The sequence below is a fragment of the Ammodytes marinus genome (assembly GCF_949987685.1).
Source record: "Ammodytes marinus genome assembly, chromosome: 24".
Taxonomy (NCBI): domain Eukaryota; kingdom Metazoa; phylum Chordata; class Actinopteri; order Uranoscopiformes; family Ammodytidae; genus Ammodytes; species Ammodytes marinus.
The window spans coordinates 6,965,516-7,109,694 of record NC_137228.1 but is presented as its reverse complement, the minus strand read 5'-3'; the positions used below and the strand labels follow the sequence as shown (position 1 = coordinate 7,109,694).

At 42.3% G+C, this 144,179-nt stretch overlaps 6 protein-coding genes across 7 annotated transcripts in view; 4 read left to right on the top strand and 2 right to left on the bottom strand.

Annotated features, from left to right (window-relative positions):
* The window catches only part of LOC307269859 (lysosomal acid phosphatase-like), a gene marked incomplete at its 3' end in the record, with an annotated part of 4,617 nt that extends 473 nt beyond the window's left edge, over window positions 1-4,144 (bottom strand). The window contains exons 1-4 of the mRNA XM_080052941.1: window positions 4,005-4,144; window positions 1,035-1,130; window positions 480-566; window positions 67-127 (exon numbers count right to left, since the gene is read on the bottom strand). Of these exons, the coding sequence (XP_079909067.1) occupies window positions 67-127; window positions 480-566; window positions 1,035-1,130; window positions 4,005-4,094 (334 nt within the window). The 5' untranslated portion in view covers window positions 4,095-4,144. The remainder of the gene's footprint in view (window positions 1-66; window positions 128-479; window positions 567-1,034; window positions 1,131-4,004) is intronic.
* LOC307270031 (protein jagunal homolog 1-B) overlaps window positions 1-23,330 on the top strand; it is a 339,870-nt gene extending 316,540 nt beyond the window's left edge. The window contains exon 5 of the transcript XR_013845525.1: window positions 22,561-23,330. The gene's annotated coding sequence lies outside the window, so the exon portion shown is untranslated. The remainder of the gene's footprint in view (window positions 1-22,560) is intronic.
* On the top strand, window positions 8,451-19,824 carry LOC307269834 (insulin receptor substrate 2-like). 2 transcript variants are annotated; one of them, XM_080052914.1, is made up of 3 exons: window positions 8,451-11,322; window positions 11,550-12,052; window positions 18,685-19,824. In XM_080052914.1, exons 1-3 carry the CDS (start codon window positions 8,663-8,665, stop codon window positions 18,687-18,689), a joined length of 3,168 nt encoding a protein of 1,055 aa, XP_079909040.1. In that variant the 5' UTR covers window positions 8,451-8,662; the 3' UTR covers window positions 18,690-19,824. The 2 variants fall into 2 exon arrangements, with proteins under 2 accessions (XP_079909040.1, XP_079909039.1); XM_080052913.1 differs by having other exon boundaries at window positions 11,547-12,052.
* Window positions 23,331-43,909: 20,579 nt separating the features above from the next.
* lig4 (ligase IV, DNA, ATP-dependent) lies at window positions 43,910-49,316 on the top strand. The gene is made up of 3 exons (XM_080053155.1): window positions 43,910-43,979; window positions 44,991-47,061; window positions 47,562-49,316. The coding sequence occupies exons 2-3, from the start codon at window positions 44,999-45,001 to the stop codon at window positions 48,229-48,231; spliced, it is 2,733 nt and encodes a 910-aa protein (XP_079909281.1). The 5' UTR covers window positions 43,910-43,979; window positions 44,991-44,998; the 3' UTR covers window positions 48,232-49,316.
* Window positions 49,317-59,206: 9,890 nt separating this feature from the next.
* On the top strand, window positions 59,207-88,951 carry LOC307269766 (NALCN channel auxiliary factor 1-like; the record flags this gene model as incomplete). The annotated part of the gene is made up of 3 exons (XM_080052797.1): window positions 59,207-59,896; window positions 86,205-86,376; window positions 88,638-88,951. 3 exons carry the CDS (start codon window positions 59,207-59,209, stop codon window positions 88,949-88,951), a joined length of 1,176 nt encoding a protein of 391 aa, XP_079908923.1.
* Window positions 88,952-122,253: 33,302 nt separating this feature from the next.
* LOC307269858 (cholecystokinin receptor-like) overlaps window positions 122,254-144,179 on the bottom strand; it is a gene marked incomplete at both ends in the record, with an annotated part of 44,452 nt that continues 22,526 nt past the window's right edge. Inside the window, 3 exons of the mRNA XM_080052940.1 lie at window positions 122,254-122,834; window positions 123,762-123,889; window positions 128,502-128,763. Coding sequence (XP_079909066.1) covers window positions 122,254-122,834; window positions 123,762-123,889; window positions 128,502-128,763 — 971 coding nt within the window. The remainder of the gene's footprint in view (window positions 122,835-123,761; window positions 123,890-128,501; window positions 128,764-144,179) is intronic.

Sequence of the window (144,179 nt, the reverse complement as noted above, 5' to 3'; positions counted from 1 at the left end):
TTTTTCGAAAACCAGGAAGAAAAACAATGTTCTAGAACTAGTGGGAGGAGGAAGAGAAGTTCAGACCTGCCAGGTTGGCCTCTGCGCTCATCAGAGTGCGATCGTAGTCCGTGCTTCGAACCGAGATCTGTGGGGCAAAGGAGTTACTGGTCATGAAGGCCTTGAAACAGACAGCTTTACATATAAATCCAAATATACTGCAGCAGGTAAGACCAAGTGTTGCTTCATACAACAGTGAAATACACAGGCCCTCTTTCCCAGAAGACACCTCTCAAAACATCAAGTTGCAAGGAATTTGCAGCACCCGCGTGAACCCTGTATAACACAGACATGGCGAGGGGGGGGGGGCCTTCCATCTGCACAATAATACAATTTATTGCCTGTCTGCCACGGTGCCAGTGAGGGCATCGAGGTTACCTGAGTTTACCTGAAAGCAGAGAGAGAGAGAGAGAGAGAGAGAGAGCGAGCACCTAGCCTACCTCGTGTCTGTTATAGGATTCGTTGAGGAATCCTTTGTAGCGCTCCTTCAAGAACTGGCCCAGGTTCAAGTGCTGCCGCATCCCCTCCTGAAACACACACACACACACACACACACACACACACACACACACACACACACACACACACACACACACACACACACACACACACACACACACACACACACACACACACACACACACACACACACACACACACACACACACACACACACACACACACACACACACACACACACACACACACACACACACACACACACACTAAATGGTCAAGAAAAGGCAAAGCAAAGTCATATGTATATATATATATATATATATATGTCATATGTATATATATATATACATAGATATATATATATATACATATATGTATATATATATATACATATATATATATATATATATATATATATATATATACATATATGTATATATATATATACATATATATATATATATATATATATATATATATATATATATATATATATATATAAATATATATATATATATAAATATATATGGCCGTACCTGTGACAGCTGGCCAAAGCCTTGTGGCCAGGCGCTCTCCTGGTAAGGGTCAGTCGGGTAGGCATGGACCGGTGACCTGTCGCCATGACGGAATAACTGCAGGGCAAGAGATGTGTGAGAGAGAGAGAGAGAGAGAGAGAGAGAGAGAGAGAGAGAGAGAGAGAGAGGTAGAGAGAGAGAGAGAGAGAGAGAGACGTCAGCTCTTCCACTATTGCATGAGACGATGTGACAGTATCTTTCAGGGTTTTCTAAAACGGAGATTTAAAAAGGAACATTTTCGAACGGGTAAAGCAAGTGTTAGACAGTTTTATTTTCATGTTTTGGTTTTCATTGTGTGTAAATATTACTTCATTGTAAACTGTCCACTTGTTTCATCATTCTATTTTATTGTTTATTATTGCTCGTTTTCTTGACTTGTTTGAAATAAAACAATTTTCAATTAAAAAACATACTTTAATTTGGTGATGACACGTATATGGTTGGAGCCACTCGTCAAGTGACATGTGAGATAAATTGATAGTTGTGGTACACAACTGTGCTAGTGACAGTAGAAGTGACCTGCTGAGTGTGTTCATCAACCCCCCCCCCCTCCCCCATGTATTGACTGTGAGTAAACTGTCACATTGTAATCACGTGATTTGTGTTTGATTTCACAAGCCCAACTGTAGAGACGCCTGTCTGTTGGTATCACTTCTAAAAGTGACCGTCAATAGGCATTTGAATACACAAGTAAACCAACAGGCACTTTTGTCTCAAGCAGGAGCAGGCACAAACCTTTGTCCTAGAATCAACTGTGTGGCGGGCTGTTGTTACATCCAGTCAGCTGACTGTAATGGATGGATGCTGTCAAGTATTTATAGGAGATGCTCTGATGTCATTGCCCGTCCAAGAAAAGGCATTTAGTGAGAGGACTTGATTTAAAACCACACTATACTAAACAAGCATAAAGCACATCACTACAGTTGTAAAAGAAAATAATAAAAAAAATGTGCAGGGCCTAAACCGAGCCCTTTATTTCAATCTGCTCCAATGACAATAAAAAGAGAAGTAACACCTGGGAACCTTGACAGTAATGAGCTATTGATACCAGAAAGCCACATCAGCCTGTTCCTGTTTTCAAGTTTCACTCTGCCGGCTGCTTGATAAAAGTGTTGGCTTTCTTTTTCTGGCGTGAAGTGCTTGACTGATTCCATCCAAAATAGCAGAAAAAACTGTGTGTAAACTCTATTTGAAAGGGTGGATTATCCCCTTTAAGAGCGCCTAATCTCAACTCCACCACGCTCCATTCAGCATCTATCTTTTTCCTACTGTCAGTGTCAACGTAACCGATTCTGAGAAAATCTGTTGACCCTCTGCCCTGAAACACATCTCGGCGACACATTTCACCACCGTGTGACATGTAAGATTTTCATACCTCCATACACTCCTCAGGCCAGTGCACATTTAAAAGGTGCTACCTGGACATTTTAAAATATTTCTGAAATAGTCTAATTTTTCCTCTGGTGATCATAAATGACATGTAACAGCAAACATGACCATCAGTGCAAATAATTATATTTTATATGTTTTTTTCTCAATGCCTTTGTCATGAACTCTGAGATCCTATGTAGTATAAACGCGCAAACATTTTTGAAATCGGTTCATCCTAGCCTGAGAAAAGGCAGAAAGAGTGTTTTATGGTCTCACTGTCTAACCCACAATGTTACTAGTGTGACATCACACTAGTTAAAATGTAGGGATAGGATTAACAGGACAGCTGGGCCAAGGAAAGACTGAGTGAAGAAAAACCTAATTCATTATATTATAATAGCGATTTTATAATGATTGAACGCTGGTTCCGTATGGGTGAAGTACTCCTTTAAGTGAAGCATACATGCAATGTTGCCGTTTTCTTTACTAACAATGAGGGCTTTGCTGCTTTACAAGCATCCAGCGCGTGTCTCTTTACTTTGCATAAGGTATTTTTGCAGCCTCAGGAAAAGGCACAAGACAAGTCACGGTGCTGTGACTTGAATGTACATAGCTTAGAGTTTATCTGTTTGAGACAATAACTGCTCAGTGCTTGAACTCCTGTCTTGTTCCCTTGGGGCAAGCTGGCATCCTTGAGTGAAATGTCTAAACGGGTTCTGGCCTGGGGCCTGGGCAGGTGATCTGAAAATACTTGAGGAAGTGCTAACGTGAATAGTGTCACTATGCTGGGAATCAGGTTGAACAATAACAACACAGACAGAGGCAATGTTTTCCAATGATCTCAAATCATTATTAATCTGACTCTGAAAGAGCCCAGAAATTAGATATGTTTTTGTTTTGCTCTGTAATGGCTGTGTATTTTTTGTTCGGTTTAACCGTATAGGAGTGTTTCTCAAATTTCCCCTGGAGTTGGCACTTTCATGCACGTTTTCGATCTCTCCACAGCTCCAACACAGCCTGGAGTTGGCACTTTCATGCACGTTTTCGATCTCTCCACAGCTCCAACACAGCTGATTGAAAAGAGCAGCTTGTTATCGTGCAGGAGTTCATGACGAGTTACATTTGAATGAGTGTTGGACCAGGGAGATAAGAAAACATGCAGGACAAGCTTGAGAATCATGTTTAGCTGTCTCCAAATTGAAAAATAATAAATTTTTCTAAATAAAATATAATTACTTCTTAATAAAAGTGTACACTTTCGCAATTCCAGTTATTTTCTGACAATACATTACTATCAAGCGGTATTGCAAAAAAAAAACTAATAATAATATAATATAACATTTGCTAGGTTGATTTTTTAAATGCCGAATTCACAAATGGACCCACATTGATTGTTTACTACTCATTTCGTGGTTAGACAAATTATCATGTAAACAGCTGAGCAAAGAAAAAAATAAATCTACCAAATTTCGAATAGGGTTACGTGCGCGCGCGTCCAGACGAGGCGAATCGCAAACACAGCTTCCGTAACGTTATATGCCATACATTAATGTTACTCACCACAGTCGCATATATTAGTTTTCTTTCTGCTGCAGCTTGTTCACACACAGAGCCCAGCGTTAAAAGAAAGAGCACAGCGGCGGACGACATGTTTCCCGTATTAGAGCGGAGAGCTGACCTGTGTTTGCTAACCACAGAGAGCTGGTGGTTTTGGACTTTAGAGCTACGTCAAGTCAGAACTAGTTAAACCGGAACCGCAGCTAAGCCGGAAGTTAATAATAATTGGCCTATATTGTTTTTACAAAACAAAACAAAAACATACAAGACTGTGCAAAACCTGCTAAAATTGAGAGATTAACCTAGATATATTATAATATTAGACCTTTTCAAAAACAAACACATGCCTATTTTTATTAACATAAATTTGAATTCTTTAGTCGCGAAAAATACCACGATGCGGTTTAGCCATGGGTTTAGCCATACTATCTATGGGTTTAGCATGCATTTTATTTTGAAATACACAGCCTGCGTAGTGCTAGTTGACTTGATACATAAAATAAGCGGAAGTGAAATCTATGGTGGTGCGTGCCTGTCAACAGTCCTTTCTTTAAAGGTGCATGGTCCTGACGATGTGTTTGTTCTCCAGATGGATATATTTTAATTGTATTTAATGTTATTTTATTTAACTTCACAAGGGCATTTTATTTCGGTAATTCTATTCTCAAAAATCAGGGTCCGATTTAAAAAAAACCTAGGCCTATATATTTGTTTACCCACTAAACAATTCTGAGAGGGTATTATATATCGATTTTCTTTTTTAAATAAGACACTTGTATCGATTCATTTTGACTTGGCAAATTCCGTATTTTGTTTGCCAAAACTCTTTTGTTATTCCCTTGCAGTTTTTCTCCTCGTCCACTAGATGTCAATGTTGTGTTTGGCTGTAGCCTACATACAGTAGTTTCACTCAGATTGTTGTTCAGCTTTCAGTATTTGTCCCTGACAACAACTGTTAGCTCATGTACTCAGGGGAATATGTTGCTGGAAAATTTAGCCTTTACAGGTCCAAATAACTTGTCCATGGAAGTTCCTGAACTCTGCGAGTGAGACATAAACAAATACAATTCTCAGAAATGTACTCAGGAGCCATGCCTGAAAATTAAATAAAAAACCTGCACTGGGTTATAAACATCTCTGGAAATGTAAAATACTTTTTTTCTTCATTGTTAACATTGAGTGGACCAAACTATTTAAAAAAAACATAGCCTACAGCTCTAATGTTAATAAAAATAATATGTTAAATATTTTTCTCGAACTGCAATCCCCTAAGTGATTGAAGCAGTATCTGACTCACTGATACCCACAAGGCATTGGGATCTTAACAGCACTTTTAAGCAACAATCATGGCGGTGCGAGAAGTTAAAGCGGCATGTGTATGTAAGGTTTTGAGGTTTAAAAAAAAGAGGCTTTCTTTATGCTTGACGGCAGTTAGCAATATGAAAAGACCTTTGGTTCTGAGCTGACCCTTCTCACATTACCCTCTGCCACGCTGAGCTGTGTGTGTGTTGGGTGTGTGTTTACATGGTGAAAAGCAGCTTTGTTGCATGACGATCTGAAATCAAGTAGCAACTGAGCCAGTACCCTGGCCAGAATCTGACCTACACCTGACTTTTTTTCCTTTTCTTTTCTTTTTTAGTCAGCACTTTCGTAGCGGGTTCCTCGAAAAAATTAATTGAATAAACCCCTTTGGGAATATCACTACCTCTTGAAGTTTTGACATAGCAATTATTAAAGGACATATGATATCTACATAGAGTGCTACAACTTTTCCATTAGCATAACCACAATTTGTACTACTACCGACAATTCTGTTATAACTTTTCATAATAGGCCCATTATGACCATTTCAACTAGCTTTCACTGGTTTTGAGTCCTAAGAAAAATGATTGTTTGACAAAAATCATCTGAGGAAGAGAGAGGGATGCAGTTGAAATTTTGAGGAAAAGCTCTGTAAGCAAAGCCTTAGGTTGTTAAACGGTTAGGTTGTCAGAAGTATTTCCTTCACTCGCAGACTGGATGGGCTCCAGAGTATCATCTGGAAAGATGTTTTCTAGGAAATAAGAGCATCTGTCCTCTGGGTCTATTCACGCTGGGATAGTTAAACGTGGCGTTGTAATTGAAACCGGCGGTGGGAAAAGAATCCAAGAATATCCCGCCGAAGTATAGACAAGCTTCTAATTTGCCGATATCATGCTTTGCTGGTGTCAAAATATGCTTACACCAAAGGAACATATGAAAGTAAGTCACTGTAATTTGAATCAGATTTGCCAAAAGAAGTAGAATGATAGCATGCAAGAAAAGGGAGATACGGAAAGGAATACGTGTAGAGCCAAAAATAAAGAATTCAACCCACCTGGAATTGACCACAAATTGGAAACTGGAATAAATTCCTAAAATTAAGACGCAAAACACCCATTGAAACCAATCCTGTGGGAACATATCTGTGCAACACCTCCCATGAACCTGCGGCCTGCAAAACACAGTGCAGCGAAAACAACAACGTTTCGGCATTCAGAAAATATTCCCTCAGTGTTGTTGCCAAGGTATTGTAAATCCTTGCCAGCTATGTGTCAACAATAATCTCTCGGTGCCTTTGTTTTTCTTCGCCCCGGGCTGTTTATAACTGCGATCAAACGCTTAACCGTATGTTACTCAATCAATGCTGGCTGGAGAGGGTGTTCATGTTTTTTTTGCTCATAACTCAGATTATAGGTGGCAGCCCTAATGCTGGAAACACATGCTTCGGTTGAGCTCCCGACAAATCAACACTTTGTGTGCAAAAACAGAAAAATAGACAGCGACCAAATGTCACCGGGATCTCACACGCACACACACACACACACACACACACCATCAACAATAACAATAAAGGGAACAATAGTGATTAGGGGATCCTGGGATTAGCCTTAATCCAGCAGTATCTGGGGTGTGTTTGGTTAATGGTGTAGATATGCTCATTAGAGGAGCAGGATACCCTCCCTTCATCTACACCATCTAATCCACACTGACACCTTATTGACAGAGGTGTAATCTGATTGTTGAGGGATTACAAAAAGCAATCCAGGCGTATGTTTGGGTTGGTTGGTAGGGGGTCCCATGGCCGGCTATAGGCCTGTCCAACACCGACACAACTACTGATCATGAAGATCACACGGAGATGTATTAAACTTAATTGCCGAGATGATCTGATGAACAGATGTCTGCAAGATGTCTCTCCCCTCCCCCACCCACTATGAAATCACACAGGCCCTTCACAGCCTGATGTTATCCACCCAGCACTACCTCTGGCTTGCCTCCTCTAAAATTGGGATCCACGCCAAGGGGAATGCAAAAAAACAACAACTTTATTTAGTTGCTAAAATCATACGTGTGAAAAAAGTTGTGGAGGCTGCAGGGGATGTAGAGTTAACCGGAGTAGCCAGGTGATGGCAGCATTTATACAGCTTTAACATCACTGCGCCTCCAAGCCTCTGACGCATTCACTTGAGTCAATCCTCCCCCCAATTCCTTCTCTCTCTCTCTCTCTCTCTCTCTCTCTCTCTCTCTCTCTCTCTCTCTCTCTCTCCGTCTCTCTCTATGAGATGGCTGTTTTTCATTCACTGGGAAACATTTTGTAAATATGCAGCAAAGTGCAGCATAAGCATGAAGGAATATCAAATCACAAGCAAACCAGGGTTACCCTCCATCAACTGCTATTTTCTTTTCCTATCAATCTCTTTCTTCTATTTTTTTATACACACACACAAGCAAAGGCTACATGTTCCAGAGATGAGGAGCATAATCATTAACAAATGCACACATAAACTGCTGGGAGTGAGAGAATAAACAGAGGCGCTGAAATAGGAAATGCTATAGTTCAAGATAGGGATACCCACAGGTTTAAAAATAGGCCACAACACTGCTTAGATAATGAGTGGGACATGGGGGTTGTTTACAGTGTTGCTGCCTGAGAGATGGATGGCTACAATGAAGCATTATGTTGCACATTTAAAAATCCCCATTAAACCAAATTGGCTCAGTTTGCCTGTCAATCACAATTTAAAAAAAATCGATATAGAATCTGGTGTGACAGAGATGCAGGCATAATTTTTGCTTTATACAAATATGTGAAAAAGAGGCTTGTCTGGCTGTGTTTTTTGGAACGTGACTTTCATTATTACAGTAGCCTACATTGAACAGGTTCTCGTGTTTTTCAATGGGCTACTAATCGTTTCTGTTTTCTACACGGGAGCTGTTTGGGAAAGCGATGGGGGGCGGAGAGGGGTGGGGGTGGGGGGGCGTTGAGTGCCTGGCTTTGAATTGTTTAAGCAGCCAATCGGCAGCGTCGTAGATGCGTAATGGACAGGCACGGCCCCCACCAGGACGCGCCGCCCCCCTATGACTCCGTGTTTTATTCTGTTTTTAGAGCAGCGGCGTCACATGTTGTTTTTCTCCGGGAACGGATCAGTCAGTCCATGCACTGGTCCGACGCACTGCACTCACTGTCGCTTCTACAGGGAACACAGCTAGATGTGTCTGCTATGGACTAGATTGAAAAGACTAAACGGGATAGCTCAAGTTGTAGTTTTATTGCTGTGAGTTTCCTTCTTCTTTTATTATTGTTTTTTCAAAGGGACTTTTCGTATCTGGAACTTTGGGAAAAAGAGCAGTGGAGAGAAATGGCAAGTCCTCCGGCTACAGGAGGACACCTGTTATCTAATGGGACGAGCGGTGTGAAGAAGTGCGGCTATCTGAGGAAGCAGAAGCACGGACACAGACGCTTCTTCGTGCTGCGGGAGCTGACAGAGCGATGCCCTGCCCGGCTCGAGTATTACGAGAGCGAGAAGAAATGGAGGAACAAGTCCGCTGCGAAACGGGTCATAACTTTGGACACCTGTCTGTGCGTAAACAAGCGGGCCGACGCCAAACACAAGCACCTGATCGCCCTCTACACCAAGGACGAGTACTTCGCCGTGGCCGCGGACAACGAGCAGGAGCAGGAGAGCTGGTACGAGGTTTTGACTGATCTAATAGCCGAGGGGAAAGTGTACGACAGCCCCGCTTCCACCTCTTCTTTAGTGGGCTTTGAGGAGGCGAGCTACGGACTTATTACTCCCGCAACCGCTGCCTACAAGGAGGTTTGGCAGGTCAACTTGAAATCCAAAGGCTTGGGTCAGATCAAGAACCTCACTGGAGTGTACAGGCTGTGTTTGTCCAGCCGGACCATCAGCTTTGTCAAACTGAACTCAGAGACGGCCGCGGTTAGTCTGCAGCTCATGAACATTCGTCGATGCGGCCACTCGGACAGCTTCTTCTTCATAGAGGTGGGCCGGTCGGCGGTCACCGGGCCCGGGGAGTTCTGGATGCAGGCGGAGGACTCTGTGGTGGCTCAGAACATCCACGAGACCATCCTCGAGGGCATGAAGGCGATGAAGGAGCTGTCCGAGTTCAGGCCGCGCAGCAAGAGCCAGTCCGCCAGCACCAACCCCATCTCTGTGCCCACGCGACGCAACCTCAACAACCTCCCCCCTAGTCAGACGGGCCTAGTGAGGAGATCTAGAACGGACAGCATGGCGGCCACATCTTCAGGGAGAAAGTTCACCTCCTCCCGCATGCGAACGGCCAGTGAGGGGGACGGATGCGTGACCCGGCCTGTGTCCATGTCCATCTCAATGAACGGGAGCCCCACCACCAGTCCACACTCTGGACATCACCTCATCAGGTCCCTCACCCTCAGCAGCAGCGGACGCACCTGCAGAATGCTGGAGTCCTCCTCCAACCTGCATCACAGCCGCTCCATGCCGGTCTCCAACTCCCCTCCGTCTGCCTCCAGCCCCATCAGCATGTCTCCCAGAGGGGGGGCTAGTCACTACACTCCTGACAAGGCTAGGAGGCCTTTCAGCTGCAGCGCCTCCATCTCCGGCTCCCTCAGTGACACTGGCTTCTTGCTGTGTGATGACTACAGCTCCAGCCCAGGCGACCCCAAGTTCCTCCCCCTGACCCGCAGCGACACCCCGGACTCTCTGTCCAGCACGCCCCCATCCCGGGACATCAGCGACCCTTGTGGCTACATGATGATGGAGAACGGTGGCAGGAGTGTGGCTGGTGGCGAGGGTCTGGCGTATGACAAGGCTTACAGGAAGCGTACGCACTCCCTCACCACGCCGCGTCAGCAGAGGGTGGTGACGCCACTGGCCTCGGCCTCCCTGGATGAGTACACCCTCATGAGGATGGCCCACGGACACAACTCTCACTCCGCCTCCCCTAAACTGTCCTACCCAGAGGATTACGGAGACATCGAAATCGGTTCAACCAGGAGCTCCTGTAGTAACCTGGGAGACGAGGGCTACATGCCAATGACGCCGGGTGCAGCCTTACAACCTGGAAACGCAGACAACTATATGCCAATGAGCCCCATGTGTGTCTCAGCACCCAAGCAGATTGTAAACCCTAGGGTGCACCCTGAGACAGCTGCCGGCGGTGGCTTCAAGGCCAACTCGCCCTGCAGCAGCTCTCTGGAGGACACCGGCTACATGAGAATGAGGTGTGGCTCCAAATCTTCCATGGAAAGCCCAGACAGACAAGGGGGTGAATACATGAACATGTCCCCTGGAAACCCACCCCCCCTCCAGACTCCCCCTGACTACTACATGGGCCTGCTGACTGGCGAGTCTGCATCGGCGAGGCCGTCTTACCAGGCTGGCTCCCTCACGCTGCCTGCCAAACTTCAGGCTTCCAAAAACGAGGAGAGCAGCCAGTATGTGTTGATGAGCCCTCAGAGTCTGAGGCAGAGGGCGAGTGAGTCGGACTATTATTCGGTGATGCAGCCCAGTGCAGCAGCTCAGACATCACCACTGAGCCCCTCGGTACCCTCCCCATCAAGACACGGCCGATCAGAGAGCCTGCCCTACAGAGGGAGACTGGGCAGGCCTAACAGGCTTTCCCTGGACACCCTGAGGACCCTGCCTAGCATGAACGAGCACCCCACATCCGGGGAACCCCGCAGCCCTGGCGAGTACATTAACATTGACTTCAGTGGCACCAGATACTCTCCAACCTCTGTTACAGAGAGCCAGCAGGGTTCCAGCAGCGGGGGCCCGGGCAGGTCCTCTCTGACTGACTACATCAACATGGAGTTCAGATCAAACTCACCCAAGGAGGCCCAACCCCCCGCCCGGCGCCTGGTCACACTGCCAGAGTTATCCATGTGCCCGTGCTCAGAGGAGGACATAGTGTACCATCTGGAGGGTGAGAAAGGGTGTCAGAGTGATGACTACACAGAGATGACATTTGGGATGACCAGCTCGCCTCCACAGCTCGTTCCTCAGAACACAGCAAGGTACGTGTATATGTGTTAGGAGGGAGGGAGGGAGGGCGGGATAAATAATTTTTTCATTTATTTAAAAAGCTTGTCTGTATGATTGATCTGAAAAAAAGGGATTCAGCTGTGAATTTTGCAGAAGTAGCTGTCACTCAAAATCAAGTAGATATTTTAAGTATGAAAATTAAATTCTACTTATCTCTGAGGAATAAACATGTCATATTTTGAACATTGTTCTCCAGCAGCAGCCAGACCAGCAGGGAGAGGAGGCTCTCTCTAGAGGACCAGGGTGTCCCACAGAGCATTGGGGTGTTCCTGCTCGGGGCCGCCTCTGCCTCCACCATGGACCCCGACTGCTCCGCCAAGGTGATCCGGGCCAATCCGCAGGGCCGCCGGCGCCACAGCTCGGAGACCTTCGCCTCCACCGCCACCGTGACGCCGGTGTTCCCCTCGTTCGCCCACGGAGAGGTGGTGAAGAGGCACAGCTCGGTGGAGAACCTCTCGTCCCGGAGCAGCGAGGGCTCCGACGAGGAGTGCGGCAGCCCCGTCAACCGGCAGAGCTCGGCCGGCTACCAGAGCGGACTCAACTACATTGCCTTGAACCTGCTGGACAACCGGGGGAAAGTGGAGAAGTGCGAGGACCGGGCCAGCTTCAAACCAGCCAGCAGCTGCAAAGGGGGTCTCAATGGATTACACAGCACGCCATATGTCTGCCTGGGATTCAAGGAGGCCGCAACTACTGCCAAAGGTGAGTGGAGCGGATGTCTGGTCTGTGTTGCTGCTAAATAAAGGATGGAAACTCTCAGCTCATAGTGCTGCAGGTGTTTTTTGTTTTTAAGTGGGGGGACATAATGTGTATTCTGTATGAAAAGGGAGCTGCACTGTACAGGTGGCACTCAACTGGGAGAGAGAGAAAAAAAAGGATAAAGGCAAACCTGCATTTCCTCTAGATTCACATTGGCTACTGGCTTTGTGGATAAGTATGTGGTGCTGAAGTGGCCTTCAGGCGCTCCTACTTTGAGTATATCCAGACCCCTGTAACATCCAGTATCGATGTTTTTGTGTCAAGTTCTGGAAATAAACAGCAAGAGTGGTGGTGGGAGCGTTGAAACGGAAGAAGGAAGCGGGGTGGCGTTCGATTTTTTTCAGCTGCAGTTTTTTTTAATCACTCAGGCTTTGGTGATTACAACCTTTTCCCACTGCATGTGACGCAGCACGAGGCTGCTATGAAACGTGACCAGGCGGAGGGCTGTGAAGTAAACAAGCATTGTGACAGAGCTCTACACTGCCTAGCTGCTGCTATTGGAGGGTGGGGGGCTGCAGATGTAATATATTATTAATACCCTTATTATGAATAAAGGTTATATGAACAAAGAAGATAAGTATGCAGAAAATATGAATTGATAGGTATTCAATAGGTCTATCACGTATATAAAATGAGTTTACTATGGCTTGTTATTAGCAGGCATGCTGTTGGTAATCAAAGGAATGCCTCAAAGCTAACATTTAAGGCTTCCTGTCCGTTGTACTGTCACACTGAGCCGCGGGCATTTCCGGCTGTTGTTTTTCAGTTGGGTAGGCTTTAGGATGTGTTGCACATCGATATGACCTCTATATTGACCCCCTTTATTCCTACCACGCCAAGATCAATAATACCATGTCCCAGAATATATCCCCTGTGGACGAAATAAAGCTGTGGCATGGGGCGGCAGAAAGTGTAAACAAATAGGAACTCGGGGGACAGAAGAATGTGAGGACATGTGAGGCCCAGTACAAAGTGGATATGTGTTTGTGTCCTTGTAGGCAGCAAAGGGGATGGGGACACACACACACACACACACACACACACACAACAAAGTGAGTTGTGAGTTGCTTTGCGGTCATCAGGTAACTGGATGTCACGGTCTGCATTCCTGGCAGAGAGGGCTTTGAAAAGTTGCTGTGTGTGAGAGAGAGAGAGACAGACAGAGGGAGAGAGAAAGAGAAAGAGGGAGGGAGGGGGCGGGTTGTTTTTGTCCTGTGTCCAGGGCCATCTGAATGGAAAGTGGCTTTTATTTCAACCACAAGGTCCCAGTGTACGCAGAGAGGAGCTATACGTATGTTGATGTTTCATTTTTTAACACGTGGAACCGAAAAATGCCATAGAAGTTCTGATGATTCTCACGTGTGTCTGTGATGTACCAGCAGCACCTTTTTGCCAGTGAAAATGTGCATAGCTGAGGCACAAACAAGACAAGTCAGCTGAGCTAATGCTGTTTTCTGCATCCTCTCAGAAATTGAATTTACCATCAAAATGACTTAACGACGTCTTCTTGCTTGTTTGTGTTCCTTGTTCACGTGGTCCTTGCTCACATTTTGATCTAAAAGGTGTTTTATGCCGCTACTGAAGGCTGCTTGAAAGTAATGTACTGTGGAGAGAGAGAGAGGGAGGGAAGAAGAGACAAACACATACGTACATGTGGACTCTAGCACGTACGCATGCAGGGCTTGCGTGTTTTTTTTTCTCCCAGGGATCTTTTTTCTTTTTCCAGTGGCATCCCTGAAAACTTGGCCAAGATACGCACAGAGAGGGAGAGAGGGAGAGAGAGAGAGAGAGATGTTTTGTTTTCCAGTGCTGACTGTTTGCGGGAGAGCAAATGAATGCGTGCATAATGGGGCAGCATGGCACGTGCATGCCGCTGCCCTTCTGCCTCATTAGGTTGTTCACTCGCACAGAAGTAAGACAAGCAGAGAGATGGGGGGGAGATGGAGCGCGCAGGACGGCCGACGCGATGGCTTGTTTACTGAACACTGTCCATCTGCTGTGTGTGGCGAGGTGAAGAAGGGTCAAAGTGCGCAGCGAGGGGGGCAGGTTTTGGCGCCGGGCCCCACTGTTGGAGGGGGCTGTGATTTGTTGTTTATCAGGACCGAGCCCCAGGGCTGCCTTTACCTGCCACTAGGCCCTGGGGCTGAGAGGTTTCGTAGGCCCCCCCCCGGGCGGCGGTCTTACAATACAGATGCATTAAAGCCATGTTTGTCTACACCACAATATCTCTATTGATGAAATACAAAATCACTTAAGGTAACATGTACTTAAACCCCTTCCTGGTCTAATGACTTTTAATAACCAAACACACATGGTTGGTTACAATGTTTTTCGAAGTTATTGAGGAGACAGCGGTGGGGTCCCAGGACCTTTTAGGGGGGTCCGGGGGCAAATTTTAACCTTTTAAAGTAAAATGCATCAATCTGGTGCACTTTGAGAAGAAAACGAAGGCTAAATCAACTGTGTCCTATGTGAGCTATTTTCTGGAATAATTTGGAGACACAGAAATACCAAAAAGCAGAAACAAAAATATACAGGTTTAAAAAATCCAGTCAGTTAGCATTCCAATTTTTTTTTAAATAATACCTTATCCCAAAACTACTTCTCTCTTTGAACTCTTCGTTTGGTTTTTAATGGCTCAACTCAATATAGGCCCTTGATCTGCGTTGCCCCGAACAATGTTATTTTTTTTGAGAGGCCCCTGATCTTCGTAGGCCCTGGGGCTTCAGCCCAGGTAAGCCCGTGCATGAAGGCGGCGCTGCCGAGCCCCCCTGCTGTACCATGTGCCATCCTCACCTAGAGGTCTGGAAGGTTCTCTCTCCACCTCTGCTGATTATTTCCCTCTCGCTGAAATAAAGTTTGGCAAGACATTCTTCAGCAGGTTGGGTTCAACGACTGTGGGAGAGCATGTGGCCGTTTGTCATGATCAGGGTACTTAAGCACCTTTGGAATGTAGCGTTCCCCCCTCCCCCACTCACACGTGAGAAACATGACCGCACTGCTTCTAGTCAACAACAGCCCTGAAGTCAAGCTGGATCCGTTAAGTGTTTGGTCAGCTCGGGTGTCCTAGCTAGCGAATGGCATCAGGTGTTGGTTTATATCTTGTTTGGTCAGCAGCGCGGGCCCATGTGACTCTTAGGTGGTGTTTGTCCCCCCCACCACTCCCCACCCCGCGGGCTCTGCTTAGCCAGGTGGGATGTTCTGTACCGGGGGACAGATTAGCAAAGTCAGCCGTCTCTGTTTTCCAACCCCCGTTCAGATTAATACCTTTTACCTGACGGGGACACACAGCTCCCGCTCTGTGGCAGTTCATGGAGCTCAGGAGCTGGATTAGCACAGCGAGATGTTAGGCTTGTATAGGCTTCGATGATGTGTTGATTTGATTGCTTTTTTACTAGGAGTGTTCCTAATCAATTCATCACCAGGAATCATAGAAGGTGAAAAATTAGGAAAAGATGGAGGGGGGGGGGGGGGGGGGGGAATTATAGGAGGGGGGGTTCCAAGAAACCTGCCGGGACCCTCCTTGCACCTCCTGACTGCTAGTGGCAGATGGCCACTCTGGAGGGCACGTGAGTGTGTGTGTGTGTGTGTGTGTTTGTGGTGGTGGTGGTGTGTGTGTGTGTGTGTGTGGGGGGGGGGGGGGGGTGATGGGGTTGGAAGGGTGCTGGCGGTTAACACCTGCCACTCTGCACTATATTCACACAAATGCAAACACTCTCAATAACCAGTGCCCAATGCCCATATAGAAAACACTATATTTCTCTCTTAAGCACTCAAAGCACATCACTGGCTGCTGAGTATCACTTTGCTAATGACAGCACACCATCTGCCGCACCCACAGGCTGCGCAGGGCATGACCATCACCATGATAGAGTGTGTGTGTGTGTGTGTCTGTGTTTGTGTGTGTGTGTATGCGTGCGTGCGTGTAATTCATCGGCCAGATTAGAGGCATTTCATGTCCATCTCCTAAAATCCCGTTTCCGCTTGACGTCATTCAGTGAGTAGTATTGTAGTGGGTGATGTCACCGCAGAGATGGCAGTGCAGAGCGTGTTAAGTGTGCATTTCCTGCGCTGTGTGTGTGTGTGTTTGTTTGTTTCCGATGTAAGAAGGGGCAGTGAGCGAAAGAGGTCTAGTTGCACAGCCATGCATCCCTAACTTGCTCTGAGCATGCTCAGTCGACGCGGCTGTCACAACTATGTGTGTATTGATGACACAGGGGAAAGGGGGAACTGGAGAGGAAATTGTTTGAGACTATACACTTTTCGTCACTTATTAAAATACAAGCTGTAACCATAAATTGATTACAGAATGAAATAATCTGTCAATGAACTTGATATGTCGATTAATCAATAACATAGGCCTAATATAATCATGGGAGTAACTGTTAAGGCAGCGTTGACAACCCTTTCTCCACTGCTGACAGCTCACATCATTACTTTGTGAAGGCCACGTGCATGGCTTTATTTAGCTTGTCTCCGTGGCACATTTTGTTCTGGCATTTGTGGAATTACGCTTAGAAAGTGACACCTGATTGCCCCCCCCCCCCATCAGCCTGATTGTCCAATCCATTGTGCTGCTCGCTTCATCCCTTCACACCAGCCCAGACACACATGTCACACAAACACACATACGCACAACCCATTGAATGGTTTATTTACATCCGCATATGACCTGCACCGATGCGGAGCTCTTGCAAACCTAACAAAGCAGTGCAAATAGCTGGAATCCAGAAATGCTGTTACTTGATAATGTGGAAAACAAACGTGCACACATAACACCGCGGGCTCTAGTGTCAGAGTTTCCAGGCACCATGTGTGTGTGTGTGTCATTGGTAGAAGGGGGGCTAAAGTAGGCCGGGATGTTCCAGACAGAAGCGCTAGTTGCTAGATAACTGCGTGGCCAGCGTTCCCCACGTTTAGATTGCAGGCCAGATTACACGGCTGTGGGGGGGTGAGGGGTAATACAGCTGGGTAATACAAAATGCAAGGTGTGGGCATTTGTTCGTCTGAGCCTGTCCAAATTGCTCAGTTCTTATCATTATTGGTTTAAAATCAACAGTTTGCTCCAGTATGATGATCCATTTTGTCTTAAGAGTTGTATGTGGATTCTGGATGTTTTGATAGTAAATAATGTAAAGATACAGGGACTTATCCATTGATTTACTGGCTTAAAATCCTTAAGTGTCCTCAGCTGCCCTACATATCCTTCTCTTTCATCATGTTTATATAGAATTAAAGTCTTTTCACGGCTGCTTCTTTATACAGTAGGTGCATCGGGTTGACAGCTCTATGGCATCTTCTCTGTAAAAGGCACTGAGGACAAGCGTGTAATTATGGAAGGCCACTAGCATCTCGTCTCCTTCGTCCCCTCCTTTACACAATCACATTCAATTGTGCGGCCCTCTGTTTCGCAGCTGGACTCCAGCTTTTCCTGGAAGCTTCCAGTTTAATGTCCCCTCCTCCCCCCCTCTCTCTCCCACTGACCACCACTCTGAATTAAAGTAAATCCTTCCGCCTTTCGCCTCGCAAAAGGCCCCCGACCCCCTCCTCCACACATGTCATCAACATTTTTTTTCAATGCAACAAAAACCCTGAGCGATTATCAATATATTGCGATGTGAATGCATCTAGCTCCTCTGTCTGTATGTATGTATATGAGAGATGCGGCAGCCACTGGGCTGCAAGAGGGGTTGTCTTCCTCTGCTCGGCGTGTGTCCATAGCAACGCGGCAGCGCGACAGTAGACCCTTCGACCCCCCCCCATCCATGCTCGTCCTAGATTATGTAATTACGAGCGTTGAGCCAGTGAGCCCCCCCCTCCCCACCGTCCTTCCCGAGCACTTCAAGGCTAAACAGCTGCTGTGTTAAGAAATTGCACACACACACACACACACACACACACACACACACACAATCTATCTAACCCAGACTGAACGGAATCGGTGGTGGGGTTGGTGGAAGTAGCACAGTGAGTGGCATGCTTGTACACAGTCACACACAAACCCTCTCCGCGCACACCTAAACACTATATGTCTACAATGAACTAGAATGATTTTTTTTTTTAAATTGTCATCAAACCCCTAATGATAGACGTTCCAAATCCCTCCAAATGTTAAGCTTGTGTTCAGCACTCACTGTTCTGCTTATTTGAGCTGTCCTCTTTTGCCTCCGGTGTCTCCTTGTGGCACACAAACACAGACTAATCTGAGTCTGTAAATGGGTTCACGCTGTACCGTACAATGTAAAACTGTTCCACTCCGACAAAGCTCACGTCTGCCGTCTGAAAGGACTGAATGGTTGGCACCGGCGTTGTTAGTGGGGGAATAGTCAAATAATTGGATTTGGGTTAGGTGTTTATTGATGCAGGTTGCAGGCATTGGATGTACTGCGATATTAAAGGCACCCTGGGAGGTTTTGACCACTAGAAGTGCTATGGAGCAATGTTTTTGATTTCTCACTACAGTATTTGATTTTGTACCTATTTTTTACATTATCTGTTTTCATAAAGTAAAATCACTTTAATGATGGGATAGTGCCATTAACTCCCTCTTTTTCTCTCTTGTCATCTCTTTCCAGATTAAAGGACTCGTTTATTCCCAGACCTGGGGTCTACACCAACTTGCTGCTCTCAAGGAAAAAGAAAAGAAAAAACAACTCACACCCGTCTACCGGGCTCCATGTTCCTAAAAGACTTGTCTGGACCTTCAGTGGCACTCACACACACACACGGGCATACACACACACACACAGGAGAAAAACAAGCAGGTCACCTTCTAAGCATGTCATGAATTTTTCGCTGAAGGCAGGACAGGTGTGTCCATGCAAGTGGGCCGATTTGTGTGTGTTGTGTTCTGGAGTGTCTCATGTTCCCTGCGCATACAAAGAGGACCATTTCTCCTCTGACCCACATTTTTTGGCGCAAGCACAGAAGCAAAGATAGTCAGACAATAACAAAGCTCTAATGGTACCCAGATACTATTTATTTACTTGAGGGTAGTTTTATGAATGCCTGTATGCACGCAAGTGTGTGTTTCTCAACACAAAGTACGACCAACCGGTATGTCAGTGAACACTGAAACCTACTACAGAAACAGCCCAGGGAGTGACGATACCAAGGCACACTGAGAATATAACTATATATAGAGTAGATATTTTATTTATTTTTGGATGATGAATGTCTGATAAGACCTGCCCGATGCCTTAATGTCTATACAGTCCTTATGTTTTCTATGAAATGAGAGATACATATTCTATTTCAGTATGTCTGTTTGGACCTACAGTACATCTCTATATTGTTATTCTGTTGTGGATAGTAAAAAAGCCTAACTCACCATTGAAAAAAATATATAATTTCAGAAATGTATAGTAAAGTGGGGCTTCATGAGATAGGATTTATCCCATAAAGTATTTTCTTAATGACTAATTTCTTATTTATTCTAACCTAGTCTATTTTTCGTCCAATCAAAGCTTATTATATATTTCTAACCGTCTTTAAGAGTCATGCATGTCTCTATAACTCAACTCAGACCCCGCAACACCAGGCATCTGAATGCACTGTCCCTCCCACAAGTTCCTCAGTCACTCGAGCCTGAAAACCTCACACACTCCTACCTTCAAACCTACGGCCGGCTGCTATTGGCTCGAGGCAGGCCGCCCTGCTGAGATATCCTTTGAAACGGTACAACTGTCCGCCTGAGGTAACTGCAGAGAGGTGGAGCCATGCAATGGTAAAATGTAAACGTGGGGGGGTGGGGCACAGTGGAAAGAGTGTGGGCTGAAGTTAGAGGGTTTTTTAGGGGGGGGAGAGAGGGGCCCGCCACAAGGGCTCTGCAACATGTATAAAGTAGAAATTGAGAAGCCAACAGCCACATCTGGCGCCATCATGGAGGTTCACATGGAGAACAAGCTGTCTGGAAAATATAACTTTATGGCAAACAGCATAACATTTTGTTATGTCTCAAGGGAATTATGTAATGTAACAAGTTAAAGCTGGACCATGAAACCATGTGACAGCGATGCTACATGCATGCGATAGAAATAAATGCTAACGTGTAGTTTATCACAAGCATTAACAGATTTTTTTTTAAGTAAGCAAACTGATTCCATATTGTCGGTCGCACAGCAATATGTTAAGGGTTTCTAATGTCTGCTAACATTCCGTTAGCCGCTGCTCATACCAAAGCTTTTCATGTGTTGGAAGAAGAATGCGTTATTTATTTCGAATGTTACAACATGTTGTCTCGTTTTAATCAGAAATTATCATCTCCAGTCATAAGTTATAAAACAAATACAAATGTTGCCAAGAGCTTTGAACCTCTAAAATGGCGGCCAGATGGTTTTGTTAGCATTGTCTTAACAGCCCTCTCTGTACTTCCTGACATGTGTGGTCTTTGCGTAGTCCAATGTGCCGAACCCCAACTGGCTCACAACCCCTTTAGTGTAAAGTAGATTGTAAAACTTTTTAACCACCATGTCTGAATGTATCGAATGTGCACCACAGAAATGGTTTTGACAGAGTTATATTGGAGCAGTACCAGGCTAAGTCGTGGTATTTATTTATCCTTTGGGTCTTGAATGTGTATATTTTGTACATAGAGAGTTTAACTAAAAATAATAATACATTGGAAATGCATAGAGCACTTAGATTTGACATATGTTGCAATGATATCCCTGTGTAATACTTTGACTACCGATTTTTTCAAAAGGGGGACGGGTTTTTTTTTGTTGCTTTGGGGCTGTACAGTGAATTGTATGCTTTTCCCCCCATTTACAGTCTCTGAATTTAATTATATGAAAAAAAAATACTTGTGTCTATTTTATTATAGAGAACTCTTTGCCTTGTCGACACACTTTACCTAATGGCATATGCAATAGTGACATGAATATCCTACAATCTAGTTTACAACCGTGGAACCAAACGTAACATTGCATTGATTTACTTTTTCTTTTTGTGACTTGTACATTTTCTCTTTCTGCCAAGTGTTTTGTTTTCAACGTCACTGGGAAGTCTGTTCTCGACATCAAAACGCTTTTACCTTTTTTCTGTGTCCATGGTGAGACTTCTCTTTAACAGATTGATTTTTTTTGTTGTTGGATTGACTCAGTCCGAATGTTCTCGTTGTCTTCCATTGTACATACTTCAATATACTGTTTATTGTGATGCTCACACAAGGAGATGATTATAATGATTTATAAAATTCTGGTAGTCGATTTATTGCTTTTTTGTCTGTATTGATTATGGATAGCAACCTACAGAAATAAATGAATTTATTTAAAGAGGTACAACTTTGTCTCCATAATTTATTTCCGTATGAAGCTTGAATAACATGTGTGTATATTGTGACATAAAGACCTTCCCAACATAAATATATTCTTAAGTTATTTTGATAGTACATTTATAAAATATATCTTCCACCTGGAAATTACTTTTCCAGTAGTGTTGAAAAAAATATATATTAAAATGTATATTAAAAATGTACAGTATACATTAGTAATGCTTTATACTAAGACTATTGTACTTATAACAATACAAATAATCTAAAATGTGGAGTAAAATTACAAGTATGGAGTGATAAAGTCAGATAACTGAATCGAGACTCTCAGTTATACATCAACTTTCATGTCAAAGTGGTTAACGTATGCTAACACTAGCCACCATTGCCGGCTGGTCATACCAGACCAATTAAAGATGTGGCAGCAGAACCCTGAAGTTTGTTTCATTTAGCCAGGCTTTATTTTATTGCTTATGAATTTTAGTTTTCATTTGTAAGAAAAAGGTGTAATTTTGCCTTTAGAATGTTACAGTGTCACTTTAAGTCATTTTCCTCTTGAAAACTGATTTAAATATAGTCAGTTTGATATGAACTAACCATGATGCTAAACAATGTATTCAGCCTAAAGTGTAGGCAAACTGGTTTTAAATGATTGTTAATCCTCCTCTTAACCAATAGCCTACTTACACACCTCACAAGACTATAAACCTTATCTTTTTCTTCCTCACACATCATGCACTTGGCACACAGTTTAATAACTTCCTGACTGTGTGTGTGTGTGTGTGTGTGTGTGTGTGTGTGTGTGTGTGTGTGTGTGTGTGTGTGTGTGTGTGTGTCAAAATAGGAGGATATCCTATTACCACTGTCCCCATTGAGAGTGCGGAGCTGAACACACATACTCTCTCTCTTTAAGTGTTTTTATTGCCGAGAGAGGCCGAGGGAGGAAGCTCATACTGATCCAATGACTTCCTAACCAAGCCACGTGTCTCTAGAAAAAAGACTGTGTAGTCACAGCCTGGGGGTCAGCGGGTTCCAAACCAGGGGGAAAAAAACAACTCAGTTGCCCTCTATCTCCCACACACTGATAATAAAACACATAGGAACACTGTGTCTCTTTACCATGCAGTGAACCTTACCTTACCTTACCTTACAGTGGACATGTAAGGTAAGGGACATACAGTCAAGTGCGAAAGTTTGTGAACCCCTTGAACATTTTGGAATTTTATTTATTGTAACCATCATTAATTCATTTTTATCAATACCAGTATTTTTTATATGAAATAACAGATGTTTGTTTATCAATTCAACATTTTTCTTTTCCAGAAATCAATTGTTAAAACAGATAAAACAAATTATTTGACGAATGTTGTATGTGCAAAAGTTTGTGAACCCTGAGCTGCATTGCTTAAATGGAGCAGGTAAACACAATCAGATGGGCCAAATTGAGTCATGAAATGGACCAATGTAGTGAGAGATCTTTAGGGAAGAAATTGGGCGGCACTAGATACAACAGAGATAAAACCAGGTCAGTTTAGGCTCACCAAAGTGAACCCATACAGGTCAGACATGCTAAAAGGGGAAACAATCTCAGAGGATCTCAGGAATAGAGTTGTGATGCTGCACATTTGTCTGGGGACAGCTATAAATTATTTTAAAAAAAGTTTGAGCTCCATCGGTCCACCGTGAGGCAAATCATCTACAAATGAAGAGCTTTAAGAGTGACTGAACATCTGCCTAGAAGTGGACTTCCTTCAAAAATATCCACAAGCGCCACAAGATAAGTGATTTTTCAGTTAAAAGCCAACCCAAACATTACATCTGGTGATTTGCAGACCTCTCTTGCAGCATCTGGGACAGATGTGCATGGTTCCACAATAAGAAGAAAACTCAGTCAACATGGCTTTCATGGGATGGTTGCTGAAGAAGCCTCTGCTCTCAAAAAAGAACAAAACTGCTTGTCACAACTTTGCCAGAGAGCACCTGGAGATACCTGAAGTCTTATTCTGTGGACAGATTAGTCAAAAATTTAACTGTTTGGTCATAACCAAAACCGCCATGTTTGGGCAAAAACGCAATTCTGCCTACCACCTAGAGAACCTTCTCCCAAGTGAATAATGGTGGTTTCAAATTGTCTGCAAATCTCCAGGTGTAATGTTTGGGTTGGCTTTTACCTGAAAAATCACTTTTCTTGTGGCGCTTGAGGATATTTTTGAAGGAAGTCCACTTCTAGGCAGATGTTAAGTCACTCTTAAAGCTCTCCATTTGTAGATGATTTGCCTCACGGTGGACCGATTGAGCTCAAATTTTTTTTTATGAATTTATAACTGTCCCCAGACAAATGTGTAACATCAAAACTCTATTCCTGAGATCCTCTGAGATTTGTTTCCCTTTTAGCATGTCTGACCTGTATGGGTTCACTTTGGTGAGCCTAAACTGACCTGGTTTTATCTCTGTTTTATCTAGTGCCGCCCAATTTCTTTCCTAAAGATCTCTCATTACATTGGTCTATTTCATCAACCAATTTGGCCAACCTGATTGTGTTTACCTTGCTCGATTTAAGCAATGCAGCTCAGGGTTCACAAACTTTTGCACATACAACATTCGTCAAATAATTTGTTTTATCTGTTTTAACAATTGATTTCTGGAAAATAAAAATGTTGAATTGATAAACAAACATCTGTTATTTCATATAAAAAATACTGGTATTGATAAAAATGAATTAATAATGGTTAAAATAAATAAAATTCCAAAAGGCTCAAGGGGTTCACAAACTTTCGCACTTGACTGTATACATTTATCACAATTGTTTACTTATTGATGGTTTAAACAAGGCACAGAGGCTTTAAGGGTATGAGTCATACACAATATTGTTTCACTTTGCCACTGCTAATTTGCGTTGGAACAACTTTTCAGTGGGCAAACCATCGAAGGTTTTGTTAGTATAATAAACAAAACACTTTAATTTTTTTAAATTTCACTTTATAAAGGGTTCCATTTAGTTCTTATTTGCAATGTTCACCTCAGACTGGTTTTGCAGGCTCTTTGGTGATCCTCTAGCATCATAATCAGGTCTAAAGTTTGGTTAATGACCAAATACTCTTATAAACTCCAGTGTTATAAAGTGCAGCCTCACAAAGTCACTACAATGGCTGCAGTATCCTACTTTTGTGAAGAAGAAAAAACTCAGTCGAAAAACAAAACAGAACCAGACCCAAAAGCATTCCTCTGAAAACTATCGATAGGCCATCGAGATACAGAAGCTGTAGTCCAAAATGCAGAAAGAAGAACAGGTAAAACTAAGGCAGGCAGAGAAACCTCCTAAAGAGAAACACAATAGACGGACCTGGCAGTGACTACGTATAGGCTACTGGTCTGATGTGGAATGGCAGCAGGAACACAGAGGTTACTGCAGGGCGAGTGGGGGATGGGGGGGGGGGGGGGGGGGGGTTTGCTGGATCCGAAATGACAAGAGTTAGTGCGGGGAAAAATATGACGGGGGGAAAATGTGAGAGTGGGGAATTGTCTGACGTTGTGCAGATGAAGCAGAAAGAAAGTGAGCAGCATCGTTGCTACTACTACTACTCTCATTCTACATATACTATCAGTTTAATTTATCGCCCCTTGGTCTCCCCCAGTGTTCCCCCCCCTTGGAACACAGAATGAAAAAAACACTCCCACACTCACAATGGGATCACAATGCAGCATCGACTTAAATATTCTTCACAGGCATCCCTTCTGAGACAAGACGAATGCACATACACAAGCACCCACCGAGGGCACACCTCTGGCTGCTGTGTATTAATTACCAGTGTGCCACTGTCAGTGGGTCTCTGCTCTGCTACCAGGCAGAAAGCAGCCTTACATAAGAACCCACCATCCAAGCCACCAGGAGGGACACAATGTTCCATAGCCAATCTCTGCACTGACTGTCACATTGAAATAAAAAAATCACTTTAACAAAAATCAGTTTCGGCACATTTCTGCTCAGAAGGCAAAGGCACTAAGGAGAAAGGACACGAAAAACAGACGTCTTGGTTGCGTGGAGCCTTTGTTTTTGCTGGTTGTCTTTCTTGACACAAAAGGGTACAGCCTTCTAAATAAAGTGTGTCAGGGATGCGGATTTCTCAAGCCTGCATGTGCAGCAGCCAGTTAAAAGGTTTCCGAAATACAGTTTACAGGATGCGCCTTTGAAGTTATTGTGTGTGTGCAGTGTGCGTGTGTGTGTGTGTGTGTGTGTGTGTGTGTGTGTGTGTGCAGTGTGTGTGTGTGTGTGTGTGTGTGTATCTGTGGTTGTGTGTCTTTCTGGTCTATTCATGGATGCCCTCAATTATTCCCAAATTTAGAATCACATTGACAATCACATGCTCGTACACACACACACATGTCGGCAGACAAGCGGGGGAAGAATTCATCATGTCTGAGAAGGCTGGAGCCGAGAACTAGGCGACACTTTCCTTGAGCTTGTGACATTTCTGGTCCCACGAGGTCTTTGGAAAATCGGCTAATATCCCATTTCCGAGTGACACCAAGCTGCATGCATTACATTCTAAAGGGGATTATGTAACTAGACTGTCAGAAGCACGTTAACTGAATAAGTGGATTTGTTAATGTGATTACGTACAGGCACGGGGAAATATACTGCCGGCAAACATTTAAACATGACGGTCATACTTTTTTCACAAACAGTGGCAACTTCAAAAAGTATTCAAACTGGAATGAATGACCATCAATCTACACTAAATAACCTGTAATGACAAAGTGAAGATACGTTTTGTTTTTAAAATCAAAAACTCAAATTACACAAGTATCCACATGCTTTGATAAGGCCCAGGTTGCATTGGGTTTTCTTTAATTATCCTGAATCCACCTATGGCAAATTGAATCCCCACAATTGACGGTGCCAGTCAGGACAAAAACCAAGGCATGGGGTCCAAGGAACTGTCTGTTGAACTCAGTGATAATACTGTGGTGACATAGATCAGGGCAAGGGTATTACAACGTTTTTTTTTCTTCAGCTTTGAGGGTTCCCAGGTGCACAGTGGCCTCAATTATTGGGAAATGGAAGAAGTTTGGAACTACCAGGAACTATTCTTCCAAGAGTCCAAACTGAGGGAGCAAGAGGGGCTTAGTGAGGTGACTGAAAGGCCACTCTTAAGAGCTATGGAAGGATGACCATAGGCATGTGGAAAATGTGACAGCTCGCCTGGAGTTCTACAAAAGGCATTTTAAAGAACTGTGAGAGAGTATGGAGGAAAAAATACTTTCTGAGGTCTGAGGAGACAAAAATGTCATTCTTTGGCTCCATGTCTGGCACACACCAAGCCCTGTGTCACCTGGCTGATAATATCATCTGTGGTGAAGCACGGTGGAGGAGGCAACATCATGTTTTCAAAACAGAAAGGACAAGGAGACTGGCCAGAATTGAGGGAAGGATGAATGCAAACAAACACACAACAAGTCCTGGGAAGAATACCGTCTCAAGAGCGCACACAACCTTAGACTGGGTTCACCTTTCAGCACAACAATGACCAAAAGCAGGCAACTACAGCTAAGGGCAGTGCTGAAATGACTTGGGTGTTAAACTGTATGTATAATATTGCGTTGTGTTTTACATTTAAAATTCAACACTATAGTATTCAAAGTGTACAAACAACTGAAGGGGTCTGAATACTTCATGAAACCACTGTATCTGATATGATGTGACATCTTAATTGTTTCCAGTACAAAGCCAATACTTTTTCTCAGTGGGGATTTTATTTTGTGAATTTCTGAGCAACAATCAAATGAATATTTATAAAGATGACTACTAGGTACTACATCAACTCTGAAATCATTCACGGTGAATTGAGTACACAAGCAGGTCATCTGTATACGCATGAAACTGGAGTAGGAGTAGCTCCACTGGAAAAAATGAAACCGCGTGACCACCCAGCGCCCTGATTTGTTAGTGACTTGATCTGTTGAGAGCTGAGGGGGGGGGGGACAAAACTGGAAATAATCAGGTGAAATTGCCCTTTGAACGGCAATGCCACTTCTGTAGAAAAATAATTGACTCGATGCACCCGCACTGTACTGTTATGTACACTGTGGAACATGCATGTGTGGTATGCGTTGTAGATTAGGGTCTTATAAGAGCTGCTCCTTTGGCAAACCTGGTCCAACCCCGCAGATCCACTGGGGCCTTCTTGCCAGCTTGCTGCCGTGCTGTGTGCTGCAGCTCTTGAGGGGATTGAGAGTTCGCTGGCCCCATTATTTCTCCCTGAATCAGCCTAAGGAGGGTTTCAGCCCAGGCTCATTCATCCAGCAGCAGCAGCATGGGCGGAACTGTGACCCACTTTACAGTAGCCAGGCTCTCTCACTGAAGAGGCACACAGCACTGAACACACAACATACTGACATATATATTTTAGAAATACGGCAAAAACAATTGAGAATATTGCGCGGTTATTATAGCTACTGTACCGTGCTTTATGTTACTGTGTGTTTGCTAATGTGATTTAATTTGGCCTTCAGGAGATTAAGACAGCTCATCACCTGGGGAGCTGAGTCTATACACCGTGTTCCAAATTATTATGCAAATTGGATTGACGTGTCATAAACATTTTTTTTTTTTTAAAAGAAAATCTACTTAAGAAGGACGTTCCACACTATTAAGAATGCCACATGTTTCAAGCACTATGGGAAAGAAAAAGGATCTCTCTGCTGCCGAAAAGCGTCAAATAGTGCAAAACCTTGGACAAAGTATGAAAACAATAGATATTTCAAAGAAACTGAAGCGTGATCATCATACTGTGAAGAGATTTGTGGCTGATGCAGAGCACAGACAGGTTCGTGCAGATAAAGGCACAGTGAGGAAGATTTCTGCCAGACAAATTCATCAGATAAAGAGAGCAGCTGCTAAAATGCAGACAGGTAGACCAGCAGACAGGTATTTGAAGCCGCTGGTGCCTCTGGAGTCCCGCAAACCTCAAGGTGTAGGATCCTCCAGAGGTTTGCAGCTGTGCATAAACCCATTATTTGGCCACCCCTAGACAATGCTCACAAGCAGAAACGGTTGCAGTGGGCTCAGAAATACATGACGACTAATTTTCAAGTCAGCAAGGAGGTGGCGGAGTCATGTTTTGGGCCGGAATCATGGGGAGAGAGCTGGTAGGCCCCTTCAGGGTCCCTGACGGTGTTAAAATGACCTCTGCAAAGTATGTTGACTTTCTGACTGTCCACTTTCTTCCGTGGTACAAAAAGAAGAACCGTGCCTTCCGTAGTAAAATCATCTTCATGCATGACAATGCACCATCTCATGCTGCAAAGAATACCTCTATGTCATTGGCTGCTATGGGCATAAAAGGAGAGAACCTCATGGTGTGGCCCCCATCTTCCCCTGACCTTAACCCTATTGAGAACCTTTGGAGCATCCTCAAGCAAAAGATCTATGAGGTTGGGAGGCAGTTTGCATCAAAAGAGCAGCTATGGGAGGCTATTCTGGCATCCTGCAAAGATATTCAAGCAGAAACTCTCCAAAAACTCACAAGTTCAATGGATGGAAGAATTGTGAAGGTGATATCAAAGAAGGGGTCCTATGTTAACATGTAACTTGGCCTGTTAAGATGTTTTTGATTGAAATAGCTTTTGATTTCAATAAATATGACCTCCACATTCTGCAAATTCAACAAATGGCCATTTTTAGTTCTTCACAACCTATACAATGTTTTGAAACTCTGTTGTGCATAATAATTTGGAACAGTGCATTTTGAGTTTTTTATTTTTGAAAAAAAATACTGTTATCATTGGGAGGTTTGTTCAACAAAATGTGAATCATACATTAACGGTTGATGATTTAAATTATACTGACTGTCATTTGCATCGACTATTTAGGAACATCTGAGAAAATATAATTTGCATAATAATTTGGAACACACTGTAGTATGTGTCATTGCTGCTAACTGCACAGGGTAAATACACCCAATATAAACAGTGGATTGCTTGCTCATTTGCTGAGAAGCACTCAACACAATGTATAGCTGCCTGGCTCAAAATGGAATGTTTAAGGGTTCCAATGTTATTATAATTCATTCTAAGGGGATCATGAATGCATGAATCGTGTGGCAATCTATCAAATCATTTCTAAAGCTATTTCACTGAAAACCTAAACTTCATGGTGGCAGAGGAGAAAAAACGTCACGGGATTGCCTAAGTCAGTAGGATTCCTCCTCTGGTTTTATGAGCTGTTGAAATACTTCAGTCTTGATCAAAGCAATGGAACAACCGACCGACATAGTAATTCCTGTGGTTAGCACACAGCTAAAAATGACAAAGTCGGCACCCGCAGTAGCCTTTTTTACTCAATGAAGCACATCAGAACTAGCCTGGTTCTACCAGACCATCGTACTTCATTTCATTTGTACAGAAGGTCTGGAAACGCTCAATTGACAAACGTTAACTCACTTGAAGGCGGGTGTCTGTTGAAGTTTAAAACTATTGGATCTGCCCAGTGCCACTCTGGATCTGCAAACCAACCATGTCATGCGCCGGCTTCTGAGCCACTCCTTCTGTTCGCTGATTTGACCGGCAGAAATCTTTCCGGAGAAAACCTAAGAATATACCGCACACCCAGACTGACTACTGAAGGGAAATTGAGCGGAAGTAGTAGGCAGGCGGAGCCAGGCTACATCAGAACCGTCCCAGGTTCAAAAATACTGTGGAAATATAAAGAGACTTTTAGTCACCCTTACCAGGCTTTTTAAAAGTGAATATAATGTAAAACAACATGTCGGGAAGGGGATTTTTGTGAGGCTGAATTTTTCTAATTTCTGCTCCTCTAGTTTGTTTGTAACTTGTCAAAAAGAAGAAGTGAGAGAGAGGTCTTGAGGTACACTGATCAATGAGGTCTGGCTGCATTCACTCCTTTTTTTTCTTTTTGGCTTTTTTCAGCCATCACTTCCACATGTTTGCCCAGACAGAAAGCGGCCTCCACGCACAAATCTGGATTGTTGGCTCCAGATCTGAAGGACGGGGTTTTTTTTTCATTATGATCTGTCATTTTTTATTTTATTTATTTTTTCAGTGGGGAATTCTTTGTCACAATGCCAGTAAGATTCTTGTGCTACAATGACTGAAGAGCCTTGCGGACCATGTGAGGTAACATTAGTACTGTTCTTCTGCCTGCTCTCTTGGACTCGAGCCAATGTGGTTTAGGATGCCACAGAGTGCATTTAAGGATCACGGATGCTCTTAAAAAGCAGTATCCTTTGATTTGATTTGTTTTCAGCTGAAAAGGTTGTCTGTATAAATCAAAAAGAGAGGTAAATCCCCTAATCACATGTCAAATTACATTCAATTCTATTCACCCCTTTGCGTGAGATCTCAGGGAAAGCAGGAAAATTGGCACAGATATGGCAGCCTTTCCTGGACTATATAAAAGTGACCTCCATGACACCTTTTAGAATTTGAAATTTTTTGCTTAATATTTACCTTTTAGTTTAAGCAATGTCATAGAAACCTGTTGAGTGTAGTAGAGTACGCCATGTAAGTTTGTTTTATTTTGTCTTTTGTTTTTGTGTTGTGACAGTGTTCCTAAAAGTCAGTGAGGGAGGGGAGCCTGCAAGTGCATGTGTGAGTTTTGAGTGTGTGTCAATGGGGGAAAAAAAGTTCTCTATTTGCGTGCACCGCATTTCAGACTCCACGTGTTTGAACAGCATGTGGGGAGCTCCGGGTCACGCCCACAAACCCGCTTGCAAAACACTCCACTAGCCGGCTTGTTTACCACGTCGGCACTGGAGTGGAAGAGTCCAGCCTAAAGGATCCACATGCTGTCCTCTTATCAGCCGCCGACACAGCTCACAGCTCGTAAACATGTTTTTAAAGAGAGAAAACTCTCAGTGAAAAACACTGTTGTAAAAAAGGAGCCAAACATTTTAAGTGGGGTTCATATTTCTGTCTCTCAGATGAGCCGGGTGTGAAAGCTTGTGTATGGGCTTTAGGCAGATATTATAACCCGTTTACTATTTTGGGGGTCATCATAACAGATCACTTTCCCCCTGTGACCTGACTGGCCCTTGGATGGCTTTCTCCCATGCTCTCCCATTGCTTCTGTTCATAGAAAAACAGGACCTGTACCCATTTACATAATAAGCTAACAGCTTTTCATTTGCTACACAATTTATTGATTCAGAATTTAATCAAATGATTATTATGCCGGTAACACTTTACAATAAGGGTACATTAATTCACTGTTAGTTAATGCTAAGTTAATGCTATTTACGGTTAGTTAATGCATAGTTAATGCCTATTAAGCATTAAGTGTTAATGTAAGTGTAGTAAGAATACACTAAGCATAACAGTAAGTTAATGCTTAGTTTAGGTTTATTAAGCATTTACTAAGAGTTCATTAACATTGAGGTAATGCTTAGTAAATGCTTATTAAGTCTCAAATAAGCATTATCTAATAGTTAATTAATGCACCCTTATGGTAAAGTGTTAACATGTTGCCTTTATCATAAATCTGTATTTTGTTTAAGACAAATAGAATCCAAGTTCCTCTAAAAGTTTGTCAAACCAGAGGTATTGCCTCATTTGAAATGTGATCCTAGGACTATTTTATGTTTTTTGGAAGTGTGCAAATTCTTCAGATGAGAATAACAGGCCAGGAGAATGCTATGGGAACCTCTGGTGGAAGGCTTCCAGCACACATGAGTCACTGTAGGCGCCTCTGAGCGAACGTGTACAGACGTTTGAAATATTTGCCAATAGCTTATACTGTATGCAAATATGAGCGTTTGACAGGGGGTTGTGGCTCGTCAAAACCAGATGAATTCCTGTACAAAATGTCACGTCAATCCATCAAAAAGCGTTCTTGAGGCATTCTGTTTCATGCCATTTAATCCATTGTTTATCATGAAAAGAGGACCGCTTACCTCCTTTCCTGCAATGACCGAACAACTCACTACATTCATGCAGAGGCAGCATAAAAAAGCCCCTCGGACGTTTAATCCAAGCGTGTCAGGATACACATCCACTGCATGACATTGGAGATTTAAGCACGGCATTCTCCGTTACAATCAAAAAAACATAAACACGCAAGGGCCAGATTAGGAGTTATGGGGACCTTGATGGACAGCCACACACACACACGCATGCACACACACACATGCACACACACACACACACACAGTCATGCACATAAACCTTGTCAGCTTATCCATCTTTCCATCTGTGTGACTCTGACCTTTTCACAGCGGTGGAATGTAACCTGACATTTACTCAAGTACTGTAATTAAGAATTACTTTGAGGTGCTTGTATTTGCATAGCATGCCACTTTACACTTCAACTCTAACATAGTACACAGTGGCAGATATTGAACTCTTTACTGGACTGCATTTGTCTGGCTGCTTCAGTTAATAGTTACTTCCTTTTAGATCATTTTCATAATTTTCCCTTATGAGTTGAGAAAATTCTCATCCTTCTTAAGCTAAATAAACTGCTTAAACTCCCCTCCTTGGATTAGCTGGAAAATGCAACGTCACATAGCTAAAAAGTACATGAAAGTAGAACTTTCATCCCATAACACCACAAACATATGATGACCTTATACAATATAATCGATTGTTGATTAAACTACCCAACAGTATATAATTGGAAGAGAAAAAAATATCAACCTTAAACGTCTACAACAGTAAAATGCTAAATACACATTAAAGACAGCAGGAATATTAATCAGAGAAATGTAGTGAAAAACTGACAAGGGGCCGGGGGACCATTTTACTGCCCTATGAATACGCTTGTCAAACTTCCAAGTATATGCTGGTGATAATGCATACATGCTTTAACCTGAGTACATTTCTGAATGCGAGACTTTTACTTGTAGAATAGTATTCTCACAGTGTGGTATGTGAATAGAAGCTGAATACTTTTGAACCGACCACACCTAACATGCCTGATGTGAACACACCCTCCAGATGCACATGCAATGTCAAAAAAAAATTCTGTCACAAAACTTGACTAGTTAAGATTGCTATTGTGAAGGAGTTCGACACTACACGTTTGGTGCTTCAATACTATACTATTGATATAAAAGCTGGGTAAACATTATCTCAGGTGTTAAACATACATTTGAAACCAAAACCTTTAATTGCACTTTTTGGGGTCACTGACGAGGTGGTTGGATTAACTGCAGTTAAGCGACGTACTATAGCTTTTGCCTCTCTTCTGGCCCGGCGAGCCATTCTGCTGAGGTGGAGGGAACCTGTCCACTCATACACAATGGCTGAGAGATGTTATGTCTTGTCTTAAGCTGGAGAAAATTAGATACTCGCTTTGTCAGTCCAGTGTAGGGTTTCAGAAAGCATGGGGACCTTTTTTGGGCTCATTTAAAACTTTGTGAACTATTGAACTATGAATTTTTTTTATGTCTCTTTTGAAGTGCCATAAGTTGTTTTTTATCTGTTCTTTTCATTTCAACCTGTGTATAAAAATGAACATCTTGGCACCAGTCATAAAATAAAAATAAATAAAGAGATTTTGATTTAAAAAAAATAAAAAGCTGGGTGACTTCTTGTGCGTCTAGTCCTATGATTGGGCAGTGATGCAACAGGTCCCTCTGTAGTGGAATAGGATGCTGTTTCAGAGCGGCAGAGTCACAGAGACACTGATGCTAATGAGGCATTAGCTTAAGCCTATAATGCGGAGCATGGCAAGTTAAACATTGAGGGCGGGCCCCTCAGAACACAACCAATCTGGCTCAGTGGATTTGGGATGATACGGCTGCTGACCTAAAAGCTGCACATTCAAAAACACAGCTGCAGATTCAAAGCCACGGAACTTTATGCATCATTTTGATTACAGAATCAAGCATGAATCCCATTCCATTTGTATTATTAGTATTTATTTATTCGCTGTATAGCGTCACAAATACTAATTTACCAATGGAAAGGCCTAAATACAGTTTTAATAAATACAAGCACCAATCGATCAACAATCTATCAAAGTGATTAATGTTAACAGAAAGGAACAGATTAGGGGATGGTATGATTATTAGGGGATGGTATGATTGGGCATGCAGTGACACCTCAGTGCTGAGTTATGACTGAGAGACTCAGAGCATGCAAACGGTCCACCCCTTCATAGTTAAAGTCACTCCTATACATTCCTCTAATCTCATCTCTCTAAATCTATTGGAGAGGCGCCTGCATCATATAGGATAGCAGTCAAACCGGCCTCTGAGCCTGTTCTCCAGCCATTACTGTAGGTCAAACGATTAGAAAAAGTGATTTGTGTCAGTATGCATTAAAGCCTTAACGCGGTGGTCCCATTAGGGCCGTCCCTGTATTTAACATTATCCTAATCAGATTGCTGTCTTGTAATGTTACCTGTCTGTCTTAACCTGTTCTGGTGTTTTGTTTGGACAGCAGCAGCTCTGTGCCTGAGCTAACTTATACTCCCTCCTAAGTTGATCTTATCTTATCTTTCCATTAGGGTGAGTGAGTGAGTCGCCTATGAATGAATGAAGAGAGGAATGACGTCACGCCGACTGCTCTTAAACTGCAGCCCATCGGGTCAAAATTCCCTTTCAAACCCAGACTTTCATGAATTTTGCTCCAAACGTGCAGTGCTCACTTGCATTTGCCAAATGAGGAAAAGCTATTTTAATCCATCTCCTGAAAACTAACATCAAAAAAGTGTATAAAGACTACATTCTCTCAATCAGACAGCACAGGTATGACCATAAACAACACTGTTGTACCCCATGCTCATAACTGTCATACGTATTAAATCACCTTCACTACTGTATATCTCCATCTAGTTTGACCATAAAAAGATGCTCACGCCAGGATTTGCTGACTTTGAATATAAAGGGAAAGGGCAAAAATTCTACCGGCATTCCTCAACCTCAAATTGACACTGCCACTACTACACACTGGCAATGAACTAACTAAGAGACATGGATGCTTTTCAGTTCTTGTTGAGTTTTCTAAGCCGTGCAGATTTGAATGACAGCTTAAGTTTATGCATGCAGCGGGTCACTGAACTACAGTACGCGTAGTATTTTGACCTTAGTCCCCGGTGGCTTGTTTACCTGCTGAGTGCAATGTGGCGTTATGCAACGTTTAAACTATCTGAAAGTACATGTCCCTTCTCTTACCTGGACCGCAGGACAACACACACACGCACACACACACACACCCACCCACACTGACTCACACAGACAAACAACTTATTGATATGGCCTTTCTGGTGTCGCACATGGGTTTATCTAAAACTGTGCTTAAATAAAGAAACATAGCCCTGTGTACACACCGCAGAACTTTATGACACACGCACATACAAACACTCTGTACACACAAGTGCTAAGGTCTTACATCCCTTCTGAGTTTTCTGTGTCCTGACGCGTGCACTTTTACGACCAATAACTGGGCTTTTACGGTCGCACAACAAAGATAAAAGGCCCACTCAGCTGTCTCATACTGAACACTCTCACACACACACACACACGCACACGCACAACAGACACACAGTGGAAACACACACCTCAGGCATGGTCACCAAGTCTGGGTGTGTTGCAATTGTAGAACCAGCTCCAACTATGGAAAATGTCCCCTCATGTTTGCTGAAATAACACCGCTGACGCGTGTTTCCGTCATATGTGTGTGTGTGTGTGTTTTATTGACGTCAAGGCGGCACAATATTTATTTCCAATTGTTGTTTTATTCATGGAGCAAGCAGCCCAATGGTCTCCTGCTTACTGTTAAATGGTATGAGAAGGATGGATAGATTTGCAGGATTTAAGCACAGGAGCTTGAAAGCGACACCAATCCTATTCTTGGGACCAGGTTAGTGGTCAGAGGCCCAGCAACACCCACCCCACCAACGAGGTCACCCGGGGGCCAACCTCGCGTGCACAGAAGCCCACTAAATCATCCGTCAAACATGCCAGCCACAAGGCTAAAGCTTACAGAACAGGACAGGGTCAGGAGACACACATTCAGAGGGGGGCTTATTGCAGAGCAGTGGCACGCAAAGATGACAACCAATCCACACCAACACATCCTCTGTGCTGTCTACAAACACGCAACGTCAAAACATGATTCAAAACACCACTGGACACACAGCAGGTGCAATATACTCTATTCTTCGGTGGACGTTATTGGCTGAACCAAGGTATCCATCAATCAAAAAACAGGGGGATATCTTAGTATTATTGACAAGTGTGCAGTAAACACAGCCTAACCTTTCATTTCGTGCCTTATTCTTACACAATAAAAGACACCCCTTGCATGTGTTATGAGTGGATCGTCTCAATGGCTGTTTTGCAGTCAACGTCCAAAGTTCACTTATTTTTCCAATGAAACATGGACTCAATGCTTGTTTTTTTGTCGTAATGGAAGAAAGAGCCAAGGGCTGGGAGGTGAGCTGAGGGTTTCAGACAGCTTCTTGTTGAAATTGCAATATCAGGGCAACAGTAAAGGTAGGTACTGGTAGCCTACTTTAGTGGGTCCTTTGTAAGAAGAACCTGAAGGAATCACTCACAGAAAGCACTTCTATTTTTTAGTTTTATGCATTTTTTAGTTTTATATGTTTTTACCAATTTGCTTTTTGGAAAAGTGCTGCAGAGCCTCTGAACCAAAAGGAATTTATTAAGAAACTCAATGATCACATTTTGCACAATCTGGCAACCCTTTCTGCCTCAAATGTTGGTGAAGGCTGTAATCAGATGCTTACATACTAATCATTTGTGCTGTTTTAGACATTATATACTGTATACAGAGCTGGTTGTGCACATACTCGCAATTCCAAAACAGTGGATGAGTGCTCACATTTATACATTGTTGCTCCGGGCCACAGAGAGCTTGTGAGTAAACGTTTATTTATAATTGAGCAGATTGTAGTAGCTCCGGTTGCTCATCGGCTTGGGCAAGTGTCTCTGATTGACATCGCACATTGAGGGTCCAAAGTCCTGAGGGCCCCGAGAGCAACATAAACATGCCAATAACACTGCCGAATAAACAACATCAATGGGAGCTTGCAGGACTGTGTTGAAGAAATAAATCCTGCCGTTAGAATCCTAAAGGGGCCTAAATGACCTGAATTGATGCTTTTGTGGGGAAATAGTAGCAGGGTATGAGTGTTTGACATGAGATTACAGTGTGAAAGAATGAAGACAATTCATTAAAGTATCAAGGTTTTAAAAGAACCTGACGGGACTGTAACCGTATCGGGCACGGAGGGTCCAAAGCTTGTGCCTCATTTTAAAGTAAAGATCAAATTCCACAGCTTACTGTCTTGGCACCATTCCACAACCCGACATGCCAAACTCCCCCCTGGAACCTTGCCCTGGTCATACATTTCAAACTCTATGTGATTAGTTGTTTTTGAGCAGAGGCCACCACATAGGGGCTGGTGATAGCAGACGGTTGTATACGACGCCTCAGAGGGTGCTGTTTTGCGTTGCGTTGCGTTTCAGGGCCATGGATCAGAATGGGCGCGGTCATCGCTCTATCAGTCACTGAGTTCATACAAAGCACTTGGGATAATGAGACCGCAACAAATAACGATTACAGCGATCACAATGTTCAGAAGCCAGGGCAATAAAAAATGCCAACACCGCAAGTGCATGTTTCAGGTTCAGAGTCTTCATATGAGCACACTGAGGACACTTTCACTCAACTGCAAGGCGTTGTAATTGCATTATAAATGCACTCAAAATCTTGGTGACTTATTTTAAATATGAAATATCATAGACACTAGATCTATAAGGGTCAATCTGACACCACAAAACAGAATGAGGTGTATGTCACAGGATCATCCATATCATCCCTCCTCTTTGAGCCAGTTGCACAAATATTTAAGATGTTGAAAAAAAGCCCATGTGGATAGCAACATATACAGCACTCGCATGTTTATTTAGAAAACTTGTAAGTCTGGTTTGTACTAGGGATGCACCGATCCACTATTTTTAGTCCCGATCCGATTCCGATATCTGGGTTTTGGATATCGGCCGATACCGATACTGTCCGATACGATATCATAATTGTTAAAAAAAAAATTGATGGTGGTGATGTTATGTGTAAAGCTAGGAAGGCTTAAGCAATTCTAATTTAAAAGAGCAATAAATATACACAAATGCATATAGGCAGAATTATAGTCATACAAAAAAAATCCTTCTCAATGATCACTTCTGCCCCACTAGAATATGTGGTGGTGTGTTTGTCTAAACAGTCTTCCTCTCTCTGGCTGTATTTTACATAGTAGAATTTGTCACAGTGCAGAAGCCTCTCCACTTCCTTGACTTGGGTTAGCTTTGGTTAGCTCACTGGGTAACAAACTGATATGTACTGTATGTCAAATTAGAAAGTGGTGTCCTCTCTCCCTCCACCGAACGTCGGCGCATGCTCGCACGGCTCGTTCGCTCTTTCATAGTAAAAAAAAAAAAAAAAAAAAAATTAAATAATTTTTATTTTTATTTATTTATTTTTTTATCGGAGCTGTCAGTCCGATATCCGATACGCAGATTTCGGCCATATCGGACCCGATACCGATACTGGATCGGATCGGCCCCATCCCTAGTTTGTACATGACAATAAGCTGACGGATTTAACAATGACTCATTCAGGTTTAAGCTGTCAAATATACAGTAGTTAACTGTGTATTCTAAAACCCTATTTTAGCAGCATAAATTATCATAAATACTCTCATTAAAGAAGCTGGAACCACTCATTTGTCATTTTTTTTCCAAAGAGAAATACTCAAATGTTAATTTATTCTGAAAATGGTTGACTATTCATTTTCTGTTAATGAACCTATCCGTTAATTGACAGATTTTTCTGAGCTTCACTTGGCTTACGCAATGTTTACCAATGTTCCACAATCAGAAGTGACAGTTATTACCCCATTTAAGGGACACATTTCAAAATAATAACAATATGAGTGAACTATAAAGTTGTGTATCATCCACATAAAAATAATAATAAATGATACAAACAATGATAAATAAAGCTAAAGCTGTGAATAATTAGGCCCAAGAGAGGCAGATAGAATGGGCCGAGAACAGAGCCCTGAGGCACACCATAGAAAAGAAATATCGTTCCCAGTGGAGACTACAAACCCTTCAAAGAGGCAAATGCAGATCCTGCTATGTCCGTAAAGCGCGTCATAAGGAATAACTTATGTTTGCGTGCATGATTGGCAGCACGAAGGGCTAAGGTGTCAGTGGAAAGAAGTGTGGGCGATAGTGTGTGGGTTTAAACCGACACCTCCCTTCGCACACAAATCCATCATGCTGATGATGGACCCAACAGTGTTTTCCATGCCTTAATTAGCTCCAGTGACACCTGAGCCTCTCTAAATGGGCTAATTCGACTTGGCATGGTGATATCTGGACACGTGTTCAGTATTTCCCTTTTAAACCCAACAGAATTATCTTCATGCTGATTTCTGGTTTAGGATGAACTTTAATTAGGGATTAACGTTAGGGATTTCATTGGAAATTCGGTAACACTTTACAATAAGGTACACAAAATTGTAGTAGCTACTACATACCTACTACATAGATATGTGTTACCTACTACATAGTTTTTTTTTGTGTTACCTACTACATAGGTTTTTTTTGTGCTACCTAACACATAGGTATTTTTTGTTGTGCTACCTAACACATAGGGTTTTTTTTTGTGTTAGGCTACCTACTACATAGGGTTTTTTTGTGTGTTAGGCTACCTACTACATAGGTTTTTTTTGTGTGTTACCTACTACATAGGGTTTATTTTTTTTGTGCTACCTAACATAGGTTTTTTTTTTGTACCTATGTAGTAGGTAACACAAAAAAAACCTATGTGTTAGGTAGCACAAAAAAAAACCTATGTAGTAGGTAACACATATCTATGTAGTAGGTATGTAGTAGCTACTACAATTTGTGTACCTTATTGTAAAGTGTTACCGGAAATTCTGTGTCATAACAACGGAGCAGGAGCTGTTATTACACAGCGTGTTATGGCACAGGAGGAAAAAGGGGGGCGACAGACAGACAGCTATTAAACAGGTAGAGAGAAAATAAGGCCGATCCTGCAGTGTTGAGTGGCAGTGATGTGTGAAGCTGATCTAATTTTAGTCGAAGGTCACTGGGTACTGTCTGGCTCACCGTGCTGGTTGAAAAAAAAAAAAAAGCCCAGCACAATATTCTGCGCTCTGCAATTTAGGTGAATAGGATCTCCCTGTCCTCTCCGACATTTGTGTAAGATTATGCGGTAAGGAGTTCAATCATGCCTCGAGGCGGCACTGCATCAAAAGTGGCTTTGGCAAGTGCAATGAATTCTTTCTTTTTTTCTTCTCAGCTCTGTTTATAAAACAACTGCTGGGAAAACAAATTAGCGTATACGTGCGGGAACATACTGTACTGAAAACACTCCCTTACGCACACTGTATCCGTGTTATTTTGGTAATTTATGTCAACCTTAGCCTTCTGGACACAGTCGGCAGCTGGTGCACTATATTTCCTGATAATGGGTCGACATGCCGTACTTCATTTTACAAGGGTGTGGATGTGCATTGAACAAAAAAGAAGAATATAAATGAAAATGACAGACAATAATAGACAATCAAAATGTCAAAAAGTAAAAAATTAGTAGGCAAGCATTACTGGACATAAAGTTACCTTGACCAAAGTTACCTTTCATCATATTTCACCCATTATATCGTATCTGGCTTGTATTTAAATTAAAGATTGTATTTAAGTGCAACAATTATATGATAGAAACAACAAGAACAGTGTTTATTTGCTAAACCCTGCGTTCAGTATCTTTTAAACTTCCAATACCAAGTTTGTGACTCGCTTTCTGTTAAAAATGTGAAATCTCATACCCATTACCCTGATGACATCACTAAGAGTTATTTTCTCAGACTTAGAAAAGCTTCTTCCAGAACCACAAAATACATTACACATCTGTTTCGACAGTCTGGGGAAGTACAGGACTAGTAAACTGATCCTCATAGGTAAAAAGAAAAGTCCCTCATCTTCATCTATTTATCTTCTTCTGTCTATATTGGCTTTGACGTGTATTCGCCACATCAGTCTCCTTTATGCAAAGTTGTTACAAGCAGCCCTGTGAAGTATCAATGGGAAGCCTTTTTGGCAAACCCATTTCTCAATGTGTCAGCAGCCATCAGGGGGGACAGGAGGTGTTCACGGGCTGTCTGTGCAACCACACATCCCCGACAGCTCACTGTGACGCACGCACCGCATGTCAGGGGGGATTTTAGCTGCTTTACTCTGCCCAATTCCCTCTCCTCCGTTCTGTGCCTCCATGTCAAAATCTCCTTCAGTCCTACTACACCCAAACACTACAGACACCGCCTCCTCTCCTTCCTCCTCGGTCCCACAGCGAGCTGATGCATGCCACGGAAGCAGTGACGTCAGTTGTTTACTGGTTTGTAGGTCGCCGCTCGTTGTAGTGCAGCAGCACATCCAGCAGGGCTTATGTAACTGTACACTGCCTGCTGCATGACAGCATGACAGGCCCCTTTACTGCAGTGTGTGTAGCCTATGTGGTGGCGAGGGGGGTCTTAAGCTGCACCATGCACGACATCACACACACATAAGCACAGGTGCATGCACACACTGTACAGCAAACATGCTGTGTGAAAAAGCCATTCAAGTCAGCTCTCCTCTCCACTGCGCTGTATTATATGTGTAAAGTGAAAACACAGCGGAGTTCACTGCTGGAGCACATAGTAGCTCCGGATAAACCTCCTCCCTTCACGCATGTATCACAGGATCCTCCTCTGCAGCAGCAACAGCAGCAGACAGGTAAACAACTCTGGATGGCGTGTGACTCAAGGCTCTGTGCCTCTCCTCAACCTGCACAGGCAGAGGCCGCCCCCTGTTGGTGACAGGGAGCAGCAAAACAATACAGGATCCAGAGTTTACTGTATGTTATTGTTCAGATCAGAAGGAAGTCCTTCCCTAGACTTCAGCTTTTCTATTTGTATGAAGGCTAAGGGACTTCTATGTATTTGTTTTAGAAGAAATCCCTAAGGAAAACACCTAACAAATTACAGGTCTTATAGGGCCCTGTCATTTTCACTTTTGTTACTGCTGCATTAAGTTTAGTTTCTATTTTTGAATAAGAGATGTTATATAACAGAAAGGAAACTCTTGCTGCACAAAGGTTTTAAAAGATTTTTTGTTTTTAAAAACATCCTACTTTCAAGCTTAATTAAACAACCATGGGATGCATGCATGATTGATCCATGTAGTGAAACCCTCCCTCCCTCCCTCCCTCCCTCCCTCCCACACACACACACACACACACACTGTGGAAAAACAAGCATCATTCTTTATGGGATCTACGTCAGATCCTTTTGATCAGGATCAAGATGTCCCTGGAATGATTTGCGTGTTGCTCTACAAGTGACAGCGTGTACTTGGAAAGACACCCGCAACAAACTAATGGCCGAAGTGTCAAAACAAGTTTGGAATGGAAACAAAGCGCAGGGTAAAGAAGTTGTGACGCTGCACAAACATGATCGCCCTTAGATGACTAATACTGGCACAGCATAACAGCTATTGTGCTCAGGTCTGTATTAGCCCATTTATAAATCATACTAATTCATGACATGTGCATGTAATTTAGATTTTTCTCATTATAATGTTTTTTTGTTAATGCCTGAAACCAATTTGCAAGTGTCATTAGGAGCATGAAGATGTCCCCTGCAGCTCTTATCATTTGATGTCATTACCAGAGTCATTAGTTTGGAGTTTGTCCTCCATATTCTCTTCCATCTTCTAACACAGCTTTTTCTTTTTTTCTCCATTTCTGCTGAGTTCTTGGCTGATTTTAATGTGGCATTGCAGGGCAAGAGTAAAAGCATGTCATGTCAAAACTTGTGTTAGCCACAAAATCATTATCACACACTCATCGTTATTATCGATGCAATTAACTACTGCATTAATGGTGGTTGAGCTTATGTCATCATTGTGGAGAGACACCTTTTTGATGTAAACAATTATGCATTCCTATATTTTACTACCGGCTTACTTACTACTGACTCACACTAGCTCCAGGCCCATGATGGTAAACAACTTCACTGGCTGCACCTCCTCCGCACTGAAGTGCCCCACAGTCGCCCCCTGCTGGTGCATATAGTAGCAACAATATTATGTCCACAGGGAATTTACACGTTTTTTAACATTATGTTTTTTTATATATATATATTATGTTCAATGTAGAAAAATTTAACTTTTATGCTACACTACATTGCACATCACAACCCAAAAACGTTTAAAATGAAGCAAATACATGTTTGGATATGAAACAATATTTACAACATAAAAAGTTCTAAAAACAATATTAATATTTTACACCAAATAAACAAAACGTGATGTATTTAAGTGGGACATTTTAGCTTCATGAGACTTCAGTTTGATTCATGAATAGAAAAGTTTTCAGACACAAATCTAAGATCTAACATCGTATAGGAACTAATGTTCTGCTCTTGTTTGCAGGGGAACGTTTTCCTTGGCGGTCCCTAAAAGTAGAACGAGGAAGTGTTCACCAAGTAGCATGTAGCTCACTAGGAGGAGTCTTGTTTTTCTTTTGGAGGATTAAAAGACCAAGGTAACACTCAAATCTATATTTAGCCTATAGTCTACGTCCTTGTTTTGCTAACATGTTCCTCAAATTGAGTTGTTGGGGAGTTTCACTGTTTTCAAATTAAAGGCGCAGCAGCCATTAAACACTAAATTCATTTAGGGGTTGGTTTTGTGACATCACATAAGGAAAGGCTGCCATCGAGAACACAAAATTACTCTAAAACATTCCTTAGTTTGTCGGTTAATGTCAGTAACCCTTCTGGATCGACCTGTTTGTCCAACACATACGTCGTAAGACAGCAGCGACTTTTATTTTGAAAAGTAACTAACCGGCATTAGTTTTCTGTTTACCGCAGCAAATGATCTTGTAAACACATTTAAATGTATGATTAGTTGCTAATAGTCATTACACGGTGTGTTACGACGTGAATGTTTAACGTTGTGTTACATTAATAATAATAATAATTATTTCCGTGTTTACACAGTTCGTTTTCCTGTTTATTTAAGCATGTCTGATGGTTGTCAAAATAACGGCTCTTGTTTTGAGCCCCTGTACTAAAAATTAGTAACATGTCAACTGTGCGATGTGCTCTGTACAAATGTAGTATGGTTGGTAGATTTGCTTCTTAATCAGTGATTTTAGTTTTGTGGCGTAAACAAATTGGATGAGATTTATTCTTCATAAAACGGGGATGCAGCTAGATGAGCTCTTAAAAGACTTAGGCAAACTATTGATATTTCCTGATAGGGAACACTATGTTTTTTTATACCTGATAACGTAATGAACCATAATAAAGATGGTCCACTTGAGTGACAGAGGAAACATGAAAAATGGCTTAAGATTAATCATATAGCAAGAGATAGATGATGATTATATGTCTATTGATTGACTTAACATTAACACACTGTTTTTGCTCCATTTGATTCATTCATTTATTGGAAAGATCTATTTCCGAATACTAACGTTTGTTGCACACACTGTGCATTGTTGGTCTAAACTACTTGGCTGATTTTTTATCTTCGACATGCATTGCAGATTTCACCATGGAGGGAACTTCCAAAAGCGATGCTGAAAGTCCGCCCTCTGTTGCTGACCAGGTTCCTTTCCTCCACTTGTGCAACACTTTAGAGAAAATCCAGAAGTCTAAACTCCGCCCAGATAAATCCAAGATCCTAAGGGATTTTATTGAGTCCTGGAGGAAATTTCATTCTTTGCTCCACAAAGATAACCCCAAAACAACAGACTCTTTCTACTCATCTATGCGCCTCATAGTCCCCTCCTTTGAACGAGAGCGCATGGCGTATGGCATCAAAGAGAGCATGTTGGCTAAACTCTACATTGATGTATTAGGCCTCCCAAAGAATGGCCTGGAAGCCAATAAACTGTTGAACTACCGTGCTCCGACAACATCTCAAGGAGAAGCTGGGGACTTTGCCGGCATGGCTTACTTTGTGCTGAAGAAACGGTGCGCTAGCCAAGGAAACCTCAGTGTCAAAGAGGTCAATGACTTTCTGGACTCGGTGGCCATCAACAACGCGGGCAAGCAGAAGGATCTGGTGAAAAAGAGTCTGCTGCACCTCATCACCCAGAGCTCGGCCCTCGAGCAAAAATGGCTCATCAGAATGATCCTGAAGGACATGAAGCTCGGGATCAGCAAAGAAACGGTTCTCCAAGTCTTCCACCCAGATGCAAATGACCTTTACAATGTCAACACCGACTTGAACAAGGTTTGCCAGCAGCTCCACAACCCCTCTGTGTCCTTAAGCGACATCTCCATCGGCGTCTTCTCTGCTTTCAAGCCAATGTTGGCAGCAGTGGCCAACATCCGCGGTGTGGAGAAACAGATGGGAAACAGCCCTTTTTACATTGAAACCAAGCTGGACGGCGAGCGTATACAACTGCACAAAGACGGGGACGTGTACAAGTACTTCAGCCGAAATGCCTTTGAATACACCCAGCAGTTTGGAGGATCCCCGTTGGAGGGCTCGCTGACGCCCCACATCCACAACGTGTTTAAAAGCCACGTGGTTAGCTGTATCCTCGATGGTGAGATGATGGCGTACAACCCGACCACGGAGATGTTCATGCAGAAAGGGAGTAAGTTCGACATCAAAAAACTCATGGATGACTCGGAGTTACAGACGTGCTTCTGCGTGTTTGACGTGTTGTTGGTGAACGGCCGGAAACTTGGCAAGGAAACCCTAAAGAAGCGCAATGACATCCTGCAGACAGTCGTCACCCCAGTCAAGGGAAGGATACTGGTGGTGCCGAAAACCGATGCCAGAACCATGCAGGAGGTGGTGAACGCACTGAATGACGCCATTGATAACAGAGAAGAGGGGATCATGGTGAAAGATCCTTTATCCATATACAAACCTGACAAGCGGGGCGAGGGATGGCTGAAGATTAAGCCTGAATATGTGGATGGCTTGATGGATGAGCTTGACCTGCTGATTGTCGGCGGCTACTGGGGGAAAGGCAGACGGGGCGGTATGATGTCCCATTTCTTGTGTGCCGTCGCCGAAGCTCCAAAGCCCGGTGAGAAACCCTCGGTTTTCCACACACTCTGTCGCATCGGCTCCGGTTACACCATGAAGGAGTTGTACGACCTCGGTTTGAAACTAGCCAAGAACTGGAAAGTCTATCGGAAGAATGACCCACCGGCGTCCATCTTGTGCGGAACCGAGAAACCGGAAGTCTACATCGAACCGTGTAACTCCGTCATCCTCCAGGTCAAAGCGGCCGAAATAGTTGGAAGCGACATGTACAAAACCAACTGCACCCTGCGCTTCCCCAGGATAGAGAAGATCCGCGACGACAAGGAGTGGCACCAGTGCATAACCCTGGCCGAGCTGGATCAGTTCCGCAGCAAGGCTTCTGGGAAACTCTTCTCGCGCCACCTTCACATCGATGACCAAGAGCCGCAGAAGAAGAAGCGCAAGGTGCCGGCCAAACCAAAGAAGGTGATTGGGATCATAGACCACTTCAAGCCCCAGGACCTCTCCGGGGTCACCAAGGAGACAGATATGTTCGAGGATGTGGAGTTCTGTATCCTGAATGGCACCGAGGATCACCCCAAGGCTGATCTGGAAAAGGGCGTGGCCAGGTAACCTAACGCCCTTGAATCTTTTGTGCTATTGCTGACCTAGACATTTGAATCAGAACGATTGGCCACATGGGGGCAGTTGAAATAAGTTGTGATCACAGCACAGACGTATTTCAATATTTTAAAATGTCATATCGCCACAGTGTTACACATTCAGCAGACATGGGGCAACATGAGCATGCATTTGGGGTTTTGTTTGTATCCAACTGATGAGTCCAGTATTAAGTCTGCTTTTAGCTCCGTTTTGGTTTTCACCAACTCATAAGCGATATATCTGGCTTTTCAGCTGCAAAATGATCCACTATATCATCCGTCATGGCTGTAGCAAAAACCCTGAATGTATTGAATTGAACAAAGGAGTGCATTGTGTTGCTAATGAGTTAAACTTTTCATTTTTATGAGTAATCTTGTGTCAATGTTTTCTTTCAAAAGTCACAGACACGCTTTTCGTATCCTATCACAAATAACCGATCATTGAGATGTCATTTTGTTCTTGTTAGGTGTGGAGGTATCGTGGTTCAAAACCCCGGGCCGGACACCTACTGCGTGGTCGCCGGTGTGGAGAACATGCGCGTGAAGAACCTGGTCTCCTCCGACCAGCACGACGTGGTGTGGGCTGCCTGGCTGCTGGAGTGCCTTGGTCAGAAGCGAGTGGTCCCGTGGCAACCGCGTCACATGATCCACAAGACCCCCACCACCAGGGAGCACTTCGCCAGGGAGTACGACAGCTACGGCGACAGCTACTCTGTGGACACGGACGAGAAGCAGCTGGAGGAGGTGTTTGGCCGGATCAGCAGTGAAGAGGTGAACGCGGCGGTGAACGTCGGCCAGGTGGAGCAGCGTCACGGCTGGGAGGACCTTCCCACCAGCATGTTCAGACCCTTTGAGGTTTACATGGACCGCTATGCCGAGATAGGAGACCCTAACACGTCCATACCCGCGACCTGCTTGGACATCAGGGCGCTAGAGTTTCGTTACCACGGAGGGAGGGTGGTGCAGGAGTTGGAGGAAGGAGTTTCTCATGTCATTATCGCAGACGAAACAAGACTTCTGAGTTTAAGGACTCTGAGGCGCGACTTTAGGAAGAAGTTCAAGATTGTAAGAGAGTCCTGGGTGACTGATTCAATCGAAGCTGGGTACACGATGGCTGACACCGAATACTTGGTTTGAGTCTTCTGATGGTTTTTAAATTGACTGGAGAGAAATCTTTTTTAAACTTGGCTTGTTAATTATTTCCTAAAAAGATTAATATATGAAAATAAACTATTTAATAAATGAGAAATAAAAAATTCCAAAACAGTGAAAATCACCATAAAGGGTGAGATATAAGTGACTAACATTGTATAGCAGAGGGATGTTACTTATCAGGGGTTTAATGCAAACTTCAGTTTTATTTTTTGGTGTTCTGAATGAGTGATTAATACGACTGCTTGTTATTCGTTTTTAATTCATAGGCTGAAAGTCAGAGATGCAAAGATTGTTTTTCTCAATTTTGAAAGTTAGAAATGTATCATGAAGTATTAAAATATTAAAGTTGATTCACATTTTTTCAGCAATAGCCCTTTAACTTTTAACTGAGCATTTATTAACACTTTTACAAAATGAAGGGGTTTTCAAAACGATGATGATTATTATTATTGTGCAGAGTTTGTGTCAGTTCAACCTCTTTTTGTGATGTCCTCTCATGTCATACATGACGTCTTACAGAGAGAGGGAGCGAGAGAGAGAGCGAGAGTAAATAAATATTTTGAATTGGTTGAAAATACTGGAAAAGACAGTTGTGACCCGGGAGAATCATTTGTTTTCAAAATTGGCCTGGGCTCTCCAGCTGGTACTCAGCTGAGAGAGAGAGAGACAGACGGACAGACAGACAGAAACCATGGGGGTACGTTAAAACTGGTTCAGCTCAAGGCCTTATAACAAAGATGTCTCCATGTTTTCCTGTCTTCAAAAATGTCACCAATGTGCCTTGGGATTCATTGATATGTTATAACCTTCATTAATATTGGCCTCGAGGGTGCAGGTAGCCACCTGTGGCGTCCTGGGCATTGTGTTGCGTAAATGCCGCATGAATACATTTTGAAAGTAAAAGTGATGAGGTACCTGTTCCTAATCATACACTGTGAATAATCTCTCTAAATGACATGTTGTAGTGTACCCTGTAGACTCTTTTCTTTCTGATGTTCACATCATCGTTAAAAGGTAGAATTAAAAAAAATAATGTATTAAGAAATCCTTGGCAGTCTAGGCATTTGTCCAAAACAACACAAAATCCTAAAATGGATGGGAACAAACTGATCCTCATTACTGGTCAAATAAAAAATAATACTGTACCTCGGTAAGCATTCTGTAACCTGTCGCCCACTCTGGACTATTTACAGGTGATGCGGCGTGAGTGTTTGAGTGACAGGCTTTAATTAGTGGCCCCCAGACAACCAGTGGCTGCATGCGCTCAGCTGAAATAAATAAGCTCCTGTAGAGACCAGGCAGAGGCTCGTGACTGCAGGCATCCTCACCCAACTCCAAATGACAGTGTCTAGCACATTTTCCAAAAGCAAAACAATTTTTAACAGTAAGAGAGGTTGCCCTTCCGAAAACTTATTTTTCACCAGAGACAATAGGATCCCCCACTGATAAACGAACTGCATGGGTACAAATGAGATGATACGTGCAAAGATTTAGAGGTGCCTGTTTGACTCTGAGCCTCCCAAGTTAACCATCTCTAGCTCTAGCTTTATTTAACGTCCAGATCACATGTGAGTGGTTTCAATCCTCTCATATAACTCTTGTCTTTTAAACAAAGCGATACCCCATTACCAGTTTTTGGCAGTTGAACTGAATAAACCAGAAAAGGTTAAATGGTCCAGTAATTTACAAAAAATATAAAAATGTAAATGAATGTCTTAAAATATATATTTTTTAAATTACACGAAAGTCTTGAAAATATAAATCACTTTTTTTGTGTAAAAATACCGTATGTGTCGTTTGGTTTCAATCCTGTTAAAGATTTATATCGACCCACTTGTTTGTAGACTAGTTGGTTTTTGACCACATTAAAACACATGATTTACTTTTCCTGGAATTTAACAGAAGTCATCGGAATCAGATATTAGAATAAGAAAAGCTACAAATCCGGCTTTGATATGACATTGAGTTGAGAAAAACCTTTTAAATCAAATGACCATTGTAGGGGCCAAAATTGTTTATTTTGAAAAGTTATACACTTCCGTTTTGATTGACACATGGGGGTGTGGGTGTGGTTTATATACCGGGGCACTTGTGGCGGGCAAGGGTTAGGATACAAAGGGGGTTAGTGGCGCACCTGTTTTATTTTCTGTTTACCGTCAACTTATCGTCAACAACGTCAAATAACCTTCAATTACAGCAGTATATATTTTATTTGTTTATTTTCAACACCATCTACATGTTCTCATTCATCCGTTGTAATTCTGCCTTTCATTTATTAAACTCTTTAAACTATACCCATCACCGGAGTTGGAGATTTGTTTGGACGCGTAACTGCCTGGAGCCCATTAAGCCTCTTAGCGGCCTTTATTGGAGAGCAGTCGCTACAATTAGTAAACAGAAACTCAATCCAAAAACACCACGGCATGGACGGGATTCAACGTTGCTCTTACCGCTTGGATCTCGATGTTTTGGACTGAACGAACTATGCAACATTGGACTCTTTTCCACGGACGCCTTGGATCAGAGACACACAATTGACAGTTGCAGCAGCGGTGTAACGCGCGAGTGACAGCAGTGCATCACAGCCATCAGAAACGGTATGTTTGTTGATCCTTCTGTGTATTTGTTTGAAGTTGAACACAGTTTGGAAGGCTGCCGTTTTGTCCATTGGGGACTGTTTGTTTTGGCTTGTGTTGCGCGTGCTTGGTTGTCGCGATCGGCAATTGTTTGGGCTGATTTGACCGCGTGGTGAGCTGAGGCCGCCGCTGTGCTGTGCTGTGCTGTTGTGTGGAAATCGCATATTGGCTGAATCAATGTCATTGCGGATTACATTTTGTCTGTTGCTCTGTGCTTTGATGAATTGTGAAAATTGAAAGTTCGCATAATGAGTGACGCAAATGAAATGGAAAATACGGAGAAGAGAACGGTCAAGCTTACAGCCAAAGCGCTGGCTTGCAAAATGGAAACTCTTCAAAAGCAACGTCAATCTAATGTGACAAAAATGAAAGAGCTCTCACTTGAAATGAAAGGGCTCATGAAATGTGATGAAAATGCAAAGAAAGTGCAATTCAAACTGGAGGAACTCAAACAACTGCATGAAAATGCAAATGCAACACATGAGTCAGTGATGGTTTTACTTCCCAAAGAGGAAAAGGTAACACAAAATGAATGGTTTGGACGCATAATAAAACACAACACAGACTTCACTGATGATGTAAAAACATGGCTCTCTGAGATTGAAAGACCCTGTCAGCAAGCAAGAAATGTGACTACAGATGTGTTAACTGCACAATCAGTCATCTTTCCCATTCCAACTGAAGAGGAGGCACCTGTTGAATTAAAGGGAAATATACCACACTCTGATGTTCAACCTGCCATTCCTTCCCAACAGAATAAAGCGATATCTGACATGCAGGATGAAATAAATCCAAGTGACAGTGTGTCAAATATTACAAACCGGAGTCACAAATCACATTCTTCATGCTCAAGATTGTCCACCACCTCATCTGCATGCATCAAGGCTGAGGCTGAAATGGCTGCTCTTATTGTGCAACAACAAATGCTTAAAGATAAACATGCCATAGAAGCACAGGAAGAGCAGCTTAGGAAGCAGGAAGAGCAGCTAAGGAGGAAAAAAGAGCAACTGGAACTGGATGGAAACCTTGCTGCTACAATGGCAAAAATGAAAATTCTCAGAGCCTCAAGTAGATCTGGTGTGCGTAGCCACAGATCAAGAGCGTCAGATGGTATGAACTCATATATGGTGAAGAAACAACATGAAAATAGAACACAAATGATTGCCACTGCTGACGGAGACATTACGCAAACCCAATCTCTCCCCACAGTGCCAGTGACAGTACAGTCAAATACATTGACTATGGATGCACATGTTACAGTACCTACAACATTGCCTGCTCCAAGCAATGGTGAACAGAGTAATATGATTCATATCATGGAAAAGCAAAATGACATCACTGCATTAATGGTCCAGCAACAGTGTCTCTCTTTAATGCCCAAGAAAGAGATTTGTCGTTTTGATGGTGACCCACTTCAATTTCAAACATTCATAAAATCCTTTGAACACAACATTGAAAGCAAGAACCCAAACCCCACAGATTGTCTTTATTATCTCGAACAGTATACAGAAGCACAACCTAGAGAAATGGTGAGGAGCTGCCTTCATATGACAGCAGAAAGAGGATTCAGGAAGGCAAAGTCCTTACTGCAGGAGCACTTTGGCAACGAGCATAAAATCGCTACAGCCTACATGGAGAAGGCTCTTTCATGGTCGTCAATAAAACCAGATGACACAAAAACATTACAAGCATACACTCTGTTTCTAAGAGGATGTTGCAATGCCATGGAAGATGTCAACAACATGCAGGAGCTCAACATGTCTGCTAATCTGCTAATTATCATAAAGAAGCTGCCATATCGACTGAGGGATAAATGGAGATCTGTGGCATGTGATTTTCAGGAAAGGTACAAACAAAGAGCTACCTTCAGGGATCTGGTTAATTACCTGGAAAAACAAGTGAGGATTGCAACTGATCCAGTGTTTGGAGACATCAGAGACACTCCAACACCAAGCAAGGATGGAAGGAGTTTTATGTCAAAACCACAGCATCCAAGAATCAAAGGAAGTACATTTGCTACCACTGTGACAGTTGCACATGAGAAACATGGAAATGGACCTAAGAAAATGGAGAGTTGGCCGGCTGTGAAAAGGTGTATGTTCTGTGGAGGTGGACATGCTTTGGAGGTGTGTTTCCTATTGGAAAAGAAAGCACATCATGAGAAAATCACTTTCTTAAAAGAAAATGGAGCCTGCTTTGGTTGTCTGCAGAAGGGACACATGAGTAAGGACTGCAGGAAGCGACTCAGCTGCAACATATGCAATTTGAAGCATCCTCGGATGCTGCATATCCACCAAAGAAGGAACGAAATGGACAAACATCAATCTCCAACAAAAGAAGAAGCCGACATCGGAGCCATAGCCTCGGTACAGACAAGTGGTCTTACTGGGGCCGGTGAAGACAACTGCAAACTCTCAATAGTGCCTGTGAAAGTAAAGGCAAAGAAGGGGAACACAACAGTGCATACATATGCATTTCTTGACCCGGGAAGCACTGCGTCATTTTGCACATTGGGGCTAATGACTAAACTCAATCTCCAGGGAAGAAAATCAAATATTCTTCTGAGAACAATGGGTCAAAGGAAGGTTGTGGAAACCAGCATTGTTTCAGGTCTAGAGGTAACAGGACTGAATGGCACTGAGTTCTGTGATCTCCCATGTGTGTACACACAGAAGACAATGCCTGTGCACAAAGGAAACATCCCACATCAAAATGACATCAAACAGTGGTCTCATTTGAAGAATATTCACTTACCTGAACTGGACTGTGAGATTGAGTTGCTGATTGGCTCTGATGTACCAAAGGCTCTTGAACCACTTCAAGTCATTAGAAGTGTGGGAGATGGACCGTATGCCGTTAAAACATTGCTCGGCTGGACAGTTAATGGACCTCTGGGAGGAAAAGATGATTATGCTCAGGAGCAGTCAGACATCAGTGTTAACAGGATATCAGTTGTTACACTTGATGAGCAGTGGGAGCAGCAGTACAAGATTGACTTTCCTGAGTGTGTCAAAGATGACCAAGAACCTTCAAAAGAAGATCAGCAGTTCTTGGAGTTGGTTTCAGCATCTGCAAAGCTGGTAAATGGACATTACTGCTTTGGCTTACCATTGAAGGACAGGAAAATCTGCTTGCCTGACAATAAGAACTGCGCTGAACAGAGGACACTAAACTTAAAAAGGCGTTTCCAGAGAGATCCATGCTATCACTTGGAGTACACCAACTTCATGTCTGACATGATATCCAAGGGTTATGCAGAGAAAGTACCAGAAGGGATCTTGGAACGTAGTGATGGCAGAAAATGGTATCTACCACACCATGGAGTTTTGCATCCACAAAAGAAAAAACTTCGAGTAGTCTTCGACTGTGGAGCTACATATCGGGGAGTTTCACTGAACTCTCAGCTCTTACAGGGGCCAGACCTCACCAGCACCTTGATTGGAGTCATAGCTAGATTCCGTAAAGAACCTGTTGTCATTGCTGCGGATATCGAAGCGATGTTCCTCCAAGTGCAAGTACCAAAGGAAGATCGGGACCTGCTACGGTTCGTCTGGTGGCCTGATGGAGATTACAGTCAGAACATGGTGGAATACAGAATGACGGTGCATTTATTTGGAGCAACATTATCTCCAAGTTGTGCAAATTTTGCCCTGAGGAAATGTGCTGAAGACAACACTGGCCAGTTCAGCCCACAAACTATCAAGACCATCTTGAACAACTTTTATGTGGATGACTGCCTCGCTTCAGCAGCTTCAGAAGAGGACGCAATAGCTCTTTATCACGAGTTAAGAGCCATTTGCTCCAAGGGAGGCTTTGTACTCACCAAGTGGATAAGCAATAGTCGTCATGTATTGGCTGCCATACCTGAAACGGAAAGAGCAAAAGAAATGAAGGATCTGGATTTGGACCATGACAAATTACCTGTGGAGAGGATGTTAGGTGTACAATGGTGTGTTCAGTCTGACGTCTTCAAGTTCAAAATCATCCTCAAAAACAGACCACTGACAAGACGAGGGATTTTGTCGACTGTCAGCTCTGTATATGATCCCCTTGGAATGTTGGCACCAGTAGTCCTGACTGCAAAAAGGATCCTACAGGAATTGTGTCGGGAAAAGACTGGTTGGGATGATGTGATACCAGACTCTTTTGTGCAGGAATGGATGAGCTGGATTCAGGAACTCCATAACTTGGAAGACTTTAAAGTCAATAGATGCTTCAAACCTACAAACTTCGGAACGGTAACATCTGCTCAGCTACACCATTTTGCTGATGCATGTCAGGATGGTTATGGAACTGTGAGTTATTTGTTACTGCATGACAACCATGGCCAAACACATTGTGCATTTGTGATGGGAAAGGCCAGAGTGGCTCCTTTGAAGCCAGTCACTATCCCTCGCATGGAGTTGACTGCTGCTACCATGGCAGGCAGAATGGACACAATATTGAGGAAAGAGCTGCAGATGGAACTAGCAGACTCTACATTTTGGACTGATAGCACCTCTGTGCTCAAGTACATAAAGAACAGGACCACACGATTTCGAACATTCGTGGCTAACAGAGTGACTGAAATTGCCAAAGCCTCAGATGAACATCAGTGGAGGTATGTCAACACAAATGACAATCCCGCAGACATGGCTTCCAGAGGTGTGAAAGTTAAAGCTTTCCTAAAGAAGGAAATGTGGGTGTACGGACCTCCGTTTCTTCTTGGTCCTCAGGAAGGGTGGCCTCAGAACCCTGATGGAGAAGAAAAGAGAAAGAAAGAGAAGAGAGAAAGAGAAAAAGAAGAAGAAGAAGAAGAAAAAAAAGAACGACAGAAATGGTCCAACATAAGACGCAACTTCACCCCAGGAGACATCGTCGTCATTGTGGATGATTCAGCACCTCGCAACTCCTGGTTGACTGGAAGGATTGTGGAGACCATGATGGACAAAAAGGGACTTGTACGTCAGCTTCGGATCAAGTCCAAGACCGGATTTCTGACCAGGCCCATCAACAAAGTCTGCCTACTACTGGAGGCAGAGGATCATTGACTGACCCAAACAAACTTTTGACCTCTTGACTTTGTTCCTGGAGACATGACTTTGACTAATCACTCTTTCTTTGGATTACAAATAATGAAGAAAGAAGATCAAGAAAATATATTTACTGTGTTGATTGTCATGTCAAATGTGTAATTATTATTTGAATTTGAAACATAATAATTAGGGGCCGGAATTGTAGGGGCCAAAATTGTTTATTTTGAAAAGTTATACACTTCCGTTTTGATTGACACATGGGGGTGTGGGTGTGGTTTATATACCGGGGCACTTGTGGCGGGCAAGGGTTAGGATACAAAGGGGGTTAGTGGCGCACCTGTTTTATTTTCTGTTTACCGTCAACTTATCGTCAACAACGTCAAATAACCTTCAATTACAGCAGTATATATTTTATTTGTTTATTTTCAACACCATCTACATGTTCTCATTCATCCGTTGTAATTCTGCCTTTCATTTATTAAACTCTTTAAACTATACCCATCACCGGAGTTGGAGATTTGTTTGGACGCGTAACTGCCTGGAGCCCATTAAGCCTCTTAGCGGCCTTTATTGGAGAGCAGTCGCTACAACCATAATTGTGTTTTTACATGTTATAACACTCTTCTTCTTTCTTTTTTTAGTCCATTTAAGACCAATCACATACAATGTACTTTGATTAGTGTACAACGCTGAAGTTGGCAGCCGATTCGGCAGTTAAGGAAAAGTTAAGGGATTCTTAAAGGCCTACTTCACCGGTGGGAATATGAAGGTGTATTGAATTCTGAGATCCTATGTAGTATAAATGTGCAAAAAAATATAGGGTTAGACAGTGAGACCATAAAACACTCTTTCTGCCTTTTCTCAGGCTAGGATGAACCAATTTAATTTTTTTTGCACATTTATACTACATAGGATCTCAGAATTCAATACACCTTCATATTCCCACCGGTGAAGTAGGCCTTTAAGGAGCGGCATGGAACCTCAGCGTCGTGATTAGTGCAGGGAATTTCCACGGGATGCTCTATTGTCTCTGATTTTTCAACTTTATTTTCCCACTGCCATCAAGCTAGCTGCTGATTGTCAACCCTTTTCTCTGCCGTTTTATAACTCACTTAGCGGAGAGGAGACCTGCTTGAATTTGGCCATCCATCACAGTGAACATTATGTCGGCTTTAATTCTTGTCAAAGCTGTCCCTGAGTGGTGATGAAGATGTCAGCACTCATTGCATTACAGCGCAACAAGGACATAACGTAAAGCAGAATAGAATGCAGGACATACCGTGTCTTGTACTATGATGGATTACCTGTCTTGAGTATGTGAGAGTCCCAAGTAGATGGATTTCCACAATGTTTTACAGAAATAAATGCAAACAAGTGGCCATCAGGAGAAAAACATGATGTGGCAACTCGCAACAGCAGCCTTTGCTTTTGAAAACGGATGGCTTAATTGAGGTGCGCTTGATTTTAAGAACATGCACACACATTTTCATTGTCCAAAGAGAGCACAGTTTCCTCTGATGACAGCATCTTGCTTGAGGATAAAACCAGGTGAGTACCAACCTGTCTGACTGATCCAGTGTCAAGCCAACTACAGTAAAGGCTATAATAAGACTGAAAGTGGGAACATTTTCAAAATAAAAGTGATATGCACTATATACGCTATATAGTCAGTACATTATAACTCAGTATCTTTTGTACATCTGCATATTTTCATACAGCTTCTAGTTGTTGTTTCTTTTCTTTTCTTTTTTCTTTTTTTACTATTTAAATCTACACAGTGGAGATAGCATTTTTTGGGGAGAGCGACTTTCATTCTGAAGTCAAAACTGCAACATTTCTGGTGACATTTTATCTGGCTCTGTCCGGCTTCACTCTCCACAGTACTGAGGGATGCGGTACTGCGGTGCGCGCGCATAACGTCAGAGATGGAGATATTTTGTCGAGCTAAAAGGATTAGGTAGCACAATACTGGAGGTTGATCGATTTGATTTTCAAAATAAAAGTGTACATTTCATGAACTATAATTCAGTTTTGGTTTAAAATACAGTAGTCAATTTATTCCTTCTTTATTTAACCGAACAATGTGCATCTGTAAATGCAACAATATTGCAGAACCTGTATACAACCACCTGCCATTTTGGTTTATAAATATTTAGATTAACAATAATTTAACAATCTGAAATGCACTTTAGACAAAAATTAAGAAGCTAACTCTGGTGTGGCCTTCATCAGTGGTTTCTTACCTGAAGATCAGTAACCCAAAAGGGTCTACAAATTAATCACCAGAGGTCACCAGAGGGTTCTAAGAATGTATTATTATAATAATAATAATAATAATTATTATTATTATTATTATTATTATTATTATTATTATTATTATTATTATTATTATTATTATTATTATTATTATTATTATTATTATAACCTTCAATAAAGGTTCAATAAAGTTGATTTTCTGTGACTTTCTGAACACAAAGGTTTTTTCTTTTGAAATCACTGGGTGTTTTCACCTCCTCTGACCTCTAATAAGCCTTCAACTTTTTAGTTAGAGGAGAAACAAATCAGTAGCCTATTTGTTTAAACTGGTCGTGTAAAACTGTGATACCGGGTCACAAATAAACATGCCTTCATTATGAAGGTGAGGTAAAGGTCGCGGGGAGGAGAAAAGACCTTTATAAATCACATACAGGTATCTCTGGCACAAAGCAACAACAATCAGTCTTTGGCCTTTATTTTGAATGACACGACCGGAAACGCTGAAGCTTTTTGCTGATGGCTTAACGCAGCTTCCTGCAAACACCGTCTCTTGGCGAACATGGTGGCAACTTGACAACGGCAGCGAGATGAAGACGGTGAGGGCTTGAAAAGGAAAAAAAGAGGTCTGTTACAGGCTGTAGGCCCATCCGCTGATAAAAAAGGCAGACAGCTTCGCCATGTTGGAGGAGGATAGCGCCCTTGTCCCTGCACGACCGAGGCCGGGGAAAACGTAAACGCTTCGGTGAGGGGCTTTCGAAAAAGGGATTGGAGGCTACGCAGAGGAGCGGAGCGGCGCGGCGCGGAGCTCTGGGCGGACGGGAGGACGGCGGCTTCACCGGTCAGCCATGGAGGATGCGGCCCGTGGTCGCCAGCGTCTGATTTGCCATCCGGCCCACGCTCATTTTAATGGAAATTACCGCTGATCGCAAAGGCAAGCCGGGACAACCCACCAGCTGACACGTGAGGGGAGGAAAACGCGAAGCGGACCCCCACGTCAATGACTGTTGCGGCAGAGGAGCCCCCACGGTGGAGTCGGCCGGTTCCCAAAATATGACCAGGGGTGCTGGGACGTGTTGGCAGCAAGAAGATGACGACGGCTTCCAAATCTGGCTAGAGCCCCCCCGCGACAACCAAAAGCCATTCACAGACTCAGAGAGGGCGCAGAGATGGCGACTGTCCTTGGCATCCCTCTTGTTCTTAACCATCCTCCTCTCTGATCACCTGTGGTTCTGCGCCGAGGCCAAACTGTCCCGGACCCGGGTCAAGTTCACCCCCTACTCCCACCTCCTCTCACCCCAGACCCACTCAGCACACAGCAGCCTCAGAGGAAACCCAGATGCTATTTTTATAGGAAACTCTACCAAACATTTGTGGCGGCTTGAAACTTGCCACCAGGATAGTCTATCTCCAAACTGCTTCACTTTCGCAGATGCCGACCATTTGTGCGGGGGCCTTTCCGACCAAGAGGGGACGCGGGCTGTAAATATGAGCAATTTGTACCTCTCCTTTTGTAACTCCTACTCTCTGCTGGATTTGTTCCACGGGTCGACAAGTCCGGACAATTTGAACTGCAGCCTCGACGTGCTTGGCGATGGCGACCCCGCCAGATGCAGCCTTTGCGTGCAGGCGTACCAGCGCTACGACCAGCACGCCCAGGAGAAATACGAGGACTTTGAGCTCCTCACTCAGAAATATGAGCCGGGGGCATATTCAGTGAGGACGTGCATGGAGCAGTGCAAGGTAGGATGCGAGAGGGAAGGAGGCGGGGGAGGGAGGTGGTGGTGTTTGGAGGTGGGGGTGATGTGGTGGCCATCTGTTGATTTGGGCCCGGATAGACGCCAGTTTCGGTCCTCCTCCTCCTGTCGCCATGGAGACGGATGACAGATTAAGGAGACTCCCGTCTCCGGGCCTCATGTTCATTCATCTCCTCGTTGTGTTTAGGCCCCATGCTAATGTGCAGATGGAGGTCCTGATCGTTTTTTTTACCTACATTCCTACATCTCCCCTTCTTTAAGTTCACGATATTGTTCTTTAACATTGCAGACCACTTCGCGCTTATCTGGCTCCAATCGATAACACACATAGACTCGTTAGAATTGCACCATTGCATGAGCTTTTATAGCAACATTTTAGTGAGCCGCGAGCTGCTGCTGCTGGCATATGCAAACAACTGTGGAAGGCAGCCAGCCCGTGTGTCCTGTGTGTGTTGTCGCAGTCCGCCAGGTGTTCATCATGGCCGCCCACTCCATATCGAGAGCGTTTCATTATAGTCAAGAGGTGGTTTCCCTGCTTAATGTGGCGGAAGGCTCTTTTCGCTCGGACTCGTGTTTGCTCACACCAGGCCGGCACGCAGGCGGCCGCCTCTTGGCTAGGCCTGGGCTCGCTGTTTGATTGCCTGCTACTGTTTGCCAGCTCATAACAGACGGAGGCGGGTCTGAGAGGGGCTGTGATTGGTGTCCGGGAAACCGCTGGCCGCCGCTGTGAGCACACAGAGCCATAAAGAGCTGCTTTCAGCACCGCGGACAGCTCCGTACGGTAGACGGCCGTGCGGAGCTCTCCGCGGTTCTGAATGGCGCTCCACGGCTCCATTCACAGAAGCGCTGGCCAATCCCAGATGGCCTCCATTCACCCAACCAGTGGCAAAGACACACGCACAGGCGTCAAGAACGCGAATCTAATGAGGCCATCTGCCCGCTTATACAAACCCAATGCATTTAGATATAACCTCGTGCATATGAGCCGGGTAAACACACAAAAATACCAAACTGGTGTGTGTGTGTGTGTGTGTGTGTGTGTGTGTGTGTGTGTGTGTGTGTGTGTGTGTGTGTGTGTGTGTGTGTGTGTGTGTGTGTGTGTGTGTGTGTGTGTGTTCGTGTGTGTGTTCATCAGACAAGGATTTACTTCCTTTTATATTCTATATATATATCTTTTGTAGGCATGATCATTCTCAGGCTAATACATTACAGACTCAGACACAGACCGCAGGAGACTGATGCACTTGAATGCATGCAGTGCTCAAACATAAAACCAGGGTTTTACAATAGCTGGCTTAATGGCCTGCTAGACAGTCAGTTTTGAAGGACAGTTGTCGAGTTGTTCAGAGCTTTCTGTGTGTTTGCTCTACTCTTCTGGCTAGAGCTCAGCTGACACATATCATTGATTAAGTTGACATACATGTGTCAGACATACAATAGCCAACTATTCAATAATCAGTCTAAGTAGTTTTTCAAGCAAAATTTGTGGTACACCTTCTGTGCATTTAGCTGCTATTCGCGGTTATATATTGGAAAACTCCATTTCTTCGGAAGACATTTAAAAAGCACCACCTTGGGGCTCTGGTAACCTTCATAGACTTAACGCCTAATTAAGAAAATGATCAGCTGATGAATCGATAATGTTAATGTAAAACATAATCATTTGATGCAGCAGGCCCTAGCTTGGATAATTCTCACAACTCATCATTGCTGGAAGCGTAACTAAATATCCCTTCTCTGCTAGCTCCAAATACTCTAGAAACCAAATGTTAAGGAAGAGTAGAATGAGACCAAAGCTACTTCAGAGATTCACTTTGAGATTGTCCAGTTTGCTTTACTGTAGCTGTTAGAATACGAAATCATACCACACACAGGGAAAAGAAAAAGACAGGGTAAATGAATGCAACTGAATGCAAGGTTTATTTCTAAAATCGTATAATTGCCATCCAGCATCGTATCAGCCATTGAGGAAAGCTCCCATTGTCAAGTGATTATGCATAGTCTGTACACACTCTACACATTCTCCCCGTTTGCCTGTGCTTAACTGAAGCTCCCACAAACACACACACACACACACACACACACACACACACACACACACACACACACACACACACACACACACACACACACACACACACACACACACACACACACACACACACACACACACACACACACACACACACACACACACACACACACACACACACACACACACACACGCATACAGTAGAGTCATGTTTTGTCTCCTACTGCCAGTCTCAGGGAGACGCTTAGCCTTTTTTCTCCGAGCTCACCTCTTGACGCTCAAAAAAGAATAAACAGTCATTTAGTCAAGCTGCTAATTTTCCTTTTTACAGTGACCCTTCTCTGACACCTGCCTTGATAATAGGTTTGTTTATCTTCCTTCACACGTGTGTTATGGAAAAGAGCAGCGTGAGACAAGCGCTTATGTCTTGCTTCTTCTGGTGTTAATGGCTACCTGCCTTGCTTTGACATATCAATTTGGTACAGTCGGACTATGTATTCTTGGATTGGTCTTTCATGTTTCAAGCTGTAATAAGTCCTCTTTACAAATAGATGTTATTTTGTATGAAGGGTTTGCGAAAAAGAAAGTGTTGTATTATGAGAAGTAAAAGCTGTGCAGTGGTTCAACCAGACTGACAAGCTAAAACAGAAAGAATTAATCAACAGCCGTTGGTAAAATAAAAGCTCAAACATCGAAGCCCACACAGATTTTAACAAATTCCTGTTTCATTGTCAAGTGCAGCATAAAGTCTCTAGCGAGCTGGAAATATCAGGCATGTTATTTCAGCATAGCTACTGGTAAAACTGGTCTGATAAATCACAGTTTAAATCTTTTCCATATAGAAAGTAGAGGGCAGAGAAGCTAGGTTCCCAACATATTTAAGAGAGACCAATTTCACTGTTGTGTTTCAATAATCTAGGGTCACTTACTTAAGCTTTTTCTGGACTGGAAAAAGCATTCATAATCAAAGTGTATTTGGGAGAACAATTTGGACATGCAACACTGTGGGGAACACTGACTAAAATTGAAGTTTTAATGATGTTATTATCATTTTGCGGTTGGAGCGGAAAAACGACATGGGGTTATATAATAGACAAAACGCTCTCAAAGCACCAAGGAGCACGCAGGAGGAGGGGCATTACGCTCTGCCTTCCCGCCTGCCAGATACTTTTTTCCGGACACTTTTACCTGGCACACTCGGCTGGAGAACCAAGCTGACAACTGCGCATTCTTAGCTCTTTTACCTTCACACATCGAGTTAGGCGTCAAGAGTTATTAGAGGATGATATCGGTAAATAAGGCCTGTTAAATACTGGCTCTTCCCCAGACACACCTCCGGATAACCCCCGCTCGGCTCTAGCATGCAGCATGTGAACAGGCATGACCGGGAATGACAAGTAGCCTATGTGCTTAAGGCAAACATTGACATGTCACTAGTAGCCATGTTATCAGTCAAGTGTGTTCAATGTTCGCTACGTCACAACTTCTTTGAAGAAATGTGTTTCCATCTCCCTTTTTGCGCATTATCTCTTGGTCGCATTATCAAAAACCATCTCAAGCGAGCGTAAAAACATTGTTTTGAGAATTTGAGGATTTTTTATCTAATTTTGGGCATTTCCATTTCCATCACCGTTTACTCTTTCTATATTTCAAATTTCGCATAAAAGCAGGGATGGAAGAAAACGCAGTTAGGGTATGGAGAAAATGAAGCCAATAGATCCCTCTGCCTGGCCATCTCATCTCAGCCTTCTAGATGATTGTAGTGAGTGCTTGGTTACCCATGGCCCCAGGGATGATCTCTGACATGTGCCAGTGAGGATATTTGACATGGAGAGTATAGCGTTTGTTGTGCAGGTGTGTGTGTGTGTGTGTGTAGAGGCTCCTGGGGTCCGCAGGTGGTGCTTTGATTCCTCCAGCCTGAGGGGAAACAACACACTGTGGACATTGGCCGGTGTGCTGTTTCCCTCTAACAATGGGATTCTCCATCATCTAACTGTTAAAAGTGAAAACCCCTACCCGCCATTCATCTTGACAGCAGGGCCGGGCTACCAACATTTAAACCTGGGCTGATGCACTAATGCTGACTTGAAAGCTGTGGTTTTTTTTTTAACCAAAATGTCACACACGCTAAGTAGTTTCACTGGACACAAATAGCTATAACAAACTAGGCCTCTCATGAAAGCATGTCTGCGCTAGTACAACAACTGTCAGCCAACAAAGGCCTGGGTGTCTCCCCGCACAGTAATATTCACATTATTTAATACAGGGTTGCCTTCCCGGTATGCCAAAAGGCTGCAGCCATAACTATTTAATGCAGGCTCTACAGTCATTATTTCAATTATTAGGTTGTCTGACATGGTAGTGATATGTTGCTCAGTGCTGTCACATTCATAGTAGTTATGAACTGTTAAAAAATGTACTTCTTCCCATTTTAGACTGCTCAAGTCGCAGAAGGGGGAACTAAGTAGACATATGTCTCACTGCCTCAGGTCAACAATAACCAAAATATACACATTCACAAATATTTACATTCAAAAAAGGACCGGAAATCATTTGTGTCTCAATCAGTTTCGAGAAGGTGTGGGTGGGGCTAAGGTGATGTCAAGCACTTCCATGCACCAATCAGGATTTAGCATTGTTTGAATCAGAATCTGGTGGGTTGGTTGGTCACTGTCAATCAAATCGGAGCAGAACACATCCACCCAATCCTGATGAAGCACACTAACCAGATGTATTGAGTGCCATACTTTTTATCTCACAATACAAAGATCTTTGTTGCCACTTTAGTCATGGATATGTAACATAGAGACAAACTTGAAGTCATGTTTCTAGGGATTAAGAAGCTTGACCCAGTGAATGTAACGTTTATTGCTTATTGATTTAATGCCTATCATATGTTTCAGGATGCTGCAGAATCGCCTTAGAACAAACTAATTAAGAATGACTCAGTAAACATATATAGGGATGACTATGAGAGACTAGGGAGAGAGAGACTCATAGTAAGCTCTTCATTTTGGATATTTCCGTGCAGAAAACAGCCCAATTCCCACCTGACAAGATCCCAGCACCAGACAAAAATGTGTTCATAAAAAAAGATATCTCAGTTTCACAAAAACAAACTGCAAATGGTTTGTACATGGGTGTCTGCACCCCTGTTCTTGGCTGGCTAATACTTCTATTATTACCTCTACCTCTTTGACTCTTTATGACCTCCACTCACAGCCCTACTACGTGTAATCCTTCCACTTCTTACCCCGCTTCTTTTTTATATATATATATATATATATATATATATATATATATATATATATATATATATATACACACACACACACACACACACACACACACACACACACACACACACACACACACACACACACACACACACACACACACACACACACACACACACACCAGCACCGCTATGATGTATGAATTTGTTTAGCAAAAAACACAATCACGGACAAGTCTGTGCAACAAACACGGACAAGTCTGTGCAACAAATCTCCCGTCTCCCCCCTCTGGGTGCAATTGAATGTCTAATCTTAGCTGGTGTTGTGTGTGTGAGTGGAAAGGAGGACAGTGTCCACACAGCGTGCTCCCAGCCTAAGATCCTTGTCAACCGCACACATCTGCATTGATCCAAGCTCTTTTTTTTTGCCAGAGGGACGGGTGGCAGCAATACCAAGAGGTTGATCCCTATTGATTTGCACCAAGCCACCCGCCATCACTCGTCCTTCACTTGATAGTGGGGGCCACTGCTCCCAACCCATGTAGAGGCAAACGCCTGAGCCCAGTCAAGACGTCATGTCGCTGTCTAAACCTGTTTGATTGTGCCGTAAGACCTGGGAGAGAGAGAGAGAGGTTGCGTTCCGAATCGCATACTCTTTCTTTTTTCTATTCTACATACTAAATCCGACGATAAAAAGAATCTAGTTAGGATGCAGTAGGCATACTATTGGGACATACTTTTCTCTCTTATTTCATCATAACATTGCGCCTTGATCTTGCCTCTTGCTTTTATATCCTTCGCATCCCCGTTTGTTTTCATATGGAGGCTTCGTCGATGTTACGTCACTTCACGTGCGCACTGGATTGTGGGTCAGAATCGCCCAAATAGGATGCACTTTTCAACACTAACAATCTTGGCCGCATAAAGTAGGACATCCGGGTACTTCTAACCATCCTAAATCTGGCCACAAGAATCGGGACATCCTAAATCTTTTTTTCCACATACTATATAGTAGAAAGTATGCGATTCGGAACGCAACCAGAGTGTGTGTGTGTGTGTGTGTGTGTGTGTGTGTGTGTGTGTGTGTGTGTTGTGATACAGTTTAGGTAGGTTGTGCGCTTTTATCCAAAGCGTCTTACAACTGGAGCACACATTCATCAGCAGCTACCACACAGGGTGCTGGCTAACTATCAGGAGACATTATATGGTTCTTGCTCAGGGACACTTGGACATGTGGCAGGGAGACTGGGGATCGAACCACCGACCCTATAGTTGTGGGTCCACCACCCTATCCACTTTGCCACAGCCCCCCCCGAGCTCAAATCGCTCTCTGTTCATCTGTTATCTCCCCACCTACAATATAGACAGGCATGCAATTCAGCAGTAAATGATGCGACACAACAAGGACATCAGTTCTTAGATGAGGCGGGCGCTGATTCTAAGTCTGAACACAGATGGAGCCATGTGAGGTGATGCATCTTCCTATTAGGGACTATGAAAAGGCTTGTGAGCAAATCTGTCCCTTCAGCAAAAAAACTCACAAATGTTCTTCACACGTAGCTGTGAGCTCGTTTACATGCCGACATTAGCATAATAGCATGTAGCTCAAGAACAGCCTCAGAGAGCCGCAGGACTGGCACCATTGACCGATAGTTTAGTTCAATCTGGGGTTGGTTGATATGACAGCAAACATACAGCAGGAGACTGTGATACATTTGGCCAAACTGTAACACACTAAAAGCCGCAATATCTTTATATCTTTCAGATCAATGTTTTATTTTTTTGCTCGCAACTTTTTACTGTGAGGGTTCACTCAAGGTGAGGCTCTGTTAAAAAAAAACTATTGAAAATAACCTACCCATCCATCACTCAAATGCAGCAAGGAAAAAGACAGCTACTTGCTGGTGAGCATAGTGGAGCAGCTAAAAAAAACAGCTCTTTCCCACGAGGGTTGCTGGAGACAAAAACCAAGCGAAAGAATAGTCAATATTGGTCCAGAAATGAAAATAACACCTTTTATAAATAATATAGAGAAAATCATTAAGCCATGGACAATTGTGGAAAACCTGATCGGTATGTCTTAATACAATCAAATGATATCAATTCAACATGTCTATCCTATGCAAAGAAAAGAGTCCACACCAAAACAGCAGGCTCATATATGGGTACCACTGTAGCTTTGATTTGCTCCCTCGCACATCCCACAGTCCCTCCTACTTGACAACAAGATATACACACCCGCAAATCTATCAGTTATCTGTCAGTCTGAATGTGGGCTATCTCATCTGCATGAATATCCTGTGATCATCCATGCTCTTTTATATTGTTGCCTTTGTTGGCCCTTTTTTCCATTATGCACATCAGACTACAGTGTGCGCTCACGTGGGATTTCCATTTGTGAATATTGTATTGTAGATACAGACCTTGGAGAGTTTTTTTATTTATTTTTTTGCGTCCCTTCAAGATGCCTGACCCACTCCACGACACAGCTCTTTTATGGGCAGATCCCTGAGCAGTTTGCTTATGAGGCAGGAAGGAGAGAGGGGAGGAGGGTGGCTGCTTCCATATTGTCTCATAACTGTGAACAGCTACACTGAGAGCAGATCTGATCACATGAGATAACAGCTGGGAGTGGAACCGCACCGGGCCAAAATGCCTGTTATAGTGGGTTACCCAGTTAATAGGCCCTCATTTAACCTGGCATTTCCATTATGGTTGACATGTGAAGTAATGTCTTTGGCAAACAATGTTGTCAATCAAGGGTGACGTTGTATTTGCAGCTACGTTGTCTGTACAAGATAGAATGCTAATGTTTGCTCATACCCTAACATATCTGCTAAACATCTGCATATTAGCATTGTAACAGAGAATGTTAGCATGTTGATGTTAATTAAGCTCAAAGCGCTGCTGAACCTGAGTGCAGCCTTGTACATCTGCTGGCATGACTGTAGACTCTGGCTGTGTTCCAAATCTCGTACTTGTTCTTTTTTCTATTCTACATAATACATTTGACCATAAAAAATGATCTAGTTAGCGTGCAGTAGGCATACATTTGGGACGTACTTTTACTTATTTATTTCATCATAACATTGCGCCTTGATCTTGCCTCTTGCTTTTATATCCATCGCATCCCCAGTTGTTTTCATACAGAGGCTCCGTCGATGTGACATCACTTCCGGTGCACACTGGATTGTGGGTTGCAATCCTCTAAATAACATGCTGATTTCAACGCTAAAAATCTCGCCCAGGTGTAGTAGACATCTGGATATTTTTAAGCATAGTAAACCTGACCACAAGAATTGGGACATTCAAAATCTTTTTTTCTACCATACTAAATAGCAGAAAGTATGGTTATTGGAACGCAGGGTTAGTCTTGCTATGACAAAATAAACAAGTTTACCAGTATTTTTATTTCATGATATTTTCTTGAAAACAAGATGCATATTTACTTTTATAGATAGAGAGCACAACAGCCAAGTGGGGTAAACATATCTTACTGCAGTGTCTAAATTACTTATGAATTTACTGCCAACAATAGACGAGAGTAAATTATGTAGTCATTGCAGGGCAGGCTACAACCACTAACAATGTAAAGGAATTCATACAACTTAAGACACAAGTCGAGAGAGACTACGCATGCATGAAATAATTGCTCAAGGGTGAAGGTCAAATTTCATGTCCGTCAAAAGCGGGTGAATTCCGTTTATGTCTTCTTTTGAGCAAAGATCGCTTTCAACATGTCAAATGTTTATGACATTGCAACTCCATAAATATGGGATACTCAACAGACCATATTAGATTGTGCAGCAGAGGACAAACCTACATTTCCCGCAGTGCAACATGTGGACTTGTTAGCACTTTCATGCATGAATTTTTTTTCTCAAGTGATTTTATACTTCTTTAGGCATGAAAATATAACTTAATTTTTTTTAAACACACATTTTTCAGAGAGTTTTACACATGTCCACTCGGGTGGACTCCATGCGTTTTGAGTTCTCAACTTTGCACTTATTTATTTAACAAAACAGTGAGAAAATTGATATATTATCTGAAAACTATAAAATAATATATATTTTCAATGTCTGTTCACATATATTAACATATTCCAATACTATCTAATGCAAAAGCGTGGAATAATTTTTTCAATCAATTTTCTATGAAAATAACAGACAACGTTTTCCTTGGTTCTCCAATTTCTCTTTTTCAGGTGTAATTCAGTAGTACAGTCTACTGACTTGTACATCACTTCATCAAAGCTATTTTAATATGAAAATTGGCATCATAGTGACACCAACTGTTTTACACATAATGGAATAATCTAGAAAAAATGTTTTTTTTACACAAATACTTCAAGTTGCATTCTAATAACAAATCAATTGATTTAAAACCAAAAAGTTACAGCGAAGTAAGCTTTTTCAAGCACAACACATCTGCAGTCATAGTATTTATTGAAGTTGGTGATGCATGATTTCCAATTTAGTGGACAGGTGATTAAACATAATTTCCTCCCAATGTAAAATCAATAATTGGACATTTTAACAACTATATGACTCCTAAGATGTTACTTGATGTTGCCATATTTTTTTTACCTGACAGGCTCTCCTATTTTAGAAGTATTTACAGGATATTCCTGAGCTACACAACTTTTCTGCTCCCTGTCGGCCATCTTGGTTTTGACTAATTGTGGCTGCTCTTACAATGGCTGGCCACTGGTTGGCAATGCATTGGATGACACACAAGAGTCCACTGTAGTGGCTGATATGCAACTAGGCGATCTACACCCATGCATATTCAAGAGAACAGCATTTGAATAGCTGTCCACTGTAGTGACTATGCCTGAAAGGGTTAGATTTCTCAAACCACATGGGAAACAGTCACATCTTTCGAACCAACCTTAGGCTTTCTGTTATAAATAGACTCAGAGTTAGGGCCAATGGAGATACAGTTACTCTGATGACATCATCATCAGGGTTTATCTCCACTTGGACTTGATGGTGACATTGGTGTTACATTGGTGTTATCTATAATTGGGCTTGAGACTTACAACAACATGACAAGTAATCCCATCTTCATCAAAATTACCAAAGCGCATATGGTCCCAAAGCACACACACACACACACACACACACACACACACACACAAAATCCTTTTTTTTTTTTTCTTCTTTTTTTAAATCTTCCCTGGAGATGAATAGCATTTAGTTACTGAGCTGTTTTGTTTATGCAACAATGGAGCAACCAGAATTTAATTATGACAAAAACATCCATTACTTTGGCTTCATAATTGTGAGAAAATAAAGATGAATATGTTACAAGCAGGATGTTTTTTGAAACACCTAAGGGTCGGACTAATACCTCCGTTCAGTTATGGGCATGGCATCAATTAGTCTAACGGACCTATAGTCTACTCTGCATAGGTATTTGAATGGATTATTTCTATTATTATTTTTTCTAAAGGGATAGATAAGCCTGAATGCATGTCCCAGTGTGTGCATTGAATGTTAGCATTAAACCCAAGCAGAACATGTGCAAGCAAGGTTGAAGCAGGGTTTGTGCTCTTGAACTCCGCAGCTGATGGGTGTCAGATATTTAAAAAATACATATATTTAAAAAACTGCTGACAGGGCAACTCCTAGTCATATAAGATCCTGCTGCCTTGAGATGATCACATCTAAATTCCCCACCCCTTGGCACTAATGGGATTATCTGACTTGCCCTTATTACCTACAGTAAGGTATCTCTCTCTCTCTCACTCTCTCTCTCTCTCTTCATGTGCCCTTTTGCAATGCTGATTTTTTTTTTGGTTGTAAAACTCAATCTGCATGTATACAGTGGACTGGGTAAAAGGTTACGTTTGGATCTCTGTTAAGCTCTGTGTGGCCCATTAGGATGATTGAGGGGATGATGTTTGTCCCGGTAAATGAATTGTCTGTCACTGGACGTGGATGGGGAGTTTTTGCGACCGGGTATGCCAAAACAACATAGTCTTCTTCTCATCTGCACAACACCTACAGTTCTTTCCATTAAAATGCTTAGCGCGTGATTTACACTGCTGTTTTATGCAATGAGTTGATTTACAGCGTGGCATACTGCAACCCTGAGATTTATACCATTGTATAAGGTTTTTAGTGTATTAAAGTGCAACACCCGGGGATACTGTATTAACGGCGTGTGCCTGCTGTCTGCTATCGGCCGCAACAACACAACAAAACAGATATGTACGAGCGCTTTATAATGTAGGCCTATTTTATAAGTATGCTATTTATTTTTTGCTATAGTCAATAATCTACTGTCATCTCTAGACCTAACAGGAAAGTATAGATCTAAGAGTTTTAGTAAAACCAACACAAGTAGCCTACTTTGGGAATTGTATAGCCTACATCCAGACAGAAAGCTAAGTTTTGAAAGGATTTAATTATAGATGTCAGTGAAAATGTAAGCTACTCTGAGTAGGCTAAGCACTGTCTGCCTCACAATAATTGACAAGAAAACAGTCTAAACTCTGACAATTTGACTAAAATAACAGAGGAACTTCTATTACAGTCAGCACAATTGAACATTCGTCTTTGAGAAAAGAAGCTAGTAGAGCTATGGACACCGCGGCGCGTGAAACGAGCATCACAAGGCTTGGCTAGGCAACAGAACTTTACAAAAATAGGCTACCTTAAAAGCAGCATAAAGTTGGGCAACCAACATGGGGATGAACAACAGAAACTCCACGGAGATTGCAGCAAAGTACACAAGCAAAAAAGCACAGAGTCACAGTTGGCGGGTCTGTGTTGAGGCCTATTTTTAACCAAATAGTAGCCTATTTCTGTGTGTGAGATTGGGTGTGTGTCTCTCTTTTCTAACCTCCCCCTGTCACCTTACCCTAACCACCGAGCTGTGATGCCTGAACATAATCGCCAATTTCAGGAAAACATAGGGCTGAGGTGGGACCAACAGGCTGTGGGAACATATTGATGACCCCGACCAACACGGCGGGGTTGAGGCGTAATGCCGAGAGCCGGAGGTTGTGAAACAGCGGGGCATTGTGGATGAAGTTTGGCCGACCAAGAGTCACTGTTAAGGCCAGGACACACCGATCCGACTACCCGAAAATGGAGTCTGCCGTTTCTCCTCTGTGAGAAATGGTGTGACAATTCTGGTTTGATAGTGTATAAATAAACGTGATTTGATAGTTGTTTTTCATTACTCTGACACAAATCAGGTTACTTTCCTGGCTGATTGCTTGTGCAAAAAAGTCATGTCTCAGTAGAGCTTCTGGATGGGTTTTTAAAACATACTGAACCTAATGATTCAGAATTTGAATATTTCGGTTTTGAATGTCTTTGCTGCTCAGGATAGGTCTAGGCCTAATTGATAATTGTTTTGTATTATATGTTTTAGTTTGAGGTTTGTAAATATGTAAATCTTTAAGAGCCTCTGTTCTTGTATGAATGTAGGCTTTTTTCTGCTGCGGATAAATCCACGCACACGCTACTCTGTAAGCCTTTATCAGGTTTTGGATACAAACATTGGGGCCAAGGCTTATCTTGTTATTTAGGGTATTTGTTTAAAGAAATTGTATAAAATCATCTAGGAAGGAAGCTTTCAGGCTCTTCAACTGCATTGTTAGAGGAGACGTGACATTAAAAGAAAACAGCAGTTAACATGTCATTTCTAACAAACAAGGAACTCTTTGGACAATCGGCGATTAATGTCACACGCTAGTAAATTTTTTGGAGAGTGTCAATACACAGCAGCGAGCTGTTGAACCTAGATCTCAGACATTGCCAGGGACTCAGATGGTGAGGTTTTCCTTTATGTTGTTGCGTTCCTGTTAACAATATAGCTTTTAACTGAGGGTAAGGCTGCGTAAACATAGAAAAGACTGAAGATAAAAGGAGCTGATGTTGATACTGCAGGGTAAGCAGGCTACATCATGTACATGGTGTTACAATAGGCTACTACAAGTAAATATGTTGTAGCCTATGAGTGAATACTCACTGCTTCGACCTTGTATATTAATCCTACACTGCCCATACTATTTATTCAACCTTGTTCTTGTTTCCTGAGTTATGGTTTGACGCCTCCATCACTCCATCTTCGTCACCGGCCAAGTCGAATGTTCACGCCGACCGTGTTACATAAGAATTGCAGTCTTGACCACAGTTATCTGCCCTCCATCACTCACACAGCGACCCTTTCACACTCACACACACACACACACACACACACACACACACACACACACACACACACACACACACACACACACACACACACACACACACACACACACACACACACACACACACACACCCTCCCTTTCACGCCAATAAATCTATATGGTGATTGCTCCGCCCCCCCACCCCCATCTGGCCCCTTGATTACTGCCAACACTCTGCTGGCGATGATGGTCATCGACAGTGTTTACCTTTTAAAAAGTGATCACGGCTGACGTAAAACCCTAACCCTCTCACCTTATTTTCTATTGACGGCACACACGGTGAATCCGGTGTCCATTTCTATGAAAGCTGCTCAATGGCGCAGAGAAGCAACAAGGAAGCATAATCCGGAAATTCCATGCGGCCCGGAAGCATGACGTAGCATGGACGTAGCTGCATTATGGACCTATCAAGAAAGAGGGCGGCAAGCGTAGCGGACTGGAGGCGGGTGTAGAATCATTCTCGTTCTGTAGCATCTAGCCTGGGGAAAACAAACTGAAAGCCGTTGGGCTAATAAAACGCTTGAGGTGGCGTTTTGAAATGAGAAAACTTCCATTTTAATAGTATATGGTCTAAAGATAAGTATGAGCCTATGATTGATATCCAGAATTTTTTTGCAGAGACACAATCTTGTTCGTTGCTTGTACTGTGTGGACAGGGAAATCTGCCTCAGGGCCGCATGAAAATAAGCTCCTCCCCCAACCATGCAGTACCAATGGGTTGGCCACATGTCCATGCTGGCTGCTCGGAGAAGGCACAGTCCTGGAGGCCTGCAATGTTCAGTCTCTCTACCCTTTCCTGTTGGGAGAATTTACAGAAGCTACGGTGGCCTTTTGAGGACAATAAGCTAGTCACTAAAGATGGCATCATCCACCAATGACTAAAAGTCTTTCCACAATATCAAGTGATGAGGTGAAGATGTATTTAGTTATTCATTCTTACAGTACTTTGTCTTCCAACATATTTGGTGACACACTCAAACAAGTCATTTATGGGGAAGAACGGGTGCTGCTTACATTGCTGACTGTGTGAAAAATGTGTACCTTGGAAAAAACTACAGCTCCACTCAGCATTTATCCGGGGCTGTGTGTATCGTGCAGCAGTGGGTGGGTGGGTGTAGGAGGGTTCAGTCAATATGGCTTAGGTCGGTCCCTCGGGTAGTGCAGCAGGCCAATGCATCAATACAGCAAAAGAACAGCCACCCTGACCCCTTCAGCAGCCTCCCACAGCTGTGGTCTAACTGTAAAACCAATTCTTTAAACCTTTTAGAGGAGAGAGAGCTGCAGCAGACCACCAACTCAACCAAGAAAAAAATCTCTCTCCAACCACAGCAGATGTGGGGGGAGCCAATTCATTCTACGAGATCTTACTTACTTACTCCTCTTCGTCCCCTATGGGACATAAGGCTTCAATGAGCACTCTCCATTGCATTCGGTCCCTGGCAGCATGTTGGGCCTCTCCCCATGACAGGTTCATCTGTTGCAGCTATTGTGTCACAGTTCTGCGCCAGGTGGTTTTTGGCCTCCCTGGTTTTCTTTTGCCTGGTGGTGTCCATCTTAAGGCGACTTTTGTGATGCGGTCCTGCTCCATCCTCAACACATATCTTAGCCATATCAGGCATCTGTGCGTAATCTCCTTGGTGATGCTCCAGTTTCCCGTTTTTTTGTGAAGGTCATAGTTGGAGATCTTATTAGGCCAAAAGATCTGGCATATTTGTCGGAGGCATCCATTATGGAACACTTCCATTCTCCTCAATTCTACGAGATCTACCTGTTTTCTAATCAAATGGATTCGTGCTCATCCAGGCTGAAAACTAATCCCGCCATACACATACATGGCCGTGTTTTTCTCCGAACTGATCTACAAAACATGCTTCGGGGAAAACGCGGGCGCCATCTCTGGCCTTTCGCGTTCCCTTAGGAGGTTCCTGGTTGGTCAAGTCGGACCTCACGCCCACGACGTATACCCACAATGCTGTGCACTCTACAGGGGCAATTCCAGCAAAAATAAAAAGTAATTTCTGGCCTGACAATCCTATTGATGGACCATTAAGCAACGTCTCGAGATGACAGTGTGGCTCTTCATGCTGTGCGTGGATCAACTTTGATTTTCAGGATTGTAATGACAGACTCTAAGCTTTAAGACCATCTTATCTATCTTTGCCGCTAACAGTGCAAATATAACAGGAGCAGCTGTGGGGAAGAATGATGTGAAATATTCCCAGATCATGTGCAGAAATAACATATTTTAGGCCTATTTTGTCTTCAGTTTTGGGCTTCTCCTGTGTGTCCTTACCCGGTGTGGCCACGAGCGGCAATAAAAAAAAAAAAAAACTAAAAAACATAATGTAACAGCAGGGCGAACTCTGGACGCCCGTCAATACCATTGATGGATCACTAATCGAGACAACTGTTTGCTGTTCTCACCTTTTAAAACATCGGATCCTTCAGGCTTGTTTGCTTCTGAGAAATTGACAAGTTTCTCATCTTTGTTTTTGTGTTTTTTCTGTCTGCTTGTTTATAGCAATCTGCAGGATAAAGGAGTTCTGATTAGTGTTGTATAGCGGGCACCTGAAAACATTTTAGGGTTATACAGACGCTAAGCTTGACAATGTCATACAATTAGGTTTGTATGGCTTTGTTGTTTGCTGGTGTTTGACAGTCTTGTTTAAGACGTTACATGCACAGTTGGGACACCGTTTGTTTTTTTATTATTGTTTTTTTTTTTTTTACATATTGCACTGTGATGACTGGGGGTGGGGGGGGGGCACAGGTGCAGACCCAGGGGTGTCTGAAAGTTATCCCCAGAGGGATAACCACTAAATCGCATCAGCAACTACAGGGGAGGGGAGAAAACAAAAATGCACCGAGCTGTAAAGGGCCACACAGGCTACCTTTTAATATAACAAACTAAAGCAACAACAAAACCACCACTGCAAAGCAGCTGAACGCACACACAAGTAAAACAGTTTCCTTTGCAACACTTAACACAGAGAGCACTCTACTACCTCTGAAGGTGAGACAATGAGCAGCACAGAGCACTGGGGTCTCAGGGCATACATAACCTCCTCACACCTGGGCTCAATCAGCCAATCAGTGCCACACACACCTGACTGCAGTGAGTGAATCAGTCACCATACGCTAAACAGCGTCTAAAATGCCGGAATTCTATAAGAAGAAGAATCAGTCACCATTCTCACGGAGGAGAAAGATTCTGTGCCCTCACAGGGCTGAAATCTTCCGTGTCCTCACATTGCACATTCTGTAACACGCAGCTTCTCTTTCTAGTTTTTGATTACCACAAGAAGCAGTAATGCTTCTAGTCAATGCAAACTAAAGAAAATGCAGACCCACTTGAAAATATGTCAAAGGAATCATTCGATAATTTAAAGCAAAACTAAAATGGTCCTTATCACCAAGAATTAGAAGATTACTACCACCACTCGTATGTCTGTGCCTTCAATTTAAAGTTAAAACTAGGAACAACTAAGTCTTAGCTTAGGATAAGCTTGCTTTTTATTTATTTATTAGAAAAATACATTTTCTAAACCACGGGACACCAAGCTAGTCTTGTGTTAAGCTAAGCTAACCACCTCCTGCAGCTTCATATAAAGGTATATTGGTACAAATATGAGAGCGAAATGTATCGTAGTAAATTTCCTCAAATGTCCAACAGTATGGGGGGGCGCCTTTAGCTCAGTTGGTAGGGCGTCCCCCTCCCGGGCCGGGCCCATCAGCAGACCCGGGTTTGATTCCCACCCGCGGTCGTTCTCTGCATGTCACTCCCCTCTCTGCCCCATTTCACCTCTATCAATAAAGCATAAAAATGCCCAAAAAATATCTTAAAAAAAAAATTATAATAAATGTCCAACAGTATTTGTAAATTATTTACTCCTTACATACATTTAGTCCTATGTGTCGACAAATTAGACCTTTTTCTCCACAAATTTGACATTATATCCAATTATTTCTTATCCTTAAAATAAAAATGTAAAGGTTGCATGAGCTGCTTCGGATGCATGAGCTCTAAGGGATTTCTAAGTAAACACACATGTTCACTTGCATAGGCTAAGTGAGTTAACTCAGGTTTGTTTGTATAGCATTAACTCATACGTCCCAAAGGAAATTACGCTGGATTTCGAGCTACAGAGTTTCCTCTGAATCCGTTGTGCGTGTTGTAGTGAGAAAATGAGATCATAAGGCTGTAATAATCAAGCAAAGAGTATTTAATCAAACAACAGAGGCTTCATGTTATTGGATCCTAAGAACATTGAGTTGAGCATAAGACGATAGAAGAGGTGTGACCAGTCTGAGTGGTTTGTTGGATACGCATTTGAGGAATCTACATTTCAGTTTAGAATTAAACAACATGCAATATATCTCATTACACCTTATAAGTCTATACAAGATAAATACAATGTTTCTAATTGCAGATATAAGCATTCTAACATTTGAGTCCAGATATACAATATCATATGCAATATTTTCCATTACATTGTGAAGGCATAAGTGCAAGTGGCGGACTCTGCCACTAAACAATGAATGATTCAAAAATTCCCATAAACACACTCTTGAACCTTGTGGAAAGCCTTCCCAGAAGAGTTGAGAGCTGTTATTGCTCCAAAGGGTGGACCGACGTCATATTAAACCCTATGGATTAAGAATGGGATGTCACTTAAGTTCATATGCGAGTCAAGGCAGGTGAGACAATACTTTTGGCAATATAGTGTTGTATATGTGAATGCTTTTCAGACTGGTATTGTGCCTCTATGTCCTCAAATGCCTTTTAAAGTATAGGTCTGTTGGGGGTCCGTCAGCCTGCCTGTGTGTGTGTCCTAGGTGTCATTCATCTCTGTAGGGAGTGAAGCTTGTACTGAGTTCCCCCCCTTTTCCAGATTTGAACCCTCGGGCCTTTTGCTTGCCAGGATGTTGATGTTCATAAAAAAAATAAAAAAAATATCACTAGAAACCATTTTGAAGCTCGGTTAGATTTGTAGCCCTCCACCACAGCCTTTCTTTGACCCTGTTTTTTTTTTTGTTTGACAAAAGGAGCACTTGTTGGGGGACATTGACACAGTGAACCAACAAACAAGGGTTGCACTGATATTGCAAACATCATTTCAGAAGCACACACACACACACACACACACACACACACACACACACACACACACACACACACACTCACACACACAGCGCCTGGATATGTTACATCACAGGGGGATGGGATGTAATAAGCACGGACATCAATGGAGCAAGACAGACACCAGCATGCATCCCAGTCCTGCTGGATTATCCCAGGGTTGCGTCAGTGACCCTCAGGCTGCCGCTGAGATTTGTTGTGTCAGTGCATCAAAGTCGTGTCAATATTTTTTTCCCTGGATTGACAGTGTTTCTTTGATGTGCACTGTAATTAGTTTATAAAAATACCAATTTAATTTTATTTCTTTTGTTTGATATTTATTTCCACTCAGTAAAAAATTTCCAAAATCCAATGTTTCCGGAATCCATTTTTCAATATTTTGCACACTCATCATTATATTTAAAAAAAAAATTAATCAAACCAAGAAGAAGTGTCTGAAAATAGCCCAGGTAGTGTGAGAGTTACTTCCCTGCCCTACGCTCGGGCCTTGATTTGTGTGTGTGGTAATGATCTGTGTCATTCAGCTTGCTAACCGGGATCTCACTCTGCCGGTGCTGACTCACACGCTTTTTATAGCCGCCGTGAGTGTGAGTGTGTGTGTGTGTGTGTGTGTGTGTGTGTGTGTGTGTGTGTGTGTGTGTGTGTGTGTGTGTGTGTGTGTGTGTGTGTGTGTGTGTGTGTGTGTGTGTGTGTGTGTGTGTGTGTGTGTGTGTGTGTGTGTGTGAGTGAGAGTGATAGCGACAACACCGTCCTGCTGGGAAGAAAGAGAGGAGTGTTGATACTTGATGCAAGTTTTTTTTTTCTTTTTTTTTTACATACCCCCTTGAGCTTAGACTAACATGAGTACAGTCAACGTGGCTCGTGATTGTAGAAGTACACTCAGGGATAGAACTGCTATTGGCTGAATATTTGATTTTACAACTATTATTTTGGTGTACATACATACTAAACAGAACTTCACATACTCATTCCTGTACATTCCCTCCAACTCCTTGAGAAGATTCAGATGAATTTTGCATATTTAGTGTGTGTAAAGTTGGGGGTGATAAAGAACTGGATGTGTATATTTTAGCTATAAACAAGCAATTGTTTAATACGTCCTAATGCAAATGCCCCGGTAATAATCATTGGAAGGAGAATATCCCATTATTTCTCTAATTCGTGCTTTTGCCGTAATTTCTTCACTGAAATTTGTTGTCAAATGATTGCAGTTATTTTGCAACAGATACTAACACATTTAAAGGTGGATTAGTAATGCTTTTGTTGTTGAGCTATGACTCTACCAGTCCTTCCGTCCTGTTTGAAATGACTTGCATTTTTTCAATTTGAGTATGTTCTGGATGTGTATGCGAGTTTGTTTAGGCGAGAAATGCCCGGATGAGTACTTACTTCCGGGAAGATTTTGTGTAAGGATCAATAGATTACTTTTCCTACTCAACCGCCCCACAATGCATTGCGTCTTTTCAAATGACACGGAAGTTTCTTTTTAAAAATTCTGTATTGCTTCCGTATACTTCAGTGTAAACGGTCTGATGAACCTCGCATACACAATCGATCGTTAAGTTGACAGTATGTAGTATATACATGTTGAGTATGTTGGAGGGAAGACGTTCGTAGGCCGTTTGGAACACAGCCTTTGTTTAGCTACGGCGATAGCAAATGTCAAGCAAAAAAAAGGTCCACTCTTTGTCGGTGGCTCCCCTTGTCTCACCCGACAATCTCCCCCCCACAGACAGTGCTCCTGTGTGCCGGATGACAGGCATGAGAATAGGGGAAGCGTCAAGAGGAGGGAAGCCCCCCGCGCAACAGGGGCATGACAGAATGGAAAGAGTTGGAGGGAGGGAGTAAGGAAGAGACATATTTTGTGTGTCAAGATTTACAGGTAGCTGTCAAGCCTGGAGACGGTTTGCTGACCAAAGGTGAGAGGCTTTAACAACACAAAGGGGGCATAATATCCGTCTATGCTGAGCCGTGGATCCCCCCACCCCCACTTGAAGCCAGAGAGAGAACAATTCTTCTTTTCAGCTTTAAACATGGGTCACCTCATTACCTCATAAACATGACAGTTCTCGCTCCACAGTGGCTAATTTATGTTACACCGGGCCCCCGAAATAGCTTTGGTAATGCTCCTCTTCTTTTTTACACGTAGCACAGCTTGTTACCTGCAGCATCAGTACATTATGAAATAGCCTGACCGCCCAGAAACACACACATTCACACACACACACACTCAAACACATACACTCCCCGCTGAGACACAAATTCCCATCCATTTGATTTGAGGTTTTTTTTCTCCATTGTCAAATTGAGTGATGTTATACGTGACAGCACACCGGCAGAATAACATTGTTGCTGCTGCTGCTGCTGTTACTGCAGTATATTTGTAGGACATATATAACCTTTGCAAAGAAAAGTTAAGCGAATTCACATTTCAGTTTGACTTTGATAGTCAAATTTACATTGGGAGAGTGAGGTTTTTCCTTTCTTGCCAAAAAGATGTCAGGGTTTGAGGGGAGTTAACAGAATATAAAAGAAAAATCTCTGTTCTGTGCACAATATATTCCGTCTGCTTTCGGCCTCACGTTTGGAACTCTACAGGGGAAAAAATGCGAGGCTGAGTCCACCATGACTTGTTCTTCAAGTCCGCTTCTTATGTAATAGTAATCTCTGTGGTGAAACTCGGATGCCAGCGCTGCTGCCAAAGCAACAGTGTTTGAATCTTAATTTTTGGAATTTTTATTTTTAGGCTTTAACAGATTTGCAGGCAAGCATTGTCAGCAGAAAACTGTCTCGTTGGCATATTTTGCATCACACATAGGACCACTATCTCCTTTATTTACATTGGTTGATGCGTCACATAAAAAGGGCTTCTGAAATCAGCTGCAGACATAAACGCTGGAGGAGGAAACAAGCTGCCAGCTCGGTGTCACTTCTGTCTGCTGCTCCACTACGATTGTTTGAAGTGGACTCTAAGCTGCATGGCGAACGCAAGTTTTTTTTTTGAGTGACAGGTCCCCCATTCACACTGATCACACATTAGACTGATCAAATTAGACTCCAGGCCTGCTTCCTGACAAACTCGATTTGCTCTCATGCGCTTCCCTTTTCACGCCGAGCACATGCGCACACACACATGCACACACACACAAACACACGCACATATATACACATCCACACACAAACACGCACACACACATATATACACACGCACGCACACACACACACACACATACACATGCATACATACATACATACATATATACACACACATATACACACACACACATGCATACAGTATATACACACACACATACACACACACACACACACACACACCTAGAGAGACCGGGATGCACGTTTTTCAGCGTGTGCACACAAAACAGGGAGATAACCAACAGAGAGCGTGGGGCAGTACCCACTGAGCTCTAATGCAAAGCAGAAAAAGCCGTTACCTTGGCAACTGCCGGCACACATCTTCAGGAGGACCCAGGCTTTTCCCCCTGTCTGACTGACTGCCATCGTATTGTTTTTGGTTTCTCGTTTAACGGACGCTCACTGGGATTTTTTTTGCCAAATCACTGTGAATTAAAAACCATGAGCGCTTGTGCTGAGGAGGGCCTGGAAATCCTCTGTCGTGAGGGGAAGAAGGCCTCAAAACTCCTAAAATACAAATGTAATCGACCATCTAAAAAAGATATTATCTCAGCCTTGAGCCACTTTTTGTCCTGACACGGGTTCAGCCATAGAGAGCCACTTCTATGGCGAGCACACATTGTCTGTGTGATTCATCTGAATCACCCCTCCGAAATACAAAGACAGTGCAGTCACTACGGTATAAAATGAACAAGTGTATTATGACAGAATATCCACAGCAGAACATTACTTTTGAACCCCGCAGCACAACCTGAACTGAGAAATGGAGACAGATCTATCATCGCAGCAGTAAAGCCACAATCACAGTGTTGACCTTTTTTTCTTTTTCTTTTTTTTCTTTTCCGAGGTATGAGTGCGTTTCCCCTGAAACATGAAACCCCTACACGGCTACACACACACAGTTAGCCTACTGTATCATCACAAAGTCATATGCTACTACGTGTCTGGAATATATTAGATTTTCGCAAAGAATTCGGGTCCATGCTGTCGTCGACATTATCGTCCTCATCACTCTAATCACATTATTATAATGATTATAATTCCCCTCTGGAAACTAATTGGACCTGTGTATGTTTTCTCAGCACTTGAAAAATGCATCGGGGATAATGGAGGAGGGGAAAAAAGATTTTTTCCAATTTTTTAATAATTTTTTTAAAAACAATCAAAGTAAATCTTGTTCAATTTGCTCATGTTCAGATTTTAAAGGCCCCTAAAAAACTATTTTGAATTTTTTTTTCGAACTAATTCCAATGGGGTCATATACACAATGACAGAAAAATAGATTTGATATAATCAACTAACTGATCATTTTATGAGATTAACTAAAATTATTGATGTGATCTAAATGTTCCTTATTCAGATACACATGCAATGCAGGACAGGGAATATAGAGAGGAGACATTCTTCATGTGGGAGAGAAATGTCCTTAAGGGACAGGAGTATATTCCCAGCATGAGGGAGAGATTTGTAGCAGCCAACACAAAGTAACACTTGATGAAACCTGAATCATCTGACAAACCCAAGGCAGATAGATACAATATACATCTAAGGACGCAAGACGCAAGAAAGAAGACAACCAATCATGAGAGACAACTAATGTAATAACTGCATGAGCATTTGTAATCAGGCTCACTCTTCTTTCCCTGAACTTGATGTGATCACATCAACTTGCCTTGTCATTTTACTCAAATAAAACTGAGGCCTGGATACCGAATTTTAAACCTTTCTCCATGGCATTTATTCCTTCATACATAAGGCTAAAGAACATCATTTATTATGGTTATTAGCACACACCATTTCTCGACAAAGTACGAACTATTTTGGTCATTTGCCATGAGAGATTTCTGTGTTTGCAATTTTCTTTTTGTGTAGATGTGTGTATGTTCTATCTTTGGTTGGAAGTAGGCGGGGCTCAGCTGGAAAGAGGTGATGTCACGTTTTTCAGTGCACCAATCAGACTCTAGAAACATTGGAATTCAAATACGATACACGCTTAGTGAAATTGTTTGATCGCTTCCAGTCGCATTAGATCAAAGCAGTTCCAAGTGGATTTGCCCGAGTTACTAAGAATGTTTGTAGCTAATTTAGTCTGGAATATTTAATTTAGCTCTTTGGGATTTGAAAGCAAGTTTTCAAAGGCTTTTACACAAGACACTTTTTTTTTCTTCACAACATTGCTTTTGTGTGTGTAAAACTCCCTTTTAATCCTGAGCATTTTATTCGTCTCCCTCTTGGTAATTACCTAGTGCGGCTAATGGTTTGTTTTCACTGTGATTCATGACTTGGACGTGGCTGTTGTACTTCTAGTGCCTGAATGTGTCAGGTAGTCCAATGGCTCTCCTAACACCTTTCTTCACTTATCAGCGGTAAACATTTCTTCTGTTGTTTAATGACCCTTGTGCTGAGAGACAATAGGTGACATACTGCTACCGTCTGGTCACAAGAAACACGGTCAAGTGATGCAAGCTACTATGATGCAAGCAGTTACTGATGTTGACAATAGTGTAACCTCACACATCTCAAAACATAAGAAACATAGTGGTAAATTGATGATACATTAATATATATATATATACATACTGTATATAATAATTATTGGTGATTTTTTTTTTGGCAATGCTAGCAGTGTAGCTCCAGCAAATATGGCTAATTTACACAAATATTAAATGCTTAGTGCTAATTAGCTATATTTGTGAATTTGCTGCCTAACCTGGAGGCTACTTAGTGGTTGTGGTTGCTAGCCGGGGTCATCCCTATTCCCACAGCCCTATGTTCCCACAATTCTAATATTAACTTCTTTTTTTTAGGTTCTCACCATAGCATTACAGAGCTGCTGGCATGGCTGTGTAGCATTAGCCTTCATCAAAAATCAATGTCATGATGTTCAAACTACTTTATTGGTCTAACCACTGCGATTTTAAATAGTTTATTTCATCTAATATCAAATTAGTAGGCTTTATTATCGTTGTCCTGCTATTGTGTTTATTTTTGTTATATATCAAATCAGTTTAGTTTTGTTCATTCAGCCCTGTTGTGACTGCTGTTTAATGATAAATTACATGTTGGTATTGTGAATGATAAATGTTGAATGGAAATGATGGAAGCGTGGCTCTTTATGAATCACAGCGGTTATTATCAAATCAACGTCCTATCTATCAAATCACATGCACTTTTATCACATCCATTTTTTTTAAATAATGTTTTACCTCCACGCCTCATACATGGACTGATTAGGCTCTGATTTCTACCCCAGCGACCTAGAAAAGGGGTCACAAATTCTACTGTATTTAACTGGCACATTTTCTTATGTTTGAGTTGTTGCTTTTCATTTGCTTGCAGCAGCCCTTTATTTTTCATATTAATTGATTAACTCTATTTCACCCTGCTCATTTACAAGCCCATGTGGTGAAGGTCTGGCTGTTTGTCGGGCTTAGGCTTTCGTCCCGCCAGCTTAGTAGAGATGTCGCCATCGGTAAAGCTGCGTTTCTAAACCAATTTGATTACAGTGTCTGTACGATGGAGTGTCTGTAATTTCCTTTTTCTGGTGTTAATCCCATGTTAAAAGAAGGCACACAAAAGAAAAATGCTAAAAAATCAGAATGAATCCAGACTCTGCCTGGATAATTTTTATTTTGCTAAGCTTCCCCGATGCCTGAGGCTTTTGGCTATAACTTGTCACCATCTGTCTCCTTATGCACACATACGTCTGTGCATTTTCTCTCACATATTGCCTCGGAGCGAACTGCAGCAAATCGAAGAATTGATTTTGACGAGGGTTATATGGTGCCACTTCATTTTTTGAATTGCATTGTTGTACCATGCCAAATAGTATCATAACACATTTATTTTTGAATAATCTGGACCTGGGATTTGAGCTGTTTGTTGTAATATGATAGTCAATTAAATATCTGTTTGACGGACAAAGCCTGAAAATTGTGAATGGGTCACCTTGGAGGACTATTCTCTGAAATGTTGTCGCCCCAAACATGACTTAATTGAGAAAAACAATGAACAGATAAATTGTATCTTTCGCTGTGGCCCTATTCTGGTTCCCAAGTGCCTTTAACATTTATCACTGGGAAAAGTCCTTGTTAGAACTTCCAAACCCTCTACCTCCTCCTGCAGCAGCCTCTCAATCCATATCCTATAAATAAGCAAATCATTACACTGTATTTGGCGTAGTTCGCTTTTATGTTCACTCTGCAGTACAATTGATCCAATATCCCAATGTCTCTAGACCGGTGACTTGGGCTTGATACCTCCCTGAGCTTCCATTATTCAATTTTCGGAAAGGGGTGTTTGTATCTATTGGCCTAATGCTCTGTGATTTAAATATATGGGTAATTACAGGACCAGGTGTTGGGATAACCAAATGGATAAATGACTCTGGTACAAATCTGCTATCGATTGCGGAGGGGAAAGCCTGTAAGATCAAGCTGAGCCAAAATACTTTCACCGAGTTGAAATGTGAACCATCATCTTTCAATGCCACCTTCTTCTTCTTCTTCTTTTTCCCTTATAGACGGCCTATAAGCCCTGGCTGTGCGCTCAGTATTTCCCCACCACGCAGCAGTCGTGTCAAAAGAGGGTCCCGTGCCGCCAGTACTGCCTGGAGGTCCAACAGAGCTGTCCGTTCATCTTGCCTGACAACGATGACCTAATCCACGGAGGCAGCCCCAGCTTCATCTGCACAGGTCGGTTCAAATGCTACTTCCTGTTTACAACAACAACAACACAACAGCAACAGCAGCAGTGGTGACTAAGTGCAGATCGCTTTGCATGCGTGGGTGTTTTTTTTTTTCTTTTTTTTTAGTGCGGCCTTGCGTTCTCTCTAATCGCCTGAAGAGATAACCCTCCTCGTTTAATTTATGCCAGTAAATAGCGTCTCGTAAAAAGGATGCACAATGAGTGTCTCCACATTTAACTGGATGGTATTCCTCCAATACAAAAAACAAAACAGCAAGGTGTTTCTGCAAGGCTTTCTGATGACACCTAGTGGCATGTTATGGGCACAAGGACCCTTTTTATTTTTTATTTTTTTTTATACAATACACTGACACACTGGATTTGTCCCATCTCTCAATATTTACTGCGATTTATACACACCAAGGACTTAAACGCTGGCTGTACGAAGACAGATAAGTTGCCACCAGAAGTTTATGAGCTAAGGGACTGTGGAATAATTATTAGCAGGGGATGGGTTGGTTCAGAAAGGGGCTGACGGAATTATTTTTTCCCTTTTGACCCTGTCATGAGAGATTCTCTTAGTTTTTACTTACCCCGAATGATTTACCAAGTCTGCACTATATTATAAAGTATTAAAGGTGGAGTCAGTGATTCTGGAGAATGCTTGTTGCCAAAATCAGTAAATATCTCCTCACAATCCACTACCCGTCCGTACTTAGTGTGCTCCAAATAAAAAAATACAGTGTAAATACACAGCCTAGGCTCTGTAAACTGGAATGTAAACCAAGGGTATGTAAACAAAGGGGGCCCAACTTAGTTAGCAACATGCCCGTTTACAGAACCTATAGGCTGTGTATTAACACTGGATTTCAGCTCTCACACAGTACACACAGGTAGCTGCTTTTGAGGAGATATTCACTGATTTTGACAAAAAGTGATTTTGACAACAAGGCAAGTGATTTCTCCAGAATAGCTGACTCCTCCTTTAAGGGAAGCTTGCAGGTTTTGTTTTTCTTCAAATACAAGCGAAGATTACAAAGAAAATATTCGTTCGGGTCTTGTGTTTTCAAAAGAGCTTAGTTTCAAACTCCTTTCTTCCTTAAATAAATAGTTTTGATGAGTGTCTAGTATAGATACAAGCTTTATCCATGTGGGATCAGCCAGTCGTAGATCTGCTCTCTCATCCTTTTCCAGCTGCTCTAGCCCCCTCCGCTTTGGCTCCTAGGGAACTGAGTGAGGGTTCTTATCCCCTCAGCAGTTGTATTTCGCTAGTGACAGCTTTTTCTTTTAACACGCCGGGCAAAGTTTAAGACTTCCAGAGTCATCAACCGATGCAGCGATGCGTCACAACCTCTCTGTGCGGCCGTGGGACTTTTATTCTGGGTTCAGCCGGCGGTCACCGTGTCTGGCCCTCCGTGTCTGTTGTGATTTGGAGCCGCAAGCTGTGGTTCCACTGGCCTCCATCCGTCTATGGGGCATGTGGGATGTCAAAAACCGACAGCGAGGGTTGATGAGAAATAACCCCCCTCACTGTGCTGCAATTAAGCTAGCCAATGCAAGTTACGATTGTTGTTATTAACAGATGCAGCGTTTGACCCGGAAGAGTTTTCCAGGCCCTATTTCCATTTGATATCAATTTTGCCTGAAGATGGGCTAAACTAGATTATATTGTTACTCTGTATCAGTCTGGAACTAGCCTTTAAGATTTTGAAATTTGAGTTTTAAGGGGCTTTAAAGAGCTACTGAAAGATGTTGACCTATATTTTTTAGTGATTTCTAAAGTGAGATGATGTCATTGTTATCGGACATTTTTGTTCTACGACATATGAAGAGGGAAATTTATTTGCAGTCAAATGCACCCACTCAGGATCAAAACACTCAGAGCAGGCCTTGCCTGGTCTGGCAGTACCAGTAGCCAATGTAAGCAAACCTTAAAGGAGATATTTGTATGAAACAGATGCCATTTAATCATTTTGCCCATTTGAATTCTCATCCCCTTCTTGTCCTATAGGCCTACTGTTAAACCAAATGTATAATCACTCCACAAAGCTCTCTTGTGGCCACAGTGACTCTGGCAGATTTGTACCAGAGTCACTGTGTCAAATTGTCTCGCTTTTAAAAAAATGGCCACTTCTTTCAGATGATGATTTCTATAGCTATCAACTGTCAGATGACCACATTACTTTGACACACACTATACAGCATGCGGGGGGAAAACAAGTCAGTCAGCATTCTTCTCTCTGTGTGTGTCATCCCTTTTTTTACTCAGGGCTCGTGGGAGATCGTCTATCAGACAGCGAGGCGGCGGCGGCGGCGGAATGCTGCGACGTGCGATGGGACTCCAAAATGGACAACCACCCTTCAGGCGGGACACTAAAAAGGACTGCTTCTTCCTGCCAGCCGGAGGGGGCCTCGGTCACCTCCGCAGCCAGCCCCAGACTGTGCAGCGGGCGGCTGAAGATCTGCCTGCTGGCCCTGGTCCTCCTACACACTGTCATCCTCATTTCGGCCTCGAACAATTCTACGTTGGTGGGCGTGGCGGCCATTTTCTCGCCGGAGGAGAGCGCTTCGAACGAGGAGTGAACCCTCTGTTGTCGGTCGGAAAAAAAAATCGGGAAGTGATGTCGCCTCGATTGGATTATGGCTTTTTACAAACGTCAAAGCGGGGCCTGCCAGGGACACATCTGGCCAGACGTGCTGGGAATGCCTACTACAATCTGCCACCAATGAACCATTCCACCACAGGGAGTGGGAGGGTTTAACTTCAATTGGGCTATCGACCTGAAAGCGAGGTGTTTTGAGGACCACCACCAACCCCAACCCCCCCGCCCCCCTAAAGAACTGAACTCTTGCCACCTGGAACCTGCTCATTGTTTCTATTCCATCCAAATGTTTTCTAGCATATTGTCCCCCCTCCCCTGCCCTCCCCTCCTCTCCTCCTTCCCTCCCTCCCTTCCTCCCTCCCTCTTTTTGACAAAACATTGACGAAAGCGTGCACTCTCCCTTGTCATTACCTTTGGAGAATGTTTTGCTGCATTATTTCCAGGTACCGGAATGTTTTTTGACATATCAAACGCGGGGTTCCACTTCCTCCTTCGCCCCATCACATCCGAGGCATCTTCTTCTTCTTACTACCTTTGTATGGGGTTGCCATTGCTCAAAGGGGGTGGGGGGGGGCTGCCAGGACCAGCACATCCATCCATCCATCAATCCATGTGGGTCTTGTTTCTCTGAAAGCAAAAATGTATGTGACTCTTCTATATTCTAATGTTTGGCTTGTATTTTTGTCCCACTAGACTTTTTCTTTTTCCTCTTTCTTTTTCTTCTACTTCTCCACCCCTCTTTTTCGACGGCACATGCCTACACATTCTAGGACCTTAAGTGCTCTGAGACTCGCTCACGTTTCTCTTCTAACTTGTTGGGGGCCATTGAGCAAAGTAAGGAGCGAGGAAGCGGTGAAGAAGGTAGTGACGGTTCAAGCAAAGGGGTGTTATGCCGAGTTTAGTCGCTATGCGGTGTTGCTCCCCGGACCGGAAGTGGTGTCTTCTCTGGGTTTTTAAGGAGTTCAGTTGTAACACCACAGTGAGTGTTTAGAGTAGCAGTACATGAGAGTGCAGGGACAACCTAAGGGGAGACTGGAGAACAGTTGCACCATGCCAAAACACCAGGGGGCCTCGTTTATCAAACCGTGCATACGCCAGTTTCTAACACAAATGCTATCTTTAGCTTAGGCCTCGGCTTAGTTTACGACAGAGATTGCCATCAAATCCTACAGATTTGATTGGTTCGATCGAAAGTTGGCATAGCTTTAGCCGACACAGTGTGGTATGGAGAGCTTCAGGAGGGCAGAGGTCAATCCCATTCTATGGAAGTGTTTCGGAGTAGTTTTTCCAAGCTGAACTCCAATCACACAACTACTTAGACATTGCTCGGCTAGCTACCCATTAGCTAACGGTCAGGTTTGGTTTATATACGACTATCTGAATGGACAAGTATGTGCAACCGGCCACGAGTTCAACAGAAGTTATTGGCAATATTTTCAAATGGATGAGCTGAACAAAAGAGAAGGATTGTTGTAATATTAATCATTATCATCATTGTTGCGTAGCACGTAGAAGCATGTGGTTAAGGGGAAATCCAAATAGATGGTTTGACATAATAGTCCTTCAGTATATTTCAAGCCTATTCTTTTTTTATATTAGGGTAAATCGCAACAGAAGTCATTTCTAACACTTTCCATATAATTCACCAACACCCCATGAGAAATCACTTGGCAACAGCTCCACTATTTTTAGGGTAACAAGATGTGGGGGGGGGGGTACTTCAACTTCCTCTGTCATCTCTCATTTTAATTGTCATCTCACGGCACAGCTGCTGTCATTAAAATTTCCTTTTGTTCATTTTGTCAGACAATGTATTCATCGTAAAAATAACCATTTCAGCTGCAGCGCCGCAGCTCCATAATGACTGCTGGTTGAGGTACTATTTATTAGCCATACTCAAATTTAAACGTCTAATTGACAGCTTTTACTTCTACTTTTACGCCCAAACAAGCTACTCTACATTCAGTCTTAAAGGGGTATGGTTGACCATATATGGCACTCTGTGGTTGGTCTCTGTGTGTAAATGAGTTTGTATACATGTGCAAGGACACATTGCAGGGGAACTTGCGCTACGCTTGGTTTGATAAACAAGGCCCTGGATCTTTGAGTGCCTCTCTGCTGCTTTACGCCCAGCGTGGCAGATACTGGCAATGGAGCAATATAGGCAAAAAACAAAAAAATAGCTAGTGTCCTACTTTGTGGCATCTTCACTACTGTCAGCCAATCAATCAATCGATCCGTCAAACCCTTAAATAACCTTAGACGAGCTGATCAACTGCTATCTCTCACAGACTAGCAAAGGGCTGTGTTAGGGTCAGCGTGCCAGGAGTGTGAGGATTTTCCAAGGGCTGTTCCTTCCGATTTTGTTATATTATGTTCTTTCCTTCTTCTTTTTTTTGCATGTCTGCTGCCCATTAAGTGCACATTGATACGAGGTTGATTCTCACAGGGATTTAGTAGAGTTTAAACTCCCCCCGCCCATTTATTTTAGGTAGGAGAGCACAGAGATTGGACTGAAAAAAGATAGGACATCCAATATCAGAATGTGCCACCACAACTTGTCATACACCAACAATGATCCCCCGAATGTCCGCCACGCTGGTTGCCTGTCATGATCGAGTCGAAGACAGATTGGAGTTTTTAACTTTGCCAAAAAAAAAAATCCTCTTCTCGGCTGTGAAAACGTGCTATCAGTGCCCCCTCTCACCCCACTCTCGATTCCTAATTAACTGCTTTCCTCGCGTCACTTAGCCACCATCCAGCCTGCTACTTCATACACTCACAACTAAAGTGGGATGTCACATGAAAGTCAAGTTTTCTTTATTTTTTTTCTTTCTTTCTTTCCCTGACGAACTGTGAACACTAGAACTACACTTCCCATGAAGACAGCAGCGGATGTAATGGGCACACACTTTAATAGCCCCCCCCCCCCCCCCTCCTTCAAAATCTAGCTGTTTCACGATCTGAGGCCTGTGGATCTATGCAGATGAATACCCAGCCCAAAACTACCCACCTTGACTCAATGGCACCTCTATTACCTTGTCCTTTCTGTTGTAAATATGTCCCGAGGATGTGGGATCCCCCCCCCAAAATGGCCACCAACACCCCCCCCCCTTCTCCCTTCTTCACACCAACCCTATCTCACTGTGTTTTCTGTTCGCCTCCTTGGTTTTTATCGTCTGTTTTTTGAGACTTTTTGCCGCATTTTTTTTCTAATGTCTAAAGCAGTGGTGTGAGTTGATGAGTAGAACTAAGTTTCAAAAAGACTGGATGAAGAAGACTTGAGAGAGAGAGAGAGAGAGAGGGGGGTGAGGGAAGAAACAGGAAAAAGAGAAAATGAAGAAGCTTGAATTTAAGGAAAGGGTTCAACTATAGAGAAAAAAATTATGATACAGTTGTCATATTGTCATACTAGAGATGCTTTAGTTTGCTAATTTACTTTCTTTTTTTCTACAAAAGACTTGGATGAAATTATTTATAAAAATGCGTCCCACGAGTCATGATCTTTTTTGGACGTACAAACAAATACATTTATTAACATTTTGTTCAAAAGAAAAATAAATATAAATTATGTTAAACATTACTGGTGTTTGTGTTTTTTTTCACTGAGGGCCATTTACATTGATAAATACAGAGCCCCAGAGTGTCAAATATTAGATAAATAACCAAGTACATAAGGAAATATATAATCCTCATTATTATATTTGAACTCTTAAAGGTGCACTATGTAACTTTGGGTGTGTCAGAGAAGTGAAAATTTTTAAAGGTTTTTTCTCATAACTGAATAAACAAACCTTCCTCACAGGAAAATTGGATCCCTTGAACACTGTTTTAAGTTAGAAAGCTTCCTGAAATGTTTCACTGTTGTTGTTTACAGCAGCAGGGCCCACAGTTTGGTTAACAAACATATTTTGGTCTTACGTTTGTTTCCAGGTTCCTCAAAATAATTTATAATTTAACACATATTTAAAAAAATAAAAATTGTCAAAAAAAATTCTTATGTGGTTCAGACCATGTTGCTTTACGTAGACACACTGAACATTAATGACATAATTCACATTTTCACAGTTTTCAACCAAACTAGAAAAAGCTCATATGTTGTGACTGTCCCAACCACATTTCACACATTTTAAACTTGAATCAAACTAAGAAAAACAAATGCAAATCTTCTCAAAAAAGTACAGAATGATCTAACAGATGTCCATTTGGGAGTGAGTTCTTTTCAAAGTCTAGGTATAATATTTTGTATTAGCTATGATTAAACAGATTTTGTCCGAGAAATCAATGTCATATGGTGTGACACCAAATTGTGATATTTAAATGCTGGAGAGTTCCCTGTTTGACCAGGAAGTACAGAAAACATCTCAGAAGGACCAAGGAAGGGTCCCAAGGCATGCTGGCTGTTGTCATTTTTTGCATAAATCAAATCTTTTCTGCAATCCCAATTTCGTACCAATTCTCAGTGTCTTTTAGTGTGACACTTTTTACATATAAATGACAAAGATAAGTACCTTTTTTGTCATTACTACATATCTATGTTGTCAGATTACAGTTGGTATGCCATAGCAAACAATGGTCTGAAAATGCATGAAACCTCATATGGTGTGACGCTAAATCTAGTGTGACAGCTTTCCTGTCACACTATATGATCCATTTGTCACACTATATGATATGAAGTGTATTTTCTTACACATAGAATGATTATTCACCTGAGTTAACACTTTATTATTGTATGTTATAGCTTACAACTCATATAAATGTATGTTTCTTCTTTTTTTAAACTTTTAAACTTTTCGGTCCATAATCACATGAAAAAAGGCGACTACTTGTACATTACTACTGTTGTTCTTCTGAGTACTGGACACTCACTCAACCCAAATACCTACTTACTTGAGTGGTGTCAAAATAGCAAATCATTAATAGAAAATCTATTGAAATGTGGTGTGGTTCATCCAATGATGGGACGATATCATTTGGTGTGACGTTGAGAAATTATGAAGATAAAAAGGCTTTATAATGTATTCATTCAGTGATTAATTATAAAATCTCACTGGAACACATGGAAAATGCTATAAGCTATACTGACAAATAGTTTTGTTAGATTTTTTAACAGGATAAATTGGAATTAATTTAAAATATACCAAAAAATGTATGACATGTCTTACATTGGGCGATGATTAAGAAAACTAATGCAAAATGTAATGTTTTAGTACAAAGAAATGCTGAATCTCAATAAAGATAAGATGAAGAATTGTGATAAAACCATTATACTTGAGAAAAGTATATTATAATTTAAATACAAAAACTTTCATGTCACACCATATGACAATTTTAAGCACAGACTCAAACAAATTGGTGAATAAATACATATTTCAATTAAAAATCTAAAAGACCACATAGGCTACATTTTGAGAAATTTAAGAATGACTCCTACAACTAAACTCAATAATTCTCATGTCAAATATTTGAATATGTAAGGTTTAATGCCCGACGAGGTGTCCATGTAGCCTATCAGGAATTAATGGACGCCGGAAGTCGGACCAATGACACGAGCTACGGGAGACTGCGGCAGTTGTTAGCAACAGAGCTACTGTTGTGCTAGCAAGATACAAAGTCAAAAAACATTGCGCACGCTGTACAAACAGCAAATGTAATTGACCGATCTGTTTAACAACAGCTTCATCGAGCTAACAAAGCATTTCCCCCACGTGAGGCAGTGACTGACAGCAGTAGCCTATGTCCAGATAGACAGTGAAGCCGGGCTTTGGTGGCTAAATACATGTAGGCCTAAACTCAGTTACAAACCTTTTTCAAAATAAACAGGGGTCTTACTCACCTTTTTAACGAGATAATCATTGACGTTTAGCCAGAGGACATTAAGTTTAGCCACTTTATTTAACTACTGTCGTTACCAAAGAGGCTATTGCACGGCAGGATATTTTAGGCTCTATAAATCCCTTATCAACACAGTTTAATCAGCGGCGACGCAAAGTGGACAGAATGTAAACAGTTCCATCTAGGTGTCCATACATCATGGGGTTAATCCACACATATGGAATGGTCTCCAGCAAATCAGAATAGAGTTTTCACACAAACGTATAATTATTTTTAACCTTTTTTGGGGGCTTATATGTCATCCACCCATATGAGTAGAGTAAATAAATATGCAAGAAATTATAGCCTACTATACATTTGATATTACCATATGAGTTATAAATTGTATTTTGAAAGAAGATATATTTGGATAAGAGTTTTAAAAAATATTGTGGAAGTGTGATAATTAAGAATGAATTATGGAGAAGGGGTTGGGATTTAATAAGTGTATACTTCTTAAACACTCCTTTTCGGACATGTAACAAGAATCATCAAGTGTGTGTCAATTATGTATCACCATACGCCATTTTTTTTGTGTAATACCATAATTTTACTGTATGACCCCTTTCTGCTCAAAAATAAATTCCAATCCAATCAAATGAAATCAATCATGAAAACACAAGACTATGGAAATTCATTGATATAGTTTTCACAATAAATGTGATTATTTCATTACATATTTCTTTATTCATTTTAATTTAGCTAAACACGTTTGGGGGCTCTATAGATAATAAAGCATATGCAGGTAAACCCTGTTTGATCCAGTTTCTTATACTGACCAGCGGAGGGCAGTAAAGGATAACTCAATCACATTGTCCTCATGGAGAAGTTTGTATAAACAGCTGTCAATCAAGTCCTACAGAGTCTCAAAAATAAGGATTTCTGTCTTGTGAGCATCATCGCATGATTATCCACATCAGGCAGAGCATCTGGACTCAAATAAATGATCTCACATCATTGGTAAGCCTTTTTGAGATGTGAAGTGTGTCCAATTAAAACATTTTAATTTTATTTTGCATTATGATTATCTGTAAGGTTAAGATTTGGTTTGTGAGTGAACATCACATTTGGTGTCCTGTGCAATCCTGCAAATGAAATCTTTAATTTTCACTTTTTAAGAAGCTATAATCAGAAAGAGAGTTCCCTTTAATTTGGGAAAAAATGTGAACCCTGAGCAATAGGCTAAGCTGCTGCTGGATCAATCTTATTCAGTTAAGTTACTTTATTATTCAATGGTTACATTGGAAATAGTCTTTTCGCATATCCCCTCTCAAGTTACCACTTGGGAGGGAGTCAGAGCGCAGGGTCAGCCATAGTACAGCGCCTCTGGAGCAGTTTTGCAGTGAAGTGCCTTGCTCAAGGACTCAATGGTTGAGATGGTGGCCACCGTAGACGTAATACCAGCCACAAGTAGCACCCTCCTGTCCAGTGCTGGGGATCGAAACCAGCGACCTGATGGTTACTGGTCAGCCACCTTTCCTCTCTAGGCCATCCTTCCACCCACCTTTCCATCTTCCCTACCATCCTTATGTATTGTAAAGACAGGCAGGGAATTTTCTCTTTGTGGTAAACAGTTCATGGACGATGCTTTTTTGGGCCATTTGGGGGCAGCAGAAAGCTGTGAACACAACTGACTTGAATGCACAGATTTTAGGCTGTGGCTGTTGGATGTTTTCCACGCTCTCCGGTCCTGAGCAGACAGTATGAGGCCATGTTTAGGATTCTTACACGCAGATGTGCATCTCTTTAAAGCCCAATCAATGTCCTAACGCACCTATTCAGTCATCTCTGTGCAAAGTTCAATGACCTTTGTAGCCTACTTCGTTGCCCTTTGACGGTCAGATCTTATTTGAACGTTTTAATGCATCTCTTTGAAGGCGCGGAAGAGGATAGGCCTATATAAGGGAAATACTTTTCCTTCTGGCCATCAGGCAAGCAACACTTAAAAGTGCAATATCAATCACGGAGGCGGTTCCAGTTATGGTTATTACTAATGCAAGAGATCTCTGATGAGGGCGCTGGCATACACCCAAGATAGATAGACATAGACATTAGAAGTAATAACCAACAACAACCACAAGATGGCACTAAGAGACCAGTTTTAGATTTTCCCATTCTAGCCTATGGGATTTCCCCCTCATTTAGAACCACATGGGAAATCATTTATAAAAAATCGTTTTATTGTAATATTTTGAATTAAAAGGGATTACGTTTAAATGTACAGATGGCCTTTAGAAAAAGTGTTTTAGCGGTTGGGGAAAAGCATGTCTCCACACCATGCATCTGCTATGTAATGACACTTACTCCACAGAGATGACACAAGCAGGCCGGATGCATTCCCTCAAATCTCCTCCTCAGCAACCACCGTGTCCTCATTCTAAACCCTGGCAGCGGTGCAGCCTTTTGATAAGCATCGGAGGTGACGCACGCACACACACACACACACACGCACGCACGCACGCACACAAACACACACACACACACACACACACACACACACACACACACACACACACACACACCCACACACTTTTCCACACAGTCTGAACGGTCCCAACTAGAAAAGGTGGTCTGCCTGTTATAAAGTGGCTCCACTGCAATTTCCTCCCAATTCTCTCCCTCAGCACAACACTCGCCTACCACTAGTTTCCACCTCCTCATTCTCCTTTCTTTTTATCCCCTTCCTTCTCTGAACCGCATGTCAACTGACATGCCATAAAATGCAGCCATAAAGACATGCTTGGTTTGCAATGGATTTTTTTAAACTGAAATGCTGCCGCTGTATGCCAACCCATGTTAGCAAATTGAGAAGACTAGTCTTATAGTAGGCTTAAATAGCTCATTCCTGACGTCTCTATCCTTTCACTTTTGTTATATTTTTGGATCTGTGCGTGGTCACCTTCACAGCCAATTGAAGAGATTTTATATTACTGGTGTTCATGGGAATTTGATTTAGAGCCAACTGCTGCATCTCAGCCAAGGCTGGCTGCTTATCTACTCCTTAAAAAAATAATCCACTCATTATTGACCATATACAGTCATATGAAAAAGTTTGGGAACCCCTCTCAGCCGGCATTGTAATTGACACTGCTTTCACACAAAAAAGATAAAAGTGGTATGTCTTTCATTTACCAGGAACAGCTAAGTACTGGGATGTTTTCCAAACAAATATTTTTTGAAAAGCAGTATTTAGTTTTATGAAATTAAATAAAATGTGAAAAACTGGCTGTGCAAAAATATGGGAACCCTTGTGGTCTTGCTGATTTTAATGCATGTAACAGCATGTACAACTGAGGACTTTCCCATTATTATCAGTAGTGCTTTTATGTGTGTGCTTGTTGGTTCTTCAAAACCACATCAGAGGTGTTTTATTTTTTTCCACATTCATAACTCAGGTGATTGCAGAGCTAACTTTATTGTGATTGACTAGGATTATGTTGCTCTTAGCAAAGCACACAAGACAGTATTGACACTGTTACATGATCGCTTTGAGCTCTTAATGATCGGTATAATTCACATGAATTTAAAAAAGGATGAAAGAAGATTCCCTGATCACTGGCTTTTAAAAAGACTGGACTATACTTTTAAAAGATTTCACATAAAGGAAGAATAGCCTGCCTAGCCTGAAATCCAGCATGCTTTCATCTTGAGATCCTAATGCACCTAAGCAGAGGGACACTTTAATCAGATGCAGTAAACACAGCGCACGCACGCACACACACACACACACACACACACACACACACACACACACACACACACACACACACACACACACACACACACACACACACACACACACACACACACACACACACACACACACACACACACACACACACACACACACACACACACACACACACACCACCGACCAACCCAAAAGAGTCTGGTCCTTTTTCGTGTTGCTCCAAATGAATTGGAAATGGCACCACACAGCTCCCACCTCTCCTCCTCTCTCGGCCCACTTTCCTCTCTAGTCTAGAGTTTATTGATTGAACGAAATTACATCCAACCGACTTGACACCAGGGCCAGGCTTGTTACGTCTCAGTAGAAGCTAGTGTGTGTGTGTGTGTGTGTGTGTGTGTGTGTGTGTGTGTGTGTGTGTGTGTGTGTGTGTGTGTCACGTGGTAGATCTGTTAGTTCTGCCTGTGGATGAACAGCTGGGGTTACCACTGTACATGCGGCTTTAAGGAGTGACATGAAGAAGGACAAGGTGTTTACATGATCTTTTTTTCTTTTTCTGGGAAAGTGCAGGAGCAAGTTGCTGCTGAAAACTAACACACACACACACACACACACACACACACACACACACACACACACACACACACACACACACACACAAGGCACTGCTGAAGTCCGGTGACTCTGCACTCTCATAGCCCCCTGGACATGGATGTCACCTCCCATCCGTCTTGTGTGTGTATTCGTTCAACAAGCTCCTGCAGCTATTGTGTGGGTGAGCGTGTGTGTGTGTGTGTGTATTTGTCTTTTTTTCTCCTTCTAGAAACCAGAGAACCACATTAAATTTTAATGGTAGCAATATGAGTTTCTCCATGTGTGCATTTGAGTTTGGAAACATAGTTTTTTGATGTATTTCCTCATGGAGGATGAATAGAAAATCTGAGACGAAATAATTAGTCTTCAGCCTTTGTATATGTCTGGAGGTTATCTTTAAGCATAGGTTAGATAGCACAGTTGCATTTATTTATGCAATTCCAATTATTATGGCTTCATTTGCTCCCATCATTTTCAGTTTTAAGTTTCCGGCTGAAGCCTTGATTCAGTTTAAATGGGTTGGAAGATCAAAAAGATTAATATTCACAATTTTTTTTGTTAAAGTATGTCTTATATCCTGATTTCAGACCCTCCAGAAAAATAAATAGCATGTGTTGAGACACTGTCCACATCCCCAAGGTACATGGGGCGCACTGGCCGTGGGCTAGAGATGCTCCTGTTTGTTGTTATGTGCTTACGGATAGTTAAGCAGTAGGTGGAGGTTGTGTTGTTGAGGAACACATAGAAAGTGTTAGGGTGTTTTTAAAAAAAGTCTATATACACTCACCGGCCACTTGATGAGGTGTTCAATGGCTTATAAAAACAAATAGCTAATCAGCCAATCAAATGGCAAAAAATCAATGCATTTAGGCATGTAGAGGTGGTCAAGACAACGTGCTGAAGTCAAATCGAGCATCAGAATGGGGTAGAAAGGGGGTTTAAGTGACTTTTAACGTGGCATGGTTGATGGTGCATGGCAGGATGGATCTATACTTTCATGTTGTTTACGCCAAATTCTGAACCTGCCATCTGAATGTTGCAACTGAAATCGAGACTCATCAGACCAGGCATTATTTTTAAATCTTCTATTGTCCAATATTGGTGATCCTGTGTGAATTGAAGCCACAGTTTCCTGGTCTTAACTGACAGGAGTGGCACCCGGTGGGGTCTTCTGTTCCTGTAGCCCATCTGCTTCAAGATTGATCGTGTTTTGCGTTCAGGGATGGTATTCTGCATACCTTGGTTGTAACGAGTGTTTATTTGAGTTATTGTTGCCTTCCTATCATCTTGAACCAGTATGCCCATCCTCCTCTGACCTCTGACTTCAACAAGGCATTTTCATCCACACAACTGCCGCTCACTGGATATTTTTCCTTTTTCGGACCATTCTCTGTAAACCCTAGAGATGGTTGTGCGTAAAAAATCCCAGTAGATCAGCAGTTTCTGAAATACTCAGACCAGCCCGTCTGGCACCATCAACATTGCCATGTTGAAAGTCACTTAAAACCCCTTTCTTCCCCATTCTGTTGCTCAGTTTTAACTTCAATAAGTTGTCCTGTCCAGGTCTACATGCCTAAATGCATTGAGTTTCTGCCATGTGATTGGCTGATTAGTTATATGTGTTAAGAAGAAATTGAACCGTTGTACCTAATAAAGTGGCCGGTGGGTGTATATACTGTATGTATATATATATATATACACTCACCGGCCACTTTATGGCAAAAATAAATATTTTTTTTAGCTATATATAAACTGGTCTATCTGAATCTCCACACAGCCAAGTAAATCAATGCTTCTTTTCTTTTCTTTTTTCGGCAGATGGCTTGCGAGACGCTCCGGATTACACCAGACATTTAGTAGTTATCACTCTTTTCCAATCTCCTCCTCTGGCTTCTTTTAACACTTTCTGCTACCTTTTAAAAAATATATATTTTAAGCAATGCACTGCATGAATCATTCATAGCAGTACTGATAGCGATTGAATATCAAGGCTTTCCTTCCGTCTCGTTTAAATTGCCTATATCCCAGCAGTAAGGCTTCTTTCTTTGCTATCAATCTCCTCCGTTTTCCTACATTGAAAATGTCTCTTGAGTCAACAAGGGTTACCTTAGAGACAACAGGAAGCCAATTCTTAATTTTCACTGGAAGCAATCACAACAGTGGAGGATACCAACACACGTTTTAAGTCGGGTTAATCTGACCTATAGGATCACTGCTGTGGACAAATGAATTACGACGTTGTCATTTAGTTTTAATTAAAGCTGACAGTGTCACCATCTTGCTCCTACTTGATGAAAGCAAAACCCAGCATTAAGTGGAACAGAAAAATCCCAATGAAGAATGAGTTTTATAAAGGTCAGTCGCAAGGAGACAGATGGTCGGGCAAACAGAAGTGATGACGTCTACTTCATAGTTACGCAGGGTTAGTGCCTAAGCCCACTTTCACAAATGCAATTTCTTTCATTTTCCCAGATGCTAGCCAACATATTAATACTCTAACATTTAATTTTAATTTAATTATGTGTTGCCAGTTATTTCATATACAGTATAAGCTGGTGTTACGGGCTCAGAATAAAAGCCTGAGTCCAGACTGGTGCAACTCATTTAATAATGGGTTATTTGAACAAAACATATTTAAGACCCTATCACTATGCATATAATCAATTGGCCATGCATTTCTCTCATTTACTATTGTACAGGTTGGCAATGCTAACTGTACCTACAGGCTATATGACTCTTATCAAGCATAGCTGCTGAAATGAGCACCTCAAGTATTTCTCATTATTAACCGGTATGAATGTAAGGCATACAATGTAATGGGCTGAAATTATGGGGTTACGATTGTTTGTTGAATATGTTATTCATATTTTGGCTCACACCAATCAAATGCTAACAAGTCTGCGCTATTACTCTGGGACAATACCAGCTATTATGATCATGCAAGAGTAAATATTGGGAAGTGGTAAAATACGTGATGTGTTTCTGGGATGAGGCTACACAATGGCGACAACACAGGAACAAAAAGGCAACCGCTGGCCATGTAAAAATCAATGCTTTGACTCCCACACAGCAAGCGTGATGGCTCGCAGGAGAGAATGAATTGGTTGGGCATGGGGCGAGCTGATGCTGTCCACTGCCTGATCACTTGGAGGGAACAGATAAATTAGGGAGTGCAAACACTTGTAAACCCACACACCCACACACACACATTGATTATAATCAGGGAAGGACTGGTGAGTGGTTCAATTGTTGAGCAAGACAAGGAGAGCAAAGGGCCTGGACTGCCAAAAACAAAGGTACCATTCCTGTGTGCAAGTCAAGTGGCTCTTGTGAATCACAGCCTCACTGTGCCTGTGATTGAAAATGAAGACACAGCACAGTATGTGTGAGTTTAAGTGTGTGTGTGTGTGTGTGTGTGTGTGTGTGTGTGTGTGTGTGTGTGTGTGTGTGTGTGTGTGTGTGTGTGTGTGTGTGTGTGTGTGTGCGCGTGCGTGCGTGCGCGTGCATTTACTTAAATTCCTCACCCGCTCTCTACAAACATGACAAATTCTCCCGATAATTGCTGGTGGTAAATTACCCATAAATCCTAAAATAATTAGAATTTCTTTCCGGTGCTAAAATGAAGTCGAATCCAAAAAAAAAAAAAAAAACAATCACTGAGCTGTGTGGCCTCGAGGCAGATGGAGGCTATTGGTCTTAAACTACAAAACAATCACGGCAGACTTTTTTTTCTGTGGTGCCCTTAAATGGCTCATAGCTTCTCCCTAATACCAGTAATACAGCAGAGAGAGTTGAAGGTCCATTGGAAAATCTGATAACAATGAGTAGATTTGAGAGCAGGAAGGTGGGGGCATGGGCCGGAGCTTGCCTGAGCAGTACGTTACCATACATGGAAAAATCTGGAATCGTGATGACACGATGGCAGGAAATTTGAACCGATTTGAACACGTGATTTCTCGACCGGCTGCCCTAGTGTTTAGCGCTCTGCACAGCCACCCCAGACGGTCAGCAGGGAATATGTCTAAATGCATGTACGTAATTATTTGATACGCTAGTATGGTTAAACATGACTATAAAATCATTATAACAACGTGTATAGGTCATAAAAGTCGAAAAGTATAATGGGTCCACTTTGAGCTCACTGATTAACACTTATGCTGTATATTGTCTGTTTAATCGGGCCTATACAAATCCAAATGTAAAAACTAGCTAAATCAAAAAAAAATCTCAGTATCTAAGAGAATGTTTATGAACTCACTTAAAAAAGTCTGCCCTTGTGCTCCTTAAAACCTCCCTGGGTAAAGTTCCAGTGGATGTCGGCTTTGAAGTAAAATCGTCCAAGTGGCCTCAATCAGGTCCAAAAGCTCTTGCTGGAGGACTGTCTCTTCACAGTCATGGTTTCTTTGGAGTGCTCTTTGCGCTGAGAGCACAGCTTAAGAGGGTGAAAGGAAGAAGCGGATTACTAAGGGCGAAATACCATATTTTGGGTATTTTGTTAAACACTCCCCATTAGTATCATTAACTACAACCCCATCTGCTTTACTTTGATTCATAATTCATTTCACAAGAGCCTTAGGATGATTTTTATTTCCAGCACGGTGATCAGCCGGAGGCTCTCGGCAGTGCTGCAGGCTCGCCTCTGGTGTCAGCCCGATATATATAAATATATTTTTTTAAAGTTCTCATGAATAAATCAGTCCAAAGACACAGTGAGAAAAAATATTAAAAACAGTCCCAGGCTGGGCGTGAACGTGATGATGTGAATGAAGATTTGAATACAAGAGGGGGTTGCCTTACACTCCATCGATTTTCTAGGATACGGGGAATGATAGAAAAGCTCATGAGACAATAATACGCAATGAAAACCGATTGACAAGCATGTAAAAAGTTAATTTACTGAATGAATGAATTGTAATTAGGCGCTTTATGCTACATGATCATCGGGACACAATCTTTGTTGGTGAAAGTCTCAATTATGTTTTCCTAAAAGAAAACTACAAATAGCAGAGCAGACAGACAGTTCAAACAGCTAGACAGAGACAGACAGTTGATAAAGTTGAAGGGCTTAACAAACTTTGAGTTGAGACAATTTTCTCTGTCTGGCATGCTTCCTTTGTACTGGAACTCTCAGAGCAGAATTTTTCACGGTTATGTGGATATGTGGGATGGAGGGAGAAAAAAACCTCAGATTTGCCTCATTTCCATAAGCGGGCTATTCTTGAAAGCCTTGCAGTGAAAGAGTTCTTTAAAAAAGGCCAATTGCTTCTTAACGGATTCAACACTTGTCGTGACACTGTTGCACCGGCAGTAATCTCCCAAACAAAAGCCCTGTTGAATGCCAAAGATACATCACTGCAATAAAAACGCTAGAATATAAACTGCTGTTAATGGGGTCAGAGCCAAGAACATAAGGAACGGACGGCAAGAACATCAGTTCGCCTGATTCATCACTCGGAAAAAGTCCTGCATCTGAAGGGCAGACAATTCCACTAATGGAGATGAAATAGGAGATGAAATTGCAGGTGAAATGGCGCCTGACAGAGCTGCTTTTGTCATGATGGCGATGCTGTTTGCAAGGGAATTAGCATTGTGTAAATATTCAAGAAGTATCCCCACCGAAAAAGCTCATGAAAACCTTTGCCTAGCATTGAACAGATAACGTTAGCGACAAGCTGGTACATAGTGGTGCATTAAGTAGCTCAACAGCCAAATATATTTCTGAGTAGTTGTTGGAGCCAAAAGGATAGCTAACTACTTGCTCTCATCACGTTGCTAGAAATGCCAACTCACGTGAATACTACCTTTGCCTTCGTATCTGCTGATGTGTGAATAAAAAGATAACTGTTTACTAGCAGATTTTCTGTATCAACTTAAAAGGTGATAATATGGCAGCGTTGTCTTTCAGCTTGTCCCTGCGGCCCCCAAAATAAAAGGAAACTCACGTTGTTGGGCGTGAAATATAATAATTGTGGATAGTGTTACTGTTTGGGGCCTGAATGTAAGACAGAATTAAAGATGACCCCCGTTTTCCAACAGTTTTGAAGTTTTGAGTTTTTTTAAAATTTAAAAGACTGTCGGACTAGTGCTGGGAAAGATTCCCCCGAGGAGCTTGTCTAAAGAGCAGAGGACTTATCTTTTTGAAGCCCTTTTCTCTCTGATAAGTGAAACGTGAGATACATGCATAGCTTATCTATCAGTCAAATACTCCCCTTCTCTCCTATCATAAGCTCTTGAAAGTGCTTCTCAGGCTATATCTTTTTGAGCTCTTTAGAAATGTTGACCAAGGTCAGGTTGTACTAAAAAAATAGTACTTGTTCTTGAGATGAGCTGTCCAACCTTGTCAAGAAGGCAAAAGTATATATAGCTTATTGGAACAGCCAGACTGAAAGAGATGTAAGGGAGTAATGCTTGCCATAGAGAGGGGTGAGATGTATTATAGGTTAAAGGTGCACTATGCAGTTTCAGGGGGGATGGAGGGGGGGGGGGGGTGTTGCAGAGCCTTCATTTAGTTTACAAAACATATTTACTCTACATGTAATTCTTAGTATTGAATAATTCTATCATCTTAAATCAAAACAAAATTATTTTGAGGCATCTGAGCCAAAACGTAACTCTAGAATATGGTTGTAAAGAAAACTGTGGGCCCTGCTCCTGTAAACAAACAACAGTGAAACATTACATTTTCAATAAGCTTTTTACTTTAAACAGTGTTCCAGAGACTTCGTTTTCCTGTAAGGCAAGTTTTTTGATTCAGTTATGAAAATTAACCTTAGAAAATGTTCACTTCTCTGACACTCCCAAAGTTACATGGTGCCCTTTAAACACTGAAATAACGCACACATTTTCAGAAGGTTTGGGAAAGTTGAGGAAGTCGTCGGACCAACACTTCAGACGAAGCATATGCAGCATGTCCGCGCGGAAGAACTGTTAAAAACCATCATCCATCTCCCACGCGTCTGACGGAACAGACATACTCATGTTTTAATCAACGCAGCTGTATACACAGGCAGAGAGGCAGCTATTACATTACGACACAAACCTAATTTGTACGTTTCAAGTCCATTTTTCCTTCCGAGCCTGTTCCTAGCAACATTACCATCCATAATGCAACAGTCTTTAGAAGCCAGCGTGGCACTGGATCTCCATTTAAAACAAATATCTGAGAAAAGTCCTTTAATATCATTCCGTTATTGAGCATTATATCTAGAAAATTATCAGATATCGTCTAATATGTCCAGCCAATACGGTTTTTAACTTTATAACTTATTTAGGTTAAGCATATTGTGTGAATGTGCTATGATGTTATCAAGTAGACTTAAGTTAAGACTCAGAGGTTCTTATTGGTCTTAATGGACTACCTCTTACCCGCACTATGTGACGTCTGTGCTATAGTCTCATTCTCGCCTGATGAAAAAATCCTATCAGTGAAACGAGCATACTCATATTCAAGTCAACTCTCAGATAGGGAACGTATCTGAAAAAAAAAACATTGAAGTTTAGCACTGAATAAATAAATTTTATTTCAAATGGGAATTTCAGTGAGAGAGCATGACTTTCAATGGTAACTAATCAACAGTAAAACAAGGCTTCTCCTCTGGCTGGTTTCTGCTATGTTTCAGCTCACAAGCTGATTATTACCTATTCCATCAAAGACACACAGGGGAAAAAAAAGACAAGCCTGACAATAAAATGTTGCACAGTGGAGCGGAAAAAAGCAAGAATCCCATTGGGGCTCCTTAATCCAAGAGCATGCAGACTGTTTGTGGACGCTCATTTGCCAGGCCCACAGAACCGCCTGTTTATCTGTATGCCTCTCTCCTTTTCCCCAGACAAACATTTCAAACAGAGCCATTATCTACGGCTTTGAAAATGTGATGAAAATGATATCGGTTTGAAAGAGTCATTTTCGGTGTATTTCTTGTTTTTTATTCTTTTTATCTACACTGTAGTGAAACTTGGAAAAGCGGTGTCTGATCTGAAGAGGCGTCACGTGTAATAATGTAGTTCCTGTGCATATGGGGCTTCCATCTGGAGCTTTGAACCTGTGAACAGATAGTGATGCACATATACCGTATGTAGATTGGACATGCACACAGACACAGCCTGTGGACGCATGTATTTGCACTCTGAAAAATAACATGGACATTACAAATCATCATTAATAATCATGCATTTTACATGTGTCTTAATATTTCTGGTTATTTTCTACAATACTTTTATTTTGCCAAACATGCTTAGATTATCCATGAGACAATTCTAATATCCCTGTTTTCTTTCTTTGCTGTATAGTACAACTGAAAACCCCAATTTCCTCTCTGGGAACATTGACTCACTTCTTACCATATGTGCTGAACAGTTTTTCGGACATTGTGTCGCACGCATGAGAGGTGCAGATATGAAGAGACTTTTTACAAAAAAAATTGAAAACGACCCTCATTTCAGGCATTGTTATTGCCTGATTGATTTCCCAGCCTGCATCTGTGACGCTGTCACAATGACAAAAAAAATAAGGTAATTACGATGCCCGGCCTCGTTCTTACTCTGACCTTCTCTTGGCTGGAGACTTTTGTTAATTCCACATCATTTGAGAGAAACCATATTTCTCTCAACCAGTCTAAAGACCTACTGTGGCTTGATTGGGCCGAAATGAAAGATCAAGGGTGAATATTTGCATTAAGTGGCTCAACCAAAGGGAATAAGAATGAAAAGTATCTAGAGCTCGACTTTCCCTTACTTCTCCCTACAATTGACAAATGCAGAAATAGTATGGACTATGTGTACACTAGGTGCTTTAACGACTGTTGATGTGTGCGACAGGTAAACAATCAGACAGTGCCGTTCTTGTTTAGGAAAGAAAACACAGACAAATCCAGGGACAAAAGAGGGCCTGTACAAATAATCTTCTAAGCAAACCAAACATATTGACTTAATACAGTTGAATGTCGTAAGACTTGTTACATGATGATGTGAGGCAAAGGTTTCCCGGTTCAGACCGCACCTTTGGCGTGATACTTCTCAGGAAAAGCTGCAAGACCATTTGCATAGTGAAACAAGCGTTCTGGCATGTGACTCCTTAAGGGAATAGGCTAGTTGGATGGTACCACTATCATGTTTGTGCACCAAGCTACAGCTGGCAGATATTGAACTTAGCATAGCATTATGACAAAAAAACAGGGGGGAAAGCGCTACTCTGTCCACAGTAAACAAAATTAGCCTCCCAGCAAGTCTTAATCTCCTTAATTAACACACATTTGCTTGCCACATTAGCAGTTGGGATAGAGATTAGAATCCAAATACCTCAACTGCTCTACTTGTTCTCTTTGGTCCCTCCCTGACACGCTCTACACCAACAACGTCGGTGCCAAAGTGAATGGACAGTCCCAACAGCCAATAAGAACAGAGAATCGGAGCCTCGTTTTGATTGGTCAAAGTGTACCGCTCATGTTTACTTCTTTGACCAATCGGAAATCATATACCCCAGCTTTAATCTGTACCAAAAAAAGTAAACATTATGAAGGGGGGGTTATTTGTGGGACAATTTTTTGGCGGGGTGTGGTGACATCCAGGAGTTTTGTTGTTACAGTGAAGTTGGTGACAGCATTAAATGCAGGGAAGCCCACTGCACCCAGCCAGATGATGTAATAATAATATAGTTTAAGAGTTGCTAGTGGCTGGATTTTTTTCTCACAATTTGATAAAGACAGGCTAGCTGACTCCCACTTGTTTCCCAGTCTCAATGCTAAACGCTACGCTAACTGGGTGCTTGACCTGCGCGTAGGCTGCTGTAAAACACTAAGTTTGACAGATCTCTGAATTCCAGTTTCATACACACTTGCACTGTTCATTTGTTTGATGATTTTTATTTATTTTTTGGCCCTCCGGCATCTGGAGTGGACTGTATTGAATCTCGGTGGACTTTTTACAGGAGATTTTTTAGTGTGGGTGGACGCTGACCAATTGTTTTAGTGAAAGAGAACAAAACAAAACAGAGGGATGCACCTACTTTGAATAGCTGGCGGGTGAACATCAGAAGCTTTGGGGAGTGCTGTACCTCCAGTCCTCATCTTTATATAGATGTTTCAGGTGCTGTGAACCTGAATACAATATGAATATGCTATACCTCTGTGCTCACAGTGTGGATGATTGACAGCTAATCCCCCCGAGCGACAGGTTCAGTCAGACATAGTGGTATATTTCTCTCTGGGACTCGACTTACGGTTCATATTTAATGTGCCACTCTAGGACAATCTCTTACTAAGTTGGATACAGTCATATTTGTGGTATTTTACCCAATTAAGTGGGCATTGGAGGTGTACTGACTCCTATAAAAGAGATATTAAGGCTCATAAATGCCTATGTATTTTTGAGGTGTAAGTCGAGAGTGAAGCTTCTCTCTCTCTCCCCATGCCGAGCTTAATCGACCCTTAATCCTTCTGCTGTGTTCCAGTGTCACATCAAAGGGCACATTCGTCTCAAGGAACAAGGAGGTAATTGTGGGCTTTATCATTCGAAATCCTCTGAAAGCTGAGAGATGCATGTGATATTTCATCCTCTGAGCCTATAGATCCTGTCTGCATGTATTGGCAAGGGACCAAGCCAAAACTTATGTCATTGAGCCTTATTAAAGCTATAGTGCTTCACTTTTATGAGGTAAGCCTTCGGTCAATGCGTATTAATTGTATTCATTCTGCTGTAAGTCCGTTTTTATTTTCTTAGCAGTGGAATCAACAACTGAAAACATTTCGCGGGCGCTTCTTGAGCTCCTGCAAGTGTCGGGGGGGAGGGGGGGGCGACACCAGTTTGTAAACGCCGCCATACTGAGAAATACAGAGAGAGTTTTGTGGAGCTGATGTGGGCTTAATAAACTTTGTCTCAACTCATTTGGCGGTGGCTTGAATGTAACCGGCATTTCCTTTTAATGTGAAAAAGTTACGCACTCTAGCTTTAATAACTTAACATTTTGTCAACCTTTTTCCTTCTTCTCTTCCTGTCATCACACACACACACACACACACACACACACACACACACACGCACACACACACACACACACACACACGCACACACACACACTGACTCACATCCTGCAGCGGCCGCCCCCGCCATCTTAATAAGACTCTCCAGCAGCAGCAGGCCTGTGTCCTCTTGACACGGTGCTTGTGTGGTGTGGCCCCGGAGTTCACCAGCTTCATAATGAGGTGTCAGAGAGGATGACAGAAAATATCTCTCCTCTCTCTCTCTTTCCCTCTCTCTCTCTCTCTCTCTCTCTTTCTCTCTCTCTTTTCTCTCTTTTTTTTGGTGGCAGAGAGCAGAGGAAATGTGGGAGATGGTGGGCAGCATGTTTTTTTTTTCTTCCCAACAGCTCTGACACAAAAAGTGCCACAGTCTCCATATATCAGCGCCAGGATCAGGCTGATCTGATAATATTTTGTCAGTCTTAATTATGTGATTCCCGCTGAGTCACTGACTGGAGTCGATCAATGGCCTGAAAATCCCATTTTGTACTGCTGGCCAGTAAAACTACATTTGTATTGCCACCTTTTATTTTCAAGGTGCTACGAGGAACTTTGAAATATACCACCATATATGCTCCACATGTGTTGTACCTACAGGAGCATGTTGCATACATACAACAAAGCTCTGTTTATGAAACAAGATCGACAGCTTTCTTCACCTCCTGCTGGGTCATTGTGAAGACACGTTGAGAAATGTATTAGTTGAGTAGTATGTATTTTGTTCTGGCAGCTAGTATGTGGGAGAACGTGTTTAATAAAGAAAAAGGCTAATGGTGTGTGTTACAAAAGAAAATAAAGTACATTTCTTCATTGACATTTGTGTGCAGATTTGACCTATAGTAAAAGTAAGGGTACTCATCAAAGTTACAAGGGTTTCATAATGTGTGGGGGGGGAATAATAATAACTTGATGCCAGTGTTTGAATCCAGCCATGCTCCCTGCACTAATTATGGCCTTACCTTCAATCCGATAATCAAAATAAAGCAGAAGACTTAATCAAATTACCAACCAATTAGCCGTGTGTATGTAAAGTGGAGGTTTTCCCCACTGTGAACTATGCAGTAAATGGTGCCCTCAGTCTCTCAGATAGACTTGCAATGGAGTCAGGTGTGCAGCAGCGCTCAGTATTTAGTTTTAATCTATAGTCGGGGAATTCCAAATTAGACATTATATTGTGTGTCGTGAATAACATGGGAAAAGATCTAGTGCGTGACAGTATTCATAGGAACAAATTAAAACAGGAGACCAGTTTCCAAGCGAAGGCCACGTGATGTGCTTCATTTTGTCACTCTAATGATCATGGTAATGGGGCCCCTGGTAATGACAATCTTCCACTGCTCCTGTATCAGTTATTGAGAACATGGTCCCTTGATGTGGTGCAAGTTAACACACCGAGAGCTTATGGTCCATCATGAGAATTTTATTTATTTATTTAGAAGTTTATTGAGCAGGGACAAATGCATTGTACATTGTTTCATATGAAATATAAAATAGATGACATGCATACAGGTTTCTAGTCGAGACTCATTTGCAACCCCTGTCCCTGATTAGGCCTTTCCTAAAAAATTACACATGAATAAAAATACAGAAGACATCATATACAGGAGACAGAAATAAAAAATAAAAACAAGGATGATGATTGATTTTCCAGCTCCTTATCTGCACTGTCTGGAAACAATATGACACTTTTGTAAAGAATTTTAAAGAAGATGGTGCAATTAAGCTTGTAAGCTACAATAGTTATAGCATTGTTATATGGCTTGTGGTCAACAGAAATAATGCATGAATCAATGTGAACACATTTGTGTGAAGTTTCACTGTTTTCAATGCTAGCGATTCATGGCTCGGGTTGCTAAATCCAGGGTTTTGTTTCTCTATTTTTCCTATATGTTTACAGCTAATACTTCCAACACTACTAGCCTACCTGTATCTGAGTTAGCTCAAGAAACCCTTCAGAAAAATGACTTTAACCATTTTGGGACACTTTGCCTTCAGAAAGCACACTTTTGCTTTGTTACTCGTGGGGACCATTAACATGCAGAACTCAATCGAGAGACCCTCAGCTTGGTTATAAAAGTGCAGTTTTAATTAGACAGCAGAACGATCCTTCTTTATTGCAGGGTGACAGACAGACAGGGGGGAGATATTAGACACCCTTAGAGCTCCACACATTAAAGGTGAAGTAAGCGATTTATTTATGTTAATATAAGTGTTACATCGCTCTTTATTCATACAGTGATCACTTACATAATGTGCGCGTTGCATAAAGCCGATCACTCAGTCTGCTGCTTTGCATGTAATCGGCAGATAAACTTTTTGTCGGATCCCGAAAATTAATATCCAGTCACAAGAGAGAACGCTACAAACCGATACCTGTCTCCCTCATGGTCTCACTGCCAGTGCACGCCAGAGGACAGATGGGTGAATGTTTATGCGCCTACAATGGCAGAGCAGGTAAAAATCCTTCCCAATATCTGTTTTGATGGTTTTTATCATGTTTTATCACAATTACTTATCTGAGATGGTGCTAGATAACTCGCTGCTTGAAGACCGCAGTGCATTAATGTGGTGACGTAGGGACGAGTGAGGGGACTGCTAACTGCAGTAACTGACATGAACTTAGCTAGAAGAACCATTCCGCTTACAGCACCTTTAAGTATATCTAATCTTTTTTTTTTAGCCCCAGTGCCATACCTGAATCAATGCAGAACGGAGGCGAACTGCGCGAGGTGCCAAAGATGAGAGCATAAACCTGTTACACTGGCACTTCCTCACACTTCCATCTGGTGCAGGAAATGAATGCGTTACACTTGCCAAGCACAGTAAGCTGTAGAAAATAGAGTCCAAACCCATTTCTATATGCTCCCATATTGACTATCGAGATTCCCTTCCCACAAGTTCTGATGGTGGGTGAGTGTATGTGTTGTCCCGAAGTGGTGACAGAAAATGAGAGTGATAGGCTGTATATAAGCTCACAATATGTATGCATGCCCATACTTGCCCTGCAGTGTTTTGTTCCAATGCACTACAAATCATTTACTCTCATAACCACCCCGTCTGCTCTTCACAGTTCCTCAGCCAATGTGCTTTTTCTTTTCTCATAAGAAATATGTCGGTTTCTTAACTCGTGGAGGCTGTTCTTTTCAGCTCAGTTACTTAGCAACGAAGTGACATATTTTGTTTTATAAAAAGGAAGGAAAAAAAATATATAAAAAAAAATGCCAGAGCTCTCTGCAATGAGAAACATTTGAGTAACAGAAGGAAATATCAGTGATGTCTGTCTACCTGGAAGTTCAAGGTGTGGGGCTGTTTACCTCTGGCTTGTACCTCAGTAGTCACTAAAAGCCACAGTAGCTTATAGGTGCGCGTAAATCGTAGTAAAGACAGTGTGGAAAAAATACTGACGCTCTGCAGTCTGCACTGAACTCCAACACCTACGCCCAATCATCAGTCAAACCTTACCTGTTTATGGTCCATATTTTGCCCTTGAGGTTTTTACACATTAAAAATCTAAAGAAAATCTCTCCGTTCCCTCTTTCTTTCTCTGCCTGTCTGAAAAGCGGACCTCCCACAGTGCACCCTTCAACCCTGTACCGTAGAAAACTCTGAAGGTTGGCAGAGAAGCTTTTGTATTGTACCTGAATGAACCTCTGTGGACCCGGGGAGTTTGATGCGGGAGACGTCTCATCGATGCACTCAAACCGAATGGGAAGGTGTATGAGTTGCACGGAAAAATAAAAGAATAATAATTCATGGCCAGAAGGCTTTCATAGGTCCCAGTGGCTTCCTCTATGCATTCAGCTGAAAACACCTATATATGCCCCCGACCTCTGGAATCAGAAGCATCTCTTGAGTGATGCATTGAACCAGCTATAGGTAATTGCAACAAATGGATTTACCGTAAAAAACACTAGGCGATGTGAGAAAAAGCCAAACACGTCTCTAAAGTTTATTTGAAGCCCTCAGATTGTTGGGATATCCTGCTGTCTTGGTCAATGCTCCATTTTCTTCTAGGTTCCCAAATCAAACAGGATGATAAAATGGATGAATGAAAGAGGGCATATCATAGCGTTTGTCATGCCTTCATGGAAAAAAGACAATTTCCCTCTGCTTTGTGTGTGTAGAGTCAACATTGGATGAGGGAAGAGGAAGATAAGGCCATGCAGGGGATGGACAGAATGTGGCGGAATGGTAGAGAGGTAGAAAGGTCTGAAAGAAGATAAATGACCTGCTGGGGCAGGGTGCAAGAATAGAAAAGACCGGGACTTCCATTACTGAAGCCTGTGGCCGAAGTCAGCTATGACAAATAGTGTAGCTATCTGCACGCCAACAGCATACAGAGCATAGTATGGGGCACCTGCAGAACGCATTGGCCGAGGCAACATACTGCTGGCTGGAATTCCACATGATTTTGACAGCAGTGTGGAGCTCTGGTGTTGAATAGCTGTGCAACATTGATCCTGGAACAAATTACAATGCGTATACACACCTTCACTAGCGATAAATTAGATTGTTTTTTTTCGCTTTCCAAAAAAGAAAGAAAAGAAAAGCAGGTAATTTAAAGGACTCCAAATCAGCTGGCTTGCACTTGCAGTGGGATACTGTTATTATCCCAGACCAACGGGAACAAAGGAATGAGGCCTACAGTGACTAGTTTAATGTGCTAGAGATGATACAGGGATTTGTGAACTGTACAACGATACATTTTCAGCTCCTACAAGCTTCTATATATTAGGTTCAAATGCTTTCATATTGCAAATCACAGTTTGTGTGTTGAGTTCACACATGTCCATGGATGGCTAATTCAATATGATTTATAAGAACAAAAGTTACTCCAAAAAAATCCAAGTTAGTCATTTATGCAATTTTCCAAGATTTTACTTCGAACTTCAATGAACTCCTTTTCCATTTAAGTTTGCACGGTGAAAAAATTAGCTGGCAGTGGCTTATTAGAACTCTAGGAGCAGATATGGAGCAACATAAGTATTCATTTGGGGTTGTGTTTCTGGCCGCCTGACAAAGTCTGATGTCTGATTTTCTTTCTCTGTTATTAACTCTGTTCTGGTCCACAACAACAGAAACATTTTCAGGGTTTTAGGAGTACGGCAGGTGCATTTCTGAGTTCATCAGAGCCAGCAGCCACCTAAGGAGCAGATATAGGTGTCAGGAAACAAAGAGCTTATTAATACCAGGTGTGCCAGCTGATTGCTCAGTAGCTCCAATTAAGATGATGATAGCACAGGCCTATACTGGTAACGGTTTGTATGTAATTGGCTTTATTTTAGTGGAAGAAACACAGGTGTAAATAACAAATGATTCATAACTATTTATCTTTCTTTTTGCTACTTTAATGTTCAAATACAATCCGTTGAATTAGTTTGCTTTAATGTTGATTAAGGGAAATACTCATGCAGAAATTGACAGAAAAAATAACCTGCTAAAATATAATCTAATAATGGTACATTACAGGGGAAAGGACACAGCATATATAAAAATAAATTAGACTCATAGACTAATAATGTTGATGTGGTTTTTAAAAGTTAAAAATAAAATCACTTCAAATTCAATTTAAAGGTATGTTGTGTAAGGTCTTACAATTCCCAATAGCTTCTCAGCAGAGAGATATCTTCATCTGGTATCCATTATAACAGCAAACAGCAAATTGATCATTAATATTCTGCATACAGCCTATTTCCCCCTGAGCTCTCACTGTGTAAAATATTTAAAAAGCCTCATGGACTTCTGCATTGACAGAGAAAAAAAAATGACCCAATGTGTGTCTGTTTTTTTCAAACAGTGCAGAAATTCCTTAATCTCTAATGGGATTTCTATGGAAAAGAAAGAGGAGAGAAAAAAAAGTAGTTTCTCGGTTTTCTGGTCCAAGACGACCAAGATTGAAGTTGCCAGAGCTTGTTGCTGTGGGGATGACTCGGGGGCATTCAGCCTCCCCCTCATCCCCTCTCCATGAAATGTGGCTTAGCATGTCATACCAGAACATATTGCAGCATTGTTATGTGTTGATTTAATCTCCATTGCTCTTTTTCATGGTTTGGTGCTAAATACTAACTCCCAGTCCAGCTCTCGTTTGTTTGAGATGAGAAATCTTTCAAACTTCAGTGGAAAGAGCGAGCAATTCGAACGCATGACACTTTCCCTGCGTTCCAAATCGCATACTTTTTCTTTCCTCTATTCTACATTCGACCATACAAATTATCTAGTCAGCATTCATACAATTGGGATATACTTTTACTTGTTTATTTCATCATAACATTGCACCTTGATTTTGCCTCTTGCTTTTATATCTGTCGCATCCCCGGTTGTTTTCATACGAAGGCTCTGCTAATGTGACTTCACTTCCGGTGCGCACTGGATTGTGGGTCAGAATCGACCAATTTCAACACTACATTTTTTTATTCGGATGTATTAGCCCCCCGGGTATTTATAAAGTACACTAAATCTGACCACAATAATCGGGACATCCTTAAAGGTCTCATATTATACACTTTTCTGTCAATATTATATGGTCTTAGAGGTCCCTAATACGTTTGTCTTTAGTTGTTTGCTGAAAAAAACCGTTCAGATCATTTATTGTAGTATGCCTCTATACACTGATTTTCAGCTAATCTCACGATGGCCTATTTTTTAAACCGAGCTGCAGCTCCCCTCGTAAATATACAATCTATGAGCTCCCCCCGCCCCTGTCCTGAAGCGAAGCCATTGGCGTCTGCCCATAGGTCCATAGCTTGCCGTGCCTGTACTGCATGTTACCACGGTTAGGTTTACCCATGAGAAGAACCATGTCTAGTGCTAGTAACGCAGGAGCTCACTCACACTTTGAACAGTTTGACATGACCGATCCTTGTCTACATGAAAGACTATGTTCATACAGATGCACTGACAGCCACAAGCTAATGGAAACGGCATGTTCACAATAAAAATGCAGCAAAAGATGGAGGCTACTGCGAAGCTACTCGGGGGCTAACGGTTAAAAATATCACTAAAATCAGTGAAAAAATTAGCTTCAAAGTTAGACTTCGACTCTATTACCTTCCAATGCTTTGTCTTGCTAAAAACGAGGCATACTGCTGTGGGGAATATAAACAGCTTGTTATGGGCAAAAGATCAATGCTTTTCCCGAAGCTAGCTCGGAGGCTAACCGCTAAAAATATCACTAAATATTTTTAGCGGTTTCTGGTTACTAATGTGGGGGGGGGGGGGGAGCATGGACATATAAAGAAAATATGGGGAAGTGGCTGTGCCGACTGTGACGTTACAGTCGGCGAGAATTCTGACTGGAGCATATTGGAGAGGTTTTCAGAAAGGGGGAGGGTGAGGAAAGGAGAGATTTTTTTTTTTTTTTTAAACTTTGGCAGTCCCCAGGCACACCGTGGACCCATAGTTATGTTCCAACACATTTAAAAAGTGCGTTTTGCATAATATGTGACCTTTAATCTTTATTTCCACCATACTCAATAACGGAAACAACATCGAGACGTAACCATGTTTTCCCCAGTATTTATTTTAAGTTTAACAATGGACATTTGGCATGAAAAATACCATGTGTAGCCAGTAACCAGAAACCAAACCGTAACATAACACACAAGACCTCATACTAATAATAATAATTATATCACACATGGTGATACAGCGGCAAAAGCAAACATCACATTTATATCCTCTCAGACAGGAGAGCGTGGTCCTTTTTTTTCCATAGACACAATTTTTTTTACACATAGTATAGTATTACAATGTAGCACAAACAGGCACCAGATGTGACAAAAAATAAATAGAGAACTCAGCAGACCTGGAGACTGCTTTGGTAAACATAAATGGCACGTACATGCACAAGAACAGTCAAGTGGCGCCTGCTCTTCATGTCTGCGATTTCTTTGTTTACTTGTGAAGTTAATTTTCCTTCCAAGTAGAGACTTTTAGCTTGACATACGTGTTCACACTAAAGTTAATCCACAGAAAGGTCTTCTGAAGCCGCTTCAAAAGGAAAAAAAAATACTTGTGTATGCTTCCTTTAACTCCAACTGAAGGAATAGCTCGCACTGACTATGTTTCTCGGTACCACACAGAACCAAAAATATATTTAATAAATAAACTCATTCAGTGCCCGAGGCGTGTGAAACCACAAAAAAAAACTATTAATTTACACTGCAGACAGAGAAACATAATAAAAAATCCAAGAAGCTTTTATAAATAATTGAGGACCAACTTTCCATTCATTTACTTATGAGTACTTTGTCTCCTTTTGTTACTGCCTGAACATCCCTTAACTAGTAGTAAACTTTTCAGGAACGGTTTCTTTGTTTGTTAGTATTTTTACATTCAAATTTCGAAGCTCAAGTTGAGTTTGTCGGAGGTGTTTTCTTTCAATAAAATTGGGCAAAATGTGGGGTGTCTGGTGGCGTAGTGAATAGAGCGCGTACCATATTGTCTTCGGCCTTCGTTGCAGTGGTCACGTGTTCAAATTCGACCCGTGTCAACCCCCCTCTCATTCTGTCTCCCAATTTCAACTCTGTACTGTCCAATTCTTTTTAAAAGGGGAAACATTTCAAACAAACACATCCCTAATTAAGAGCAAACTCATGATGCACTGCTAAAAGAGCATGATATCTGTCAAATCTATTTGTCGGTGCTATCCGGAGCAGTTTTTTCTGTCACTTCTTCCATGTCACAAAGTTGATCAGAATTAGCTCTGTGCACACATTGCAATTTAGGTTTACTTTCATGTGCCGCCTGAAGCCTCTAATTGGATTCTTGTAGAAATGAGACAGAAAACGACCGTTTAAATTAGCATCAGGCCTAAAGGTTTCTGGGAACAGGGTAAGAATTAGATTTATTAACCACTGGAGGGGCAAGTTTTGCCTAGTTTTGTTGTGTAAACTTCCTCTGTTATTATGATATAGGCCTAATTCAAGGGCTCCATACAACATCACATGTATAATTCAGCATTTTAGAAAGTGCACTTGTTTAATTTCTCGCAGAGAGTAAGAAGGTAGGACTATGACAACTCTATATGAAGCTACAGCCACTAGCCCAGTAAGCTGAAGGGAAAAAAGCTAGCCTAGCTTTTAATGGAAATAGTAACCTGTTAAACCAAAACCGTTGTCAATTTAACACACTTAAAACGAAGATATCACCTGGCAATCATCTGCTGACAAACTAAGGTTTATTGCTAAATTAAAAATTCATCGAATTTGGGAGTTGTTTACCATAATTTATTTCAGCAGCATTCTCTCATGACGCATATAACCAGAGACTAGTATTCATTTTGTGAAGTTGTAAATCTTTAGGCGGGGGAATATAAAACAATACCAACCGTGGATCCAGAGGCATGTCTTAATTACTCCTACAAAGCTAAATTCCAAACAAATTAACAGCTTGCATTTCAGCAAACGTACAGGCTCCCAATTTCTGTCTGCATATTGTTTGGTTAAATACAAATTGAACTCAAAGTGATTGGATGCACAGACAGTGAAATACATTTCTTACCAAAATCCCCAAGCTTCTTCTGTGCTGGCAAATGTATGAAAATAACTCATTGTTTAATGCCTTAATAACAGCACACACATGGCAGCAGCCGAACAGACGTCTTAGTTACAACAGCACACACATAGTGGAGGCTGCCAGACGAAGTGTTGACAAGTAAAGGCTTCTACAGGGGATTTCTTTTTGTGAGCCAATCTCTGCCACTCCCTTCAAACTGCTCTTTGAGGAATTGTTCCAAAAAAATCTCAGCTGTCACCCACACGCTATTGTCATTCATGGATTCATAAGCCTCTGCAGTGAAAACATGATAAAAGAGGAGGGGTTTCTACTGGAACAAGGGGTGATGAGAGAGGACCAAAGGCCGAATGGCAGCAATTAGCTGTAGGACATAGGCATTGCATCACACTGCCTAAAATACAAATCCAGATATTGTATGACTTCTCTCAATCCTAATGGCGTTAAATTCTTTACTGCAACATTATCGTTTCCATAATTTTTGTTCTGAACATCATGGCCTATCACTTAATTAAAAATCTTTCGTTGGACAAATCCAATTAATATTTGAGCACAATTTTATCAAATCTTTATTTAATACGTACAAATGATTCAGTGGATATTTTTTAAGTAAATTGGGCTTTTTTTTCAATCTGATTCCCATAAGAACTGCGTTATGCTTACTAACGCACTAACTTTGCCCTGGCCAACTTTGTTTAAGAGTTTCGGGACTTGTTATCAGACTTGAAAATGTATAGCAGAGCACGCAGTACAAGTTTTTCCACATAAATTAAAATTGTATATAGTTAATGAAGTGCTTGGCTTCAAAGTAACACACTAAATAGCCCCTTGAGTTAGCCAATCTCACTGGCTCCATAGGGATCTACTTATGGGGCAACATAGCTGGCATAACAGCTATTTGTTCATCTTCACACACACATGCTAAATGAAACCACGTTCTTGTGTAAGAATTGCTAGCTAGTTATACAAAATGAACTATAATGAGGTATTTTGCGGTCAAATATGTTTACTGGAACAAAAGAACACAGGATAGGAGCTAAATCAAATGGAGGGGAAAGAGCTTTAGTTTAGTTATAACACAATAAGTACATGAACCGTTTCTTAGCTTAATGAAACAACATGAGAGTGATAATTGTCTTCTCCCCTTACTCTCAGCAAGAAGCTGAATACACCTTTAGAACTCTGTTCTTTGAATGAACAATGCTACTTAAAAAAGCACCATCATTATTGAAGAATTGAATAGCTCACACGCGGCACGTACAGTGGAGCCATTTGTCGGCAGTTCTACAAAGGGCAAAGCCACCAGATTTGCTATGCAGGAGAGTGTCCCTGAGCCTGGACATATGCGGCATTTGTAATTAGGTTATCCCTAAAGTAAATAGCAGCACTGAAGTAGTAGTTAGATAGAGTCCATACAAGACACCAAAGAGATATTAGATCAAAGAACGTGAGTTTGTCTAAAGCACTTTCCATCGTGCCATATTTGTAGCAAGGAGCAGCCTGCAGTAACAAGCAGGGGGCCTTCAGCGTTTCATGAATGGACTATCTGCAATCCCTTTGGTACACATGCTGACCTTCATGTCTGCATCAGTATTCAACATATGTTTGCCACAGCGCAGACATTTTAATTGCCAGGCCGAAGCCTGATCCCAGTTGGTTAGACTGCAGGGTGGATCAACACAATAAGAACTGTGTAGTTTTTAAGACACCAGGCTTTCTTAGCCATGCATTCCAAGAAGTGGGGCTAAAGTCACATCTGAATATATATTGATCTAAACATTAAAACCTGCCTTTTCAGCCTGCATCACAAAGCAGTGCTTCAAAAAGGGTCAGAAAAACTCCCGATAATACCAAGACGACAGCATAAGGACCTAAACCAATGGATTTTGGTGTGTTTGAATACTTGCTGCTTAACATAGGAGAAGTGATGAAACATAAGTTATAAAAGCGAAACATTAAGATCGAGCCAAGCAAGAGGCTTGTCCAGAAAGAGCCCCCCCCCCCCCTCTGATATATTTTTGGTGTAAACAGGATGGTTTTGAATATTTCCAAGTTTTTCATTGGAATAATTCTGAAAACGAAGATAGAGAGATTCCCTGAATGAATGAGGATGAAACACAAAATAAGCTAACCTCCATCCTGAAATGTCCTCATTGTTTAACAGTATGTCAATAAATAACCTTTGGCACAGTAAGAACATAAAGACAGTATTCAAATAGCCTATATTCATATTTTCAATGCAGTTTGTCACGTAAAATGTCTGAGCCAGTGTACACACGATACCATGACCAACAAAGCCACACAAAGAGCGCAGGCACTTGATGTTTCTCTTTCTTTCCGGTTTTGCAACAAAGCGGATGCTGCCAATAAAAAAAAAGAGAGGGTCACCTCACATTCTGCAACCATGCACATAGAATTTCAAGTGACCTCTTATACAAAAAAAAGGTCTCATCAACGAAGGCAGGGGATATTACTCAGCGCATGACTCATAGCATATCGAGATGGAGAGAGTGAAAGACAGGAGATGGATGGGGGGGGGGGGAGTGTTGCACACCGTAGCCACCGCTAGCAGCGCCTGCCTGGCTCTCCTCGGGGGCTTCAGCAGGTGCCGCAGGTGCCGCCTGTGCTGACGGTGGTGTAGCTGATCTTGGACATGGAGGTTGCCATAGAGGCGGCCATGGTGGTGCCGTCTTCCCCCGCCTCCCCCCTCCTCCTCCTCCCAAACCAGCTGCAGCGGTGACAGAGCCTCTGGGGGCAGCAGCAGGCGAAGGTGGACAGCAGGGCTTTGCGGAAGCGCATGTTCATGAAGCAGTAGATGATGGGGTTGACGCAGCACGAGGAGTAGGACAGCAGGTGGATGAAAGATATGGGCGCTCCCGACAGCGCTTTGGCCGCCGAGCGCGAGTCGAAGGCCTTCCAGGTGTTGGCCGAGTACAGGGGCATCCAGCACACGAAGAAGAGCGCCACGATCACCATGAGCATGCGCACCACGCGCTTCTTGGCCTGCAGCTTGGCCTTCGACGTGTTGCTGCGCGAGGCTTTGGCTTTGGCGGCAGAGGCAGACAGGGTGGGCAGCTCCACGGCCGAGGAGGGCTTTTTAGACACCTGGACGTAGCAGCCGTCGTCGTCCTCGTTGTCGTTGGTCGCGGAGACAGCCCTCCCCACGCCGTTCTTCTGGGCTGCGGAGGGTCAGAGAACACGCGTTTGATTGATTAAATGATATAATGTGTACAAATATAGAGTGCAACATAACATGGTGAATAAACAAGTCCCAACAAGCACATGGAAGCGTTTAGTGATGTTGTCAAGTTTATCTTTTGACCTGCTCCCTTTGACTACCATAGAGCTAAGCTAACCTGGATGAGCAACTTTTGAACATAAATAAAAATTAAATAAAAAATGCACACACAGTTACAGGAACAGCTATGTCGTCTTTTATTGAGCCAGAGAGTGAGGTAAAAAGCTAAAAAATAAAAAAAATTATGAACTATTACTTTAAGAAAGGATCTTTCTGAATAGGAGGGATGACTACAAACCTGTTTAAATGGTTATAGGGCGTCTGATTAGTTTTTGAGAAAATTTCAAACCCGTCGTTTAAAACGGCACAAAGCACTGACTGAGCGCCAAGGAGGCGAGATCATCATTTTGCTGCCTCCCAAAGAAATTAAAAAAACAACGTTTATGGAATAACAGCTGCTACCGCTAAGGCTATTTTAAATCGTCTCAACCTTGATGAGTCACACACAAGAATGGACTCCATGGAAACTGGTGCTCCTGATGCACCCAGTCACAACGGCGGTTGTAATAGACCTGGATTAGCCACATTTCATCTGTACCGAACAGATTCGTCTTCGTTTTCATGACGACTGAGAGGTGTATGAAATGGTGTCATTTCAAATGCGTCATTACTGGCAGCTTTCATATTTTTTCCAGACTTTTGATCAATCTTGCCGTCTCCTGTATTTGCTAATGTTATTCGCCGCAGCCTCACACGGCCTCTATGAAAAATCGAAAATAGATGTTTTCATACATGAGCTAAATCAATGCGAAACAACAGAGAAAAGCCTCTTAAGAAGTTTGGATCGAAATACGTGATGGGATCTCACCAGGGGTCTCTGCGCTCTGGCTCTGCTCAAACTGCATGCCTCGGAAGAGCTCTCTGGATATCAGACCGTAGGCTATGACCATCAACACTCCCGGGACGAAGAACAGAGTGAAAAGCAGCAGCACATACCTGAAAAACAGCCAGCATTGGGGAATAACAACAGAGAGAGGGAGAGAGAGATAGAGAGACATAGAAAGAGAGAGAGAAACATAAAGAGAGAGAGAGAGAAGAGTCACTTCTACATCTGAGTTGTATGTATCATCAGCATGCAAAAACAGCAAAACATCAGATATATTGAAAAGCAGGTGTACAGTAGAAGGCCCTTTGGGTGGTTGAGTCCTCACTGACAACCTGCATAACCCCCATCGGTGTCCATCAAAGGACGACTGAAGCATCTCGTGGCCAGTCCTGCTTATTTATCCCTGAGGTTGTTGTTTTTTTGCCGATGCCATGCCTACAGATATCTACACATGTTTAATGCTGCTCCAAGTTTATTTATTGTGTTATTATAACTTTATACAAAGTCAAATAACTTCATGGTACTTTGGTTTAATAGAACTTTATTCAATTAAAGTCACTAAGAAAAACATATCCCAAAAATAGTGTTACAGTATGTAACATAAGGCTTTATAGCCAATACCTGGCCTATACTATGTTACATATACTGGATTTAGCATTGCATTCTCTAATAACGATGGAAAAAAGGATCAAAATCATTTAGAGATGTCATACATTTTGTTCCGCAAATGTTTCTGGCTTTGTTGCCCACAATGCAACCTGACTGCAGGTGAATGGTTCTGCTAGCAGAGGCTAATGTAGCCCAGGTACACTTTAATGTGTAACGGCCATGATTCATTGATGACAATGAGTGAATGGAGTAAACAAAACACACTCCACTCAAGACTGATGCGCTGTCAAATACTTATAGTCCAAACATATCACATAACACATCACTCTACAGCTCCAATGTTTGCAGAGTGAGACGGGGCCAGTCGGACCAGTTGGACCGCCTAGCTGTCAGTTAGTCTTCCACGACAGGACACTGAGAGGTAGCAGCCATCCTGTTAGAAAACATCGGGAAGGCTTTCAACACGACCTTATCAAACTGTTGACATATTGACAGTTTATACAGTGAGACCTATAGTGGACCCCACACGGACACCGCACAGCATAGTAAAGGTATTCGACAAACCACCAAGGCATTTATGAAATTACATTTTTTCTGTGTGGCTATGCTGTGAAATGACAAATAGGAGACATTTTCCCGCGGCTGCAGTCTGTGCACACACGCTCGTCGATAATGGCTCTCTCTCTCTCTGGAGTGCTTAGCTTAATGACACCTTGTTCAGTTCACCATTCAGCTCAGGACATTTTGGAACAGTGCACATAATTGAAATGTCCTTAATTCCACATATATATTGGACTGACCTTCACCAACTGTGTAGCTTTGTTCCAATGCAGCCAAAGTACATTGAAATACTTGGGATTCAAAAACTGTACAGACTCTCGCTGTGACTGTGAATCAAATGAATAAGCCCTCTACATGAACTCAACTATTAAAGAGCAGGCTGGAGAGCGCAAATGAAAAATTCAAAAATCTATAAAGCGCAACCTGCGAATAAACAAGATAAATACAGCTTACAGGTGGCACTTTGATCGCGTTCAATCTTTGCAATCTTTTGATGCATCTGGATCACAGAGGAGGCCTCCCCTCAACCAAACCCAGATCAGTCAGCAGCATGAAAGAGAGGAAGAGGCCGGTGTATCATTCATTTCTCTGATATTCTAATGTCTTCCCTGTCTTCCACTTATCTATTTAATAAAAAATAAAGGCTTCAGTGAAATCCTCTTATCAAGTGGCTGTTTGATAGCCGTGAACTAGGATGAAGTCTGTTGGATGAAAGCTGTCAGGAAGTGTGGATGTCTGGGGGGGGGAACCCATAACATTTTTTTAAATAACATGATGCATAGTCAGAGGCAGCTCCCTCCCTTTTTTGTCAGTGTTCGCGCATCAAGTGAAAGCGACGTGATTATCAACTATGTTTAGTTTGCATTCAATATTATTATTTTTTTTTTTTAAAGATTCTTTTTTTGGGCATTTTCTCTTTATTAGACAGAGTTTTGGAGAGACAGAGTTGAAATAAAAAAATAAAAATCATTACCATGCACCTGTTGCTGAGAGCAGTTTGTAGATAAACTGTGTAGCAGCAGGTCACGGGTTGACCTTTCTGTTAATGTAATCATCTGCTTCTAAGTGTTTTCTTCATACGTGGGGAGGAATTGAGATGATAGCAAGAATTACCCCGCAATAAGACCTCAATTTTGCCTCTCATGCTACAAGCTGTCTGCCCTGTATCCTTGCTGGAGAATGTTGGAGTTGTATTTATCCTGACAGGAAAGTCTGCAAGGCACTGCTCAGTCGTAATGATTCACATCCTGAGGTTTCAGGGATCTATTCATCTGACTTTCTTTTTTTTTGCAGGTAAACGAATCCCTATACTTTTGTCTGAATTTTCTTTTTGAATAATAGGGGTTTCTCTGGGGCATAAATGTTCTCAAAATGATCTAGTGGGTTGATTTGCTTCTTTGTGAATACCGTCACCCATCCCTATCCGAAGTGCCTTTTGCTGGGAGACCGCTTTTTTTCCTTTATCTAGGACTCCAGTGTGCGTATAGAAGAATAATTACGAGAATGGAAATCCGTCAACATTGGCTCGTTAAACACTTATATGGCTCTTATGTGTCTTGATCATCATCTCAGACGCTTCGTTGACTCTGCTGCTGCGATAGAGAGAGAGAGAGAGAGAGAGAGAGAGAGAGAGAGAGAGAGAGCTTCATTAGGGGCCAAAGAAGAGGTGGCCTTTTCCTCGAGTGTGCGCTGGATTGAAAAGAGGTGATATCTCCATTTTTAACCCCAGACCCCCGGTGTCCTTTTTGAAAAACGCGGCCACAACCGGCAAAAAGAGGAAAAATGTGAAAGGTGCCGTGCACTCTTTATTTGCCATTTTGACATCATCCTCCTCTTCCTCCTCCTTCCTCTTTCTCAGCGAGCAGCAGACAGACTAATTAACAGGTCTCCCACTGCCTCGTCTTTTTCCCCCGCCGAAGCTTTACACTTTGATTGACAGTCGGAGAGAAAAAGAGAATTGTTACGATTGTTCAAACACAAAAGGGCCTGCCAGAGAGACTTATAAGGTGTTTTTCTCTCGCCATGTTCGGCTATACCTCTCCGTTTTAACTGCACCATGCTACATGAGGACAATTTTCTTTCTTAACGGACAGACGTAGATGGACGGACGATCCCTTATTTTTGTATCTTGTGCTTCACTGCGTATCCGTTGACTTGCATTTGAACAAACAAAGCATTAATCATCGGCCTCGGAGGGCACGTAGACTGATAGATGACTTTCCTAACTCAGAGCGTTCTACAGGGCTTACAGCAGCAATTGTGTATCCCTCTCCTGACCTTTTGCATCAGCCTTGCTCTTCCTCAATCCTCCATCAGTGTACAGTGGAAGGCAGAGAAACCATCATGTTGATTTAGAATGACGGCTAGCATAGCACCATACGTTCTCTCCCCAGCACTGATACCAAGAGCACACACATACAGTATTATCTACAGCATTATTGACTGTTGTTTGTCATACAGCCATCGAAGGAAACCTTTAACTCTATTACCACCATTGCAGCTTTAGCCCAAGGGGTTCAAACATCAAATGGACAAGAATTTACTCAATTTCTAAATGATTTCCAATACGACAACACAGTGAAGATTTAATATGCTCAACAAGATGTGGGGACTGACTGAGCATGGGGTAATTTACTTTCTGCTTGTTATGGCAACGCATGTGCAGAATACACAATCACACTGAATGCTAATCAGAGTATTTCTGCCCATTAGGGAAACAAAGCCAGGAAAGATTGTATTCATTTCTCTGACGGCCTAACCCCTGCTAATTAACCTTTTACTCACTTATCACTGCCAGCGTATGGAGGCACGTCCAGCCAATTATTTTTAGGACAGTGAAATCTTTTGAACAGGTTTTCACTGACAAATCATGCGGCTAATTTTTTTTTTAGCTTTTTTCCTCAACTCTCATTAACATCAGATCAGAGAAATGTTTGATGAATGGGAAAACACAGGATTTGCGTTTCACTTGCCTATTGTTGGTCATTAAAGTTGCTACGAGGAACTTTGAAATGTTTCTAAAACAGTCTAATTTTTCCTCTGATGATCATAAATGACACGTAAGAGCAAACAACGAGACCTTCAGCGCAAAGAATGCTATTTTCATATAGTTTTTCTTAAAGCTGGGGTATATGATTTCTGATTGGTCAAAGTTAACAGGAGCTGACACTATGACCAATCAGAGCGAGGCTTCCATTCTCTGTTCTTATTGGCTGTTTGGACTGTCCATTCACTTTGGCACAACTTTGTTGGTGTAGAGCGTGTCAGGGAGGGACCATAGGGGAGGGACCAAAGAGAACAAGTGGAGCGGTTGAGGTATTTGGATTCGAATCTCTATCCCAACTGCCATTTTCTCCCCAAATCCTCCACCCCAGCTTTAATGTCCTTTGTCATGGTACGCTCAGCTGGCATTGTAACACTCCCACTTTTGTACAAAGGGGATCCAAGAATTAACACAAACCGAAAGTTCCCCTCGGAGCACCTTTAAGCTACTCTATCAGTCAGTTCCCTGCCAGGAAATAGTCCCCACCCGCCACCACCACCAGGACTTACCAGGTCTGCTCGACTTGCTTGCTGGGCCAGGCCAGGCGACACATGTGGCCCAATGTACCGTTGGACTTGGGGAAGGACCGGAGGATGCTGAAAACCGGGTAGGGCACCATGATGAGCAGTGACACAATCCAGGTGGCGGCGATGACTCGGTAGGCGTGGGAACGGGTCTGCCACGAGCGCGACTTAAGCGGGTTGCAGATGGCGCTGTACCTCTCGATGGCTATAGCCACGAGGCTAAAGGTTGAGATGCTAACGGAGATCCCTGCAAGGAAAAGAAAGGACAGGGGGAAAAGAAAAAAACATTTAATAAGCGAAGGTTTTGGTTAGCACATGCAAGCAGTGTCACCAAAAAGTACATCGGTCGAAAACTACGCCATGAGAGAGCCGTTGATGTGAGGAGAACTGCAAGACTCGTGTGGATATTCTCTGTGGTTTTGTCACTACAAGCGACAGGTTTTTTTTACATGGAATTACTCACGGGATCCAATGTTATTCAAATAAATTCAGTATATGTGCCTTTATCAAAAAAAAATGTCAACCAATCGACCAAATAAATTCCTTCTTTTTCAACTGATTCATCACACAAACACAAAAGTGAGTTATTATAGGCCTCACCCAGCCATCGATTTGCAGAACAGTTGACTATAGCTCGACCACGCTCTACAAATATAGGCCTACACACAGTGACACTTGATGGCTACGAGACATGTCTGCTTAGTAGTATCAAGTGTATAATCCACCTCGTCAAAGTAGCACTGGATGCTCTGTGTTAATCCCCGGACACACTCTCCAGGCATTTGACACAGGATACATTCCTTCAGGGATAACCCAAAACCAAGCTGTATTTGCATATACGAGTATGCATAATCTGCAGGCAATTAATGTGAATAGCATTAATAAAACCCACACCTGCGCGACAAATAAATCCCCCACCCGGGGGGGGGAGGGGTGATTCCCATTTATCCTCTTTCCCTATGAGAATCCACGATTTCAATTCACCACTTTAAGGTCACACAGTAATCTCCATTCTGTGTTCCTTTGCGATACTGTCTAAATCCATTGCATCGCATTGTCATTCAAGGGGTGATGTCATTATGCATAGTTCTATGAGCATAATGCAAATCAAGCTACAGTGACTGTATTCAATTATGTGAGTGGTGGACTGCTCTATGGCTCTGTGGAGAGCAATTGATCCTGGATGAGCCTTTGGCCGATGGTCTCAAACCAATCATCAAGTCTTTGTTCCTCACTGTGGGGAGAACTTTTGTCATCAGAAGTTTAAAAAAGCGTTTGGAGGATTTCAGTGCTTTAGAAGAACCTTCGAAGGTGTGAACTGTAGAGAAGAAAGAGAATAGTGTGGGGATCTGTTAAGGAGGAAGAGAAAGGCTTCAATTCACTGCCGGCTCAAACCCCGAATAAAAAGCACAAAGAGAATGTCTTCCACACAGAGAAAGACGTCTGAATCTATGCTTTTGTGTGTTATAAAAGACCATTTCAGCTCTATGCGAGAACTGTACTTTTTCTTTTTTTTTTGGTCGCCGCTACGATGACATAAGCCTGTCAGGATACTGGATGAAAAAAATAAAAAAACTGACACACTCAAATGGAAAGTGATATATTTACATATTGTAACTCAATAGTTCTATGCACATATTTCACACAGACTTCAAGCTTGGTGTGTCGGCTTGACACAGAGTTGATGCACAACTCCCCCATTCGACTGACTTTAATGGTGCCAAAAAATAAAAAAGGGCTCAATGAATATACAGCAACATTCAACTTAATGTCACCAAAACATATGCTACGATTTTCTACCAAATAGAAGCTACACAAAGAATAGTCAGCTTTCGCCATGTTGCATATTGTAAATATACTGTGTATATAAAGCCTGGTCCTGTGTAACTGGGCTTTAAAAAAAAAAAAAAAGCTCAAACTATGAGTTAACAGCAAGGGACTCATTAGCAGGCTCCACCTGACTTCCTAGAACTATAGTGTAAGAATTTCGTTTTAATAACAGCCTTTGCCGCCTATAGGCTGGGGTTCTTAAGCCTGCCTGCAGAGCACAGGATGGGGGTGGGGGGCGGGGGTGGCGACCACCAACCCCGTTCCCCCGACACACACACACTCCTGATGCAATGTTGGCCAGTCCATGAGAGCAGCCACCTCGATCTAGACAGAAGGAGGGTGGGTGGCACTGTCAACACATGGCAGGTCCTAACAGTGCACCGGCAGCACAGCATGAGCCTCACACAATAAAAGTCTGTCGCACACCCACACATCCCTTTTGTAGTTCTAAGCACGGACATGGAGAATGAGCAAATCACACAAACAGGGGATGGGGAAAGGTGTGTGTGTGTGTGTGTGTGTGGTTGGGGGTGGGGGGGGGGGGGGTTCCTTTGTTGATGCCCGAAGGTAGTCGTGCCCAAGCCGCAGCGAGGTGGACATTTTTGGGGGTATTTTCGCCTCTCGCTTTGGGGTGGACGAAAAAAAAGGGCGATAAATTATAACCAGTGAAGGTAGATGAAAACGCAGTGTTTATGTAGCGCTCTTTTCTAAAGTGCTCCACAAAGCAAGCAGACACAGCAGGATGAAAAGATAAAGGGCATTGTTAAAACAGAGCATTAAAACACTGTAGGATGCAGATAAATAAAATAAACACCATAAAAGCCCTTTGTGTATAAGTAAGTTCTAAAGGAATAGTTTTGACTTTTTTAGCTAGTACGCCTGGTCGCTTTCTGGCAGAGTTAGACTAGGAGATCAATAGTACTCCCATGTCTGTGTACGGTAAATATGACACTTCTTTCTTGTCTAGCTTGGGCCATAGAGCAAATAAACATAGTGAAATGTCAAAGTGTTTTTCATTTATGGTTTAATGAGAGGGGAGGGAGGGAGGGGAGTGCCAGGTTTTGCAAGTGCGAGGAAAGTGCAGTTATCTTAAGCTTTTGAAAGACATGGAATGAGGAACGACACAATCGTCTTCACCGCCGACGGTCATACAAAACGGCAAAGAAGAACTGTGGAATCCGCTCATTGTATCTGGCAGAACACATTTAGGTGCATTGTTTTCCAGTGCATGAAAAAACGTGAGGTTGAGTAGCAGTGGGCAGCTAGAAGACGAAGCCAAGGGGGAAACAAGAGAGCCACAGGTTTTCAAACGGGTGAATATTTTTCATAAAGACTGATAGCTAGGGGGATGTGCACATTTGTGGTGAAAGGAAGTGCACATCAGGGTGATGTATAGCCGTGGCGCTCCACTGATTTGAATTGATGACACAGTCGCAGCAGGTTAGCAGACAGCAAAAAAATAAAATAACATAAATTCAGAGCCAGACTAATGGGCTTTTTTTGTCCGAGCGCTACAGTCCAAAATTCATCAAATTGTTTTCAACATTTCAGTTCAGCTCCACTCGACCATCTGTTTCATTACTGCCAGGGGGACACTGGTCTGAGATCAGTTTGCACTGATGGGGCCAATTTGTCCAGGGCCTCGACGGAAAAGAGCTATGACACAGAACAGGAAATCATTGTGTAACACAACACACTTTAAAATGGACTGCGGCTGCTAGTTCGTGGATCATACTGTCGCATGCATTAATACTGTATGTGCATTAAGCAGGACACAGTGGCATTCTTCTCCTGCCTATGAATTTTTAACTTTCCAAATCACCCAGTAGCCGTTAGAACGCCACTAAGACCCATAAACCATTGCTTTCATTTTCCATGTGCTATTCAAAGGGAATACAAGTCCCAATAAGGGCTTCAATAGAACTGCTGCAGATTCTTGCTTCATTTTCTGCTAATACATTAAAGGCCTACTTCACCGGTTTGAATATGAAGGTGTATTGAATTCTGAGATCCTATGTAGTATAAATGTGCGAACATTTTTTAAATCGGTTCATCCTAGCCTAAGAAAAGGCAGACTTACTTTGTAAATATTACTGTGATGTCTTTTACTGTGACATCACAGTAATATTTACAAAGTACGTTTTTTTTAACCCTATATTTCTCTTTCTGTGATGTCACGAGAAAGAGAAATATAGGGTTAAAAAAAACACTCTTTCTGCCTTTTCTCAGGCTAGGATGAACCGATTTTAATTTTTTTTTGCACATTTATGTAGGGACCTCCTAAAATACAGTTAAATAAATACAAGGTGATTTATTTAATATATGGGTAATTACTGCTTAATAAATAAAGTGTTTATTTTATAAGTGGGTAAACTGAATGGAAACTGCATTTTCATTAATCCATTGTTTTTTTGGTAACTTGTACATTATTTTCGATGTGTTTTAAGCTGAGTACCCATAAGCCAATAAGATTCATGTATGAAGAACTCTTAGCGAATCACAGCTCATCTTATTGGGGAGTACAAGTTTAATGAGGAAGTGAAAACGGTAACATGTGCGCATTCGGGAGAGAGACTTTCAGCAAGCGGACGAACAGGACTGAGAACTTAGTTAAATGGGGAGATTGATTATTTGTTGACGCAATACTAAGTATTGGGCACAAATATCAGTTACGGATAAACTTTGTGTATAATGTGTAGTGTTGACTTAGTAAAGTAAAGTGCTCCACCGGGAGATAAAGACTTCACTTAAGTGCCGTATTGGATGGACGCTGTTAGCTGCCTCGTGAGGAGGAATTCCACCGCCGGACCTGCATTGCCCACCGGAGGACTATCCGTGTTTAACTCGCCTGCTATCCTTTCACCGTACGCTGAGCTGTTTCGTCTCGCCTGCCATCGTTTCACCACAAGACCCGTTGCCGAGAGGGATCTTCTGTTTTATCTTGCCTGCCATCGTTTCATCGCCGGAGCGGCGCTGACGCTGTCAGCTTTTCTTTTTGACCGCCATTGTTTCGACGTCATCCCAGCTCGTTGATTTCGGCCGAGCTGGTGGATATGTGAGTAGTTTCCGACACAGAGAGTGTCGCAGCAAAATAAAGGAATTATTCATCATAAGTGCACCAACTTAGGGGCCCCAACTAATTCAAACCCAAGCGCTTGGTATATTTAGAGAACATTTAAAAAGGTTGAGCTGGTTAACCAAAACATTTAATTTATTTTAATGTGAAGTGTGTTTGAATTCAAGTGTGCTAAATGTATTGGTAGTATTGTTAACCCTGGTATCTTTCCTGTTAGGGGATATAACTATATTTCAGGTTTAAAGGCTACATGCCTTCAGTTTGGGTTTATTTCTTAGACTTTTGCATTTGATGTGAAAAAGGTTTAAAGGGCTCTTGCCTGTACATTTATTTGCATTTAGCGCTAGTAAATAAATCCCGATTTGTTATGCATTCTAATTTATTGTCCTGAATATTTACTTTTATATCTTTTTCTGGGGAAATACCATTATAGCTCATAGAGTGTGAGTTAAGTAATTCCACAGTGGAGGCACTGCGCTATTATTTCTAAATCATTTATTTGTTACATATGCCTGTGAATAATATTGTCTACTGGTAACGGGAGATTTAGCCAAATTCACCATTCAACTGCTAAGTACTCAGGATCCTGTTGGTTAGAACATTTATATAGTAACCTTATTTAATCATATTATACTTCCAGCGCCAGGAAGGGGTTACATTTTGGAGGCACTGCTGAGATCAATTTCGCTGTTTACCAGACAGGCAAACGTTTTATTATTCAGTAAAGTTTAACACACAACGTGAAACAGTACAAATAAGTTAAGCTTTTAGTATCACTTAAGTATGGATTTTTCTCAAGCTGTTGAGTGGAGTCTAAAGCAGACTGCCAATCCTTCTAGTACGATACTACTGAGTAATGTACCAATATTCACTAGCAAAGAGACCATTGATAAGGTGCTAGACACAGTTAAAGTATTTGGCCGCACTAAGATAGTTGACAGACGTGGAGACCTGACAGGCACACAGTTGTTCATCTTGGTGGAATCAAGCCTTGACTTAAACCCTGACTTTGTACCTTCACAAGTAGGCATTGAAGGAGAGACTGGACCCTGGGCCGTGCACATTGTGGACAGCCTTGCTACCCTGCATGCTGCTCCTGAAGAGGATGCTTTTCACACAAAGCTGATGTCACTACTTCAAGAGGAAGGAAAGTCTATGGAGGATTTTCAGACCATGGTAACAAAAAGTCAAGCTCCCAAAGCTGATGTGAATATGGATCTAGTGACTGCTATTGGCAAATTAGTGGACAAATGCAACCAAGTGTCTACTGATGGACCCAGCTACAGAAAGCTGAGGCTATTCTCAGGAGTAAAACCTGTACCGTCAGGTGAAGAAGAATATGAAGCCTGGATGGAGCAGGCAACACAAATGATCAGTGAGTGGCAATGCACTGACTCCGCTAAGAGACAGCGTATAGTAGAGAGCTTAAAGGGGCCTGCTGCTGACATAGTTCGCTTTCTGAAAGTTAGCACTCCTACTGCCACAGCCACCGACTATTTATCTGCTCTTGACACAACATATGGCACCACAGAAAGCGGAGCTGACATCTTGGTCAAGTTAAAATGTACCTACCAGAATGAAGGAGAAAAACTGTCTGTTTTCCTGTATCGCCTTGACAAGCTTCTCCATCGCGCTCTTCTCAAAGGAGGAATTAAAGCTGAAGAAATGAACCGAGCTCGGATGGAACAGCTGATTAAAGGTGCACTCACTCAAGACATGGTTGCGCTCCGTATAAGGATGAGTCACACACGCGAAAACCCCCCTTCATTCTCTCAGCTGATGCGAGAAGTAAGAGAGGAAGAAAACTGGATTAGCACCAGGGAAGGAGTAAAGAAAACTGTTACTGCCTCCACCACCGCTGTACCACCGTCCTCCGTTACGTCTGAGCTTAACAGCCTAAGAAATGAAGTGAAAGAGTTGTCTTCTCAAGTGAGCAAACTGTTGAGGGTCGCTCCAGCTACTGCAAAACCTGCAACACTGACAACAAAGACCACACCCCCTCAGCAAAAACCTGAAGTGTCTGCTTGGGATCCATCATCCAAAGTGAAACTGCCCAAACCTATACAGCCAGGTATTTTCTGCTACAATTGTGGGCAGGATGGACATACAAGGCCAGAATGTAAAGAGCCTGAGGATCTGAGAAAGGTTAATCAGAAGCTGATCAAAGCAAACCGGAACCAGGGAAACTCCCAAGGAGCCAGGTGAAGGAACGATGCTTGGCTCCATGTGAAATACGTTCCACTCAAAGTTCAACTCCTGTGACGACAGACACCAAACCGTTACCTGAAGGTCTCATTGGACCTCGCTCGATTGCACCTGTGCAGATAGAAGGCATTTATGCAAAAGCTATTCTTGACAGTGGCTCAGTGGTAACTATTTTGTACCGCAGCTTTTATAACACTTACTTGAAACACTTACCGATTCATCCACTCACAGAACTTGAACTATGGGGTTTAAGCACTGAACAATACCCATACGATGGTTACGTTGCCCTTAAACTTGAGTTCTCAGCCTCTGTGACTGGAGTGGCACAGACAATTGACACTTTGGCTTTATTATGCCCTGACCATGAGAAAGATCAGGACGTCGCCATACTAGTGGGAACAAACACCAAGCTGGTGAAAAAGATGTTTGACTCCTGTAAAGAACAAGCAGGAGAACAGTTCATGAGCACTCTGAAAATACATCCCGCCCTCAGAGAAGCCTATGAGACAATCACTCAGTCTAACAATCCAGAAGATGTGAACAAGCATGGGACCGTGTGGTTTACCCAGAGCAAGCTAATCCGTCTGCAACCAGGACAGGTGTTAAAAGTCACTGGTATCCCCAAATTTCCTGGTGATTTCACAGACCAACTAGCGCTGGTAGATCAACCTACTGACACCTTTTCCCCTGAAGATTTGTGGGTGAGACCAGAAGTTCATCCTGCAACAGTGGTTTCCAATAAACGCATCACTGTGACAATAAAGAACCTCTCAACAAAAGAAGTTTCTCTGAAACGTGGAACCCCACTAGCCCACATTTTCCCCGTTAACCCAGTTCCTCCGCCTAAGGCTCAGTGCTCTGACAAAGTGACAAGTCAACTAGACCCAGCAGTTTTTGACTTTGGAGCATCTCCAATGCCGGAGGAAGCAAAAAGACGTCTCTGTGAGAGTATGATGGAAAGAAAAGAGGTCTTTTCAACACATGAATGGGATGTAGGTTGCTCCAAAAGTACCAGTCATGAGATCCGACTCAAGGATGCAAGACCCTTTCGAGAGAGATCACGGCGCTTACCGCCTGCTGACTTCGAAGATTTGCGGCAACACCTACAGGAACTACAAGCCCATGGCATTATCTCTGAGTCGCGTAGTCCCTACGCATCGCCCATTGTAATTGTACGCAAGAAGTCAGGCAAAGTACGAATGTGCGTGGACTATAGAACTCTTAACCTCCGAACAATACCAGATCAGTACACCGTCCCAAAGATTGAAGACGCTCTCCATTGTATGTCTGGAAGTAAATGGTTCAGTGTCCTCGACCTGAGGAGCGGGTACTATCAAATACCCATGAGTGAGGCTGAAAAGGAGAAGACGGCTTTCATATGTCCATTGGGTTTTTACCAATTTGAACGCATGCCCCAAGGCATTTCCGGAGCACCAGCCACTTTTCAAAGAGTCATGGAGCGTACAGTTGGAGACATGAACTTTTTGGAGGTGCTAGTGTATTTGGATGATGTCATTGTTTTCGGACGCACCCTCGAAGAACATGAAGAGCGGCTGCTTAAAGTTCTTGACAGGCTCAAAGAGGAAGGTCTCAAAGTATCACTCGACAAGTGCCAGTTTGGACGGACTTCTGTCACCTACGTTGGACATGTCGTGTCGCAGGATGGTATCGCAACCGACCCCTCAAAGATAGAGGCTGTCATCTCTTGGCCAAGACCCCAAACTGTGACCAAGCTCAGATCCTTCCTTGGATTTTGTGGCTACTATCGCCGCTTCGTGAAAGATTTCTCCAAGCTCTGCCGCCCACTCAATGGACTTCTCCAAGGCTATCCTCGCTCCCACTCAAAAGTGAGTATAAATGAAAAGCAAGCTGACAAGACTTACTTCAAGCTTTCTGAACCCATTGACTCTCGATGGACTGAGGAATGCGAGCATGCATTTCAAGAACTCAAGATACGACTCACTAAAGCACCTGTTTTAGTGTTCGCTGATCCGCAGAAGCCATACGTACTGCATGTGGATGCTAGCCTGGATGGGCTAGGTGGTGTCTTATACCAACAACATGAAGATGGTCTTCGTCCAGTTGCATTCATTAGCAGAAGTCTCTCACCATCTGAGAAAAACTATCCAGCACATAAACTGGAGTTTTTAGCTCTCAAATGGGCTATTGTGGATAAACTACATGACTACCTTTATGGGGCTATCGTACAAGTCAGAACTGACAACAACCCTCTGACGTACATCCTGACATCAGCAAAACTGGATGCTACTGGTCATCGCTGGCTCGCAGCACTGTCCACCTACAACTTCAGCCTGAAGTACAGACCAGGTCGGCAAAATGTTGATGCAGACTTATTGTCCCGACGCCCACATAACAGCATGACACCTGAGGATGAATGGCAAGAGATTCCAGTTCCAGGAGTACGAGCTCTCTGTCAGAACGTGTCAAGCAACCCACGAAACAAACATTCCTATCCACGTGTCATTGAACAAGTAGGAGCAACAGTTTCAGCTGTTCCCAAAGCATTCTGTCAAGCAGCTGCAGTAACAGCCAATCATATGCCCACTTTTAGTTCAGCCGAGCTTCAAGCCGCTCAGAAAAGTGACCCCTGTATTGGTGAGGCATGGCTAGCCATCAGTCAAAAAGTACCAGCAAATCAAATACCGACAAGTCATCCAGATGTTACACTTCTGAAACGAGAGTGGAAGAATCTGTCCATTGAACAAGGTCTGCTGTACAGGACAGTCAAACAGCCCGACAAGCAGTCACGTAGACAACTTGTGCTCCCCAAACAGTTTCAAAGCACCGTGTTAAAGTCATTACATGATAATAATGGACATCTAGGCTTTGACAAGACATATGCCCTCGTCTCTGACAGATTTTTCTGGCCCCGCATGAAGCTAGACGTAGAGACATACTGCAAGACATGTGAACGCTGCATAAAGAGAAAAACCCTGCCACAGAGAGCAGCACCGTTGTCACACATCAAAAGCTCAGGACCCATGGACCTTGTGTGCATAGATTTTCTAAGCATCGAGCCAGATTCCCGAAATGTGTGTAATGTATTGGTAGTAACTGACCATTTTACCCGTTATGCACAAGCTTTCCCCACCAGAGATCAAAGAGCCATAACAGTTGCCAAAACATTGTGGGAAAAGTACTTCATTCACTATGGCCTTCCCAAACGCATACATTCTGACCAGGGTCGAGACTTCGAGAGTCAGTTGGTGAAAGAAATGTTGACCATGTTGGGTGTGAGAAAATCGAGAACTACACCATACCATCCACAAGGTGACCCTCAACCCGAAAGGTTCAACAGAACTCTCTTGAACATGTTAGGAACTCTCGAGCCCAGTCAAAAGTCCAAATGGAGTCAGCACATTGCTCATCTAGTGCATGCATACAACTGTACACCCAATGAATCCACCGGATTTTCACCCTACCTGTTAATGTTTGGAAGGGAAGCCAGACTTCCTGTGGACGTTTGCTTTGGTGTGTCAGCTGATGGAACCTCGAAAACGTCTTACCTGAAATATGTGTCCAACATGAAGAAAGAACTTCAGGCAGCTTATCAGTTAGCCCAAACCACTTCTGCAAAGTTAAACCAAGGTAACAAAGAGAGATACGACCAGAAAGTGCGTTATCATTGCTTAAATCCTGGAGACACAGTCCTTATTCGGAACCTTGGCCTAAAAGGAAAGCAAAAGCTTGCTGATCGCTGGAGTGCAACCCCTTATGTGGTGGAAAGTCAAATGTCTGATCTTCCAGTCTATCGTCTTAAGCCTGCAAGTGGTTCAGGACCCATTAAAGTCATGCACCGTAATCATCTTTTGCCCCTTGGACAACAAGTCAGATTAAGCCCTGAGGTTGACCTCACACCTACCCCTTCTCCACGAGTCCTCAGGCGCAGAAAAGCTAAGGAGAGGACACAAACTCCCAATGTTGAGAAAAATTACTCCCCAGTGGATATGTCCCTGGAAGAACAGTACTCATCAGACTCAGAGTCAGAGTATGGACATTACCTAGAAGACATGATAACAGACAAGTCAGAGGAAATCTGTGATCACTCAGAAGATAACGTAATGCCTACAGAGTCCAACGCCCCTGACCCAGCCACAGACATGACTGACGTTGTACTTGACTTACCCTCTTCTGACAATCTTCCTGTTGAGAACATTGAAGTAGAACAGGAACATACTGTTGAAACTGCTTGTACTACAGACAAATCAGACACAGATAATACAGCACCAGAGTTAAGAAGGTCTGAGAGGCAGAGAAAGCCTGCAGAACGTTTAACTTATTCTAGGCTCGGTGAGCCTATTGCGGAGTCTGTAGTTGTGCAACATAACAGTGTTCATGTAGCTAACTTACCAATAATGCATTTTCCTAAACACGATAGTCATGCATGGTGGTGTAACTCTTTTGCTCTGTGCAAGTTATGTGTGACTAAGATATCGCTACTTTCACTCACTATTATACCAGTTATTACATTGTAAAGTCCCAGTTAAGGTACATGGTAATTAGTTAACTTGGTCTAATACGTGTAGCCAGCATGGGGGCACGCTGGATTTTGGTGGGGGGAGAATGTAGGGACCTCCTAAAATACAGTTAAATAAATACAAGGTGATTTATTTAATATATGGGTAATTACTGCTTAATAAATAAAGTGTTTATTTTATAAGTGGGTAAACTGAATGGAAACTGCATTTTCATTAATCCATTGTTTTTTTGGTAACTTGTACATTATTTTCGATGTGTTTTAAGCTGAGTACCCATAAGCCAATAAGATTCATGTATGAAGAACTCTTAGCGAATCACAGCTCATCTTATTGGGGAGTACAAGTTTAATGAGGAAGTGAAAACGGTAACATGTGCGCATTCGGGAGAGAGACTTTCAGCAAGCGGACGAACAGGACTGAGAACTTAGTTAAATGGGGAGATTGATTATTTGTTGACGCAATACTAAGTATTGGGCACAAATATCAGTTACGGATAAACTTTGTGTATAATGTGTAGTGTTGACTTAGTAAAGTAAAGTGCTCCACCGGGAGATAAAGACTTCACTTAAGTGCCGTATTGGATGGACGCTGTTAGCTGCCTCGTGAGGAGGAATTCCACCGCCGGACCTGCATTGCCCACCGGAGGACTATCCGTGTTTAACTCGCCTGCTATCCTTTCACCGTACGCTGAGCTGTTTCGTCTCGCCTGCCATCGTTTCACCACAAGACCCGTTGCCGAGAGGGATCTTCTGTTTTATCTTGCCTGCCATCGTTTCATCGCCGGAGCGGCGCTGACGCTGTCAGCTTTTCTTTTTGACCGCCATTGTTTCGACGTCATCCCAGCTCGTTGATTTCGGCCGAGCTGGTGGATATGTGAGTAGTTTCCGACACAGAGAGTGTCGCAGCAAAATAAAGGAATTATTCATCATAAGTGCACCAACTTAGGGGCCCCAACTAATTCAAACCCAAGCGCTTGGTATATTTAGAGAACATTTAAAAAGGTTGAGCTGGTTAACCAAAACATTTAATTTATTTTAATGTGAAGTGTGTTTGAATTCAAGTGTGCTAAATGTATTGGTAGTATTGTTAACCCTGGTATCTTTCCTGTTAGGGGATATAACTATATTTCAGGTTTAAAGGCTACATGCCTTCAGTTTGGGTTTATTTCTTAGACTTTTGCATTTGATGTGAAAAAGGTTTAAAGGGCTCTTGCCTGTACATTTATTTGCATTTAGCGCTAGTAAATAAATCCCGATTTGTTATGCATTCTAATTTATTGTCCTGAATATTTACTTTTATATCTTTTTCTGGGGAAATACCATTATAGCTCATAGAGTGTGAGTTAAGTAATTCCACAGTGGAGGCACTGCGCTATTATTTCTAAATCATTTATTTGTTACATATGCCTGTGAATAATATTGTCTACTGGTAACGGGAGATTTAGCCAAATTCACCATTCAACTGCTAAGTACTCAGGATCCTGTTGGTTAGAACATTTATATAGTAACCTTATTTAATCATATTATACTTCCAGCGCCAGGAAGGGGTTACATTTTGGAGGCACTGCTGAGATCAATTTCGCTGTTTACCAGACAGGCAAACGTTTTATTATTCAGTAAAGTTTAACACACAACGTGAAACAGTACAAATAAGTTAAGCTTTTAGTATCACTTAAGTATGGATTTTTCTCAAGCTGTTGAGTGGAGTCTAAAGCAGACTGCCAATCCTTCTAGTACGATACTACTGAGTAATGTACCAATATTCACTAGCAAAGAGACCATTGATAAGGTGCTAGACACAGTTAAAGTATTTGGCCGCACTAAGATAGTTGACAGACGTGGAGACCTGACAGGCACACAGTTGTTCATCTTGGTGGAATCAAGCCTTGACTTAAACCCTGACTTTGTACCTTCACAAGTAGGCATTGAAGGAGAGACTGGACCCTGGGCCGTGCACATTGTGGACAGCCTTGCTACCCTGCATGCTGCTCCTGAAGAGGATGCTTTTCACACAAAGCTGATGTCACTACTTCAAGAGGAAGGAAAGTCTATGGAGGATTTTCAGACCATGGTAACAAAAAGTCAAGCTCCCAAAGCTGATGTGAATATGGATCTAGTGACTGCTATTGGCAAATTAGTGGACAAATGCAACCAAGTGTCTACTGATGGACCCAGCTACAGAAAGCTGAGGCTATTCTCAGGAGTAAAACCTGTACCGTCAGGTGAAGAAGAATATGAAGCCTGGATGGAGCAGGCAACACAAATGATCAGTGAGTGGCAATGCACTGACTCCGCTAAGAGACAGCGTATAGTAGAGAGCTTAAAGGGGCCTGCTGCTGACATAGTTCGCTTTCTGAAAGTTAGCACTCCTACTGCCACAGCCACCGACTATTTATCTGCTCTTGACACAACATATGGCACCACAGAAAGCGGAGCTGACATCTTGGTCAAGTTAAAATGTACCTACCAGAATGAAGGAGAAAAACTGTCTGTTTTCCTGTATCGCCTTGACAAGCTTCTCCATCGCGCTCTTCTCAAAGGAGGAATTAAAGCTGAAGAAATGAACCGAGCTCGGATGGAACAGCTGATTAAAGGTGCACTCACTCAAGACATGGTTGCGCTCCGTATAAGGATGAGTCACACACGCGAAAACCCCCCTTCATTCTCTCAGCTGATGCGAGAAGTAAGAGAGGAAGAAAACTGGATTAGCACCAGGGAAGGAGTAAAGAAAACTGTTACTGCCTCCACCACCGCTGTACCACCGTCCTCCGTTACGTCTGAGCTTAACAGCCTAAGAAATGAAGTGAAAGAGTTGTCTTCTCAAGTGAGCAAACTGTTGAGGGTCGCTCCAGCTACTGCAAAACCTGCAACACTGACAACAAAGACCACACCCCCTCAGCAAAAACCTGAAGTGTCTGCTTGGGATCCATCATCCAAAGTGAAACTGCCCAAACCTATACAGCCAGGTATTTTCTGCTACAATTGTGGGCAGGATGGACATACAAGGCCAGAATGTAAAGAGCCTGAGGATCTGAGAAAGGTTAATCAGAAGCTGATCAAAGCAAACCGGAACCAGGGAAACTCCCAAGGAGCCAGGTGAAGGAACGATGCTTGGCTCCATGTGAAATACGTTCCACTCAAAGTTCAACTCCTGTGACGACAGACACCAAACCGTTACCTGAAGGTCTCATTGGACCTCGCTCGATTGCACCTGTGCAGATAGAAGGCATTTATGCAAAAGCTATTCTTGACAGTGGCTCAGTGGTAACTATTTTGTACCGCAGCTTTTATAACACTTACTTGAAACACTTACCGATTCATCCACTCACAGAACTTGAACTATGGGGTTTAAGCACTGAACAATACCCATACGATGGTTACGTTGCCCTTAAACTTGAGTTCTCAGCCTCTGTGACTGGAGTGGCACAGACAATTGACACTTTGGCTTTATTATGCCCTGACCATGAGAAAGATCAGGACGTCGCCATACTAGTGGGAACAAACACCAAGCTGGTGAAAAAGATGTTTGACTCCTGTAAAGAACAAGCAGGAGAACAGTTCATGAGCACTCTGAAAATACATCCCGCCCTCAGAGAAGCCTATGAGACAATCACTCAGTCTAACAATCCAGAAGATGTGAACAAGCATGGGACCGTGTGGTTTACCCAGAGCAAGCTAATCCGTCTGCAACCAGGACAGGTGTTAAAAGTCACTGGTATCCCCAAATTTCCTGGTGATTTCACAGACCAACTAGCGCTGGTAGATCAACCTACTGACACCTTTTCCCCTGAAGATTTGTGGGTGAGACCAGAAGTTCATCCTGCAACAGTGGTTTCCAATAAACGCATCACTGTGACAATAAAGAACCTCTCAACAAAAGAAGTTTCTCTGAAACGTGGAACCCCACTAGCCCACATTTTCCCCGTTAACCCAGTTCCTCCGCCTAAGGCTCAGTGCTCTGACAAAGTGACAAGTCAACTAGACCCAGCAGTTTTTGACTTTGGAGCATCTCCAATGCCGGAGGAAGCAAAAAGACGTCTCTGTGAGAGTATGA

What these genes read in the sequence shown, in the direction of transcription:
- LOC307269834 (XM_080052913.1), top strand. Translation starts at nt 8,663, where the DNA reads ATGGCAAGTCCTCCGGCTACAGGAGGACACCTGTTATCTAATGGGACG. An exon ending in GTTCCTCAGAACACAGCAAG is followed by an intron (nt 11,323 to 11,546) that starts GTACGTGTATAT and finishes ATTGTTCTCCAG; the next exon opens with CAGCAGCCAGACCAGCAGGG.
- lig4 (XM_080053155.1), top strand. Translation starts at nt 44,999, where the DNA reads ATGGAGGGAACTTCCAAAAGCGATGCTGAAAGTCCGCCCTCTGTTGCT. An exon ending in CTGGAAAAGGGCGTGGCCAG is followed by an intron (nt 47,062 to 47,561) that starts GTAACCTAACGC and finishes TGTTCTTGTTAG; the next exon opens with GTGTGGAGGTATCGTGGTTC.